Genomic DNA, 144179 nt, shown 5'->3' on the forward strand with positions numbered 1-144179 from the left:
AGCACCACATTTCGAAAGCTTCTATTCTCTTCTTGTCCAAACTAGTTATCGTCCATGTTTCACTTCCATACATGGCTACACTCCAAACAAATACTTTCAGAAACGACTTCCTGACATTTAAATCTATATTCGATGTTAACAAATTTCTCTTCTTCAGAAACGCTTTCCTTGCCATTGCCAGTCTACGTTTTATATCCTCTCTACTTCGACCATCATCAGTTATTTTACTTCCTAAATAGCAAAACTCCTTTACTACTTTAAGTGTCTCATTTCCTAATCTAATTCCCTCAGCATCACCCGATTTAATTTGACTACATTCCATTATCCTCGTTTTGCTTTTGTTAATGTTCATCTTATATCCTCCTTTCAAGACACTGTCCATTCCGTTCAACTGCTCTTCCAAGTCCTTTGCCGTCTCTGACAGAATTACAATGTCATCGGCGAACCTCAAAGTTTTTACTTCGTCTCCATGAATTTTAATACCTACTCCAAATTTTTCTTTTGTTTCCTTTACTGCTTGCTCAATATACAGATTGAATAACATCGGGGAGAGGCTACAACCCTGTCTCACTCCTTTCCCAACCACTGCTTCCCTTTCATGCCCCTCGACTCTTATTACTGCCATCTGGTTTCTGTACAAATTATAAATAGCCTTTCGCTCCCTGTATTTTACCCCTGCCACCTTTAGAATTTGAAAAAGAGTATTCCAGTCAACATTGTCAAAAGCTTTCTCTAAGTCTACAAATGCTAGAAACGTACGTTTGCCTTTTCTTAATCTTTCTTCTAAGATAAGTCGTAAGGTCAGTATTGCCTCACGTGTTCCAACATTTCGACGGAATCCAAACTGATCCTCCCCGAGGTCTGCATCTACCAGTTTTTCAATTCGTCTGTAAAGAATTCGCGTTAGTATTTTGCAGCCGTGGCTTATTAAACTGATAGTTCGGTAATTTTCACATCTGTCAGCACCTGCTTTCTTTGGGATTGGAATTATTATATTCTTCTTGAAGTCTGAGGGTATTTCGCCTGTCTCATACATCTTGCTCACCAGCTGGTAGAGTTTTGTCAGGACTGGTTCTCCCAAGGCCGTCAGTAGTTCTAATGGAATGTTGTCTACTCCGGGGGCCTTGTTTCGACTCAGGTCTTTCAGTGCTCTGTCAAACTCTTCACGCAGTATCGTATCTCCCATTTCGTCTTCATCTACATCCTCTTCCATTTCCATAATATTGTCCTCAAGTACATCGCCCTTGTATAAACCTTCTATATACTCCTTCCACCTTTCTGCCTTCCCTTCTTTGCTTAGAACTGGGTTGCCATCTGAGTTCTTGATATTCATACACATGGTTCTCTTCTCTCCAAAGGTCTCTTTAATTTTCCTGTAGGCAGTATCTATCTTACCCCTAGTGAGATAAGCATCTACATCCTTACATTTGTCCTCTAGCCATCCCTGCTTAGCCATTTTGCACTTCCTGTCGATCTCATTTTTGAGACGTTTGTATTCCTTTTTGCCTGCTTCATTTACTGCATTTTTATATTTTCTCCTTTCATCAATTAAATTCAATATTTCTTCTGTTACCCAAGGATTTCTAGCAGCCCTCGTCTTTGTACCTACTTTATCCTCTGCTGCCTTCACTACTTCATCCCTCAGAGCAACCCATTCTTCTTCTATTGTATTTCTTTCCCCTATTCCTGTCAATTGTTCCCTTATCCTCTCCCTGAAACTCTGTACAACCTCTGGTTCTTTCAGTTTATCCAGGTCCCATCTCCTTAATTTCCCACATTTTTGCAGTTTCTTCAGTTTTAATCTACAGGTCATAACCAATAGATTGTGGTCAGAGTCCACATCTGCCCCTGGAAATGTCTTACAACTTAAAACCTGGTTCCTAAATCTCTGTCTTACCATTATATAATCTATCTGATACCTTTTAGTATCTCCAGGGTTCTTCCACGTATACAACCTTCTTTCATGATTCTTAAACCAAGTGTTAGCTATGATTAAGTTGTGCTCTGTGCAAAATTCTACTAGGCGGCTTCCTCTTTCATTTCTTAGCCCCAATCCATATTCACCTACTATGTTTCCTTCTCTCCCTTTTCCTACACTCGAATTCCAGTCACCCATTACTATTAAATTTTCGTCTCCCTTCACTATCTGAATAATTTCTTTTATTTCATCGTACATTTCTTCAATTTCTTCATCATCTGCAGAGCTAGTTGGCATATAAACTTGTACTACTGTAGTAGGTGTGGGCTTCGTATCTATCTTGGCCACAATAATGCGTTCACTATGCTGTTTGTAGTAGCTTACCCGCATTCCTATTTTCCTATTCATTATTAAACCTACTCCTGCATTACCCCTATTTGATTTTGTGTTTATAACCCTGTAGTCACCTGACCAGGAGTCTTGGTCCTCCTGCCACCGAACTTCACTAATTCCCACTATATCTAACTTTAACCTATCCATTTCCCTTTTTAAATTTTCTAACCTACCTGCCCGATTAAGGGATCTGACATTCCACGCTCCGATCCGTAGAACGCCAGTTTTCTTTCTCCTGATAACGACATCCTCCTGAGTAGTCCCCGCCCGGAGATCCGAATGGGGGACTATTTTACCTCCGGAATATTTTACCCAAGAGGATGCCATCATCATTTAATCATACAGTAAAGCTGCATGTCCTCGGGAAAAATTACGGCTGTAGTTTCCCCTTGCTTTCAGCCGTTCGCAGTACCAGCACAGCAAGGCCGTTTTGGTTAATGTTGCAAGGCCAGATCAGTCAATCATCCAGACTGTTGCCCCTGCAACTACTGAAAAGGCTGCTGCCCCTCTTCAGGAACCACACGTTTGTCTGGCCTCTCAACAGATACCCCTCCGTTGTGGTTGCACCTACGGTACGGCCATCTGTATCGCTGAGGCACGCAAGCCTCCCCACCAACGGCAAGGTCCATGGTTCATGGGGGGAGGATATTGGCCAATATTACGACAAATCATCCGATTCCGGTTCCAATTTCGGTACTATTTAGGATGAGAATCAAGTCTACAGAGGATGGTTAGTTTTTGTGACAAGATGAGCAAAAGATTACCCAAGGTTGCTTGAGTTTACAGCGGATGAAAGCTGGTGGACCAACAAGTTTACGCCTCTGGTAGCGGCATTTACCTTAGCTGCTATGAGATGTCAGCTACAGGGCTGCTCTCAACCTCTGAAAATCCTATAAAAGCTAAACAAAATCTTTACTGATTTTATCAGCAGAAACTGTCCTATGTTTCTCATTAGGCGAGAAACATTCACTCATCCCTGGTGTGGAAATATAGCGATATACACGTGCATATATGCAGCAGCGTGTATACTACAATGCCCTCCCAGTTTTCTCAAGAACGAATAACTACATAGCTGTTTCGTTTCCCCACTGTTGGAGCTCAACTATTCTTCAGCTAGATAAATGTCAGCCGACGTGAATGCAGTGTTCACACAAAATTCCTATTTTGCCATCGTACAGATCGTGATGCGCCCTGTTCTACACTTGACACTGGTTCAGCGGAGAGTCTCCAAAATTTTCGGGCTTGTATATTTCGTTGCGAACTGTCCCCCCTCCCCCCCCCCCCCCCCAATCTGTTGCCTTTCGTGTTTCACGTCATGGCTTTTCCAAACAAATTGTGGAAACTACATCTGCCAATCACAAACGGCCTACCTTCAAACGGCGTAGAAATTTCGCCCCTTTCCAATCCTTCTGATTTTATTCCAGGCAATCGGACTTTTTGTGCCCGCTCCTGACGCCTTAAAAGTTACAGACGTACATCACGAGTGCACCACAGGTATTTTACGTGATCAACTGCATAGCTGGTCTGTTTGTATCCTACTGGAAATTCCCCAACACCCCTTTTTCTAAAGAATGTCTCCATAGCAAGCAGCACTGGCCCTTTACCTGCTCTACTCAATGGTGCATTCGTTCTCCCTTTCACCACGGGTCCTTATCCCCTTTTCAAAAGCATTCTGTAGTACTCGGCCATGGTGGCACTACTCATGTCCGACCCCAAAGTGATACGTTCCCTCCAGCAACTTTTTCCACATTTTGCTCATTGAGATGCATGAGTTGGGTTCAGTGTGTTAATACTGTTAAACTGAGTGTCATCCCTTTGCATTAAATATTGTACATTTTAATGAGCAAATCTGCTCACTATCACCGAAGTATGTCAGGTGTCATAATCATCTACTTGTTACAACATATAAAATCTCCAATGTAAGGTGTGAAACTGATATTCATTCAGTCTTCCACCTTACATATTCTTCTCCTTCTGTGTTCAATTTTGCAAGGGGTCAATTAATGGTTGATAAATTGGTTGAAGTCAGTGCAAAATTGATCCCAACTGCTGACTATAGCAATTACTATATATTTATATTGTCCAACTCTCTATTTTAATATAGCATAGTCAAACACTTGTTCTTTCAGTCTCTTTTTTATTTTTTCACCGCAATGTATTTTCTGTTTACTGCTCATTTGACCACTAAAGTCATCGTTTTCCAAAAATTAACATGTTTTTACTAATTTTCTGATTTAATACAATTATTTAAATAATATGAAGTCCTTTTCTTCCTGTTTTATAGTTGTCTATTTTTTAATTTTAAATTTAAACAAATTAGAGATTCTCTATAAATTTTTACCGCTCAATTTTTAAATTTTAGACTGATATTTTTGAGATAAAGATGATGACTTTTACAAACATAATCTATTCCTAATCCTACTAAGAACCTTGTATATATTAAATTAACATCATGAAATTAAAGAAAATCTTTTTCTATGTAACCTGTATTGTAACAAACACATTTCATACTAGAATCTTAGCCTACAAAGAAAACATCAAGATTTGGTTCTCTCGACTTAGATATGTTGCAAAATATTATTGATCTGTCAATATTTTAAAAAAAACTTAGAAGTGCTGTTAACAAAAATCTGTTCTTGCACAAACTTTTCAAAAATTAAATATTTTTAAACAACAACAAATTTCGTATATTCGTAAAGATTTTCGCTTTTCAGTTTAACCTGATACTCGCCTGTCACAGACAGTCGTTTATAATATATCTTCCTCCTCTGAGCATGGAATGGCTGTCGGTAGAGGGAAAGACTGCAGAAGGTTTAAGTGTATTGTGCATGCTTGGTTGCCTTTGTTTCATTCTGCATGTACCCATGGCGAAACTATATTAGAGTGTTTCAATTTGCCATAAGCAATATGGGACATTTGTATTGCTAGAACAGTTAAAATTTGATTTTTTTTTGTAGGTAACTGCAATAAGGGCGTTCCCCAAGGCTGTGGCAAAGCCATGTCTCTGCAATATCCCTTCTTTCAGGAGTGCTAGTTCTGCAAGGTTCGCAGGAGAGATTCCTGTAAAGTTTGGAAGGTAGGAGACGAGGTACTGGCAGAGGTAAAGCTGTGATGAGGGGGCGTGATTCGTGCTTGGGTAACTCTGATGGTAGAGCACTTTCCCGCGAATGGCAAAGGTCCCGAGTTCGAGTCTCGGCTCGGCACACAGTTTTAATCTGCCAGGAAATTTCATATCAGCGCACACCCCGCTGCAGAGCGAAAATCTCATTCTGAGAGCTTTTATACAATTTAAATCCTTCCCTCGCTTTTAATTGACGATTCAGCTAAGGGTAAATAAACGTTAATCATATTGTACTCTATGGTTCTAGACACCTTTTAAAGACTTAAACACCTATCATGTATCTAAGCAGATTAAAGCAACGAATGAAAATTTGTACAAAGGCCAGAATTCTAACCTGGAATACTTACTCACTCATCGTGCAGATGCGCAAACCACTACACCAGCATCGCGCAGTGGGTTTGTATGACTGCAGGAACTAACCTAGCATGCCTCCCTCCTCAATCCAAATTTCTGTTCACGCCTCAGCACACTTGGTCTTATTCCCAAATCTCGAACAACTAACTTGAATAGGTACCTGGAACCATATAGTTTCACATGATTAAAGCATCTAAGCTGTGTTTCAGTCAAGATGCCCCATTTCGTTCGATGCTGAGGTGATATTCCAGTGCAGCAGGAGACTCTATGCAAGCCTATTCGAGTTTGTGGGGAAGGGGGTATACCAAATGGGCTGAGGCACGAAAGGGGACTTGGACTGAGGAGGGAGGTGCAGTTACGAAGAGACCCTGTTCCAGGGTGGAGCAGTGTTAGCGCATGTGCCTAGTGGGTAGGAGACTTGCGTTCGAATCCTGGGCGGGGTACAACAGTCTCGCCGCGTCAGCCGTGTTGTGCGGGCGTGTGCTGGTTTCGTGGGCCGCGGTCTGCTGTGCTACGGCGTAGTAAGTCGCAGTGCTTCTGGCAACGTCTCACAAATCCCTACACTTATTGAAATCTGAAATATGATACCGTGATGGCTCACTTGAACAGAAACGATAATTTGAAATTGTCGTTTGACCGCAATTACGCCCGACCCGTGCTACGTGAAGTCGAAGCTTGGTTAGAGTAAGAGGTGAAACTTGATTCAGAGGATGTCATTGGAATGCATCTTTCCATAGTGAGCAGCGTTGTTTCTGCCTAATTGAAGCATGCTAAATAGTTGAGCCTTGCGGAGGAATTATGAAGTTTAAACGCTGTGACGGACACGTAGGTGAAGTCATCAAAACACAAGCAGAAACTGGAATACGGACGATACGGGTATTCGAACTTCCATTCTAAGTACCAGCGGAACAGATATATGCAGTGATAACATCGTACAGGAAAGTTCTCAGTAATGTTGCCGAACGGTGGTCCCAAGCACGCAAATTCCAAGTGTTCAAAGGCGTGAGACAATTAAAGGTCGACTTCCACGAGCTTGTACCATCGTTCATCAGCGTCTGTGGTTACCGACGCATCGTTATACCCGACGGCCAGCCGAGGACGTGCGCGGCGCGCAACTCTCCCGGCCACGTCCGCGCGGAGTGTTTACAGCGGCGAGTGGCGCAGCTGCCGGCCGGCGAGGCGCCTCGACCGCCGGCTATGACTGCGCTGCCTGCGGCCAAGTCGTTACCCCAAGCCCAGAGTGCCATCACTAGCACGACAAAATAGAGACCACCCGAACCTAAGAAAATCGTGGCAGCTGTAACGGTTTCAACGCACAAGACCCCGAAAGATATTGGGAACCACAGAAAATTCTCCGATTCCTCCGCTGTTGAAAATGACATTATTCAAGAAGTAACTCTGAAGGAGCAATCTCTTAGTGAACCGATTCCTCTATTGAAACCGACATCCACAAAGAGCATGGGTGACACTTTGACTCGCAACACCACCCCCTTAGAAGACGTGAGGAGTGCTGAGAAAGGCAACCTCAGACAGCACCCGGTGAAACTCAAACGGCAAACACTATAACATATCCCTGAAGAGATTCAAGAACTGGAACAAAAACACTGAAGTACCAAAACAATTCACAAAATAGATCGAGGCGTAAAGCATGACGTGGTATACGTCATAAAAACAATCCCAAACACAAATGAGGACGTCTATATGAACCTGGTCCCTCCAATTGAAGAACCGATGGAAACGGTTGGCCACCGTGGACCTGATAAGGGCACTGCGTAGTCTGATGACAATGAATGTGATTAGCAGTGCTACTGAATGACCCAGGCGTATAAAATTGCCACGCTGAATCGAAACAGAATAGTTTCTGACGTTAAAATCTCTTGAGGACTACTTATACGCCGCCGACATTGACATTGCGATGATACAAGAGGTAATTACGACGAAAATAGTGGCTGTGTACGGATATGAGGCAGTCTTGAACACAGGTAGTCAATGCGAAACGGTAGTATTGTTCAAAGACGGCATACCATGTATCGCAGAAGCTGTAATTGAATCTGGACGGACGACCCTGTAGCCGAGCGGTTCTAGGCGCTTCAGTCTGGAACCACGTGACCGCTACCGTCGCAGGTTCGAATCCTGCCTCGGGCATGGATGTGTGTGATGTCCTTAGGTCAGTTAGGCTTACGCAGTTCTAGGTTCTAGGGGACTGATGACCTCAGTTGTTAAGTCCCACACTGCTCAGAGACATTTGAATCTGGACGAGGTATAACTGAAAAAATATATTATCTACCTCTTGTTAATGTATATGCTCCCTCCGGATCCACCAGAAAACGAGCAAGCAGCAACCTGTTCCGGGATGAAATAGTCCCATTAATTACGGATTCTCGGTTGAACATAGTTTGGGTAGAGATTTTAACTGCGTGTTGCGTCCAGAAATCAAGTCCCGATGTTTAACTTTTGCGAGGTGCTATTTTTGGTAGCTAATGGACTAAATATGACAAATACTTGGTGCCATCTTCGTCCGCACATCCGAGGATACACGTAAGTATCCAGTAATTTGGCAATCAGACTAGACAGACTGTATGTAACTAAAGGCTTTGTCGATAATGTAACTGACTGCGAAATATGGCCCCTTAACTTCTATAATAATTCAAATCCCAAAAAAATCAGGTGTTGACAGACGTGAAAATTACCGAACTATCAGTTTAATAACTCACAGCTGCAAAATACTAACGCGAATTCTTTACAGACGAATGGAAAAACTAGTAGAAGCCGACCTCGGGGAAGATCAGTTTGGATTCCGTAGAAATGTTGGAACACGTGAGGCAATACTGACCCTACGACTTAACTTAGAAGCTAGATTAAGGAACGGCAAACCTACGTTTCTAGCATTTGTAGACTTACAGAAAGCTTTTCACAACGTTGACTGGAATACTCTCTTTCAAATTCTAAAGGTGGAAGGGGTAAAATACAGAGAGTGAAAGGCTATTTACAATTTGTACAGAAACCAGATGGCAGTTATAAGAATAGAGGGACATAAAAGGGAAGCAGTGGTTGGGAAGGGAGTGAGACAGGAATGTAGTCTCTACCTGATGTTATTCAATCTGTATATTGAGCAAGCAGTGAAGGAAACAAAAGAAAAATTCGGAGTAGGTATTAAAATCCATGGAGAAGAAATAAAAACTTTGAGGTTTGACGATGACATCGTAATTCTGTCAGAGACAGCAAAGGACTTGGAAGAGCAGTTGAACGGAATGGACAGTGTCTTGAAAGGAGGGTATAAGATGAACATCAACAAAAGCAAAACGAGGATAATGGAATGTAGTCGAATAAAGTCGGGTGATGCTGAGTCATTTAGATTAGGAAATGAGACAATTAACGTAGTAAAGGAGTTTTGCTATTTGGGGAGCAAAATAACTGATTGTGGTCGAAGTAGAGAGGATATAAAATGTAGACTGGCAATGGCAAGGACAGCGTTTCTGAAGAAGAGAAGTTTGTTAACATTGAGTATAGATTTAAGTGTCAGGAAGTCGTTTCTGAAAGTATTTGTATGGAGTGTAGCCATGTATGGAAGTGAAACATGGACGATAAATAGTTTGGACAAGAAGAGAATAGAAGCCTTCGAAATGTGGTGCTACAGAGGAATGATGAAGATTAGATGGGTGCATCACATAACTAATGAGGAAGTATTATATAGGATTGGGGAGAAGAGAAGTTTGTGGCACAACTTGACCAGAAGAAGGGATCGGTTGGTAGGACATGTTCTGAGGCATCACGGGATCACCAATTTTGCATTGGAGGGCAGCGTGGAGGGTAAAAATCGTCGAGGGAGACCAAGAGATGAATACACTAAGCAGATTCAGAAGGTTGTAGGTTGCAGTAGGTACTGGCAGATGAAGAAGCTTGCACAGGATAGAGTAACATGGAGAGCTGCATCAAACCAGTCTCAGGACTGAAGACCACAACAACAACAACAACTTCTCGGATCACTACGAAATTCATATAACCGAGCAGCACACTAAACAAAATATATTCCCGGGAACGGCTGGGATGGAAGCTAAACGTGTAACTTTTGGATGACGCCGAACTGAAGCAAGTGCTCCATGATGCATTGCAACGATGCCTTCGTACGCAATCCAGACATCCAACAAGCTACAGTGCAAAACCGCAGATAAAAACGCGCATCGCACAACGTGGTCGCATGAAAGCGTACTGGCGAAAACGCACCTGGGAGTATCACTTACTATGCCCCTGCGAACTATATGACGACGCATGGGATTAGTAGCAAACAGCTCTAGAATAAAACCACTAAAGCAAGAATCACAGTGTTGATACGACAATCACTAGAGGGGTAAAAAAATTAGAGCGCCTTCTCCGATAGAACTGATGCAGGAGAATACGTCCGTATATCACATAATCCGGGAAGCCAAGAGAGGTAAACGAAAGTTACTCCATATTCTCAACACTGAACAGGGGAACAAATACGATCAACAAGTCGCAATAAAAAGCTACGTGGTGCAACATTAAAAGATTTTTACGCAGAGACGGCCACTGATTCGACGGCAAGTGAGCCGCCTTCATCCTACATCCAATCCACTGTCAGTCGAAATGACAACGCCGACTTTGTAGCCAATATAACCGATGAAGAAGTATTTACCGTAATCAAAGATTCGGCTAGAAAGAAATCGCCTGGTTTAGATCGTAAATCCATAAACTTTGAAAGAAAAACACACTATATTCAGTTCCGTACAACAAATAGATTCTTACCAACAACTGATGTAGCACATGAGCGGGAGTTAGTAAATAAGGCAGAATGCTCCAAATTTTTGAGTGTACGTATTGATGAAAACTTGGGCTGCAAGGAGGCATGTGAATGAACTGATGGTTCAAATGGCTCTGAGCACTATGGGACTCAACTTCTGAGGTCATCAGTCCCCTAGAACCTAGAACTACTTAAACCTAACTAACCTAAGGACATCACACACATCCATGCCTGAGGCAGAATTCGAACCTGCGACCGTATCAGTCACGCGGTTCTGGACTGAAGTGCCTAGAACCGCACGGCCACCACGGCCGGCGAAAGAAACCTTTTCTTAAGAATTTACTTTATTTACTAACGATTCATCAAGAACATTAAGTAATTGCCAATGGTAATCTGCAACACACCAGATTACTTTAAACTAAAAATTTTAGCAACTCACACAAACACATTAACTATGCATCCGTAAGAGGGATGGAAATGGTACAAAACACTCACATAAAAATTATTTGCCACCGAAAGTGCAACTTGTTTTTAAAAGAACTCTTACGCTGGAAGGGTGGCAACTTTACACACTAAAATGACCATTTAAATAAAATCCATGAAATGCAGTTTTTCATAAAATGTACCAACATGCTCTACATTACACTTATACCACCTCGCAAGATGATAGACAAGATAAAAACATATTTCAGGAATTCGGCCTTTACACCTTAAGCAATAAATTCGTTAACACCGAATCCGACAAACAAGACAGAGGCAGCTATTAACGTATGGCAGATTGACAGGGGGATTACTGAACAACCCGAACCGCAGATTGCTCTAACACGTCCCAACTCCACAAGGGTAAACGGACCACCCAATTCATAAATAACCACCTTCCCGCGGTTGGGCAAACGGAGAAGAATGGTGGAACGACCCCAAAACAAAGCGGCTGGTGACCTCACCAAAAGAACAAGTAGAATTTAACAAGTAAATGAAACAACATATCTCCCATCACTTAACTTCTAATAAACTGCAGTTTCTGGCGAAGACCTGGTGCAGCACCCCCACGCTCTCCCGAGCCGTCCGCTGCCAGCGGCTTCTACGGACGCAGGAAGGCGCGCCGATCTCCCATCTCACGGCTTCGCAGCTCGCCCCGACCAGCCCGATGTCGTGAGTTGATTCCTGTTGCTCTCGTGTCGACCGCGAAGCCACTACCCTTTTCTGTATGGCGCGGCCCACTGGACTCACGTGGGGACCTCCCATACGCCGACGCTCAAGGCGGAACAGTCATCTCGTGTCTCAGTGTGCGACCGACCAATCGACCGATCCAACCGCCAATAACCGTTGTCCAAGCAACTCGAGCAGACTGGCGGCCTAACGCGCGGACTCAGATGCAGGAACACAGCCCCGACCGGGCGACCACTAGCTGAGTCCTGTTACTGGAGGAGTGGCAAGACTCTCATCTTCTGGCTTTAAAGTTAGATCCAAACGACAGCCATACTAGTACCCCGACGACAGACACTCACTGTCGCACAAATGCGAACGAGAGACAGGCCAGCAACTGGTGATGCGAGACTGACACAGCCACACTCGGACTGACCAACTGCCTAGCCGATAGCACCCCTTAAATGCACGTGAACAGGCAACCTTTCCAACCAGAGGGAGACACCAAAGCTGCGATTGTCACAGCGGCGCCACCGCCAGAAACGGAGGGCGACTGCTTCACACGGCTGGTTCCGGCGGAGGTTCGAGTCCTCCCTTGAGCATGGTTGTGTGTGTTTGTCCTTAGGATAATTTAGGTTAAGTAGTGTGTAAGCTTAGGGACTGATAACCTTAGCAGTTAAGTCCCATAAGATTTCACACACATTTGAACATGTTTCTGAACTGCTTCACAGAACGCGCTGCGGCGCGCTCTTCATTTCACCACGGCTCATGAGCCTGTCAAACAATTAAGTTTAGCTATTTCTGCCCTTCGTATAATTGCTAATCTTGGAAAGAAACGAATGAACCTCCTAACTAATGTTGCATATTATCAGTCTGTAAGGGATCCGTGATCCCACAAGCATAGATGCTAGTATCCGACGCCCAGGTTGATAGTAGACAGGAGTCGATTGTCAAGTGCTGCAGGAGGCAGTGAGACAAGTGTTGAGTGCAGAGTAGTACTGGAGAGAGTCGAGTGACGAGTGGTGCGGGAAAGACGGGCAAGAATGGTGGTCGAGTAAAAGTCACCGGAGTATGACGAGTGAGCACGTCCCCCTGATCGTCGTGGGGTTGACCCTCACTAACACCGATTCGCGACTGATATGAAACAAAAAGTGACAAGTGCCGAATTCCGCGTTTCGCGTCGACCGCGTCGGCCAGCAACAACCATGGAATGCATTGAGGATTGTTGTGAATTTTAACCATCAGCATTGCATGTGACGAAGTACTGAAAACCAACAACCAATAAAAAGATATAACTATGATTAGACGTCTAAGGCGAAGGTAGCATTTGTGTGTTAGTAGGAAATATATATATCAGCTTGTACATCGGAGCCTTTGTGGTCCTTAATAATAGACAAACTTTCTATCATTTCCACAGAAAAACCGATAGCCTTTCTCCCATTAAGCACACGGTCAAATAATCATAATAATTAACTGTTTGGCGGCTTCGATAAATTACACAAAATCCAGTAAAGGAATTAAACGGGGGTGTTTCAAGTCATTAATGTCCTACGGAGTAATTTGCTGGGGTAACTAATCACTTACAAAGCAGTAAGAATAACATGTGGTGTTGACCCACAGACGTCATGTAGATTACCTCATCTAGGAGCTACGAATTTTAACAGTGGCGTTACAATACATACTCGTAAATGAAGTTCGTCATAAGTAATACAATCGGAGAAGAACACTGATGTCCATATCTACAAAACTAGAGGAAAAATGGGCTTTATGACTCATTATTAAAGCTGTCATAGGCTCAGAAATGAATTCAATATGCAGCAACAAATATTTTTGATCTTTTGGGCAGTTACATAAAATGTCTGACAGGTAGGAAAGCAAATTTCAAACCCAACTTAATTTTTTTTCTTCTGGAAAACTTCTATTCCAGTTGACAATTTCTACTTAAAACTGGGAAAAAAAGATTTGTTTTTAACTTTTGTTCCATGAGTAGGGCTAAAATAAATATGTTTTCATTAATGCCAATATTGATCACTTAAACATACGCTATAAACTGACTCGTTTGACATGATTTAGATAAAAGAATTCTACAAATGATCTATAGAATATGTAACTAGCTAATTGATTAATTGACTAACTTTGATATTGTCGTGGTTGTAATTCTTCTGGAAGAACACGTGCCTGCTTTTCTTGCTACACTGTCCTGAGACTATCGTGTTTCCACTCATTATGCAGTCACTGCACTACAACCAGGTGTGTGTGCGATTTTTCAAAAATGGTTCAAATGGCTCTGAGCACTATGGGACTTAACATCTGAGGTCATCAGTCCCCTAGAACTTAGAACTGCTTAAACTTAACTAACCTAAGGACATCGCACACATCCATGCCCGATGCAGGATTCGAACCTGCGACCGTAGCGGTCGCACGGTTCCAGACTGAAGCGCCTAAAACCGCTTGGCCACACCGGCCGGCTGTGCGATTTGTCTTTATGATCCTCCCATGTCCCTCATGCTAATGATTCAATTTTTCTCAAAGTCCGAATGATCACGATAGGATGTCCTCTGGCCAGTTACAGGAACCTTAGGCCAAGCCAGCAGCCATTGCGTACTCACATCGTTCTTCATCTATAAGGATGATTTTTTTTTCAATACTGAAAATAAACTCTTAGAGGATGAAATTTTAATCAGTATATCCCACAGACATAGAAAACTTGAAATATCTATTTGATAGTGTTCGGTCAACACGTAAACGGTGTAACGCTTTCCATTTCCCTGTGTGTACTTTTTATTGTCTTATTGTAAAGTGATTTTCAAACCTAATGTTAAAGTTGGTCTACTACATTTTTGTTGAGGTTTATCTGTAATGGAGGCAAACAGTACGAGCTCATTAGCAAAAGCTTTAAACGTAAATTCTTAAATAGCAACAGTCGTAAAGCCTATGATACTAACAGTCGGATATCTGGCACTGCAGTGTACAGATAAATTAGTACGGTCGAGAACGGTGTTACTTGCAACTTGAAGGGGTCAGTTGTTTCTTATTTTAGATGAGCGCCTGGCATATAAATTAAGAAACATCTTCGGTCTCGCAAACTTATTAGGTGAGCTACCTTCGTTAAGACGTCGCGTGTCTCTAACTTTTACTGGTGCAATGAAAATAAGAAAAACGGGGGAAAATGAAAATTTACGCTCACGATGATCGCTCTCTGCCAGAAATTATAGCGCCGGTGCCTCACCCTTTGCAGCGTGGCTTATTTATGAATGCACGGCCGGAATGAGTTCCGCGTCTCGCCCGTTTAATGGCAGGGCGGTTGCGTAACAGGCCGCAGCGCCCAGCTGAGGACGCGGCCGCAGGCGACAGAGCGGCTTTAACTGTCATGCGGCGAAGACACCCGGCCGTCCACAAGCCCAGGAGAGCAGCCGCCGCGCCACACACAGCTCCTTACCGAAAGGCGAAGCCTCGATTAGTAAATAAAGCACAGTAAAATACTGCCGCTAACGACGAGGGCACTCGCTAGTTAACGTTTACGTCTCCTCCGCTTCTACACGGTGCACGCCGGCACGGCAGCCGAAATTTCTGTTATATTTTGGAGGAGAAGGGCAGTAAAACTGGGCTTCGGAGGGAAAGCGAGCAGTGGTGAGGCATAGCTGCGATCTGGGCGCCACTATACTCATACAGCCATGCGATTCTCTCTCTCTCTCTCTCTCTCTCTCTCTCTCTCTCTGTGTGTATGTACACTCAGTCACAAAAGTATTCGGACAGTGGGAAGTTTCACAATGAGTACTCGAGAAACACTGACTATGAAACCCAAACATATTTATTAGCAATATATATATGCGTAACAACATTAATTACCAAATAATTATTGTGTTATTTCGTTTCCAAAACATAAATAACAGGAAAATTAACAACAAAAATGGAACATCCTGCACACCCTGCTGCTACAAAAGTATTCGGACACTGTCCAATAAATGTTCATAAGTTGTACAACGAAAATGTCAATACCTTGTGGGTCCACCTTTCATTTTCAATACCTCTTCCTTTCTACTAGGCATACTTTCCACGAGCTTATTCGTGAAATCTGGGCCTATATTTGCCCATTCTTGGCGCAGTTTCTCTTTCAAGGTCTCCTTCGTATACATGTTGTCCGCGCGGAGGGTCCGTTTCAATTTATCGCACAAATGTTCGATTGGCTTAAGGTCTGGTGATTGGGGAGGGGGGTGCAATACTTTCGGAAAACTGAAGAGCAACCACATTTGTACAATATGCGCGGTATGCTTGGGATCATTATCCTGATAGCCGGCCGCAGTGGCCGTGCGGTTCTAGGCGCTACAGTCTACAACCGCGAGACCGCTGCGGTCGCAGGTTCGAATCCTGCCTCGGGTATGGATGTGTGTGGTGTCCTTAGGTTAGTTAGGTTTAAGTAGTTCTAAGTTCTAGGGGACTGATGACCTTAGAAGTTTAGTCCCATACTGCTCAGAGCCATTATCGTGATAAAAATGAAAGTTGTTCGCAATACCTAGATGTCGTGCACTCTGCTTCAAATGTCCTCGCAGTATATTCAAATACGCTTCCTTGTTCATCGTATGATCAATGAACACTAAATCACCCATACCATTGCCGGACATGCATTCCTACACCATGATGCTCCCACCTCCAAACTTTACTGTTGGTTTGAGGTTCCTGGGATTCAGCTCTCCATTGGTCTTTCGCCACACGTTTGCCTTTCCGTCGTTTTGCCGTAATGTAAATTTACATTCGCCGCAAAATATCACCCGATTCCACCAAGCCTGATCGTATTCGGCGTATTCCCTCGCAACCTGCGTACGTTTCTTCTGGTTCACTGCATTTATGAATGTCTTTCGCCGTGCCACTGGATCATGGAACTGCGATCGTCGTAGTACTCTCCGCACGGTTTCGGGATGAACTTTTATACCAAGGTCTCCCTCCACCTCACTTGCAATTCGTGTGGCAGATGTTTTCGGATTCTGTTGTACCTTTCAGCCGGCCGCGGTTGTCTCGCGGTTAAGGCGCTCAGTCCGGAACCGCGTGCCTGCTACGGCCGTAGGTTCGATGCCTGCCTCGGGCATGGATGTGTGTGATGTCGTTAGGTTAGTTAGGTTTAAGTAGTTCTAAGTTCTAGGGGACTGATGACCTCAAATGTTAAGTCCCATAGTGCTCATAGCCATTTGAAGCATTTTTTTGTTGTACCTTTCGCACAGTCACACGTTCATCTCTCTGTGAAAATATCCGTGGCCGTCCTGTACTGCAACGGAATTCGAAACGGTCTTCTTTCTCGAACCGTTTAATAATGTCCTGAGCTGTACTTTTCTTCATGCTCACTATTGCGGCAATATCCCTGCAGGTTTTCCCCTTCGCGTGATGATAAACGACAAGTTACCTTTGCTCGAACGTGGAAGATTTTCCTCTGTGTCCCATCGTCGACCTGCACAGGCTCGTGATACGTGTTAGCTAATCATCGCTAACATCTCGCGGAAATGTCGGACATACTGCAGTTGATGCACCCTCTGTGCGTCTCGGAATGAACTATTCTCTCACGTTGTCCGCCTTTGTCCGAATACTTTTGTTGCACCTTCCCATGCCGTTTTCAGGAAATATTAGGTAACAGACACATGTCCGACAACAGTTCTTCGTATTTGACGCGTGTTTCACAATTCCGACGTCGTACCCAGTGCCCCAAATACATTACAAAGTGCAATTTCTGTATTTGTTCATGCGGCAAACTGCAGAATTATGCGCCGTTACGTGCTGTCCGAATACTTTTGCAACGGAGTGTATGTGTGTGTGTGTGTGTGTGTGTGTGTGTGTGTGTGTGTGTGTGTGTGTGTGTGTGTGTGGTGTGTGTGTGTGTGTGTGTGTGTGTGTGTGTGTGAGCGCGCCCAGTGCTGCGCATGCACAGTAACCACGTGTTGTCTCTAGTCGGAACTCTCCACTTCAAATTTAGTTGTCGGCATAAATATTCGTGGTTTCTTCTTGTGATAGAATTGCGCCACCGTTTTCCGTCGTGCAGTACTTGCCAAGAAAACAAAAATAACGGGCGAGAAACATGTGTGGCTGTGGTGTGAAGCGGGGGCGCACGGTCAGCCGAGTTAGCATGAAGCCTGGCGCCGGTTGACGTCGTTGCGATAGCTGGTGTCGCGGGGCGCCACCGTTTCGTCCGGGGTTTACAGCGATTGCTGTCGTGCATAGCTAGCAGCCCTGCGTGGTGCCAACGCGAACGTCCTGTGTTCGTTTCCCAGTGACCTCCGTCCATTATTCTCGCGTCTTCTCTTCGTCTCAAACAGGCACCGCGCGCTCTGTGACGGCAAATGAGAAACAGCTTCCGTAAAGAACCGAAGCTACTGATCAGCAGGTAGTTAAGGTGGACTCAGAAACGTAACACATTCCTGCTCCATTCATTTTTTACCATGAAAGTATGAACATTTTTAGTTTGGCGCGATGCGTTCGGCAACATACTGCCGTCGTCAGGTCCCCATACACTAGTTATACATTGTTTTGTATGATTGCATTTCCCACAACACCAAGTGTTTTTCTTGTAGCACATGGCCGTAAAAGGTGTTGACATGAGTTAAGAAGCATCGAAGAAACTTAAAAATGGATTTAAGCAAACGCTTTCTTTTTAAAAAATTAAAATAAAAAATTCATGAATGTACATAAGCCAGTAAAGATAGTACCCCAAGAATTATTTATATTTTGATTAATAAAGAGCTAAATTCCTTTGTACACAGGTCGTAAGAGTATACTAAAGAAGGGACAACTCTTACCACTTCTTGGTACTTTTAACAATGGGTCCCCTCTTTAGATTGAAGAAGCTGAACACCTGACGGAAACAATTTGCCGATGAAGTGTACAAAATATATTTATTTCAAGACGAAAGCATAAACAGATTTTTTTCAAAGAGAAACAGCAACTGATAGAAACGGTGGCAATTAATGGGAGGATAGAAGAGAAAACATCAAACATGCAGTGATGGTAGCTCTAGGAAAGAAAAGATCAGAAGGCGATGAGGTTCAAGGATATGTGACGAAGATTTCTAAAAAGCATCAAAGCCTAAAACGCAGGGTTACAAATGAAGCAAGTATTGCAGGAGGTACAAGCGAAGCCAGCCACATGATGGCAGCAATCAGAGATTAGTGGAATCTTGGGACAAGTTTGTAAATAACGTAGTTGATATACAAGGACAGCTGAAAGTATCACAGTCTAACAGCAGAACAAAATGTAACAAGTTAATGCTCTGCTGCAAGTAATTGACAAAGCTTGTTTTATCATTACCGGAGGCCATCATGGGGAGAAAATGAGCTACCTATGCGACCAATACATCCAAGTGATAAAGTGAAATTTACCAAGGAGGAGAGAGAATCTTGGACGAGCTACATAAACCACTTCCATAAGTAAATAATAGCGAAGCTAAGGTACAGTACAGAATTAATACAGAATTTACAAAATATGGTGGGCCTATTCTTGAACTATACTCATTTAAGGTAATAAATACTCATTACAAAACAAAAAAGTAGTGCACCGAAGTGTCAAAAATCGTAGGGTAGAGATGTGCTCATGTATAGATGGCGACAGTATAGCGTACACAATATATAAAACAACAGTGCATTGGCGGAGCTTTCATTTAACCTCTAGTGATTTATATGGAAATGTTTCCGACGTGATTATGGCTGCACGACGAGAATTAACGAGGAGTGTGTGACGTCTCCTGGCAAGACATTTGTAAAATCGGGGTAATATATGTGAAAATAAAAACATTTATCTGTGTTATTATATTTCATTTTTGTACTGACGGTTATCGATTATGTGGAAACTATAAAAAAGGAAATATTTATTTTTCATTTTTATGTTTGTGTAATATTATGTATGACCATTTCATCTCCCAGTACTTACTGCAACCTACATCCTTGTGAATGTGCTTAGTGTATTCGTCTCTTGGTCTCCCTCTACGATTTTTACCCTCCATGCTGCCTTCCAATGCTAAATTTGTAATCCCTTGATGCCTCAAAACATGTCCTACCAAACGGTCCCTTCTTCTTCTCAAGTTGTGCCACAAACTCCTCTTCTCCCCAATTCTATTCAATATCTCCTCATTAGTTATGTGATCTACCCATATAATCTTCAGCATTCTTATGTAGCACCACATTTCGATAGCTTCTATTCTGTTCTTGTCCAAACTAGTTATCGTCAATGTTTCACTTCCATAGAAGGCTACACTCCATACAAATACTTTCAGAAATGACTTCCTGACACTTAAATCTAATCTCGATGTTAACAAATTTTCTTCTTCAGAAACGATTTCCTTGCCATTGCCAGTCTACATTTTATATCCTCTCTTCTTCGACCATCATCAGTTATTTTACTCCCTAAATAGCAAAACTCATTTACTACTTTAAGTGTCTCATTTCCTAATCTAATTCCACCGAGCGAGGTGACGCAAGGGTTAGCACACTGGACTCGCATTCAGGAGGACGACGGTTCAATCCCGTCACCGGCCATCCTGATTTAGGTTTTCCGTGAATTCCCTAAATCGTTTCAGGCAATTGCCGGGATGGCTCCTTTGAAAGGGCAAGGCCGATTTCCTTCCCAATCCTTCCCTAACCCGAGCTTGCGCTCCGTCTCTAATGACCTCGTTGTCGACGGGACGTTAAACACTAACCACCACCAATCTAATTCCCTCAGCATCACCCGATTTAATTTGATTGCATTCCATTATCCTCGTTTTGCTTTTGTTGATGTTCATCTTATATCCTCCTTTCAAGACACTGTCCAATCCGTTCAACTGTTGTTCCAAGTCCTTTGCTGTCTCTGACAGAATTACAATGTCGTCGGCGAACCTCAAAGTTTTTATTTCTTCTCCATGAATTTTAATACCTACTCCGAATTTTTCTTTTGTTTCCTTTACTGCTTGTTCAATATACAGATTGAATAACATCGGGGAGAGGCTACAGCCCTGTCTCACTCCCTTCCCAACCACTGCTTCCCTTTGATACCCCTCGACTCTTATAACTGCCATCTGGTTTCTGTACAAATTGTAAATAGCTTTACGCTCTCTGTATTTTACCCCTGCCATCTTCAGAATTTGAGAGTATTCCAGTTAACATTGTCAAAAGCTTTCTCTAAGTCTACAAATGCTAGAAACGTAGGTTTGCCTTTTCTTAATCTTTCTTCTAAGATATGTCGTAAGGTCAGTATTGCCCCATGTGTTCCAACATTTCTACGGAATCCAAACTGATCTTCCCCGAGGTCGGCTTCTACCAGTTTTTCCATTCGTCTGTAAAGAATTAGCGTTAGTATTTTGCAGCTGTGACTTATTAAACTGATCGGTAATTTTCACATCTGTCAACAGCTGCTTTCTTTGGGATTGGAATTATTATATTCTTCTTGAAGTCTGAGGGTATTTCGCCTGTCTCATACACCTTACTCAGCAGATGGTAGAGTTTTGTCATGACTGGCTCTCCCAAGGCCGTCAGTAGTTCTAATGGAATGTTGTCTACTCCCGGGGCCTTGTTTCGACTCAGGTCTTTCAGTTCCCGGTCAAACTCTTCACGCAGTATCTTATCTCCCATTTCGTCTTCATCTACATCCTCTTCCATTTCCATAATATTGTCCTCAAGTACATTGCCCATGTATAAACCCTCTATATATTCTTTCCACCTTCCCTTCTTTGCTTAGAAGTGGGTTTCCATCTGAGCTCTTGATATTCATACAAGTGGTTCTCTTCTCTCCAAAGGTCTCTTTAATTTTTTGTAGGCAGTATCTATCTTACCCCTAGTGAAATAAGCCTCTACATCCTTACATTTGTCCTCTAGCCATCCCTGCTTAGCCATTTTGCACTTCCTGTCGATCTCATTTTTGAGACGTTTGTATTCCTTTTTGTCTGCTTCGTTTACTGAGTTATTATGTTTTCTCCTTTCATCAATTAAATTCAATATTTCTTCTGTTACCCAAGGATTTCCAGCAGCCCTCGTCTTTGTACCTACTTTATCCTCTGCTGCCTTCACTACTTCATCCCTGAAAGCTACCCATTCTTCTTTTACTGTACTTCTTTCCCCCATTCCTGTCAGTTGTTCCATTATGCTCTCCCTGAAACACTCTACAACTCCTGGTTCTTTCAGTCTATCCAGGTCCCATCTCCTTAAATTCCCACCTTTTTGCATTTTCTTTAGTTTTAATCTACAGGTCATAACCAATAGATTGTGTTCAGAGTCCACATCTGCCCCTGGAAATGTCTTACAATGTCAAACTTGATTCCTAAACCTCTTTATGTAATCTATCTGATACCTTTTAGTATCTCCAGGATTCTTCCATGTATACAACATTCTTTTATGATTCTTGAACCAAGTATTAGCTATGATTAAGTTATGCTCTGTGCAAAATTCTACCAGACGGCTTCCTCTTTCATTTCTTCCCCCCAATCCATATTCACCTACTATGTTTCCTTCTCTCCCTTTTCCTACTGACGAATTCCAGTCACCCATGACTATTACATTTTCGTCTCCCTTCACTACCTGAATAATTTCATTTATCTCATCATACATTTCATCAATTTCTTCATCATCTGCAGAGCTAGTTGGCATATAAACTTGTATTACTGTAGTAGGTGTGGGCTTCGTATCTACCTTGGCCACAATAACGCGCTCACAATGCTGTTTGTAGTAGCTTACCCGCATTCCAATTTTCCTGTTCATTATTAAACCTACTCCTGCATTACCCCTATTTGATTTTGTGTTTATAACCCTGTAGTCACCTGACCAGAGGTCTTGTTCCTCCTGCCACCGAACTTCACTAATTCCCACTATATCTAACTTTAACCGATCCATTTTCCTTTTTAAATCTTCTAACCTACCTACCCGATTAAGGGATCTGACATTCCACGCTCCGATTCGTAGAACGCCAGTTTTCTTTCTCCTGATAACGACGTCCTCTTGAGTAGTCCCCGCCTGGAGATCCGAATGGGGGACTATTTTACCTCCGGAATATTTTACCCAAGAGGATGCCATCATCATTTAATCATACAGTAAAGCTGCAACTACTGAAAAGGCTGCTGCCCTCTTCAGGAACCACACGTTTGTCTGGCCTCTGAACAGATACCCCTCCGTTGTGGTTGCACCTACGGTACGGCCATCTGTATCGCTGAGGCACGCAAGCCTCCCCACAAACGGAAAGGTCCATGGTCCATTGGAGGAGGGGGGGGGGGGGGGGTACTACTGGTACAATATCAGTGACGTAAATAATTTATTTAAATCAAATTGTTAAAACTTTACCTGTGGGATATCAAAGACTGCTGTGTTGAGTTCTGGTGTGGATAGTAATATTAAAACCAATTTTAATTTTTAGTTTCATCCTCTCATGTTAGCCGTGGTAATTAAGAGCGTTCAAATATTCAAAAATTCCCTGCAGCTTTTATGTTTAGCAAACACTGCATACTGTAGCTCCCGTGCGTATAATAAGAGTAATTTTCAGTGCGTGTCAGAAACGAAAGTAGAGAAAGACATGTTTAATTTGGTAATCATTTACACTAATGATACAGTGTTCCGTTTCTAACAAGCCAGATTGTAATTATGAGATTAAAGATCATACACTCACAGCAGGAAACCTTGTGGTGTTGTGTGTATCCCCACATAATAGATCAGAGGGTACAAAGTTGAAATCTTTAACTACAGAAATCAGTAGCGAGAACCTCATTCCATCTTTCGTGTTCGCAACAATAATCAACATATAGTTTACTTAGTGTGCTGTTGTTGTTGTTCTTGTGGTCATCAGTGCTGAGACTCGTTTGATGCACCTCTCTATGCCACTCTATCCTGTGCACGCTTCTTCATCTCCCAGTATCTACTGCAGCCTACATCCTTCTGAATCTGCTTAGTGAATTCATCTCTTCGTCTCCCTCGACGACTTTTACCCTCCACGCTGCCCTCCAGTGCTAAATTTTTGATCCCTTAATGCCTCAAATCATGTCCTACCAACCGGTCCGTTCTTCTTGGCAAGTTGTGAGACAAACTCCTACCCAATTCGATTCAATACCTCCTCATTATTTATGTGATCTACCCATCTAATCTTCAGCATTCTTCTGTAGCACCACATTTCGAAAGCTTCTATTCTCTTCTTGTCTAAACTATATATCGTCCATGTTTCACTTCCATACATGGCTACACTCCATACAAATACTTTCATAAACGACTTCCTGCCACTTAAATCAATACTCGATGTTAAAAAATCTCTGTTCTTCAGAAACGCTTTCCTTGCCATTGCTAGTTACCTTTTATATCCTCTCTACCTCGACCATCATCAGTTATTTTGCTCCCCAAATAGCAAAACTACTTTACTACTTTAAGTGTCTCATTTCCTAATCTAATTCCTTCAGCATAAACCGACTTAATTCGACTACATTCCATTATCCTCGTTTTGCTTTTGTTGATGTTCATCTTATACCCTCCTTTCAGGACACTGTCCATTCCGTTCAACTGCCCTTCCAAGTCCTTTGCTGTCTCTGACAGAATTATAATGTCATCGGCAAACCTAAAAGTTTTTTTTTTCTCCATGGATTTTAATACCTACTCCGAATTTTTCTTTTGTTTCCTTTACTGCTTGCTCAATATACAGATTGAATAACATCAAGGAGAGGCTACAACCCTGTCTCACTCCCTTCCCAACCACTGCTTCCCTTTCATGTCCCTCTATTCTCATAATTGCCATCTGGTTTCTGTACAAATTGTAAATAGCCTTTCACTCCCTGTATTTTACCCCTGCCACCTTCAGAATGTGAAAGAGAGTATTCCAGTCAACAATGTCAAAAGCTTTCTCTAACTATACAAATGCTAGGAACGTAGGTGTGCCTTTCCTTAATCTTTCTTCTAAGATACGTCGTAGGGTCAGTATTGCCTCACGTGTTCCAACATTTCTACGGAATCCAAACTGATCTTCCCCGAGGTCCGCTTCTACCAGTTTTTCCATTCGTCTGTAAAGAATTCGCGTTAGTATTCTGCAGCTGTGACTCATTAAACTGATTGTTCGGTAATTTTCACATCTGTCAACACCTGCTTTGTTTGGGATTGGAATTACTATGTTCTTCTTGAAGTCTGAGGGAGTTTCGCCTGTCTCATACATCTTGCTCACCAGATGGTATTGTTTTGTCAGGAATGGCTCAACCAAGGCTATCAGTAGTTCTTATGGAATGTTGTCTGCTCCCGGGGCCTTGTTTCGTCTTATGTCTTTCAGTGCTCTGTCAAACTCTTCATGCAGTATTGTATCTCCCACTTCATCTTCATCTACATCCTCTTCCATTTCCATAATACTGTCCTCAAGAACATCGCCCCTGCATAGACCCTCTATATACTCCTTCCACCTTTCTGCTTTCCCTTCTTTGCTTAGAAGTGGGTTTCCATCTGAGCTCTTGATATTCATGCAAGTGGTTCTCTTTTCTCCAAAGGTCTCTTTAATTTTCCTGTAGGCAGTATATATCTTAACCCTCGTGAGATAAGCCTCTACATCCTTACATTTGTCCTCTAGCGATCCCTGCTTAGCCATTTTGCACTTCCTGTCGATCTCATTTTTCAAATGTTTGTATTCCTTTTTGCCTGCTATGCAGCATAATAGCAAAGTGCACGGGGATACGCAACAACATGGCGCCCAGAAGCGTGGGGCCAGTATGTGGAGTAGCCACGAAAATGTACTGACAATTTTGTGGCTTTTGTTTGAAAATACGTAGTGTATGTATGTTTACTGATAAATTTACGTATGTATTTTGTAAGTAATGCCATGTATTAATGCATGTAAGATTCTATCATGAAAACTACACCACTGCTAGCGAACCGCACATTGGAAGCGTGTATTCGTCATCACCAGTAGAACTCGATTCTAGCGAAAAATTGTAACAACAACATAGCCCTGGGGCAGCCGAACTCAGAACGATACAATTTAAAGGTAAGACTACAGTTTAGTTGTCCTGTCAGTAGAGTATGAATTTCAGTGAAGTCATCTCATGTCGCTAGTGGTGTGTGTGCAGTTTAAGGACAGTTGTTTGTAACTAGAGAGGTTGAGTGTGCATTAAACTTCTCTTGTGTATTGTGTACAAGATCATATACTTTGTGTGCAACGAATGAGTTGATAGATACTGTATCCAAGTTCGTAACTCATAAATATGGTCAAACTGCGTAGGCAACGCACGGGCGACATGGATACTGAGGAACGGCTAGCATCCAGTGCAGTAAACATAGAAGTGAGTGCTTTATACATCACAAGCAACCTATGTGAGGAAATACCCTGTGAAACTGTGGGGGAGGGGGCACAGAAAGTCGTGCCACCGTCCACCAGTGACCAAGTAGACGTAGAAAAAGAAGTAATTCAACCACCAGTAAAGTATGAACCACATATTGGCAAACTGCCTGGTGGATATTCGATTCAGGCCATGTTAGAGAGCATGCTGAATTATCAGGCGAAGTTAGCGCAACGTCAGGCTGAGCGGGACCGCCAGGAAGCGAGACGGGACCAGCAATTGGAAGCCTTTTTCTGCCAGTAATCGGAAAAGGATGAAAAAATCAACAGTTTCTTGCACAGAAAGCTGAGCGAGACTGCCAGCAAGCGAGTGTGACCAACAAGTACACTACTGACCATTAAAATTGCTGCACCACGAAGATGACGTGCTACAGACGGGAAATTTAACCGACAATAAAAAGATGTTGTAATATGCAAATGATTAGCTTTTCAGAGCATTCACACAAGGTTGGCGCCGGTGGCGACACCTATAACGTGCTGACATGAGGAAAGTTTCCAATCGATTTCTCATAATGAAACAGCACTTGACCGGCGTTGCCTGGTGAAACGTTGTTATGATGCCTCGTGTAAGGAGGAGAAATGGGTACCATCACGATTCCGACCTTGATAAAGGTCGGATTGTAGGCTATCGCGATTGCGGTTTATCCTATTGCAACAGTGTTGCTCGAGTTTGTCGAGATCCAATGACTGTGAGCAGAATATGGAATCGGTGGGTTCAGGAGGGTAATACGGAACGCCGTGCTGGACCCCAGCGGCCGCGTATCACCATCATTCGAAATGACAGGCATCTTATCGGCATGGCTGTAACGGATCGTGCAGCCACGTCTCGGTACCTGAGTCAACAGATGGGGACGTTTGCAAGACAACAACCATGTGCAAGAACAGTTCGATGATGTTTGCAGCAGCATGGACTATCAGGCTGCGGTTACCCTTGATGCTGCATGACAGACAGGAACACCTGCGATTGTGTACTCGACGACGAACCTGGGTGCACGAATGGCAAAACGTCATTTTTTCGGATCAATCCAGGTTCTATTTACAGCATATGGATGGTCGCATCCGTGTTTGGCGACATCGCGGCGACAGCACATTATAAGCGTGTATTCATATTGGCCATACTGGCGTATCACCCGGCGTGATGGTATGGGGTGCCATTGGTTACACGTCTTGGTCACCTCTTGTTCGCACTTACGGCACTATGAACAGTGGACAATACATTTCAGATGTCTTACGACCCGTGGCTCTACCCTTCATTCGATCCCTGCGAAACCCTACATTTCAGGAGGATAATGCACGACCGCGTGTTGCACGCCTTGTACGGGCCTTTCTGGATACAGAATATGTTCGACTGCTGCCCTGGCCATCACATTCTCCAGATCTCTCACCAATTGAAAATGTCTACTCAATGGTGGCCGAGCAACTGGCTCGTCACAATATTCCAGTCACTACTCTTGATCGTGGTATCGTGTTGAAGCTGCATGGGAATATGTACCTGTACACGCTATCCAAGCTCTGTTTGACGCAATGAACAGGCTTATCAAGGCCGTTATTACGGCCAGAGGTGGTTGTTCTGGGTACTGGTTTCGCAGGATCTATGCACTCAAATTTTATGAAAATTGAGTCACATGTCAGTTCTAGTATAATATATTTGTCCAATGAATACTCGTTTGTCATCTGCATTTCTGCTTGGTGTAGCAATTATAATGGCCAGTAGTGTAGTACAGTCCTTAGAATCCATGCAAGAGGAGATAGCAAACATGGAATAAACATATGAGGCTGTACAGGAGTTGACTGGGCAAGTAAGTAATCTACACGTAGCGAACACTACCATTGTACATGAAATGGGCATTTTAGCTAACCTGCTGGCTACTTCTACCGCACGTTCTGCAAATACTGAGGATGGCCGTACACAGCAATATCGTATCGCCACGATGAATCTTGCCACAATTCGTGCAATAAACTGGCCATGTTCAGACACACTATTTACTCTGCAGATGTGGATATAGCACTCTTACAAGAGGTGTTTGTGGCTGACTTCCTAGTTCCCACCGGATACAACGCCCATGTTTCCCCCGCATCCGATACCGGTAGCGGCGTCGCCATCCTGCTACGCGACGGACTCCCTGCAGAGGACTTCATCTACCTCCCCACTGCGCGAGGTATGGCCCTCACACTGTTCGGCGTGCGTATTATTAACATCTACGCTCCGTCCGGCACTGGCCGCCGTCATGACCGACAAACTTTTTTTGCCGAAAGTGTCACACCCCTCTCCACCGGTCCGCAGGACGATTTGGTACTCGGTGGGGATCTTAACTCGGCACAAGAGCCCGCGGACCAACTCCCGCGACATTGTCCTTGTGCATCTCTCTCAGTGGTCATCGACTGTCTACGACTTGTTGACACATGGAAGAAGCTCCACGGAATTCAACAGGGCTATACATTCTACACCTCTCACTCGTCAAGCCGCATAGATCGCATCTATGTTACCCGCTCCCTTGCTGATGGCACACGTCATGCTGAAGTCTGGCTCTTGGCCTTTTCAGACCATGATGCGTACCTCTGTGACGTCACCCTCGCCCGACAGCAAGTGTGGCATAGTCGCGGTCTGTGGAAACTCAATGTCGCTCACCTGACCTCCTCAGAATGTCGCCGTGTGGTCGAAGAAGCGTGGGCACGCTGCCACCATCGTCGAGAAGCCTATGACTCCACCTTATCATGGTGGTTCTCCTGTGCAAAGCCCACCCTCAGGAAGACTCTGATGAGATATGGGAAGGAATTAAAGGAGTGGCAAACTAAGACCCTGAACTTCTACTACACCATACTACGTGACTGTACGACGATGCCTTTCTCGCCAGCCCGGCTGTCGATGGTCCATCGCACGAAGGCGCAGATCTCCTCGATAATGCGGCGTGACTTGGAAGGCACTGTAGTCCGTTCTCGAGCTTCTAATCGAATCCCTCAAGAACGTCCGTCGATGTACCACCTCCTTCAGGAAAGACAACGACGACGACGAGCTCTGATCTAAGTCCTCACTGATGTGGAAGGGCGCGGCACGACACCCAACAAAGCATCGGTCGTGCTCTCCATGCTCATTTTGCCGGGCTATACGCAGCCGTACCGTATTCTGCACCACTGATCACAGAAGTCGCTCAGCTTACTACGAACACTCTTCCGGAGGATGCAGTGCATGACCTCCAAGACGACGTAACCACAGATGAAGTGGTAGATGCTATCAAGGCGGGTTCCGATAACATATCTCCTGGACCTGACGGTATACACATCGAATTTAATAAAAGTTTTCATTACTTGTCGGCTTCCACGTGGACGGAAATCGCACACGAGCTGATGTCACCTATGACGGTGGTCCCGAGCGCCTTTCTAGATGACATTATTTTCCCCGTACAAAAACCGCACGGGTTATAGAGGGTCCAGGACTATCGACCAATTACTTTGCTCAAAAGCGACATGAAAATATTCCCACGGCTACCGGCATCACGACTCAAGAAAGGTCGCACGTTACGTCACATCCTGCGATCAGACTTCCGTAGGAGGCGACAACAACATCCGTACGGCCCTTTGCCGTTACAGAGACATGACAGCATTAGCGCATTATCAGCGTCTCCCTGGCGCCTTGGCTTCACTGGACTTTAGCCAGGCTTTCGATCGTGTTGACCACTTCTATTTACGGACAGATCTTCAGCATATGGGTTTTCCTGGCGGTATTGTCACAGTGGTTATGCGCCTGTTGAGTAATGCAACCTCTAAAATCATGTACAATGGTCGTCTTACACCGTCCCTGGTCATCGCACGATCAGTACGACAAGGCTGCCCTCTTTCCACGATTTTGTATGCTTTCGCCTTGGAACCCCTGCTCCAGGGCATGCACCAACGTTTGGAAGGCATGGCTCTGCAAGGCCACCGTTTTTTTTGTACAGCCTACGCAGACGACGTAGTACTATATCTGCGCAGTGAAGATGAAGTACGACCAGCACTGACATGGGTGGCGACTTACGGCGAAGCGTCGGGGAGCTGCCTCGACGTGTCAAAATCCAAGGTCCTGCTCATCGGTGAGGCCTTGCCGGAGAGATGCGCTGCCCCCCCTTAGTGTCGCCGCCACCATACGGTGTCTTGGACTTGATTTCACACTAGACCTGCGCCGCTCAGCGACTATCAATGGTAGACGCTTGCTACAGACAATCAGAGCAAATCTCGCAGATCACCGGCTACGAGCTTTCGACGTTATCCAACGCGCGCAATACGTGAACATGTATCATGCTTCCCGTATACCACACTTGGCTCAAGTACTACCAGTCCCAAATCTGCTGGCGCGACGACTGTTGATGGTTTTCGGCTCCTTCGTCAGCTCGGGGATGTTATTCAAGGTGCAGTATGAATCCCTTGCACTGCCACGAGATCGGGGCGGGGTGGGACTCATCCACGTGCCGACTCGTGTCAAGGCACTATACGTCAGCTCCCAACTAAAACTTTGGCACCGTTGCCCGCAGAGCCTTACTAGCCTCCTGCTTCACAACTTTGCAGCGGCCTCCTTGTCCGCCCCAGTACTGGTATCGACCATTCCAACCCCCTTTTATTACATCCAACGATTTTTCCTGGAGTTCAGTTATATCTACCGGTCCTTACCACTTACACGTTTGTACCTCACCGAATTGTTACAACAGTGCCGCCCGTCCAACCCCATCGAAGGTAAGTATCCACAGTACGTGTGGCGGCACATATGGAAGGCGATCCATGCGCGTTTTCTTGAATCAGACGTTCAATCAGCGTGGTACATCACCGTGAATGGCAAACAAGTTAACCGAGATCATCTGAACCGCATCCATCCCGCAGATTCATCCCTCTGCACCCACTGTGGAGTGGATGACACGGATGTCCACCGGTTCCACTGTGGCACAGCGTTCGACGTCTGGACACGTGCGCGGCGAATTTTGGCGTTTCTTACTCGCCAGACACCGGCTCAGATCGACGCCCACATGCTTTTGTACCCCGATAAGACTTTCTACCCCTCCGCCAAAACTCACTCTGTGAATTGGATCTGTGACCACACGACCCGCTATCTTTTTACTTCTGGCGACAAGTCTACGCTAGGATACTGCACTTATCTCAACGAACGACACTGCGTCCTGATACGCAATCCATGCTATAAACAATATTTTTCCAATTTCTTGCGGAGCACTTTCGATGACCCACCTAGTAGCTGGAACGTCCAAGTCCTGAGAAGCTGAAAACTGTATAAACCGAGCCGAACTGAATAGATCTGTTACTCAGAAACCAACGCCTACGCCATGAGAAGACACGTTTGGACGAGCTGGCATGCTGTAGGCGGATACATTTCAGGAGCTCCTTTAAGAACTAGTCTTTACCTACAAGTCGCACGAACAGTTCAAAGACGTTTGCAGCAGCATGGACTATCGGCTCGGAGACCATAACTGCGGTTACCCTTGACGCTGCATCACAGACAGGAGCGCCTGCGATGGTGTACTTAACGACGAACCTGGAAGCACGAATGGCAAATCGTCATTTTTTTCGGATGAATCCAGGTTCTGTTTACAGTTTCATGGTGATCGCATCCGTGTTTGGCGACATCGCGGTGAACGCACATTGGAAGCGTGTAATCGTCATCGCCGTACTGGCGTATCACCCGGCGTGATGGAATGGCGTGCCATTGGTTACACGTCTTGGTCACCTCTTCTTCACATTGACGGCACTTTGAACAGTGGACGTTACATTTCAGACGTGTTTTGACCCATGGCTCTACCCGTCATTCGATCTCTGCGAAATCCTACATTTCAGCAGGATAATGCACGACCGCATGTTGTAGGTCCTGTACGGGCCTTTCTGGATACATAAAATGTTCGACTGAGGCCCTGGCCAGCACATTCTCCAGATCTCTCACCAATTATAACCGTCTGGTCAATGGTGGCTGAGCACCCTATACTTGAGTATTGATCAATCAGTGTGGGATCCGTACCAGATCGGATTGACGGAGGAGATAGAGAAGATCCAAAGAAGAGCGGCGCGTTTCGTCACAGGGTTATTTGGTAACCGTGATAGCGTTACGGAGATGTTTAACAAAGTCAAGTGGCAGACTCTGCAAGAGAGGCGCTCTGCAGCGCGGTTTAGCTTGCTCGCCAGGATTCGAGAGGGTGCGTTTCTGGATGAGGCATTGAATATATTGCGCACGGAGCTTACAGTGCGCACGGAGGCTTTCAGACAGTCGTTCTTCCCGCGAACCATACGCAACTGGAACAGGAAAGGCAGGTAATGACAGTGGCACGTATAATGCCCTCCGCCACACACCGTTGGGTGGCTTGCGGAATATAAATGTAGATGTAGATGAAGAACTGGCTCGTCACAATACGCCAATCACTACTCTTGATGGATTGTTTTATCGTGTTGAGGCTGCAAGGGCAGCTGTACCTGTACACGCCATCCAAGCTCTGTTTGACTCAATGCCCAGGCGTATGAAGGCCGTTATTACGGCGAGAGGTGGCTGTTTTGGGTACTGATTTCTCAGGATCTATGCACCCAAATTGCGTGAAAATGTAATCACAAGTCAGTTGTAGTATAATATATCTGTCTTCTTCTGTGTGTAGTAATTTTAATGGCCAGTAGTTTAAAAACTGAAAAATCTGAGCAGATCATACAGACTAGCGAAGCAGCTGGCGCCAAACCAGATATTACACTATACTCCTTCCCATGTGTGTCTTTTCGGTGGTACATTCTTGCCTGACTTAATTTCAATGGATGAAAAAGCGCGCCCTAATTGTACAGCGCATGTAGAGGAGCCCTTGGAAGGAGAGAATATTCGGTGAATGGACTGCCTTGCCCGTTCCTCCGAGTTAAATCCGCCGAGCACGTGTAGGGTGCGTTGTGGAGACACACTGCAGCACCACCAGACCCAGCACGTGTCAACTGCGCTGCTGGAGGGATGTACAACCCTACCACAAGGTCTCCCTAATATCCTCGTGACCAGCATTCGAGCACACTGCGAAGCACTCGATGCAGCAAAGCAGAAGAAATGGCTTGTTACTGCAAAACCGAGAGCAGAGCAATTGCTTCTGGACACACGGCAGGTGTCCTTGCCTGCGCGGCAACCTTGACAGCGATTGTCCCGGAACAGCTTGGCTACCGCTGAGTCAGCCGGCGGCCACCGCCCACGCAGGTGCTTCCACAGTGCCGGTAATCGAGCGGGCCAAACGTAATGCACCGCACATCGCTGTGCGCCTTGTACTTAGCCGCGGCAGCCTCACAGTGTCTCTCAAGAAATCGAAGCGCACAGCAAAGGTCCGACAGGTTTAAATTTCACAAGTTAAAATGTTTTCGCTCATACATGACATATCGTCATCAACGCGTCCTGTCCGGGAATATAAAATCACAATAGCAGCAGGTAGTGTCAGGCGTTCCCCAAGGCTCAGTATTAGGTCCTATACTCTTCTCTCTGGGTGTCAATGATGTGTCATCGGTACTGACCTATTGCAAATATCATATGTATGCTGATGACCTTCAGTTGTATCTAAGTGCGAAACCAAGCAAACTAAAGAAAGCAATTGAAAATTTCAATACTGACCTCGATGCACAATCAAAATAGGCACAGGACATACGACTAAAACTAAACCCATTAAAAACCCAAGCGGTACTTGTTGGTCACTCTAAGCTCATGAGCCCAAAACATCTAACATCCGTACCATCTCTTATCCTAAATGGACCAAATATTAACTTCTCTCCCTCAGCTAAGAGTTTCGGAGTGATAGTAGATGAAAATCTAAATTGGACAGAGCACGTAACGGCAGTGTGCAAAAAAGCATCAGCATCCCTTCATGTCCTACAAAAACATAAAAAACTCTTCCCTTTCGATCTGTAAAAGAAATTAGTACAAACGGTTATACTCCCAATCATTTACTACAGGGATATTATCCTACAAGGCCTCTCTCAGGAAAATTCGCGACGTCTGGAACTGGTCATGAATGCCTGCGTCCGATATATCTGTGACGTTCGACTTTTTGATCACATTTCGCCAGCATATGCAAAGTTGTCCTGGCTGCGTGGAAACAAAAGCAGAGATTTCCAAACACTCTGTCTCATCTACTGCCTTATAAATGTACACTGTCCCTCAAATCTCTCCTCGTCCTTAACGCTTTTGTCAGAACAACATGACAGAAACACACGTTCCCATCATAATAAAATCCTTTATGTTCCACTGCATCGCTCAATCACCTTCTCCAAGTCCTTCACAGTAGCGGGAACCAGACTCTGGAATAACCTCCCTCGTTATGTTAGAGAACTTAAAAACATGTCCAGCTTCAAACAGCATTTAATGACGTATCTACTTAAGCAACAGTAATGCCTTCCTCTGTACATGAATGCACTTCACCTCATTACTTCCCTTTCCCCCCCTCCTTAAATCTCCCTTCCCCAAAACTCGCTTCCCCAAAACTCGCTATACTAGTAAACATCTACTTTACACACGAAGATATTGATATACATCGGCACAAATCTTCATCACTATTGCCAATTTTTCTCATGTTTATCATTATCACTTGATTTTTTTTACTGTTATTATTATTGCTTTCATCATAATTTGTATGTAAAACATCTGTTATGAACATACTGCCAGCATTTACTTTATTAGGTCAATTGTCATAATGTGTGAAATGCATGTGTGGAACACTGGTCAAATGTAAGAGAAGGCCTAATGGCCCTAATCTGATCAGGTCAAATAAATAAATAAATAAACAAATAAAACTGCCAATTTGAAATATCGTCTTTGCATAACTGTTGTTTTATAAAAGGTAACGGTGAAAATATTATACAACCCCTTAAAATAGCACAGCAGTAAAAGTGGTACTAGATGACCATTTAGTACTCCACATACGCAGTCATGGCAGTGGAATGGAGCTTACACTGAGGAGACGAAAGTCATGTGATACTTGCAAGTATCGTGTCGGACCTCCTTTAGCCCGGCAACAGTGCAGCAACTCACCGTGGCTTGTACTCCACAAGTCACTGGAAGTCCGCTGCAGAAATACTGAGCCATCCTCCATCTATAGCCATCCACGAACTGACCTCTCGATTACATCCTACGAGAGATTCATGTTGTGTTACTGGATGGGTAGGACACTCAGTCAAAATGTCAGAATGTTCTTCAAACTAGTTGCAAACAGTTGTGGCTGGGTGACATGGCGCATTGTCAACCATAAGACATCCATCGTTATTTAGGAACATGGGCTCCGTGAAAGGCTGAAAACGGTCTCCAAGTAAACGAACATAACCATAACCAATCAATGATGGGTTCAGATGGATCAGAGGACATAGTCCATTCTACACAGATACAGCCCACGCCATTGTGGAGCCTCCACCAGCTTGCCTTGTTGACAACTTGGTTCCATGGTTTCGTGGGGTCCGTGTCGCAGAAGAACCGTATCGTCAACTCCTAGCAACTGACCAGGCAACCGTTTTCCCGCCACTAGGGTTCAACCGATATAGTCACGAGCTCTGGAGAGGCGCAACAGGTGATATTGTGCCCTCAGCAGAGGCACTCGCATCGATCGTCTGCTTCCATAGTCCATTAACGCCAGATTTCGCGGCAGTCTCCTAAACAATACGCTCGTCTTGTCTCACGTTGATTTCTGTTGTTGTTTCAGGCTGTTCTGCTTGTCTGTTAGCCCTGACATCTCTACGAAAACGGCACTGCCCTCGCTCATTAAGTGACGGCCGTCGACCACAACATAACCATAACCAATCAATGATGGGTTCAGATGGACCAGAGGACCCAGTCCATTCTACGCAGATACAGCCCACGCCATTGTGGAGCCTGCACCAGCTTGCCTTGTTGACAACTTGGTTGCATGGTTTCGTGGGGACCGCGTCGCAGTAGAACCCCATCGTCAACTCCTAGCAACTGACCAGGCAACCGTTTTCCCGCCTTCTAGGGTTCAACCGATATAGTCACGAGCTCTGGAGAGGCGCAACAGGTGATATTGTGCCCTCAGCAGAGGCACTCGCATCGATCGTCTGCTTCCATAGTCCATTAACGCCAGATTTCGCGGCAGTCTCCTAAACAATACGTTCGTCTTGTCTCACGTTGATTTCTGTTGTTGTTTCAGGCTGTTCTGCTTGTCTGTTAGCCCTGACATCTCTACGAAAACGGTACTGCCCTCGCTCATTAAGTGATGGCCGTCGACCACAACATAACCATAACCAATCAATGATGGGTTCAGATGGACCAGAGGACCCAGTCCATTCTACGCAGATACAGCCCACGCCATTGTGGAGCCTGCATCAGCTTGCCTTGTTGACAACTTGGTTCCATGGTTTCGTGGGGTCCGTGTCGCAGAAGAACCGTATCGTCAACTCCTAGCAACTGACCAGGCAACCGTTTTCCCACCACTAGGGTTCAACCGATATGGTCACGAGCTCTGGAGAGGCGCAACAGGTGATATTGTGCCCTCAGCAGAGGCACTCGCATCGATCGTCTGCTTCCATAGTCCATTAACGCCAGATTTCGCGGCAGTCTCCTAAACAATACGTTCGTCTTGTCTCACGTTGATTTCTGTTGTTGTTTCAGGCTGTTCTGCTTGTCTGTTAGCCCTGACATCTCTACGAAAACGGCACTGCCCTCGCTCATTAAGTGATGGCCGTCGACCACAACATAACCATAACCAATCAATGATGGGTTCAGATGGACCAGAGGACCCAGTCCATTCTACGCAGATACAGCCCACGCCATTGTGGAGCCTGCACCAGCTTGCCTTGTTGACAACTTGGTTGCATGGTTTCGTGGGGACCGCGTCGCAGTAGAACCCTATCGTCAACTCCTAGCAACTGACCAGGCAACCGTTTTCCCGCCTTCTAGGGTTCAACCGATATAGTCACGAGCTCTGGAGAGGCGCAACAGGTGATATTGTGCCCTCAGCAGAGGCACTCGCATCGATCGTCTGCTTCCATAGTCCATTAACGCCAGATTTCGCGGCAGTCTCCTAAACAATACGCTCGTCTTGTCTCACGTTGATTTCTGTTGTTGTTTCAGGCTGTTCTGCTTGTCTGTTAGCCCTGACATCTCTACGAAAACGGCACTGCCCTCGCTCATTAAGTGATGGCCGTCGACCACAACATAACCATAACCAATCAATGATGGGTTCAGATGGACCAGAGGACCCAGTCCATTCTACGCAGATACAGCCCACGCCATTGTGGAGCCTGCACCAGCTTGCCTTGTTGACAACTTGGTTGCATGGTTTCGTGGGGACCGCGTCGCAGTAGAATCCTATCGTCAACTCCTAGCAACTGACCAGGCAACCGTTTTCCCGCCTTCTAGGGTTCAACCGATATAGTCACGAGCTCTGGAGAGGCGCAACAGGTGATATTGTGCCCTCAGCAGAGGCACTCGCATCGATCGTCTGCTTCCATAGTCCATTAACGCCAGATTTCGCGGCAGTCTCCTAAACAATACGCTCGTCTTGTCTCACGTTGATTTCTGTTGTTGTTTCAGGCTGTTCTGCTTGTCTGTTAGCCCTGACATCTCTACGAAAACGGCACTGCCCTCGCTCATTAAGTGATGGCCGTCGACCACAACATAACCATAACCAATCAATGATGGGTTCAGATGGACCAGAGGACCCAGTCCATTCTACGCAGATACAGCCCACGCCATTGTGGAGCCTGCACCAGCTTGCCTTGTTGACAACTTGGTTGCATGGTTTCGTGGGGACCGCGTCGCAGTAGAACCCTATCGTCAACTCCTAGCAACTGACCAGGCAACCGTTTTCCCGCCTTCTAGGGTTCAACCGATATAGTCACGAGCTCTGGAGAGGCGCAACAGGTGATATTGTGCCCTCAGCAGAGGCACTCGCATCGATCGTCTGCTTCCATAGTCCATTAACGCCAGATTTCGCGGCAGTCTCCTAAACAATACGCTCGTCTTGTCTCACGTTGATTTCTGTTGTTGTTTCAGGCTGTTCTGCTTGTCTGTTAGCCCTGACATCTCTACGAAAACGGCACTGCCCTCGCTCATTAAGTGATGGCCGTCGACCACAACATAACCATAACCAATCAATGATGGGTTCAGATGGACCAGAGGACCCAGTCCATTCTACGCAGATACAGCCCACGCCATTGTGGAGCCTGCACCAGCTTGCCTTGTTGACAACTTGGTTGCATGGTTTCGTGGGGACCGCGTCGCAGTAGAACCCTATCGTCAACTCCTAGCAACTGACCAGGCAACCGTTTTCCCGCCTTCTAGGGTTCAACCGATATAGTCACGAGCTCTGGAGAGGCGCAACAGGTGATATTGTGCCCTCAGCAGAGGCACTCGCATCGATCGTCTGCTTCCATAGTCCATTAACGCCAGATTTCGCGGCAGTCTCCTAAACAATACGCTCGTCTTGTCTCACGTTGATTTCTGTTGTTGTTTCAGGCTGTTCTGCTTGTCTGTTAGCCCTGACATCTCTACGAAAACGGCACTGCCCTCGCTCATTAAGTGATGGCCGTCGACCACAACATAACCATAACCAATCAATGATGGGTTCAGATGGACCAGAGGACCCAGTCCATTCTACGCAGATACAGCCCACGCCATTGTGGAGCCTGCACCAGCTTGCCTTGTTGACAACTTGGTTGCATGGTTTCGTGGGGACCGCGTCGCAGTAGAACCCTATCGTCAACTCCTAGCAACTGACCAGGCAACCGTTTTCCCGCCTTCTAGGGTTCAACCGATATAGTCACGAGCTCTGGAGAGGCGCAACAGGTGATATTGTGCCCTCAGCAGAGGCACTCGCATCGATCGTCTGCTTCCATAGTCCATTAACGCCAGATTTCGCGGCAGTCTCCTAAACAATACGCTCGTCTTGTCTCACGTTGATTTCTGTTGTTGTTTCAGGCTGTTCTGCTTGTCTGTTAGCCCTGACATCTCTACGAAAACGGCACTGCCCTCGCTCATTAAGTGATGGCCGTCGACCACAACATAACCATAACCAATCAATGATGGGTTCAGATGGACCAGAGGACCCAGTCCATTCTACGCAGATACAGCCCACGCCATTGTGGAGCCTGCACCAGCTTGCCTTGTTGACAACTTGGTTGCATGGTTTCGTGGGGACCGCGTCGCAGTAGAACCCTATCGTCAACTCCTAGCAACTGACCAGGCAACCGTTTTCCCGCCTTCTAGGGTTCAACCGATATAGTCACGAGCTCTGGAGAGGCGCAACAGATGATATTGTGCCCTCAGCAGAGGCACTCGCATCGATCGTCTGCTTCCATAGTCCATTAACGCCAGATTTCGCGGCAGTCTCCTAAACAATACGTTCGTCTTGTCTCACGTTGATTTCTGTTGTTGTTTCAGGCTGTTCTGCTTGTCTGTTAGCCCTGACATCTCTACGAAAACGGCACTGCCCTCGCTCATTAAGTGATGGCCGTCGACCACAACATAACCATAACCAATCAATGATGGGTTCAGATGGACCAGAGGACCCAGTCCATTCTACGCAGATACAGCCCACGCCATTGTGGAGCCTGCACCAGCTTGCCTTGTTGACAACTTGGTTGCATGGTTTCGTGGGGACCGCGTCGCAGTAGAACCCTATCGTCAACTCCTAGCAACTGACCAGGCAACCGTTTTCCCGCCTTCTAGGGTTCAACCGATATAGTCACGAGCTCTGGAGAGGCGCAACAGATGATATTGTGCCCTCAGCAGAGGCACTCGCATCGATCGTCTGCTTCCATAGTCCATTAACGCCAGATTTCGCGGCAGTCTCCTAAACAATACGTTCGTCTTGTCTCACGTTGATTTCTGTTGTTGTTTCAGGCTGTTCTGCTTGTCTGTTAGCCCTGACATCTCTACGAAAACGGCACTGCCCTCGCTCATTAAGTGATGGCCGTCGACCACAACATAACCATAACCAATCAATGATGGGTTCAGATGGACCAGAGGACCCAGTCCATTCTACGCAGATACAGCCCACGCCATTGTGGAGCCTGCACCAGCTTGCCTTGTTGACAACTTGGTTGCATGGTTTCGTGGGGACCGCGTCGCAGTAGAACCCTATCGTCAACTCCTAGCAACTGACCAGGTAACCGTTTTCCCGCCTTCTAGGGTTCAACCGATATAGTCACGAGCTCTGGAGAGGCGCAACAGGTGATATTGTGCCCTCAGCAGAGGCACTCGCATCGATCGTCTGCTTCCATAGTCCATTAACGCCAGATTTCGCGGCAGTCTCCTAAACAATACGCTCGTCTTGTCTCACGTTGATTTCTGTTGTTGTTTCAGGCTGTTCTGCTTGTCTGTTAGCCCTGACATCTCTACGAAAACGGCACTGCCCTCGCTCATTAAGTGATGGCCGTCGACCACAACATAACCATAACCAATCAATGATGGGTTCAGATGGACCAGAGGACCCAGTCCATTCTACGCAGATACAGCCCACGCCATTGTGGAGCCTGCACCAGCTTGCCTTGTTGACAACTTGGTTGCATGGTTTCGTGGGGACCGCGTCGCAGTAGAACCCTATCGTCAACTCCTAGCAACTGACCAGGCAACCGTTTTCCCGCCTTCTAGGGTTCAACCGATATAGTCACGAGCTCTGGAGAGGCGCAACAGGTGATATTGTGCCCTCAGCAGAGGCACTCGCATCGATCGTCTGCTTCCATAGTCCATTAACGCCAGATTTCGCGGCAGTCTCCTAAACAATACGTTCGTCTTGTCTCACGTTGATTTCTGTTCTTCTTTCAGGCTGTTCTGCTTGTCTGTTAGCCCTGACATCTCTACGAAAACGGCACTGCCCTCGCTCATTAAGTGATGGCCGTCGACCACAACATAATCATATCCAATCAATGATGGGTTCAGATGGACCAGAGGACCCAGTCCATTCTACGCAGATACAGCCCACGCCATTGTGGAGCCTGCACCAGCTTGCCTTGTTGACAACTTGGTTCCATGGTTTCGTGGGGTCCGTGTCGCAGAAGAACCGTATCGTCAACTCCTAGCAACTGACCAGGCAACCGTTTTCCCGCCACTAGGGTTCAACCGATATGGTCACGAGCTCTGGAGAGGCGCAACAGGTGATATTGTGCCCTCAGCAGAGGCACTCGCATCGATCGTCTGCTTCCATAGTCCATTAACGCCAGATTTCGCGGCAGTCTCCTAAACAATACGTTCGTCTTGTCTCACGTTGATTTCTGTTGTTGTTTCAGGCTGTTCTGCTTGTCTGTTAGCCCTGACATCTCTACGAAAACGGCACTGCCCTCGCTCATTAAGTGATGGCCGTCGACCACAACATAACCATAACCAATCAATGATGGGTTCAGATGGACCAGAGGACCCAGTCCATTCTACGCAGATACAGCCCACGCATTGTGGAGCCTGCACCAGCTTGCCTTGTTGACAACTTGGTTGCATGGTTTCGTGGGGACCGCGTCGCAGTAGAACCCTATCGTCAACTCCTAGCAACTGACCAGGCAACCGTTTTCCCGCCTTCTAGGGTTCAACCGATATAGTCACGAGCTCTGGAGAGGCGCAACAGGTGATATTGTGCCCTCAGCAGAGGCACTCGCATCGATCGTCTGCTTCCATAGTCCATTAACGCCAGATTTCGCGGCAGTCTCCTAAACAATACGCTCGTCTTGTCTCACGTTGATTTCTGTTGTTGTTTCAGGCTGTTCTGCTTGTCTGTTAGCCCTGACATCTCTACGAAAACGGCACTGCCCTCGCTCATTAAGTGATGGCCGTCGACCACAACATAACCATAACCAATCAATGATGGGTTCAGATGGACCAGAGGACCCAGTCCATTCTACGCAGATACAGCCCACGCCATTGTGGAGCCTGCACCAGCTTGCCTTGTTGACAACTTGGTTGCATGGTTTCGTGGGGACCGCGTCGCAGTAGAACCCTATCGTCAACTCCTAGCAACTGACCAGGCAACCGTTTTCCCGCCTTCTAGGGTTCAACCGATATAGTCACGAGCTCTGGAGAGGCGCAACAGGTGATATTGTGCCCTCAGCAGAGGCACTCGCATCGATCGTCTGCTTCCATAGTCCATTAACGCCAGATTTCGCGGCAGTCTCCTAAACAATACGCTCGTCTTGTCTCACGTTGATTTCTGTTGTTGTTTCAGGCTGTTCTGCTTGTCTGTTAGCCCTGACATCTCTACGAAAACGGCACTGCCCTCGCTCATTAAGTGATGGCCGTCGACCACAACATAACCATAACCAATCAATGATGGGTTCAGATGGACCAGAGGACCCAGTCCATTCTACGCAGATACAGCCCACGCCATTGTGGAGCCTGCACCAGCTTGCCTTGTTGACAACTTGGTTGCATGGTTTCGTGGGGACCGCGTCGCAGTAGAATCCTATCGTCAACTCCTAGCAACTGACCAGGCAACCGTTTTCCCGCCTTCTAGGGTTCAACCGATATAGTCACGAGCTCTGGAGAGGCGCAACAGGTGATATTGTGCCCTCAGCAGAGGCACTCGCATCGATCGTCTGCTTCCATAGTCCATTAACGCCAGATTTCGCGGCAGTCTCCTAAACAATACGCTCGTCTTGTCTCACGTTGATTTCTGTTGTTGTTTCAGGCTGTTCTGCTTGTCTGTTAGCCCTGACATCTCTACGAAAACGGCACTGCCCTCGCTCTTTATGTGATGGCCGTCGACCACAACATAACCATAACCAATCAATGATGGGTTCAGATGGACCAGAGGACCCAGTCCATTCTACGCAGATACAGCCCACGCCATTGTGGAGCCTACACCAGCTTGCCTTGTTGACAACTTGGTTGCATGGTTTCGTGGGGACCGCGTCGCAGTAGAACCCTATCGTCAACTCCTAGCAACTGACCAGGCAACCGTTTTCCCGCCTTCTAGGGTTCAACCGATATAGTCACGAGCTCTGGAGGGGCGCAACAGGTGATATTGTGCCCTCAGCAGAGGCACTCGCATCGATCGTCTGCTTCCATAGTCCATTAACGCCAGATTTCGCGGCAGTCTCCTAAACAATACGCTCATCTTGTCTCACGTTGATTTCTGTTGTTGTTTCAGGCTGTTCTGCTTGTCTGTTAGCCCTGACATCTCTACGAAAACGGCACTGCCCTCGCTCATTAAGTGATGGCCGTCGACCACAACATAACCATAACCAATCAATGATGGGTTCAGATGGACCAGAGGACCCAGTCCATTCTACGCAGATACAGCCCACGCCATTGTGGAGCCTGCTCCAGCTTGCCTTGTTGACAACTTGGTTGCATGGTTTCGTGGGGACCGCGTCGCAGTAGAACCCTATCGTCAACTCCTAGCAACTGACCAGGCAACCGTTTTCCCGCCTTCTAGGGTTCAACCGATATAGTCACGAGCTCTGGAGAGGCGCAACAGATGATATTGTGCCCTCAGCAGAGGCACTCGCATCGATCGTCTGCTTCCATAGTCCATTAACGCCAGATTTCGCGGCAGTCTCCTAAACAATACGTTCGTCTTGTCTCACGTTGATTTCTGTTGTTGTTTCAGGCTGTTCTGCTTGTCTGTTAGCCCTGACATCTCTACGAAAACGGCACTGCCCTCGCTCATTAAGTGATGGCCGTCGACCACAACATAACCATAACCAATCAATGATGGGTTCAGATGGACCAGAGGACCCAGTCCATTCTACGCAGATACAGCCCACGCCATTGTGGAGCCTGCACCAGCTTGCCTTGTTGACAACTTGGTTGCATGGTTTCGTGGGGACCGCGTCGCAGTAGAACCCTATCGTCAACTCCTAGCAACTGACCAGGTAACCGTTTTCCCGCCTTCTAGGGTTCAACCGATATAGTCACGAGCTCTGGAGAGGCGCAACAGGTGATATTGTGCCCTCAGCAGAGGCACTCGCATCGATCGTCTGCTTCCATAGTCCATTAACGCCAGATTTCGCGGCAGTCTCCTAAACAATACGCTCGTCTTGTCTCACGTTGATTTCTGTTGTTGTTTCAGGCTGTTCTGCTTGTCTGTTAGCCCTGACATCTCTACGAAAACGGCACTGCCCTCGCTCATTAAGTGATGGCCGTCGACCACAACATAACCATAACCAATCAATGATGGGTTCAGATGGACCAGAGGACCCAGTCCATTCTACGCAGATACAGCCCACGCCATTGTGGAGCCTGCACCAGCTTGCCTTGTTGACAACTTGGTTGCATGGTTTCGTGGGGACCGCGTCGCAGTAGAACCCTATCGTCAACTCCTAGCAACTGACCAGGCAACCGTTTTCCCGCCTTCTAGGGTTCAACCGATATAGTCACGAGCTCTGGAGAGGCGCAACAGGTGATATTGTGCCCTCAGCAGAGGCACTCGCATCGATCGTCTGCTTCCATAGTCCATTAACGCCAGATTTCGCGGCAGTCTCCTAAACAATACGCTCGTCTTGTCTCACGTTGATTTCTGTTGTTGTTTCAGGCTGTTCTGCTTGTCTGTTAGCCCTGACATCTCTACGAAAACGGCACTGCCCTCGCTCATTAAGTGATGGCCGTCGACCACAACATAACCATAACCAATCAATGATGGGTTCAGATGGACCAGAGGACCCAGTCCATTCTACGCAGATACAGCCCACGCCATTGTGGAGCCTGCACCAGCTTGCCTTGTTGACAACTTGGTTGCATGGTTTCGTGGGGACCGCGTCGCAGTAGAACCCTATCGTCAACTCCTAGCAACTGACCAGGCAACCGTTTTCCCGCCTTCTAGGGTTCAACCGATATAGTCACGAGCTCTGGAGAGGCGCAACAGGTGATATTGTGCCCTCAGCAGAGGCACTCGCATCGATCGTCTGCTTCCATAGTCCATTAACGCCAGATTTCGCGGCAGTCTCCTAAACAATACGCTCGTCTTGTCTCACGTTGATTTCTGTTGTTGTTTCAGGCTGTTCTGCTTGTCTGTTAGCCCTGACATCTCTACGAAAACGGCACTGCCCTCGCTCATTAAGTGATGGCCGTCGACCACAACATAACCATAACCAATCAATGATGGGTTCAGATGGACCAGAGGACCCAGTCCATTCTACGCAGATACAGCCCACGCCATTGTGGAGCCTGCACCAGCTTGCCTTGTTGACAACTTGGTTGCATGGTTTCGTGGGGACCGCGTCGCAGTAGAACCCTATCGTCAACTCCTAGCAACTGACCAGGCAACCGTTTTCCCGCCTTCTAGGGTTCAACCGATATAGTCACGAGCTCTGGAGAGGCGCAACAGGTGATATTGTGCCCTCAGCAGAGGCACTCGCATCGATCGTCTGCTTCCATAGTCCATTAACGCCAGATTTCGCGGCAGTCTCCTAAACAATACGTTCGTCTTGTCTCACGTTGATTTCTGTTCTTCTTTCAGGCTGTTCTGCTTGTCTGTTAGCCCTGACATCTCTACGAAAACGGCACTGCCCTCGCTCATTAAGTGATGGCCGTCGACCACAACATAACCATATCCAATCAATGATGGGTTCAGATGGACCAGAGGACCCAGTCCATTCTACGCAGATACAGCCCACGCCATTGTGGAGCCTGCACCAGCTTGCCTTGTTGACAACTTGGTTCCATGGTTTCGTGGGGTCCGTGTCGCAGAAGAACCGTATCGTCAACTCCTAGCAACTGACCAGGCAACCGTTTTCCCGCCACTAGGGTTCAACCGATATGGTCACGAGCTCTGGAGAGGCGCAACAGGTGATATTGTGCCCTCAGCAGAGGCACTCGCATCGATCGTCTGCTTCCATAGTCCATTAACGCCAGATTTCGCGGCAGTCTCCTAAACAATACGTTCGTCTTGTCTCACGTTGATTTCTGTTGTTGTTTCAGGCTGTTCTGCTTGTCTGTTAGCCCTGACATCTCTACGAAAACGGCACTGCCCTCGCTCATTAAGTGATGGCCGTCGACCACAACATAACCATAACCAATCAATGATGAGTTCAGATGGACCAGAGGACCCAGTCCATTCTACGCAGATACAGCCCACGCATTGTGGAGCCTGCACCAGCTTGCCTTGTTGACAACTTGGTTGCATGGTTTCGTGGGGACCGCGTCGCAGTAGAACCCTATCGTCAACTCCTAGCAACTGACCAGGCAACCGTTTTCCCGCCTTCTAGGGTTCAACCGATATAGTCACGAGCTCTGGAGAGGCGCAACAGGTGATATTGTGCCCTCAGCAGAGGCACTCGCATCGATCGTCTGCTTCCATAGTCCATTAACGCCAGATTTCGCGGCAGTCTCCTAAACAATACGCTCGTCTTGTCTCACGTTGATTTCTGTTGTTGTTTCAGGCTGTTCTGCTTGTCTGTTAGCCCTGACATCTCTACGAAAACGGCACTGCCCTCGCTCATTAAGTGATGGCCGTCGACCACAGCGATGTCCGTCGTGAGAGGTAATGCCTCAAATTTGATATTATCAGCACACTCTTGTCACCGTGCATCTTGGAATACTGAATTTCTTCATTTCCGAAATGGAGTATCCGATTTGTCTAGCTCCAACTACCATTAAGCGTTGAAAGTCTGTTACTTTCCATCGTGGAGCCATAACCACGTAGGACACTTTTCACTTGAATCACCTGAGTATAAATGACACATTTGCCAATGCAGTGCTCTTTTATACCCTGTGTACACGATACCCAGAGCATGTGTGCTACTCGGTCGTATGAAAACAGCCCTCTAACATGGGTCGAACTAGTGATACGACATAATGGTAAATGGGGCTATCGTTTTTGGATGTGTAGTTGACCTCACTGTGAAGGAAGTAACGTGCCTACAGGGTAATCTATTGATAGTGACCGGGTCAAATATCTCACGAAATAAGCATCAAACGAAAAAACTACAAGGAACGAAACTCGTCTAGCTTGAAGGGGGAAACCAGTTGGTGCTATGGTTGGCCCGCTAGGACGCGCTGCCATAGGTCGAACGGATATCAACTGCGGTTTTTTTTTAAATAGAAATCCACATTTTTATTACATATTCGTGTAGTACGTTGTTGTTGTTGTTGTTGTCTTCAGTCCTGAGACTGGTTTGATGCAGCTCTCCATGCTACTCTATCCTGTGCAAGCTGCTTCATCTCCCAGTACCTACTGCAACCTACATCCTTCTGAATCTGCTTAGTGTACTCATCTCTCGGTCTCCCTCTACGATTTTTACCCTCCACGCTGCCCTCCAATGCTAAATTTGTGATCCCTTGATGCCTCAAAACATGTCCTACCTACCGATCCCTTCTTCTAGTCAAGTTGTGCCACAAACTTCTCTTCTCCCCAATCCTATTCAATACCTCCACATTAGTTACGTGATCTATCCACCTTATCTTCAGTATTCTTCTGTAGCACCACATTTCGAAAGCTTCTATTCTCTTCTTGTCCAAACTAGTTATCGTCCATGTTTCACTTCCGTACATGGCTACACTCCAAACAAATACTTTCAGAAACGACTTCCTGATACATAAATCTATATTCGATGTTAACAAATTTCTCTTCTTCAGAAACGCTTTCCTTGTCATTGCCAGTCTACATTTTATATCCTCTCTACTTCGACCATCATCAGTTATTTTACTTCCTAAATAGCAAAACTCCTTTACTACTTTAAGTGTCTCATTTCCTAATCTAATTCCCTCAGCATCATCCGATTTAATTTGAATACATTCCATTATCCTCGTTTTGCTTTTGTTAATGTTCATCTTATATCCTCCTTTCAAGACACTGTCCATTCCGTTCAACTGCTCTTCCAAGTCCTTTGCCGTCTCTGACAGAATTACAATGTCATCGGCGAACCTCAAAGTTTTTACTTCGTCTCCATGAATTTTAATACCTACTCCTAATTTTTCTTTTGTTTCCTTTACTGCTTGCTCAATATACAGATTGAATAACATCGGCGAGAGACTACAACCCTGTCTCACTCATTTCCCAACCACTGCTTCCCTTTCATGCCCCTCGACTCTTATGACTGCCATCTGGTTTCTGTACAAATTATAAATAGCCTTTCGCTCCCTGTATTTTACCCCTGCCACCTTTAGAATTTGAAAAAGAGTATTCCAGTCAACATTGTCAAAAGCTTTCTCTAAGTCTACAAACGCTACAAACGTAGGTTTGCCTTTTCTTAATCTTTCTTCTAAGATAAGTCGTAAGGTCAGTATTGCCTCACGTGTTCCAACATTTCGACGGAATCCAAACTGATCCTCCCCGAGGTCTGCATCTACCAGTTTTTCCATTCGTCTGTAAAGAAATCGCGTTAGTATTTTGCAGCCGTGGCTTATTAAACTGATAGTTAGGTAATTTTCACATCTGTCAGCACCTGCTTTCTTTGGGACTGGAATTATTATATTCTTCTTGAAGTCTGAGGGTATTTCGCCTGTCTCATACATCTTGCTCACCAGCTGGTAGAGTTTTGTCATGACTGGCTCTCCCAAGGCCGTCAGTAGTTCTAATGGAATGTTGTCTACTCCGGGGGCCTTGTTTCGACTCAGGTCTTTCAGTGCTCTGTCAAACTCTTCACGCAGTATCGTATCTCCCATTTCGTCTTCATCTACATCCTCTTCTATTTCCATAATATTGTCCTCAAGTACATCGCCCATGTATAAACCTTCTATATACTCCTTCCACCTTTCTGCCTTCCCTTCTTTGCTTAGAACTGGGCTGCCATCTGAGCTCTTGATATTCATACACGTGGTTCTCTTCTCTCCAAAGGTCTCTTTAATTTTCCTGTAGGCAGTATCTATCTTACCCCTAGTGAGATAAGCTTCTACATCCTTACATTTGTCCTCTAGCCATCCTTGTTTAGCCATTTTGCACTTCCTGTCGATCTCATTTTTGAGACGTTTGTATTCCTTTTTGCCTGCTTCATTTACTGCATTTTTATATTTTCTCCTTTCATCAATTAAATTCAATATTTCTTCTGTTACCCAAGGATTTCTAGCAGCCCTCGTCTTTGTACCTACTTTATCCTCTGCTGCCTTCACTACTACATCCCTCAGAGCTACCCATTCTTCTTCTACTGTATTTCTTTCCCCTATTCCTGTCAATTGTTCCCTTATGCTCTCTCTGTACAACCTCTGGTTCTTTCAGTTTCTCCAGGTCCCATCTCCTTAATTTCCAACATTTTTGCAGTTTCTTCAGTTTTAATCTATAGGTCATAACCAATAGATTGTGGTCAGAGTCCACATCTGCCCCTGGAAATGTCTTACAACTTAAAACCTGGTTCCTAAATCTCTGTCTTACCATTATATAATGTATCTGATACCTTTTTGTATCTCCAGGGTTCTTCCACGTATACAACATTCTTTCATGATTCTTAAACCAAGTGTTAGCTATGATTAAGTTGTGCTCTGTGCAAAATTCTACTAGGCGGCTTCCTCTTTCATTTCTTAGCCCCAATCCATATTCACCTACTATGTTTCCTTCTCTCCCTTTTCCTACACTCGAATTCCAGTCACCCATTACTATTAAATTTTCGTCTCCCTTCACTATCTGAATAATTTCTTTTATTTCATCGTACATTTCTTCAATTTCTTCATCATCTGCAGAGCTAGTTGGCATATAAACTTGTACTACTGTAGTAGGTGTGGGCTTCGTATCTATCTTGGCCACAATAATGCGTTCACTATGCTGTTTGTAGTAGCTTACCCGCATTCCTATTTTCCTATTCATTATTAAACCTACTCCTGCATTACCCCTATTTGATTTTGTGTTTATAACCCTGTAGTCACCTGACCAGAAGTCTTGTTCCTCCTGCCACCGAACTTCACTAATTCCCACTATATCTAACTTTAACCTATCCATTTCCCTTTTTAAATTTTCTAACCTACCTGCCCGATTAAGGGATCTGACATTCCACGCTCCGATCCGTAGAACGCCAGTTTTCTTTCTCCTGATAACGACGTAAGGAAATATTAATGTTATAGTTGGACCACTTTCTTCGCTTTGTGATACATGGCGCTGTAATAGTCACAAACGTATAAGTACGTAGTATCACATAACATTCCCCCAGTGCGGACGGTATTTGTTTCTTGATACAATACCCGTGTTAAAATGGACCGTTTAGCAATTGCGGAAAAGGTCGATATCGTGTTGATGTATGGCTATTGTGATCAAAATGCCCAACGGGCGTGTGCTATGAATGCTGCTCGGTATCCTGGACGACATTATCCAAGTGACCGGACCATTCACCGGATAGTTGCATTATTTAAGGAAACAGGAAGTGTTCAGCTACATGTGAAACATCAACCTCGACCTGCAACAAATGATGATGCCCAAGTAGGTGTTTTAGCTGTTGTCGCGGCTAATCCTCACGTCAGTAACAGACAAATTGTGCGAGAATCGGGAATCTCAAAAACGTCGGGGTTGAGAATGCTACATCAACATCGATTGCACCCGTACCACATTTCTATGCCGCAGGAATTCCATGGCGACGACTTTGAACCCCGTGTACAGTTCTTCCACTGAGCACATGAGAAATTACGGGACGATGACAGTTTTTTTGCACGCCTTCTATTTAGCGACGCAGCGTCATTCGCCAACAGCGGTAAAGTAAACCAGCATAATATGCACTATTGTGCAACGGAATATCCACGATGGCTGCGACAAGTGGAACATCAGCGACCTTGGCGGGTTAATGTATGGTGCGGCATTATGGGAGGAAGGATGTTGGCCCCCATGTTATCGATGGCAATCTAAATGGTGCAATGTATACTGATTTCCTACGTAATGTTCTAGCGATGTTACTACAAGATGTTTCACTGCATGACAGAAAGCCGGCCGCGGTTGTCTCGCGGTTAAGGCGCTCAGTCCGGAACCGCGTGCCTGCTACAGTCGCATGTTCGAATCCTGCCTCGGGCATGGATGTGTGTGATGTCCTTAGGTTAGTTAGGTTTAGGTAGTTCTAAGTTCTAGGGGACTGATGACCCATAGTGCTCAGAGCCATTTGAACCATTTTGAACTATGACAGAATGGCGATGTACTTCCAACTAGATGGATGTCCGGCACATAGCTTGCGTGTGGTTGAAGCGGTATTGAATTGCATATTTCATGACAGGTGAACTGGTCGTCAAAGTCTGTGGGGAAAGTTGAAGGATATTTTCTGTCGTGATCCTCCGACAACGCCTGACAACACGCGTCAGCACATTGTCAATGCATGTGCGAACATTACGGAAGGCGAACTACTCGCTGTTTAGAGGAATGTCGTTACACGTATTGCCAAACGCATTGAGGTTCTCGGACATCATTTTGAGCATTTATTGCCTTAATGTGATATTTACAGGTAATCACACTGTCACAGCATTCGTTCTCAGAAATGATAAATCCACAAAGGTACATGTATCACGTTGGAACAACCGAAATATAATGTCCAAACGTACCTAAGGTCTGTATTATAATTTAAAAAACCTACCTGTTACCAACTGTTCGTCTAAAATTGTGAGCCATATGCTTGTGACTATTACAGCGCCATCTATCACAAAGCGAAAAAACTAGTACAACTAAAACATTCATATTTCTTTACGTACTACACGAATATGCAATAAAAATTGGGGTTCCTATTTAAAAAAGAAAACAGAAAAACGCAGTTGATATCGGTTTGACCTATGGCAGCGCCACCTAGCGGGCCAACCATAGAGCTATCTGGTTTCCCCCTTCAAGCTAGACAAGTTTCTTTCTTTGTAGTTTCTTCGTTTGACGCTTTGACGATCAATGGACCACCCTGTATATGTACTGGTGTCCCACTCGCAGTCAGGTAACATGGTGTATAATAATTGTGGTCTAATGACAATACTAACCAGCAGTGACGGAAGACGAGTGTGCATATAAATCTCCTCGCTTCAATGGGGCAATGTTCTGTGTGTGTGCCGTCGTGTTAGTGCTTCAGTGTTTCGCCGCCCACGCTCCATCGTTGACATGTGTCATCTCAATCATCAGTGTTCGTGAACAGTGCTGACAGTGCCTGTGAACGGCTTCGTGTTTTTTGCTCATGTGTCTCCTGTTTTTGTCCACCGTAATGTCTTGTGTTTCTATGTCTTCCTTGATTCTATTTATACTGTCTGTGGCTGCAGAGCGGCGTACTATTGCCGCTGCCGGCCCACCTTTTTATGTAAGGTTTTAAAATAGCAATAAATAAAAAATGGGGCAAGAAGCACCGACCTGGACGATAGATGACTGGGGGAGCTGGTCCGAGGAATCGCGATTTAGCCTCCGTTCTAACGGTCGATAACGTCGAGTGCACAGGCGAGCCCAATGAGACGTTTAACCAGCAATGAGTGCAGAGTGCAGTTCACCAGGAGGTCGTTCGCGATATTTTGGAGGTACCATGACTTGGTACCACACATTCAGGTTATCATGCAACAAGAACCGGGATCTTTATTTCTACACTCTCGGAGAAAAAGTGTTGTCCTTTCGTCTAGACCTTCCTCTACACTCACAATCTGCCTTATAGTGTGTGGGAAGGATACTTTGTATACCACTGTGTTTCTGCCCTTTCTTGTCGCAGTCATGGACACAGCAGGAAGAACGATTTTAGTAAATTTGTTGTGAGATCTTATGGCACCAAACTTCTGAGGTCATCGGTCCCTAAGCTTACACACTACTTAATCTGACTTAACCTAACTTACGCTAAGGACAGCACACACACCCGTGCCCAAGGGAGGACTCGAACTTCCAACTGGAGGAGCCGCGTTAACCGTGATATGAAGTGCGGATGTAGAACGATTTTTCGAAGGCGTCCGTGTGAACTCGAATCTCTCTTATTCTTCCTTCATGGCCTTTTCGTGAGATACACAAGAGGACAGAATACATCGTCTGACTCTTCTAGTAACGTACACTCAAGAATGTTTAGAAGTTAACTACGCCGTGATGCACAATGTAGCGTCTTGTAACGTCTGCCATCGTATTATAGTAGAACCTACGTATAGCTTATTAAATGCGCCGAGATGCTATTCTGTGGATCCTTTCTATTTCCTCTATCAATACCCTTCGATACGGATTCCAGAATGACGAGCAATGTTCAAGTATTGGTCGAGTGACAGTTTTGTAAGCTACCTATTTCGTGGGTGGACTATCCGGAGGGTTCTTCGAACGAAACTAAATCTGGTAGCTGCCTTATCCAAGGTTATTTTTGTGTGGCCGTTCTACGTTAAATAGCCCCTCACCCACACTCTCAGATTTTTAACGGATGTGATTCCAGTGATTGTCCAGTAGTCGTGTAATTCTAACTATTTATGAGCAATCAGCTACATTTGTTTATGTTGAGGGCCAGTGTCAATCCACGCACTCAGCGTCGATCTGCTGCAGGTCTTCCAGCAGTTCTCTGCAGTTTCCAAGAGTTTGCTACTTGTTTATACACAACTGCAATATCCGCGAAAATTCTCATGGAGCTTCCGCCGTCTTCCGCTGCGTCAATCTATATAATATTGCAAAAAGTAAAGGTCCTACAAAACTCCCTTGGGGGTATGCGGGAAGCAATTTTTCAATCCAAAAATTGCTCTCTGTTAAGAATAGCAAGCTGTGTACCGTTTGCTGGGAACTGTTCTATTCAGTCAGTCAGCTGGTCTGATCTCCGTAGGCTCGTAATTTATTCACTAAGCGACCGTGGGGAACTGTGTGAAACATCTTTAGAAAGTCGAAAAACGTGGCATCAACCTGGATAGTGATACTTGTCGCCTTCTCGATCTGGTAGACAAACAGGGCGAGCTGGGTTTTGCACGATCGTTGATTGCGGAATCCAGGTTGATTCTCACACAAATCTTGAGTGTTATAATAGGCCAGCATAAAATCTGTTCCAACGTTCTACAACAGTCTGATAACACGATATATTTCTATAGTACTGTGCAGCTGCTCGGCGACTCTTCTTGAAAACGGGAATGATCTGTGCATTTTTTCAGTCGCTGGCAACGTGGCGTATGGTTCACTGGCGTATGGTTCTCTACTTTTGTAAGAGGAGTAAGCTACTTCGCGTGCTCTGTGTTGAATTGGATAGATATCCCATCAGGTCCTGGCGCCTTTACTCTTCAGCGAATTCAATGTCTCGCGTTCACTTATTTCGATATCCGCTTTTTTCACGTTAGTGGGACGATGTAGAATAGATAATGTATGTAGTCGACTCTAGATAATTTGAAACTCAAGCGACCAAGGAAAAAGTTTAAATTATCGAGACTTCAAATAATGCGGTGATTGAGCACTTGCCCGCGAAAGGCAAAGGTCCCGAGTTCGAGTCTCGGCCCGGCTCACAGATTTAATCGGCCAGGAAGTTTCACATCAGCGCACACTCCGCTGCAGAGTGAAAATCTCATTCTGAAATCTCTTCTCAGTCCGAAAAAGCCTCGGAAGGCTTAACGGTGCCGACAGCCCGCCTTCGCACCCTCAGCCGATAGGTGTCATCGGGTGCGGATATGGAGAGGCATGTGGTCAGCACAACGCTTCCCCCCCCCCCCCCCCCCCCCGCCCCCCCCCCCACCCCCTGCAGACAGTTTTCTTGACTGGAGCCGCTAATTCTTAGCCAAGTTTCTCGTCGGGTGACTTCACAAGGGCTGAATGCGCCCCACCGGACTACAGCTCTCAGCAGACACGAACGGTCACCCCAACGAGTGTTAGACAAGCCTGACAACCCTTAATTCGGTGATCTGTTGGGTACCGATGTGATTCAAATAAAATAATTCAAAACAAAATAAAATAATTCAAATATAATGAGTTCAGATACTAGAGAGAGATGAGGGAAAAGTTTAAAATAACGAGACTGAATGAAATTAAGTTAGGTACATAGATATTATATACATATGTGCATTGAGCTTTACTTTTAAAAGACACATAATAATGCATACATATGTACATCTGGTATATACTTACGGTATATGTAAAACATAGCGATGAAGATGTTACACTTCATTTTGAGAAGGTGACTACCTTCTAGCATTGTTCAACAAAGTTTCGATGGTGATGAGAACTGAGAAGAAATTACCATTCGTTTTCATTCTGAGGGCGTAGGGACTGTAGGGAGTGGACAGGTGTTAATCATTTTATCTTTGCATTACAAACACATACTTTCTGAAGCGATTATAAAAGTGGTAAGGCTGACATTTCTAAAAACGTTATAGATCATGATTAAAACAGTGAAAACTGTTATGTTTGCCTTCTCATCTTTTTCAGTGCTATCCAGCATAAGATGAACAACTTCTCTGGGTGGAGAGTTTTAAAATTTTGCATTGTGCCCAATTTCAGTGGTTACAATCTAGATGTGGTATTTTTATGTAAGGTACAGCAAAATGTTAACCACAACCTGTTGCGAGACTGAATGCCATAAAATCCAAACTCACCAAAAATAAATTCAAAATTCATCTATTTAAAAATCTAGATAAAAATCGCTTGATTCAATCCTGAGAGACAGTCTCCGTCCATACAATCTGAATATTTGAGCGTAGTCCAAGTGTGGTATAAATTCAAAGAAATGATATCGACAGCTATTGAGAGACTACAGCAAATAAATTAATAACAGAAGGTACTCTCTTACCTGGTACTCCAAACAGATTGTGGGCCTATGGATTATCGTCTCAGTTGTGAGACTGCATTCGTGATTTCCTGTCAGGAAGGTCACAGTTCGTAGTAATTGATGGGGAGTCATCGAGCGGAAGAGAAGTACTCTGCGTTCCCCAAGGAAGTGTTATAGACCCTCTGCTGTTCCTGATCTACGTACACGATTTAGATGTCAGTCTGAGTAGCAGTCTTAGATGACTTGTAGATGATGCTGCCATCTACCGCCTTATAAAGTCATCAGATGACGAAAACAAGTATGACAGCGATTTGGATAAAATATACGTATGGTGCGAAAAGTGACAATTGACCCCAAAAAGGAAGGGAGGATCACATAGACAATGTTGTCGATAAAGCAAAACAAACACTACTATTTATTGACAGAACGCTAAGAAAATGCAACAGATGTACCAAAGAGACAGAGACTGCCTACACTACACTTGTACTTTCTCTTCTCGCGTATTGCTAAGCGTTCTGGGATCTGCGTCAGACAGGATCGATGGAGGACATCAGTAAAGTTCAAAGAAGGGAAGCTCGTTTTGTACTATCGCGAAATAGGGGAGAGAGTGTCACGGATAGATTTCGTGAATTGAGGTTGCAGTCATTAACACAAAGGTGCGTTTCGTTGCGATAGGACCTTCTCGTGAAGTTTCACTAACCAACTTTCTTCTCAGAGTGAAAAATATTTTGTTGGCGTCCACCTATACAGGGAAGAATGATCGTCGTAATAATATAAAAGAAATCAGAGAACGCACAGAAAGAGTTTTTCCAACGCTGTGGCTTGAAGGTGATTCGATGAATCCTCCGACAGCCACTTAATTGTGAATTTCAGAGGAATTATTTAGATGTAAAAGTAGATGAAACAGAAGAATTCTGCATTCTCCTTTTTCATATCGCTAATAACCGAGGTCCGTCAGTCATGAAACAATTCTGTCGTCGTCCATGATTTTTTGATTGAGCGATAAGTTGTGGGAAGTGATTTTATTCCCTTGAAAAAGTATGATTTCTCTACAATGAGTGGATTCACCTCCTGACATCCGTCCATATTATAGGCTAGATGAACATATATTCTGTCGTGGTCAGTTTCCCTCCCGGGCATGGATGTGTGTGATGTCTTTAGGTTAGTTAGGTTTAAGTAGTTCTAAGTTCTAAGGGACTGATGACCTCAGAAGTTAAATCCCATAGTGCTCAGAGCCATTTGAACCATTTTTCCCTCCAAGACATTCTTCGTCTTTCAGTGCTAGGGACGAAATTCGCCTTGCCTGTTTTCTTCCTATGCCTGAGACAATTATGGCGTTTTTTTTTTAAATCACCGACAATGTAGACGGTAGAATTGTGAACTGCTTGTAATATTTTGTTTTGAAATTCCACTCTCCACAGTTTGAACAAAGAGCTTTTTTCCATTATTTGAAATACACTTGTTTTCTAGCACTCATGGCGTATCACAGTTTCAGCAAACACTGACTGTTTACAGCACTTTACGAAAGCAGACTACAGACTGTATGGAACGTAGGCTGAAGAAATAAACGGCTGATGCTCTTAGCCTATACTAGGAATCACAAAAGTAGGGTGACTTCAATGAAAATCACAGAATTTGGGGATTACAAATTATATAGAGCTCAAGAGCCATTATGTCAGCTTATGAAGTGTTGGCAATATCTGAACGATATTACTTAGGTCCGAATTTCTCTTACTGCATCTTCTTTACTACGCATGCAGACGGAATATGCCGACAGCTTATAACTGAATTTAAAACAAGTGCTGGAAGTGGATAGTCACTATCCTTTGCCATCACGACTCGTGATCTTAGTTACAGATATAACTTCGCAAAAAAAATAATTTCGTAATAAACTTTCAGTATATAAAGTCAGCACGTCGAGATGTACACCACAAGTAGCAACAGTGGTAAGATATTCCTCAGTCAAAGAATTTTGGAAAAATATTTCAGTTGTTCAGTCTTCTCTCTGTCACTCTCAGTTCCGATGCCATTATGGCGACAGAGGCTAAGGACAGACGGCGTTGATCCTTTTACTGGTCAAATGGTTCAAATGGCACTCAGCACTATGGGACTTAACATCTATGGTCATCAGTCCCCTAGAACTTAGAACTACTTAAACCTAACTAACCTAAGGACAGCACACAACACCAAACCATCACGAGGCAGAGAAAATCCCTGACCCCGCCGGTAATCGAACCCGGTAACCTGGGCTTGGGAAGCGAGAACGCTACCGCACGACCACGAGATGCGGGCTTTTACTGGTCCAACGTACGACCAAAACGTATAGGATTTTCTGTCAGGACGGTAGATATTTCACTTTAGACTCCATTAAAGGCTTCACAAATTCCTATCCAAACGATAAATTTGGATTCATTCACTTTTTGTTTCTCCTTGAGACTATGTCTAATCGTAAATTTTCAGTGAAGCCCGTTTTTCTTTTTCAGCACCTTTTTAACAACGCTGTTGGACATAAGTTTTCACTACCAAATGAACATAGCTTTGAAAAATCGATTTTTTTGACATTTTTGACGTCTATCTCAAATGCTCGAGGGGGAGGGGGTTTGCACTACTATCAACTTTTTGCCCCAGTTCGGAAATGTCGTAGATCCGGGGCTGTCACAAGGCACAACAAGAGTACTTTTAATATAAATGCTGCTTGCTCAAAAGCGACCGTAATGGAGTCTGCCCACAGTTGAAAAGAAGAAAATTTTCATAGGTCTTTCAGTCTATAGCGCAAAACTAGGTCATGATTAAAATTGACTATACACTGAAATAAAAAATTTTAAATATTTTCTACGTATTTTTTTATCTTTTAGCTGTTGGACACTTTGGAAAGTTTTCTTGTTGATCTCCTGGTTTTTGTTGACTAATGTCCCTTCATCAATTCCTTCATTTTGGAACAGAATCCACATTCCATGCTGTAGAAAATCAGTTTGGGAACAAGCTCCATGGCATATTCTGCAGTACAAGCTACACCTGAAGTCTTCATATTTATTTTCTCGATGCTTTCAAAAAATGGTTCAAAGGGCTCTGAGCACTATGGGACTTAACATCTATGGTCATCAGTACCCCAGAACTTAGAACTACTTAAACCTAACTAACCTAAGGACATCACACACATCCATGCCCAAGGCAGGATTCGTACCTGCGACCGTAGTGGTTACATATGGTTTTCAAAATATGTACTGTATCTGAAGAAGCTCTAACATTTCTTCAACAATAGGATTTTGAAAATAACATTTAATATTCCCCTTCTTTCCTGATATTTGCAACAAATGATTCCAGGCTTGTAACTGAATTATGTTTTTGTTTTTGTTGTTTAATAGCATACAGGACATTAACAAGGCTTCGCAGACAGCATTTAATATGCAACAGAAAGATGACAGACATATATTTCTGAGCACACTGGATTACCCTACAACGAGAAGAATGGTGTTAGGAGATGATTACACTTATATACAGGTGAGAACATCACATGGTTTATAGAGTAACTTAACGGACACCTTATCTTCACATGCGAATTTGAAAGATATGACTTCATGGGTGTAATGTGACGTAAAATATTGTTTTCAATGTTGTGAGATTTTTGTTGAGATGTAACGATAAATATTCATGATGAACAAGAGATAGAATAATTGAGTTGCCATAAGAGGCACTGATTTTCAGCTAGATTGTCATTACAATGTGAACAGTACAAAGGTCACTATTAGTAATACGGATAAAACACAGAACTTTTGTGAAGATAACGTAATTATTACGATTCTCTGAAGACATTTTCTCTATTTCGTCCATCTTCATTATACTTGCGAATGGACTTCCACATATTTTTAATTCATTATATACTATTAGAGTCACTCCATGTACATATTTGTAACGTCATGATTCTGGAAATGCACTTATAAGCTGTGTTTAGTACGTAATAGATTTATATTTGTACTGAACCTGGTTTTGAGGATTGTGCATAGCGACACATACAACAAATTGGGGGAGCGAGTGCACTGTTTCACAGTGAGACGCACAATGGGAGGCCAGTGGGAAGGCGGCTACGGCAAAGGTTACGACGGGAAGAGCAATCTCACGGTCAGCATGAACATGAATGCCTTGACGGTGAGTATGGAGACTCATTATGGACACACACAAGCACAGAAGAAGAATGCCGCAACACAGCTAGCTTAGCCGTCACAACAGTCGTTCTGCAGTCCAGGGCGACAGAGCTGCTAATGCATGGACATTTTGAGCACCCTATCACTGGTCATGTTGGTGTAGTGTCACAGAAAACTAACACTTACCTTCAGGAGTCAATAGCTTAAAGCGTCTACAATACTTGGTGTACCTCAGAATTTCTTCTCATAGATGATTTTATCCGTCAGCCAGTCTGTACTGCTATATTGTACTATACTAAATAGCCATTCCCCCTCAATGAGTGGTGGTCATGTTATTTTTGGTGAGAAGGAAGGAGGTGGCTGTACGATGCAGGAAGAGAATGGCCGGTTCGTCCAGGGACGGCAAAGAAGAACTGGAGATATAGACACAGGTCTTGGCACTGAACAGTGTGAGCAGCCATCTCCGGCGGAGCAGCCTAACAGGAGTCCAGAGTTCATATTGGTCGTAGCATGAGCCTCTCTCTGTACTTGAGAGCGGCTATCACAGTGGTGACGCCCTCCACAGCTCATTCTGATAATTTATGGTGAGCATTGTTAGCAACACCAATATCTTAGGACAATCATTGGTCAGAATTAACTCAGATCATTGCAGTTACCTGACCCACGACAGCCAGTGCATTGAAAGAAGATGGCAAACAGTCACTGTACACATTTACCTAGAAACTCGCATGTCATTCTAGAACGTCAGTGTCATCTGTGGGGCAGTTCCATAAACCTTTCTAGTAACTCTAGGAATCGGCAGTTGACTTGGTGTAAGCCATATAGCGCTATTTTTAATATGAACTTAGTATTCTGAGATATTTGTGTCTTTAATTGTATAAATTAATGTGTTCATCTAAGACTTGTTTCTGCTGACTCCTTTAATGAATGTCGTTTTCAATATTATGCAGTTATCCATTTTAGGATCCATAGCTAGTGCCTTAATACGGGTATTTTATCACAGAAGTTAATCCATTCACTCATAGTAATCCAGCTTGTATCTTAAAGGTGTGATCGTATCCTAATTAATTTTTGAGTGAGGTTAACTACTTCAAATACACACAGGATTTTACTACCTTCAATATTTTTTGTAAGAACCCTTACCTGTGACACATTTATGACTGCCACCTTCTATTTGTATCATTTTATCTGCGTACTGGAACTCGTGGAGAGCGATCTGTTTCCCAGTCGATGCAATTAGTGCTGATTATTACAGCAGGCAAATGTCGTGTTAGCTCAGTTGCCGTCTGATATTGATTGACCATGCCAATATTCGACTATTAGGCATACTTTGGCATGCAGTCAGATATTCTTTCATCAAAATGAAAGGCCTCGTTCATATTCACTTCCTAAAATGTTTAGTTAACTCATCGTGTTTCGCATAAAAATTAGGGACGCTCTGTGGAATTTATCCCTATGAATGGAGTTTTGAACGAATTTTGTGTAATGCTTTTCTCAAGTGATATAAAATTATGAAGTTTAATTTCAGTATCCGGCAAATATAACTAACTCAAGTTTTTCTTTCAGCATATTTCTTGTTTTGTTTTTATGTGTATTGATCCAATTTTAGGTCGTTACCAGCATTCCATTAGTATTGTAACTGTTTGGATGGATATTGGTACGTGATACATTTAGGGAATAGTTTTATTAGGTAGTTTGTTGTTCAGGTTAACGGCTACGGAATTACCCCTTTTTGATTGAAAGATAAACGAATGGGGATGAGGAGTCAGGGTACAGTGAAAAGGGAATACGAAAGAAAGGGTCACAAGAAATATGAAGACACAAGAAGTGGAGAGGAAATTGGCTGGAGTAGAGCAAGCGAAGATTACTGTAGGATGTGTAGATGTGAATGAGCAAGAGGATTCTCCTAGTTTAGAGAACGTGGTAGCGACAAATAGAAATAGTGAAGGCGCAGATGAGAATTCGGGGACGCAACGGAATGAAGATGTGTTCATGCCTCATCCAACTTCCGATGTAGGAGGTACTGCGAGATCAAATTTTACGGAACCTACCCACGCTCAGTACGTCAAGAAACATTATAGATGAGGATAGGATTCAATTACTGTTCAGTTTTGTGGAAGAGTTGAGGAAGCGCAGTAAAGGATCACAAGTGATGTTGAAAAAGCAGAGTTGAAACACAAAAAAGAATAATTGAGACTAACTGTAGAAAATTCCAATAATATATCAACAGTTTAGCTGCAAGTAGCGCTGAGCAGAGAAGCAAAAGGAGCCATGTTGTGGGAGTTGAGATACATAAAATAGACTAGAGTCGGATACATAAAGTAGATTAGAGAATAAATCCGATATCGTAAGAACCTGAAAATCAATTGTGTGAAGCAACTGTGAGATGATCGAACAAAGGGCTGGATAGTATATACCAGTGGGGGGAGACCGTGAAATGCAGTTGCTTTTCGTATATCATCAGAGATAAGAAGAAATGAATCAATGGCAACACCAGAGGACCGCGATCCTGGCCAGCGAGTATGAGGACATTGACATGAGAATGGCACAAGTGTTGGACTTGCAGGAAGAAGCCCGCCAGTTGAGCACATTATTGTACAACTGGGGGAATCTGGGGTAATGTATGTGCATGAGATAGGATATACTGATCCAGAATTAATAAGCGGACGGGAAAGTTGTCATACTTCACTCGAGTATGGGGATGAGTCTCATTCAGTAACGATGTCAGGAGAAGAGGATTCTTTTGACTACACGCACATTCTTTCGGTGCGTATATTCCAAGTCCTTAGGGAAATTCATTCCACCTGAAACCTTGGATTGAGAGCAGGCAATCCGGAGGAGTATAGGATGACAGTGGGTGCCAGTTACTGCAACTGTCAATTGTGAATTGACGATATATATGTTAAGTGAAACTAGTAGCACACAAATTTACAGTTTATAAAGGGATAAAGTACTAGCAGTTGATCTTGCAGCATTAGAAACCCGAAAGTGTCAGCTGTTTATAAACTGATAAAAAACTAGTAGTAGTGGATTTATAATTGGTAACTGACTTACCAATCACCAATTACACACCAAATCTGAAAATTGATAAAATTAGTTTTAAAGTTGACAGTTTGGTATGACGCCAAATCAGGAAATTTATAAACTGACTGTGACATTGACGATCTGGTAAGACAACAGATTGGAAATTGGTAAAAATGTTTTAAAATTGGCTGTTTGGTAGGTTGCCAAATGCTGAATACTGGTAAACTTGCTGTATAATTGGTAAATTGGTCGTTCATCAAATAAAGAAATTAGAAAAATTAGCAATTTGCTAGGACGACATACTGGATATTGATAAAACGGATATATGATTAGTAAATTGGTAGGACACCACATCGGTAGCTGGTAAAATTGTCGGGATAAACCAAAATGCATCAGGCAAAAAAGGAACTAGCAGATTCGTAAATCCGTCCATTCTTGCATGTGTGCATTTACAATAAAAAGTGTTTGAGTGTTGCATATTAATGATTACAGATCCATTACATCCATATGCAAGGTAGTAAGAGGTAGAGTTAAAAAAAATGGCGATGTGTGATACTTTGAAGTTTAAGTGTATGATGTCATCGCGTACTCTACAAAGTGGTGGTAAGTATGACCTATGTTACTCCTTTACGCAAACTGTGAGTGACTTAACGTAAAAATGGTAGCAGATTTCAGTATAAATGCCTATTATATCTAGTAGCAAAGTACTAGACACTTTCAGTCAGCACTCCATACATACTGAGACTGTATAACCCATTTACAGTAAATATTCGGCTGCTGTGAATGTGCGTAAACGATCGCGTATGTTAGAGTATTTGTTCCATGTAATCTCTACACTGTTTTGCTGTCCATATGCATATGCGTTTCTGGCCAGTTGGTGATCAGTATAAGTATTGATTAGGTACTTTTGCAAGCCCCTGCTAGCAAGAACAAATATTCTGTCTACTGCCGTGTGTAAGCCACTGCTAAAGCTTCCACTCAACTTTTTTTTCCATTTCGTTTCGACCTACTAGGAGCCACGGGGCAAGTCTTAACTCTCAGCTAGGGTCCCCTGCTTTTCCTTGGCCCAGTATGCCTTCATCATCTTGCTTGTGAGAGATAATGGGAAGACTCACTGTAGGATGGCCTGACGGTACTGAGTTCGGTTCTCGGTTTCCTTTAATGGGATCTGCAGTTCCTCTAAGTCTGATTTAACAGATGTGATCCACTTGGCTTTGGACGCCTTTCCCCTACTTATCACTTTGAAGATTCTATTGGTGATCCTGGAGTGATTCAGGCGGGTCGTGTGCCCATAGAAGGTCAGTCGCCTTTTCCTCATACAAGTTACTACGTCTTCCGTAGGTTCTTAGAGCTCGTTATTGTGCCTGATTCTATAGGTATCGTCTTTCTCTCCTATGGATCCTAGTATTCTCCTCAGGATCTTCCTCTCTTTAAGTTCTAGTTTTCTGAGTTGGCCCTTTCGATTTATCGAGAAGCACTCAGAGGCATAGAGTGCAGAGAGTTTTACTGCCGAATTGTAGTGCTTCAGCTTTATGTTCTTGGATAGGTACTTGGAGGTATAGATATTCTTACAGGAACGATAGGCCCTCTCTAACTTGGTGCACCTGGCGTCTATGGTAAAGGTTTCGCTCTCGGTTGCTGAGATCCATTCTCCCAAGAACCTGACTACAGGAACTTTACAGATAGTATTGTTTCCTAGTGGGATGGTAGAAGAAGCCTGCTTGGTATTGGTGATAAACTCAGTCTTCTGTATGTTGGCCTTCAAGCCGGTTTTTGCCGCAATACTGTAGAGGCTCTATAGCTGGTGAATAGCCTCCTGCATGCTGTTGGCCAATAGAGTGATATCATCAGCAAAGGCCAAACAGTGTACATGTCTTTCTTGTACCCAGGCTTCAGGCCTGTTTCTTGTGACATTGTGGAAGTCCATTCTCTGACGATTTTCTCCAGAACACAGTTGAAGATGATGCAAGAGAGGCCGTCCCCCTGCCTGACTCCTGTATAGATGGGAAATCTCTGAGAGTTCACCCCTGAACTTGAACCTGGAGGTGGTGTTCTTCAGGGTAGCTTGGACCAGTCTGGCAGACTTCCCATCTAGGCCTAGTTACGTATTGAGTCGTATGCCTTTTGGATGTTTGCCATAATGGGTACCCAGGACTGTACCCCTCGTCTCCTGTATGAGAATATGGTATTGAGCTTTTGAATCCGTTCTGTGCAGGACCTACTAGCAAGGAAACCAGCCTGGTATTGACCTAGTTGGGAGTCTAGTTGTTTGTTAAGTCTATTTCGCAGGGCTTTAGAGAAGATACTGTAATTTATAAGCAACAAGGAGATGCCTCTGTAGTTTTTGAGGTCGGCCTTACTTCTTTTCTTGTGTAGTGGATGGATCACAGCTGAGGTCCATCCCTCTGGCAAGACCGCTGTTCTCCAAGTGTCCTGAATGATTTGGGTGGTACTCTGCTTCCACATTTCTGCAGTTATATTATCTTCACCTGGGGCCTTGTTGCTCTTAAGGTCTTTGATGACCTTTCCTATTTCTTTCCTATTTCTTTCCAGTTGGGTGGTATAGAGTCCTGGTTCTGGACAGTGGGCTTGGCGAAATCAAGTCTCTCTTTCGGTTGTTCTGCATTGAGGAATTCCTGGAAGTATTCTGCAAAGGTTTTTGTGGAGTCCCTGTTATTCATGTGGAATTTCCATCTAGTCCTTTGAGATGTATTGCTAGGGCTGTGTATAAAGTAATCTATTTGTTGAGTCGCTTGTAACGATCTCTTGAATCGTTTTTCTTGAAGTCTTCTTCTGCCTATAGTATTTAAAACCTGTTGTGGTTCCTCTTGGTTTTGCAGATGATGATTGCTGTTGTATTTCTTTGCGCTATGAAAGCCTGATGGTTGGGCTCATCTTTGCACTGATTCCACTTAGGCTCTACACCTTTCCTCAATAGCTTGATCACATTCTGTGGTCCAACAGGGGCTTTCGATAAAGCAGGTATATTTTCATGAGCTGCATCCAGTAGAGCATTTTGAAGGGTAGGCTACCCTGGTTTGTGTGTGTTCTTCTCAAGGGTGGTCTGGAAGTCGCAGTCCTTATCGCTCAGGAAGTGGTGTTAAAACTTGGTTTTCTCGAAACCTTTGAGGTATCGTGGCTCTTCTCAAAGGTTGTAGGTTGGTCTTAACTTGGGAGAGCTAGTGGTCAGAGTCGAGATTTGCCCCCCTCAGTACCTTGACATTTTGTATTTCCTTGTGGCATCTCATGTCAATAGCCACATGGTCTATCTGAAATTCACCCAGCATGTGATTTGGATTCCTCCACGACATGGTCTTCCTTGGTATTCGCTTGAATGCAGTTGGTTTTAGGACCAAGTTGTAGTTGTCACAAAGGTATGAGGTGCTCGCTATTTCTGTTAGCCCTCTTGTGGGCTGGGTAATCGCCTACTAACCTGCGGTAGGCTCCTTCTTTTCCTTTCCAACTTGTGCGTTGAAGTCACCCATGAGTACGATGATGTGGTGGTTTGGGATCTTGTCTAGGGACTCTTCAAGGCTGTTCCAGTAGTATTCTACTGCTTCCTGATCTTCCTATTGATGTCATTTGTAGGTGCTTGGAAGTTAACTATTGTGTTTGGTCTATTGTGGGACCTCAACGATAATGAGGAGGTTCTGCCATTGGGGGATATGAATTCTAAAATACGGTCGACCATTCTATGATGTACAGCAAAACCAGTACCCAGGTGTGGAACTTCGTTCATCAGTCTTTCACCTGGTTTTCCTTTATACATCCGGTATCCTTTGGATTCCATTGCATCCTCATCTGGGAACCGAGTCTTTGGTAATGCCGCTATTTTGATGTTATACTTCTCCAACACATCAAGAGTGTGTTTGATTTTACAAAACTTTAACAGGTACTTCATAGTCACTATAGCTAGGTAACTGATGTTTCTTTTCTTTTCCTGTTCTTGTTTGTGTAAGTTCAGTAGTGGTGGAGTACATGAAGGTGCAGGTTCCTCAGAACCGGATGATATGCTTGCCCCATCATGACTGGGGGTGGATTGGTTACCACCTTGGGTGTTATTTCTGTTCATATTTCTCTTCATGCTGAGTGCAACGAGTGTGTGTATGGGGTCAGCATAGTGGATGACGAAGTTAACTCTCACGGTTGTAAGCCCTGAGGTATATTTTATCAGCCATCACTAACACGTGGAACAGACGCTGTTGGGGTACCGCCACTGACATGTGGAACTGCCGTGCTCTTGGTACTAGTTTTGGTCCACCCGAGGTATTTTATTTTCCTGGTACCCACCATATCTGGTGAGCATCCCCCTATCCACTATCTGGGGAGGTGCTCGGTAGGAGGCTAGCAACTACCCCGAGACTCAACTGTTTTATTAATTCAGCTAGAGGTACAATTTTTTTAACCACAATACAATCAAGCAATGTAAATTCGTGGGTCTTAAATAAAAGAAGCAATTCTTAAAACCCAATCCATCTTTTTATAGTTTTAATTATTGAGCTAGTAAGTAGAGACACCGTTTCACCAGCCCTTACAGAATGTGTTTGATCTGTTTCGTGTGTTAAGTTACAGTAAATATCCTAAACATACCAAGAAGATGTTGTACGACTGCGTGGCGGGTTAAAACGACCCTACACCTGTGTAATTCTAGAGTACAGAGGATGGCGATACGGCTGTAACCAATGTAGAACACTATATGCCTTTTGTTCTTACAAGATTTTGTCATTGGCAGAGCATATTTGCTCAGTGTGACTTAATTGATTTATTTCAATGTTTGGGCAGAATATTTCTTATATCACGTTTATTTATCTTACTTTACTCCTGAGAGCCTATGTCTTTGCATTTTCGAGTTACCACGGTGAGACACTGATATCATATGCGACTAATTATGTTTCCACTTGCTATTTATCAGCAGAGAATTCTGATCTCATCAACATACAAAAATGTTAAATGCCCATTATAATTTATTCTTTCTCAGACTAACAGGTTATTCAAAGTTAAGAAGAATGCTATTGTTATTTGATATAAACTATTTCACATAAATGTCAACCGTGAACAAATATCGATACAGATGGTACACTATGATCTCTCGATGTAAGACTTTTGTGTCTTTTGTTTACGTTATTCTTGTTGGAAAGGAGTTGATAGTGAGCAGTGGAGAAGAGAAGTTGTTTCGCAACTGTATTGATAATAGAAAGAGGGGTTGTAACTTGTCTTCACTGAACCGATGTGAAATATGTTCTCGATTTATGAAGAAATACGAAATACAAATTGTTCTCTGTTGTTTCAAGACCGATAAAATATGTACTATGGTGATATCAGTTGGTAATTCATTTTAAAGGTATTTCACCTGTAATAAAACAAAAGTAAACTAGTGTTTTTCATTTATTATAATGCTGTTCTACAAGAACCGACGGAAGATTGAGTTAACATGAATTTCATTTATACCTGATTACATAATCTTGAGAAATTGATAGAATTGCTTTGTTGACTATCTTTTTGGATGAATTAGTTACGACCAAATACTGAGACTAAGAACCAGATTAATATAATATAGTGTTCAAACTTCGCCAAGATCCTCTCCGCAATATCATACCTCGGCCATTCTCAGGACAACAAATAAGATCGACTAACACAGCAAGAAACAAAAGATGAGTATTATTTTTCAACTCTTGACTTTTGCAAAATACAGCTTTAAGGTAACAGATCTGTTACCGTGATCTGCAAATTATGTCATTGAGTTTTACGTCTGGTACGCACAAATTTGTGATTGTCCTTTATTTAGGATAGTTATTCAGAAATATACGTATTAGACTGCAGGCAAGGAGTAATAAAAGTCGCTGAGACGAGTGGATACGATTGGACTTGGAAGTTTGCATACTACCAAACACCGTGGCGCGCACACCACGTGTACGCCAGTCATGAGTTCCACACCCTTTCGGAGCATAGTGTTGATGCTGATGACGATTTTATTTTGTGGAGTGCTGAACGACAGTGCCCGTACAAATTACCAATCTTTTCACTGTTCAGCCTCGCCAACTGTGATTGATGATCAAATGAAGAGGACATCACAAACACCCAGTACCCGAGCGGATAAAATCCCCACCCGGCCGGGAATCGAACCTGGGACCCGGTGATACAGTGGTAACAACGCTAACGACTATACCACAAGCCGGGGACTCAGAGCCTAGTGAGGGCTACCTCAGTTTGAGTGGAGCTGTGCGAAAGGGGAAGATGCTACAGTGGAGCAGCGGGTGTTCGTTGTGGAAAGTAACGTGACAACAAAGGTGTGGAAATGGTGTGGTCAGTTGTTTGCCGAGAAATATAATGGTGTCAAAGTACCAGGAAAGGGTGCCGTGCAGTGCTTAGTCCGAAAATGGCGTAGGACAGGATCCGTTTTGAACAAGTCAAAAACATTCTGAAACCTGCTCGCAAACCACAAAACGTGGCTGCAGTTCATCAGAAAATGCTCCAGCATCCTATTAAATCAACCCGTCGCCTGTCAGAAGGGACCAACATCTCACATCGATCATGCGGGCGAATGCCCCATGAAATGAATATTGAGATTACGTCAGGTGTGAGGGGCGCGCTGTGACGAAAACCGAAGCCAAACACTGAGACCAGCCACATCTCTGGTCCGCTCAATTAAGCTGAGTGTTAAGTGTAACAAATAAATATGTTTTCGTCCCATATAATGTGGGGGCTCGAGCTAACTATTCAATGTGGACTGACTTTTTGTCAAAAATAGGTGAACAACAACTACACCAATTATATAAATATTTTCATCATTTTCACCTACTTTTACGGTGCATAATGTCCAGTAACGTCGTAATGGCTTACACAACTGCCATAAAAGGAAAAAAATAAACTGCTATTGGAAAAAGAATATACTAGGACAAATGCACAGGTAAGGTTTGCATATTGCTTTAAACATTGGGTATGGAGAAATGTTGTTTGCAATTTGGAAATGTAAGTGATTAGCATGTAATCTAAATAGCAGTGGTAAGTAGCCACATTTTGGAATAGTGGTCGAAAATGGTGGAATCAAGAGCATTTACTGCATTAAGGGATGCACGAAAAATTTATTTACAATGCTCCATCCACATCTGGATCTGCTTGAAGTGCATTGAGACATAGCATCTAAATGTGATGCAATAGATGTTATACACCTAACAACGTAATGTATGAAACTTTCTGGCAGATTAAAACTGTATGTCCGACCGAGACTCGAATTCGGGACCTTTGCCTTTTGCGGGCAAGTGCTGTACCATCTGAGCTACCGAAGCACGACTCTCGCCGGGTACTCACAGCTTTACTTCTGCCAGTATCTCTTCTCCTACCTTCCATAGTTTACAGAAGCTCTCCTGCGAACCTTGCAGAACTAGCACTCCTGAAAGAAAGGATATTGCGGAGACATGGCTTAGCCACAGCCTGGGGGATGTTTCCAAAGTGCTAGTTCTGCAAGGTTCGCAGGAGAGCTTCTGTAAAGTCTGGAAGGTAGGAGACGAGATACTGGCAGAAGTAAAGCTGTGAGTACCGCGCGTGAGTCGTGCTTTGGTAGCTCAGATGGTAGAGCACTTTCCCGCGAAAGGCAAAGGTCCCGAGTTCGAGTCTCAGTCAGGCACACAAGGATGTTTCATATCAGCGCACACTTTGCTGCAGAGTGAAAATCTCATTCTGGAAACCTAATGTATGTTTGAAGAACTTAAAACTGCGGGAATAATGAGTTTTTCCAATTCGTTTACAAATGTTGTTAACTTAAGGACGTATATGATATTGGAAATTTGGCTGCTTCCAAACCCTGAAATACCATTGTGCAGCTGTATTTTTGCAGGACCCAGCAAAAACTGACGCACATACAATTAATTTCAGGAACTACAATCATTCTGTCACACTCACACTATTGAAAGATAGCACATGCATTCTAGCACCATATGCACTATCACGCAGGAGCAGGCCTAGGTATACTCAGCTATCAGCATTTATGCCACACACATAACACATGCTGGGGCCTGACAGCTCAGACATGGGAGGCCAGGAAAGAGACTACACATTCAAGATGGGATATGTATGACAAATCCCATATTAAATGACTGGCATTTTACCATACACAGGGAGAGGGGGGGCTGCATTGGTGTATGACAGTAGGCTGCTGTAGGCCACATCTAATATTATATAACCATATTGAACATTAAGGTAATAATGCTTGGAAAAAATTACAGTCTTTTTCGTGTATGTAAGGCATGAACCACGCTTAGGGGCTTGCTACACCAGTAGACAAACTGCAGGCAGCGATAAAACACCACACAACAGATGTTCCATAAGTTATCCACAAACTGATTCTACATGGAAGAGATTGCACAGAGTGCAGTGGAGTGCGTTGAACATATTGTCTGTTAGTCATTGCGCAGTGCCAAACACTCTGTCCATTCTGTCTGGTATAACCTTATAGGCATCCATTCATTTGCTAAACCGCTGTCTCTATGCATTGCACGAGGTGTCCAACATGTAGTCTGCCACTTTTAGAAGCAATTCATCATCCTTTTTAAGCAGATCCAGATGTGAGTGGAGGTTAATAAATAGATTTTATTATGTGTCTCTTAAAGCAGTAAATGTTCTCAAATCCGACATTTTGATCAGTAGTCCAATGTATGGATACTTAGCATTGCTATTTACTGTAAATTCTACTATCTTATATTCCAAAGTTGCAGCCAGATGTTGCCATACCCTCTGTTTAAAGCAATATGCAATCTTTGTTTGCACATTGCTGTATCTTTTTCTTATTCCAGTTGCAGTTAATTTATCTGGCTTATCGGTTTTAACCTCTGCAAATAGTCGTTGTGTTGATATGTGTACAGTATCTAGGTCGCCACATTTATATCCAATGTTACCATCCATCTTAAGCAGATCCTGTTGCAAATGTAGCATTATGTTGTTGTTGTGGTCTTCAGTCCCGAGACTGGTTTGATGCAGCTCTTCATGCTACTCTATCCCGTGCAACCTTCTTCATCTCCCAGTACCTACCGCAACCTACATCCTTCTGAATATGCTTAGTGTATTCATCTCTTGGTCTCCCTCTACGACTTTTATCCTCCACGCTGCCCTCAAATACTAAATTGATGATCCCTTGATGCCTCAGAACATGTCCTGCCAACCGATTCCTTCTCCTGTTCAAGTTGTGACACAAACTTCTCTTCTCCCCAATCCTGTTCAATACTTCCTCATTGGTTATGTGATCTACCCGTCTAATCTTCAGCATTCTTCTGTAGCACCACATTTCAAAAGCTTCTATTCTCTTCTTGTACAAACTATTAATCGTCCATGTTCCACTTCCATACATGGCTACACTCCATACAAATACTTTCAGAAATGACTTACTGACCCTTAAATCTATACTCGATGTTAACAAATTTCTTCTCTTCAGAAACGCTTTCCTTGCCATTACCAGTCTACATTTTATATCCTCTCTACTTCGACCGTCGTCAGTTATTTTGCTCCCCAAATAGCAACTGTTTCATTTTCTAATCTAATTCCCTCAGCATCATCCGACTTAATTCGGCTACATTCCATTATCCTCGTTTTCTTTTGTTGACGTTCATCTTATATCCTCCTTTCAAGACACTATCCATTCCGTTCAACTGCTCTTCCAAGTCCTTTGCTGTCTCTGACAGAATTACAATGTCATCGGCGAACCTTAAAGTTGTTATTTCTTCTCCATGGATTTTAATACCTACTCCGAATTTTTCTTTTGTTTCCTTCACTCCTTGCTCAATATACAGATTGAATAACATCGGGGAGAGACTACAACCCTGTCTCACTCCCTTCCCAACCACTGCTTCCCTTTCATGTCCCTCTACTCTTATAACTGCCATCTGGTTTCTGTACAAATTGTAAATAGCCTTTCGCTCCCTGTATTTTACCCCTGCCACCTTCAGAATTTGAAAGAGAGTATTCCAGTCAACATTGTCAAAAGGTTACTCCAAGTCTATAAATGCTAGAAACGTAGGTTTGCCCTTCCTTAATCTAGCTTCTAAGATAAGTCGTAGGGTCAGTATTGCCTCACGTGTTCCAACATTTCTAAGGAATCCAAAATGATCTTCCCCGAGGTCGGCTTCTACTAGCTTCTCCATTAGTCTGTAAAGAATTCGCGTTAGTATTTTGTAGCTGTGACTTATTAAAGTGATAGTTCGGTAATTTTCACATCTGTCAACACCTGCTTTCTTTGGGATCGGAATTATTATATTCTTCTTGAAGTCTGAGGGTATTTCGCCTGTTTCATACATCTTGCTCACCAGATGGTAGACTTTTGTCAGGACTGGCTCTCCCAAGGCTGTCAGTAGTTCTAATGGAATGTTGTCTACTCCTGGGGCCTTGTTTCGACTCTGCTCTTTCAGTGCTCTGTCAAACTTTTCACGCAGTATTGTATCTCCCATTTCATCTTCATCTACATCCTCTTCCATTTCCATAATATTGTCCTCAAGTACATCGCCCTTGTATAGACCGTTGTATACTCCGTCCACCTTTCTGCTGTCCCTTTTTTGTTTAGAAATGGATGTCCATCTGAGCTCTTGATATTCATACAAGTGGTTGTCTTTTCTCCAAAGGTCTCTTTAATTTTTCTGTAGGCTGTATCTATCTTACCCCTAGTGAGATAAGCCTCTACATCCTTACATTTGTCCTCTAGCCATCCATGCTTAGCCATTTTGCACTTCCTGTCGATCTCATTTTTGAGACGTTTGTATTCCTTTTTGCCTGCTTCGTTTACTGCGTTTTTATATTTTCTCCTTTCATCAATTAAATTCAATATTTCTTCTGTTACCCAAGAATTTCTTCTAGCCCTCGTCTTTTTACCTACTTGATCCTCTGCTGCCTTCACTACTTCATCCCTCAAAGCTACCCATTCTTCTTCTACTGTACTTCTTTCGCCCATTCCTGTCAATTGTTCCATTATGCTCTCCCTGAAACTCTGTACAACCTCTGGTTTAGTCAGTTTATCCAGGTCCTATCTCCTTAAATTCCCACCTTTTTGCTGTTTTTTCAGTTTTAATGTACAGTTCATAACCAATAGATTGTTGTCAGAGTCCACATCTGCCCCTGTAAATGTCTTATAATTTAAAACCTGGTTCCTAAATCTCTGTCTTACCATTATATAATCTATCTGGTACCTTTTAGTATCTGCAGGCTTCTTTCATGTATACAACCTTCTTTTATGATTCTTGAACCAAGTGTTATCTATGATTAAGCTGTGCTCTGTGCAAAATTCTACCAGGCGGCTTCCTCTTTCTTTTCTTAGCACCAATCCATATTCACCTACTACGTTTCCTTCACTTGCTTTTCCTACTACCGAATTTCAGTCACCCATGACTATTAAATTTTCATCACCCTTCACTATCTGAGTAATTTCTGTTATTTCATCATACATTTCTTCAATTTCTTCGTCATCTGTAGAGCTAGTTGGCCTATAAACTTGTACTACTGTAGTAGGTGTGGGCTTCGTATCTATCTTGGCCACAATAATGCGCTCACGATGCTGTTTGTAGTAGCTTACCCGCATTCCTATTTTCCTATTCATTATTAAACCTACTCCTGCATTACCCCTATTTGATTGTGTGTTTATAACCCTGTAGTCACCTGACCAGAAGTCTTGTTCCTCCTGCCACGAAACTTCACTACTTCCGACTATATCTAACTTTAAGTTATCCATTTCCCTTTTTAAATTTTCTAACCTACCTGCCCGATTAAGGGATCTGACATTCCACGCTCCTATCCCTAGAACGCCAGTTTTCTTTCTCCTGATAACGACATCCTCTTGTGTAGTCCCCGCCCAGAGATCCGAATGGGGGACTATTTTACATCCGGAATATTTTACCGAACAGGACGCCATCATTTAACCATACAGTAAAGTTGCATGTTCTCAGGAAAAATTACGGCAGTAGTTTCCCCTTGCTTTCAGCCGTTCGCAGTACCAGCACAGCAAGGCCGTTTTGGTTAGTGTTACAAGGCCAGATCAGTCAATCATCCAGACTGGTGTCCTTGCAACTACTGAAAAGCCTGCTGCCCCTCTTGAGGAACCACACGTTTCTCTCGCCTCTCAACAGATACCCCTCCGCTGAGGCACGCAAGCCTCCCCACCAAGGCAAGGTCCATGGCAGAGCACGCAGTGAATGAGACCGACCACATAATAAAATTCGCCGACACGGAAGTTCTGGCTGTAGAGAAGCACTATCACACGCGCTTGTTCAGAGAAGCTGTAGAAATACAAAAACACGCGAACAGTTTGAACAAGAAAGAGGAAAGCCTTAAGGTAAACGGTTCCTGGCTTCCCGTACTGCAGTGAACGACCGTCGCAGGTAGCAAGAGGAGAACCGCACCGGAAATGACCGTGGAGAAGCCCTCGGACATTGGCGCGCCAGGTACATACAGTCTACGGCTGCGAGCTCGGTTCCAGTTCACCACCGGCAATGGAGGGTGAAGCTTTGACAATGCCAGCCACTCGTGCTGGCGAAACGTCAGAAAAATCATTAGATGAACGTCGGCCGAAGAACCCCAGACAGGAGTCAATAGGCAGTTTGTCAACAAGTGGCCACGAAAGCCTTAACAATTTTGTTTTGACTTCTCTTCATTGGTGATTAGGGTTGGAATTTGCAAACCAATACCTCAACTGAATCTCTACTGAACGACGACAGGTAGCCTTTTCAGATGAATCAAGTTTTGTGTTCCACCTGCGTGAAATGCCTGAAAGTGAACATACTGCAACAATCGTCAGAAAGGTCCATGCTGGAACAGGCAGCGTTATGGTCTGGGGAATGTTTCTGTGGCATTTCCTAGGTGGTCTTGACTTTCTGGAAGACGCGATAGATCAACACAAACATGCACCTATTCTTGGCACCCATGTCCACCCCTACACGCAGTTTTTTGTCCTTGGCACGGCAGTATCTACCACAGAATAATGTAACGTTTCACACACCTCCCAGTGTATGAGCATGGTTCGAAGAGCACCAGCATTAGTTTGCTTTACTCTCCTGGCCACCAAATTTCCCTCATTTAAGCCCCGTCTAGGATATGTGAGACTATCACGATCGGGCTGCTTCCACCATAGATACCGAACAGAGAAACCTAGCACAACATGCCATAGTATTGGAGTCGAAATGGCTCCACATGCCTGTTGGTACATTCCAGAACGTCACTGACACTCTTCTGGTGTGTCCCACAGTGGCCTGCACTGGAGTTAGTGACATCTCTATGTGGATGTGGCGTGGCGATAGTTTATAAGCTATTCATATATCTCTAAAGTGCAATGAGAGAGCACTACATCAAGACATATGCCGGCCATGCGAGATATCTGTCATATTATCAAGGTTAGTGACACCTCTAAGTGCACAGAGCTAGCGAGTTGCGACAATCGTGATGGCGGTGTCTCGGGAAGGCGGGGGGAGGGGGGGGGGGGGGGGTTAGGGAGTATGTAGTGCCTCAGTATAGAGGCGGCCAGCTGAGTAGTATAACGGAGTTGTACAGTCTCTATGTTAATTTATATTCAAGCATTATGACTTGTCAGTGACATGCAGATGATTGCGGTTTATCCTCCAGGATAAATAACGAATTATAGAATGATGTTTGCCTTACATATCAGGAGGGCTGTCTGGATTGGGTAATTGACCTGGAAGTGTTGGCGGTCACGGCTCTGAAGTATTTCTTAACATAAATGAACATCTGCAAGAATGGATGTCTTTACAATCTGCCAATCATTATTTTTGGTGGTACATCTGAATTTTTGTTTATCCTACCATTTTCACCAATTTGTAGATTTGGCGTCCTAGCAAACCATTAGATGCACCCTATTCGCACAAACTAATATTTTGAAATAGTAGATAACAAAGGAAGCGTACATAAAAATAGAATTTACCTAAGTAACTCCATCATCAAGCCATCTTGTCAACTCAGGAAATATATCAGAGTGCTTTATTTAGCAACTACGGTCAGTCTTTTAAATAGGTGGATGTTGGAGGAGGGAAAAGGGGTTTCGGGGGGGGGGGGGGGGAATGGAGTGAGGCTCATTGGAGGATGGGAAAGGAAGCAGGGAGGGAGTGATGTCGAGGTCTTGAGTTTAATACGAAAGGTCGTGATAAAATTATAAAAAGTATAATTATTTAAAATACTTGTTGAAACACTAATAGTGTAGAACAATGCATATTATGTAAAAAGTAAGTGGTATAAAATAGTGAACTTATAAATGAGCTGAAGTGGGAATCAGAGTGCATAAAGAGACGCAGGAGGGAGGAAGGATGTGGTGGAGTGGTAGAGATGCTATGACGTCAGTAAGTGAGAGGCTTACACTAATGTTCCAAACAATCAATAATGAAAAAAGTTTGTTAAAATGCTAGAATCGATATGTAAAATTGTAACAAGATTTTAAAACTGGGAATAAAGTAGTGGAAACTAAATAAACATCTGAAGATACTCAAATTTTGAAACTTTGGAAATATAATGTCATAAGTTCTTACTCTCAGACTATAAAAATAAAATTGTATAACGATCTTTTGATTACAATTTTAAAAGTATTGGCCTAGAACAATGGATGTATAAAGAGTGAAAGACATAAAGATGGTAAATGTACAGAAGTTTAATTATGTGGAGGACCTACAAATACATGAAGGATCATTAAAAATTGTTGTTTCGATACTGGCAACATTGAAAACACAAAGCCATAAAAATATAAAACAATAAATCGTAAATGATTCTATGTGCAGCAACTGACGTTATAGAGATGGGGTATGACTGTTATGGTCAGCTGCATTTGCTTCTGCTCAGTGGCATTGTATAGGGCGCAGGTTTGTAGTATGTATGGAAGCCAGTCTGCACGCTGGTCTGCTGCTAGGACAGTGTGTGAGCCAATACACTGCACCTGTCTCTTTTTAGTGAGTGGGGCTGATGATTACATGTGGGCTACAGTGAAGTGGACGATTGGAAGAAGCTTTCAAAGTTTAAGAAATGAACAGTTAATAAAATCGCTCTTGTTATTTTTTAGAAATTTTGAACAGCCAGCAGAAAAGAGATATCTGCCTGTGTTGGCTCACACACTGTCCTAGTAGAAGGCCAGCGTCTAAACTGGCTTCCATACATACTGCAAAATAGCGCCCCATACTATGCCATTGAGCAGAAGCAAATGTAATGCAAATGAAAGAGGTTTTCAAAGTTTCTAAAAAATGTGCTATTAATAAAATCGCTCTTGTGATTTTCTTTCAGAAATTTTGAAAACCTCTTGCAGTCTTCCACAACTCCACTCGCCGATAAGAGACAGCAGCAATGTATCGGCTTATACACCATCCTAGCTTCTGGCTGGCATGCAGGCTGGCTTCCATATATACTGCAAAGTTGTGCAGCATACAACGCCACCAAGCAGAAGCAAATACAATTGCCCATAACTATCACACTCCATTCCTATAACTTTAGTTGCTGCACGTAGTTCATTATGTAATTTATTGTTTTATATTTTTTATCGCTTTGTACTTTCAATGTTTCCATTTTTAACTCATAGCATTTAATGACACTTTCTGAAGCTGTGGGTCATCTACATAATTCCACTTCTGTCATTTTACAATGTTCATGCTTTTCACTATTTATACATCAGTGCTTCTAGACCTACTTTTGATGTTGTAACAGAAAGAACGTTATACAGTTTTATTTTTATGCTTATGAATTTATGCTTCCAAAGTTTCACAATTGGAATATTTTCAGATGGTGGTTCAGATGCTGATTCAGTTTTCGCTACTTTACTTCCGGTTTCAAAGATCTACTGTTTACACATCCTTTCTGGTATCCAAACAGGAAGTTTTTACATTATCGACTTTTTGGAACTTTAGTGTAAGAGCTGTCTTATTGACTCCATAGCATCCCTGTCACTGTCCACCCAGTCTGCTCCCCCTCCCATGCCTTCTTTGCCTGCTTTCAGTCTGCCTCGGTTCATTTCTAATTTCTTTGTTTTATGCCGCTTACATTTTACATATGCATTGTTTTTCACTATTACTGTTTCAACGAGAATTCTTACATAATTACACGTTCTATAGTTTTGACACGACCTGTCTTGTTAAACTCTTGACATCCCCATCGCTACGTCCCTGATTCCTTTGCCCTCATCCTATCAGCCTCACTCGATTTCTCCTCCTCTCTCCTACCCCTATCTCAAACATCTACCTATTTAAACCATTGCCCGCAGCTGCAAAATGCAATACTCTGATATGTTTTCTGTGTAGACAAGACGGTTTGCTGATGCAGTTACTTAGGTAAATGATATTTTCATGTACCATTCTTCCCGCAATTTCAAAATATTAGATGTTACATAAATAGAATTAAAAAAGTATGCAACTGAGACGGAACAGTACATCACAATTATCTTCAACATGTACTCGTATACAGCTACTAAATTCTCTTAAGACGATTATGTGGACTATAGTGAAAATTTTTGCATTTGCCATCCTATCAGTTTACTAGTTACACAGCCAGTTTACCATTTTCTTGGTTTGGTGTCCTACCAAACTCCCAATTTCAAAATCAGTCTCACCAATTTCCAAATTTGGTGCCATACCAATGTACCAATCATACAGTGAATACCACCTATTTCCAACCAATTGAAAAAATTGTTAGAGCAGACATTTGCAAGATTCTGCTGTTGCAAGGTTAACTTCTAGCACTTTATAAACTGCAAGTTATTGTGCTTTTGTTGGTTGACAGTGTTGAAAATAAAAAAAAGGAATACAATTTGTGCGTGTGCGTGTGCGTGTGTACAGGGTGAATCACACAAATATTTCGGAAATGGGAAGTGCTGTAGATGTGCAGTTTTCACCGAATGGATTTGTAGTCCGAGGCTCATGTTGTTAGCCAATAAACAGATAGTAAAAGTACTTGCAACGTTTCGGCACACACCTGTTTATGGCGTTTAGTCTACGTAGTTGCTAGATACGTTGTTATGTTGGCTTACAGTTTTCTAGTGTGTTCCTTGAGCGCACTGCGACTTGCGAGTCAGTTAGTGTGTGGCAGTTGCGGTTGCAGGTTGTGGGTGGACGATGGAATTTACCACAGCAGAAAAAGCCGACCTGTGATTATAGGAAGAATGCACTTCGTTCTTATGCGGTGTATGTGGTAAGATATCCCAATAGACGTCAACCCTCACGGCTATTATTTATCAACTTCTTCAACCAGTTACGTGAAGGTGGTAGCGTAAACCTATACAACGTAACAGAAGGAAACAAGTGACGACAGAAGAGGGGTAAATTGATGTTCTTGCTGCTGTTGTTGATCCGCACGTTAGCTCCCTCGAAATCGTGAGAGGAAGTGGCATGAGTCAGGGAAGTGTCCTAATAACTCTCCATCGACATAGATTCCACACCGGTCATATCTGTCTGCATCAAAAGCTGCACGGAAACTATTATGGGAATCGTGTTAACTTCCATACATGGACATTATGACAGGATACTCAAGATGTACCGCGTATCTTGTTCAGTGATAAAGCTACATTTAACAATCATGGCAACGTAAACCGCCGAAACACACACGATTTCGCTGTCTTTGTCAGGTAAAACGCCAGCAAACAAGGAGTATAAACGTGTGGTATAGTGAACCATCAGTACATAGGCTCGTTTTTCATAGACATAACACTGGTCGTGCACATGTATCGCAGCCTCTTAACAGGCTTTCTTCCACGGATGCTACAATATGTTCCTCTGGAAGCAAGGAGGAACCTGTGGTACCAACATGCTGCACCAAGTACTACAGCATGTCTTCATGAATTGTTTCCAAATCGTTGGATTGGATGCAGAAGATCTGTACTTTGGCCAGCCCATTCCCCGAGTTCAACGCCTGTAAACTTTTTCTGTGGGGGAAGCTGAAGTACGCTGTCTACAAGGACACATCAGTTACACTCGATGCTGTATGACGATGTATTACTGCAGCGTTTTTCGACATCTCCGCTGAAATGCTAGCATGTGTGGAGCAGTCATTCCAAACGAGACTAGAACCTTGGTTTGCCGCTGCCAGCTGTCATTTTCAACACAACCTGTGTCTCGTTACTGGTCAGAATCCACACAACTAGTATACGCACATGTGCTTTTCCTTAGAGATGCTACCACAGGTATTACAGAAGTGTCAATGTGCCAGCTTTTCAAAGTGTGATACCTCGTAAACGATTCGCACTAGAATCCTGCAACAAACATTTCTGACATTCTAATTTACCCTCTTTTTAGTTTGTTGATGTCAATGCATTGTAACATTTAAAGAGGTGTATGTTTGCACAAAAAAACACCTAAGCATTATTACAGTCTATTTATTGGCTAAAAGTAGGAGACCCTGACTATCAATCCATTGTGTGAAAGCTGCACATCAATAGCATCAATAGTGCCTTTTGTTTGTGCTGACTCCATCTACACAATGCAAAGAACGAAATTGCAAACATTTTAGCAATATTTTCGGTGCAAATTTTAGGTGTTCACCCTGTATACCCGAATATTTGCAATTTCGTTTTTGTATTGTGTAGCTGGTGTCAGGCCAAACACATAAAGCTCATCGATTCTTCCGTGTGACAGCCAGTGTAGACGGGAAGAGTCAGCTTGTTTGTGCTAACAAAATTATTTTGAAAGCGGAATTTTATGTGCCCATTCTATAGAGAGGTCCAAGATTAGTCTGGTTCAATATTTGTTTTATCTAGATGTATTAACAGGGACAGCAAAACTCTAAGAATAACTAGTACTGCATCAGCGACAGCACTGTCCTGACCCATGATCGTCCATGATGACTGCTACCGCCATGCGTACAGAGCTACTTAGTCGCTGCTGGCATGCTGTTTCTTCTTCGGGTTTTATTGTCCCTGTTATACATATCGATAAAAGAAATATCGCACTAGACTAACCTTGGACCACTATATCGATTGTGGGCTTGAAAAATCATTTTGTTAGTAATTGGAAGAAATCGACGCTTTCCGTCGACACTGGGAAAGCGCCTTTTGTTTGTGCTGACTCCATCTACACAATGCAATAACGAAATTGCAAATATCTGCCGAAACAATGGAGAAAATGTACCTAATGACTCTTGGGAGACACATCCTGTACATACATTTACAGTATTAGCCACTCATTGTTATGTTATATTCTTTCTGATTGCTTGTCAGTTCAAATAATCTGTTATCTCTTAATGTAGAAGCCCTCCGCTGTGGCTCAGGGAGCAGCAGGTACTGAAAAACCTGCATTCCTAGTCCAGCAGTTCTGCCAATTTTGGATCAGGTGTTCATTACGCTGTGAACAGCTGATGCGCTTCTGTGCCGCGGCACAGTGGAACGACAACAGATCCAATAAGTCGGTAAGAAATTCTGTGGACAGTGTGTGCTGTTGCTGAGGTAATAGCATTTCCATGTTCTGGTCCAGCAGTTGAGCCAGCAACGGTTCAGTGGCTGTTAAAATGATAGTAAATTCTAAGTACAAACACATTAAATAAGTGATGCATATAAAGAATGCCATAAAGTTATTAATTTATTGCAGTAGGTCACCTCGTATGTAAAGATATACATGGAATAGTTCCATAAGTCTTACATGGAAACGTCGGCCGGAGTGGCCGTGCGGTTCTGGGCGTTACAGTCTGGAACCGAGCGACCGCAACGGTCGCAGGTTCGAATTCTGCCTCCGGCATGGATGTGTGTGACGTCCTTAGGTTAGTTAGGTTTAATTAGTTCCAAGTTCTAGGCGACTGATGACCTCATAAGTTGAGTCGCATAGTGCTCAGAGCCATTTGAAACGTTTGAACCTTACACGGAAACAGTACAACGTTAGCTGCCGCGCTCGCACTGCGTTGGAGAACTATAAAGCGAGTGTGCAAACTGATAGGTTTTGCTCATAATAACCATATCAAATATAACAATAGGGATTGACATATAGTTACCGGCAGACCATCTGTTTGGTTGATAGCTGCAATTGTTGGTTATGTGCACGTCGTTGGTGCTCGAGGGTCCCACAGCGATTAGCGTAATGCACGATGACGTCGGCGAGAACGCCTCTGACATGTGGTGGTGCAGTGGCATGGAGGTATAGGGGGTGGGGGGAGGGGCGCAGGGCAAGAGGGTGAGAGGCGAAGCGTGGGGGAGGCCATCACGGCGCAGTTACTTGATGGGTGCATTATTCTAGGTGCGATGATGTTAAAATGCCAAGAATGGTGCCATTAGGTCAGCAAATTATAACAAACGCTATTGCCTGAGCAACGGATGCTGCCATTAGTGGTTCCAGGAATGCTGATGTCATCAATTTCAGGAATCCAGAAACTCATGGTAGTAATTTTCTGTTCACAAATGGTTCTGACCCCATACTCACGCTGTTGGTTGGATCGCGGATTCTTTACGAACTCTTGATTCCACATACAAATATTCCCTGATAGCCTACCACTCCGACACGTACAATATGTGTAATGTTTGAAAGGAAAGAAACACTGGTAATCGGTGTGGGATTATTTGGGTTAAGGTTCTGATATCCCACAAAATATCTGTTGAAACATTCCACAGAACAATACGACATATGCATAAAACAAAAGTCCTATGGCCGGCTGCACTAGTTTCTTCTGGGCGACTTCCGTTAAGTCTTACCTGTAATTGCAAGGAGGACGAGAACAAACGAAGTCAATGTTTTGCAATTGCCAGTTGGGAGTATTGCTTATTATAACTCCAACATTTATAAATAAATAAATAAAAGATTACAATAGCAGAAGCGAAAAAAAAAACACTTAAACTGTAAAACTTAAAATTATACATAGAATTAAAACATTCTCGAAAGTCTTGAAATCCCGCCGTCTTTATCGACAGCATGGAACAATCGTCGAGATTCTCGACTCTCAGGATGGATAAACTATTTATACATGTAATCAATTTTTACGGAATCTTCAGAACGCCTGTCTTATTCACACTTGTCCAATATTATTTTCTCTCTTGATAGGGAAATTGATGTTTTGACATAAACTGCGTCAAAGTCACGCGAAGTACGTCGCAGAAAGAGTCCAACTTCTTGAATTGACAACTAAAGAAGAAAATGAGAACTATTCAGTTGCGAAATGTACAATATGTTATAAAGCTTTATGGGAAAACAAAGAGGAGGCGATGAAATCTATTTTTGGGGGGATTCATTTTTTTCCCAAAATCATTTGGTGAGAAACAGGAAACGATAGCTTTCGATCAATGAAAACTTCGATGAAGAGTGGATGAAGCGTCACATTTGTGAGGGTGGAACATGTTTTTGTAAATATTAAACTAATACTTTAATTTAGGCCTACTCTTTTCAATACTTTAACTTAATAACTTTATTACGTTACTTTGCTTATGTGATTAAACCTTCTCCAACCGTGGAAACTTGGTACTAACATGAAACTTCCTGGCGAAGGTTCGCAGGAGAGCTTCTGTAGAGTTTGGAAGGTAGGAGACGAGATACTGGCAGAAGTGAAGCTCGGAGGAGCGTTCAAATCACGTCGGGGCCACAATGAAATTTTTAATTTGTTTTTAATTAAAAAGCGTGTTCGGTCAAAGGTTAGCAGCCCTCTGTAATAAAAAACCTGAGTTAATAGATCAACAACCAACTTAAACGGATGTCTTACGACGTCCGCGCTAAGCAGATCCAACGAACAAAATCGAACAAAATGAGGAAAAAAGGAAAAAAGAAAAAAGCAAATGCAATAAACGAAAGAGAACAAAATGAGATTTTTTTTAAAAAAAAAGATGGTAGACCACTTGCCTGCGAAAGACAAAGGTCCCGAGTTCGGGTCTTGGTCGGGCACACGGTTTTAATCGGCCAGGAAGTTTCATATCAGGGCACACTCCGCTGCAGAGTGAAAATCTCATTCTTTAGTACTAACATGTACAATTTTTATAACCATTTAGTCAAATGTAGTCTTGTTTGTAGCATAGTTGAATTTTTGATACGCTGTAATTTCATGCCCGAAACAACCCTCCAAAAATTTAGACGTAAATAGAAAAGCTGTTAAAAAAAAATAAACGAACGTATTTCTTATGACATTGAGTTTAATAATTTTAAAAGCTGATTATCATTCATGTCCTGATACATATTTTTTCTAACTTTGTATTAATCGATCTCCTCCTCTATCCTCTGCTCCTTCCCTTTCTCCCTGTCCATCTCCTCAGCCCCCCCCTCTCATTGCCCATATTCTCCTCCTACACTCTCTGTCTTCCTCCTCCTCTTTACTTTCTCTGTCCATTTGATTATCTTCCCTCTCTGTCCATTTGCCCCTCCCACTCCCTCTGTCCATCTCCTTCTGTCTCTTATTTGTGTTCATCTCAACCAACCCCCTTCTCTTTCGACATTATGACGAGTACCCAAACCGGTGGTTTCTGGTTCGTAATTAAATAATATTTCTTTCCAGGTAGTAAGTATTTTGTTTGCCAAGTTTTGCTGAAGTCGACCCAGAGCTTTAGAAGGTGCTTTTTACCGATGGCTTTGCCCACGTAAACCCCTGTCAAGTACATTTCATATATATTTAACTTCTTTCAGACAAATTTTTCCACACAGTTCATTTGTATTACTAGCGAATTTTGACATTGAATTTCGTTTTCAGGTATCTCAACGTTTATGTCGTCATATGAGCTGAACTATGTGTCGTGCAATGATATTTATTGATAGGTACATTCAACAGCATGTGTGGATACTGTCTACGATATGTGATGAGAATAGAGTCAGTAGCTAAAAAATAATAAATTTAAAGATCATGCATGATGTGGCAGTTTTTCACGATTCTCAATGTTTATGACGTCGTATCTTCTGAATTATGTGTCATACAATGATGTAATTCTGAGGGTACATTCAGTAATATACATCGTTCAGACAAAACATTACGACCACTGCTCAACGCGTCGCTGGATGTCGCCTGGTGACGTCGCGAGCACGTGACGCGGAAACAAAATAAAATAAGCTGAGCATACACGGACAGTGTAACACCCTAGGGAAGATACAGGGTACAAGCGGGAAAATCTTTTAAGATAAGCGACTTTCACAAAGATCAGATCATTATTACGCAGAGCCTATGAACGAGTATCTCGAAAACGGCGAAGCTGGTCGAATGTACACGTGCTACTGTCGTGTCGAAAGAGGTTTGAGGACAGTGGAATTACCACTAGGCGCTAAATGATTGGACGTCCACGACTCTTACAGGACGTGGGGTTCCGAGACTTGTCTGTTGTGCAAAGTAGGACAGATGGTGATCTGTGGCATCTCTGCTGAAAGAACACAATGCTCCTGTGCGTACAAGCGCTTCGGATCACACCGTTCATCGTACATTGTTGAACATTGTGCTCCCCAGCACACCACTCCTACGTGTTCACATGTTGACCCAACGACATCGTCAGTAACGATTGCAGTGGGTACGGGACCAGCGGGATTCACCGCCGATCAATAGTTCAAAAAATGGCTCTGAGCACTATGGGACTTTACACCTGAGGTCATCAGTCCCCTAGAACTTAGAACTACTTAAACCTAACTAACCTAAGGACATCACACACATCCATGCCCGAGGCAGGATTCGAACCTGCGACCGTAGCGGTCGCGCGGCTCCAGACTGTAGCGCCTAGAACCGCTCGGCCACCCCAGCCGGCGTCGATCAATGGAAACATGTCGGCTCTTCAAGTTAATCACATTTTTGCTACACTAGGTCAATGATCGTCTCAACAAACGCCGTCATCGAGACGAACGGCAGCTGGAAACGTCCAGCGCGCCATGAATGCAAGCTAATGGAAGCAGTATTGTGCTATGGGAGATATTTTGGTAATTTCCAAGAATGATTGCCTATCGAAGTCGCATGGTACAAACGATACATATCGAAAGTGCGATCCTAAATCTATCATGCGACTCTGGTGGCGGGCGTTATGAGTATGTTTAGGGTGGTCACTATAGCAATGACAAAAGAAGAGCGTTACAAAAATACTTGTAATTACAAAGGAGATAACCTACCTTACTCGTCGTAGGTGTTGTCATGTTAGAGTCCATATGATATGTAGGCGACGGGAACAATTCCCTTTATGCCATAGCCTCGGTAAACTCTGCAATATCACGCAATAGAATGTTGCTGGTCTGGATGGATGATTTGAAAGAATCGAACCATGTATTCTTCCTGATACTCGTTCGTTTTCCTAACTGTCCGCAATGAAACTGTAATGGTATTTCAGCACTGAAACTCTTCTTACGAAGTTTTACGCACTTCACACCACCACAGTCTACACAGTGCCTCCTTTCTTCGTCCGGCAGTACTTCATTTTCCGACAATAAGTCAAACAATTTTGTACACTGGATAAGTATTGAATTAGGCTTTTCCATGTGAGAGAATCCGTCAAAGAAACGTCAAGAGCATGAGACATCCCAATCACTACCGAAATAAATAGTCTGCTTTTCCCTAGCAACTCACAAATAATTCGCTTAGGTATGTAACTTAGAGCTACTAAGGGAACGTCGGAAAAAAGATAAAAATGACGATCACAAATAATTGATCGTCTCGCCCGCCACCGGAGCCGCATGATCGATTTAGGATCGCACGTTCGATATGTATCGTTAGGACACCGCGACTTCGATACGCAATCATTCTTGGAAATTACCGATAGTTTCCTGTGCTAGCATGAGATATGCGGTAGTAATCGATGACACGCTGACAGCTGCATCTATTCATGCTTGATGTCTTCCCCGGCGTCGATATCTTTCAGCAGCATAACTGTCCGTGTCTCGAAGTCAGAACCACGCTACAATGGTTTGACGAGTATTATATTGATGCCTCGGCGACCAAATTCCTACGGAACCCACCTAGGTCGCTGTCGGGCGCCGTCATTGTGGACGCAAATCAGCGGCCCTTTATTTACGCGAATTACATTACCTGTGCGTAGAAATCTACTGCCACATACCTCCACAAACCTACCAACTATCTAACGGGTCCGTGATAAACAGAATCATTGATGTATTTCGTTCTGAAGATGGACAGACAAGCTGTTGCACAGGTGACTTATAATGATCGCTTATCAGCGTATGACAATAATTTGGTATCACGTATCGATACCACACCATGGGCGTCGCGAAATTGGTAACGGCATCGCAGGTTTTCTTTAGACGCCGACAGCGATCGCGTATGGTGGTGGATCCAATGGCGCGCGACAGAGGACGGCCAGCAACGCCCACTCAACCCGCTCGCACTCGGGACCACTTTGCTATGCAGACGCCGCACAGTCGCAGCTCCACCTCTATCGTTAGTGTCTTACTACAGTAAGCCTCATCTTAGTTGACAATAGGACAGCTGGATACTATTTCTCGCTGCATTTTTTGTAATGAGTCTTAGAATACTTGCAGAAACACACACATCAAAAACTTTTTTGCATTACCTCGATTCCCAGAAATCCTCAAGAGAGAAATTGACTGTGGATATTGTATCACCGACACAGTCACTTTGACTGTTCAGAGCTGTCACTATACCCGCCCAAAGATATAAACAACCCTGCATAAGCAGCGCCTATTAGACGAATGGGGTCATACAGCCAATCAGTTCTAGTCATTCCACCAGGAAGGAGGTACACGGCTCGTGTTGTCTGTAGTTCAACCATGCCTAAACGGTCAATACCGCGGTTCATAGCGTACGCATTGTTACTTTGTGCCAGGAAGAGCTCTCAACGAGGAACGTGTCCAGGCGTCACGGAGTGAACCAAAGCGATGTTGTTTGGGCATGGAGGAGATACAGAGAGACAGGAACTGTCGATGACATGCCTCGCTCGGGGCGCCCAAGGGCTACTACTGCAGTGGATGACCGCTACCTACGTATTATGGCACAGAGGAACCATCACAGCAACGTCACCATGTTGAATAATGCTTTTCGTGCAGCCACAGGACGTCGTGTTACGACTCAAACTGTGCGCAAGAGGCTGCTTGATGCGCAACTACACTCCCGACTTCCATCGCGAGGTACAGCTTTGCAACCACGGCACCATGCAGCGCGATACAGATGGGCCAAAAAACATGCCGAAAGACCGCTCAGAGTTGACATCACGTTCTCTTCACCGATGAGTGTCGCATGTGCCTTCAACCAGACAATCTTCGGAGACGTGTTTGAGGGCAACCCGCTCAGGCTTGTAAGGTGTCAGGCAAATCCAACAGCTTCCATGAAAACCCTGACATGATAAGCAAATCCAGTAGTATGTCACATAGCTCCGTATAAATCGTGACATTAAATTAACCACAGACTAATACAAGAATGCCTAAATGCATGTTGTACCTTCCCACCGTGAGGTAGACGCAGTTCCGAGGGGAGAAACGAGAACAGAAGCCGAGAGCAGAACCTTGTTAAGTTAAAAGGCCCTACGATATGGGACGGACTGGACACCCAAGTCGCCAGCTAACCACTAGGGCTCACCACCCACACGTTTTAGCGTGAGACTTTTTCGCGTCTCAGGTACGTCAAGGACCACCCCCAGCCCATGTTAAAAGATAGAGCCCTCCAGAAGAACAGTATAGATCTTACTATAACGCTAAAAGGACCACACCAGCTGCAGGTTTTAGCGTGAGACTTTTTAGCGTCTCTGTTACGTTGCAAACTTCAAAAACATTGCCCCACCACGAAAAGTATAACGTTTCTCATTGGATAGACAGAATTTTTGTAGGCAGAGCTTAAGGTTACCATTGAGACCCTGATTGGTCAGATGAAAACACAGCCAGATAGTTTTTTTAAACCAACTTCGGTAAATTGTAGTAAGGAGAAGTTAGCAGAGAGTTGCTTCCGAGATGGCGATGTGAGCGGAGCTGTGCTGCCCGCCGCTGCCCTGACGCTGCCTAAACACCGACAAGGTAATGAACGCACGCGATGCCGCATTTTTGAGCGCATAAGGCTTCACTCAGAACTGCAGAAGACTCATCTGTTACACCCCTTTTTTGCGTAATGCTAGTGTCGATCGTTAAATAAAACTCATGGTGTTCACATTTGCCACTTTAAGAACAGATATGAAACGCGATGATTTTTCTTTTATATAGTTATTGAGAAGCCACATCAGCCACTGTAATTTACGACAAGTTAGACAAGTAATTAAAGATAATTGATGGTCACTGTAGACCATTTTTGATAGTTTTCTCTTTTGTGAAACTTAATTTAAACCTAGATTATAGATGTGATATGGCATAGGTCATCCTTCGATCGATTGTAGAACTTGGAAACCCATTCAGGGAATATTCGTTCACATTTTTGTTGAACGCAGTTGGTTTTTACCATCCTGTATTAAAACATTTCCTTTTATCAATAGTGGAATTTATAAACGATGTTTTGTGAGTAGAATAAAATTTCCAGTGGTAAACTTAACTGCTTTTTCGACGTTATTTTACCAGCTAACTAAAAATAGGAAAGCCTTGAACCCCTTCCACTAAATTTAGTTAGTATTAAGATTCTTTTACAGGGAGTGCAGTGGAGCTGACGCTGAGATAATTAAGTATTTGGTTATATCATCGCTAGTCTCACTGAACTCTTCTGAATTCTACATGTCATTTGTGGTCTGGCGTCTCCTTACCAGCAACAGGTCCCAGGTTCAAACTAGTTAATTCCCTAAAAAACACGCTCAGAGCGTCGTTGAGCGAAAGTGGTAGGGAGACACGATATAGAACAATCAGACACCACCATGAATGTTTAGAGGCTGAAAGACTTAGACACACCATCCAGCGAGTGCAGCGGGGTCGAGGTTCCCTGACGTTTTCCGGTGGCATTACGTGGGGCCAACGTACGGCGCTGGTGGTCAGCGAAAGCGCCGTAACGGCTGTGCTACATGTGAATGCCATCCTCCGACCGAAAGCGTAACCATATCGGTGGCATACTGGCGAGGCATTCGTCTTCATGGACGACAATTCGACCCCCTTCGTGCGCAACTTGTGAATGACATCCTTCAGGATAACGACATCGCTCGAGTGGCTAGCATGTTCTCCAGACATGATTAAAAAGGGCTATTTATGGACGACGTCACCCACCAACCACACTGAGGGATCTATGCCGAATCGCCATTAAGGAGTGGGACAATCTGGACCAACAGTGACTTGATGAACTTGTGGACAATATGCCACGACGAATTCAGGCATGCATCAATGCAAGAGGAAATGATAGTTGGTATTACGGGTACAGGCGTGTACAGAAATCTGGACCGCTACCTCCGAAGGTCTCGCTATATCGCAAGGTGTAGTTTTCATGAGCAATAAAAAGATCGGACATGATGTTTATGTTGATCTGTACTCCAATTTTCTGTACAAGTTCCGTAACTCTCTGAATCGAGGTGATGCAAAACTGTTTTTGATGTGTGTACATGTTAAGTCATTCTGCTGTTTGCTATGTTAACCTGTTCACTAATAACTTTTTACCCTGGCCAGCTTTCCTAGGAACACAGCTGCGGCAGCACTCTGTAGCCCACGTCTCGTTACCATTATGTACAAAGTCGCACACAACAGATACTGCCTGAGAAATGTGTCACAAATACAATTAGCAGCAAAGAAGAAATAAATGAAATCATCATGCGTGCTGCAGCAGTTTTTACTGCATAAACAGTGAAAATGTAGTAAGCGATAAACATTTTTCCTTTCATCGTATTGTGGGTGTTGTAAGCTAGAAAAAGTTTACAGAAGGCTTGAAATCATATATCAAGTTTGTTGCAAGTCACTTATTCTCAAATACTTGATGAATAAAGTCTATGTATCCGCGCTTAATGGGCTACACTCATTTTTCACCCCCACACACATTTGATAAGTAGGCTGTACTTACCCCCACAGCGATTATTTGCAGACAGTGAGTGTTATGTGTACCAAGTTTGGTTTAAATCGGTGTAGTGGTTTAGGAGGAGACGGACACTATGTGATCAAAAGTGTCCGGACACCATCTGATCAAAAGTGCCTGGAGACCATGTGATGAAAAGTGTCCAGACACCATGTGATCAAAAGTGTCCGGACACCATGTGATCAAAAGTGTCCGGACACCATGTGATCAAAATTGTCCGGACACCATGTGATCAAAAGTGTCCGGACATCCCCCAAAACGTACATTTTTCGTATTAGGTGCTTTGTGCTGCCGCCTACTGTCAGGTACCAATATCAGCGAACTCAGTAGTTATTAGACATGGTGAGAGAGCGGAATGACCGAGCGACGTGGCGCAGTGGCTAGCACACTGGACTCGCATTCGGGAGGACGACGGTTCAAGCCGGCGTCCGGCCATCCTGGTTTCGGTTTTCAGTGATTTTCCTAAATCGCTCTAGGGAAATACCGGGATGCTTCCTTTGAAAGGGTACGGCCGGCTTCCTTCCCCGTCCTTCCCTAATCCGATGAGACCGATGACCTCGCTGTCTGGTCTCCTCCCCCAAACAATGCAAATCCAATATAAGAGTAGAATGGGCCGCTCCGTGGAATTCACGGCCTTCGAATGTGGTCAGGTGATTGGGTGTCACTTGTGTCATACGTCTGTACGCGAGATTTTCACACTCCTAAATATGCCTAGGTCCACTGTTTCCGATGTGATAGTGAAGTGGAAACGTGGAGGGACATATACAGCACAAAAGCTTACAGGCCGACCTCGTCTGTTGACTGGCAGAGACCGCCGACAGTTGAAGAGGGTCATAATGTGTAATGACAGACATCTATCCAGACCATCACACAGTAATTCCAAACTGCATCAGGATCCGCTGGAAGTATCATGACAGTTAGGCGGGAGGTGAGAAAACTTGGGTTGCATGGTCGAGCGGCTGCTCATAAGCCACACATCACTGCGGTAAATGCCAACCGGTGCGTCGTTTGGTGTAAGGAGCGTAAAATTGGACGATTGAACAGTGGGAAAACTTTGTGTGAAGTGACGAATCACAGTACACAATGTGGCGATCCGATGGCAGGTTTTGGGTATGGCGATTGCACGCTGAACGTCATCTGCCAGCGTGTGTAGCGCCAAAAGTAAAATTCGGAGGCGATGGTGTTATGGTGTGGTCGTGTTTTTCATGGAGGGGGCTTGCACCCCTTGTTGTTTTGCATGGCACTGTCACAGCTCAGGCTTACATTGATGTTTTAAGCACCTTCTTGCTTCCCAATGTTGAAGAGCGATTTGGGGATGGCGATTGCATCTTTCAACACGATCGAGCACCTGTTCATAATGCACGGCCTGTGGCGGAGTGGTTACACGACAATAACATTGCTGTACCACACTACACACAGTTCTGAACTGAGTCCTATTGAGCGCCTTTGCGGGCGGTTGTGGCCTGAGCGGTTATAGGCGCTTCAGTCCGGAACCGCTCGGCTGCTATGGTCGCAGGTTCGAATCCTGCCTCGGGCATTGATGTGTGCGACGTCCTTAGAATTACTTAAACCTAACTAAACTAAGTTCTAGGGGACTGATGACCTCAGATGTTAAGTCCCGTAGTACTCAGACTTTTTTTTAGCGCGTTTGGAATGTTTTGGAACGACATCGTTACCTCTCATTAGTGCAGCACTCCATGAAGAATGAGCTATTCCCAAGAAACCATCAAGCACCTACTTGAACGTATGGCTGCAGGAGTGGAAGCTGTCAACAAGGCTAAGGGTGCGCCAACACCATACTGAATTCCAGCATTACCGTTGGAGAGCGGCACCAACTTGTAAGTCATTTTCAGCCAGATGTCCAGATACTTTTGATCACATGTGTACATAAATTTTTATACGGTGTGTGGATTAAGTTACGTCTCAAAATAGTCTGCAGTTCAATCTTCAGGAAAAAACTGAATTTCGGAAAAGTTTAGGTGTTCAGTATTAGCCGACGTTCTCCTGGTTGTTACATTTATTACTGTCAGTCTATTGTGACCATCAATCGTATTCTGCCGATTGTGACGGTTTTTGTGTATCATCAACATCGACAAGTGCAATGAATATGGATGGTACGATACTCTATGGTATTCTGCGGTTTGAATATAGCAGTTGCATTTATTTGATTTTCTAAATGATACTGACAATATTGTACCCATGTATAATGCATTATTCAAACTACGAGTAATCCCGGATAAATATTTTGTTCAAATTGCACAATAATTCCACCTGACAGTGTAATAATGTTGACGACTGTAAGCCGTGTTCATATCACTAAAATTACAGGTCGGACATCAGGGCTTTCATAATTTTTTTTTTTTTTTGTCTTCGATGGATTTAATTATTCTTAGCAAATTGACCATGAAAAGGAACCATAGAATACCACCCGTACACAACACTGACGTATGCTACCAGAAATATTATTCTCCGTGATTCGTGCGTAGTTTAATTTTGGCCACATACATCAGCAATGAAATCTTGTTCAGCAATAAATACCATCAGCACTGTTCTTAGAAAATGCAGTCTGATTCGATTATTTCTTTTTTTTATAAATAGAGTTCAATACCACCGGTGCACATTTATTTCTTTCACATCGTAATATTGTTTGCAGTTTCAAGTAATTTAAATTTGCGTCTGTTATAAAACTTAATATGGCGGCCAACAAAAGATAAAGGATTTCCTTCCTTAATTAAGATTTTCCTTTCCCCAATAAATCATTTCAATTGATGCTACCAATAAAAAATTATCAAATTGTTTTGAAAATTAATTTAACACAAACCCATGCTATTTTCAACTAGAAGTACAGACGAAATTGCTATATAATCGCAACTAACAATGGCTGCGCTTCTTGCAGCTATGAAAAAACAGTAAATACAAAATTATAATTAAAACAAGAAGTGAATTTTGATTAATTAATGGTAGTTTTATCGTATTTGGCACTATTTGCTTTACCAGCAAATGAACATAGAAGTACAATAATTTTACGTTAAATGTTTTTCATTTAACATACCTCAAATCGATTCGCGTCTTGCGTCGACGATATACATCAGAAGGAGACGACAAAAGGGTACAAAACAAAAGAAAAGAATGACATAGATTAACAAAGAATGTGAGACAAGTATTGTCACTGTTTTACATAATTATCTTTTTAAGATATAATTACATAATTGAATGAATATTATTCACACGTTCATATTCCACTCGTAATAAAAAAATATATACAGGGTGTTACAAAAAGGTACGGCCAAACTTTCAGGAAACATTCCTCACACACAAATGAAGAAAAGATGTTATGTGGACATGTGTCCGGAAACGCTTAATTTCCGCGTTATAGCTCATTTTAGTTCTGTCAGTATGTACTGTACTTCCTCGATTCACCCAATATGTGTGGGCTGACGAGAATCCGCACGCAATTGTGCAATCAGGTCATCAACACATATTTGATCCCCCGTGGTACACAAAAAAGGTCCGAACGCTGTTGCAGAGGCAACGGAAAAAGCATGCGAAGTTCAGAAGAACGCGAAATCCCGAAGATGGGCTAAAATTTACAGACGCGCGAAATTTGGCACGTACTTCGATGCGAGATGCCTTTAATAGGTTCCACAACGAAACATTGTCTCGAAATTTGGTAGAAAATCCGAAGAAATTCTGGTCGTATGTAAAGTACACAAGCGGCAAGACGCAGTCAATACCTTCGCTGCGCAGTGCCAATGGTACAGTTATCGACGACTGTGCCGCTAAAGCGGAGTTATTGAACGCAGTTTTCCGAAATTCCTTCACCAGGGAAGACGAATGGAATATTCCAGAATTTGAAACACGAACATCTGCTAGCATGAGTTTCTTAGAAGTAGATACCTTAGGGGTTACGAAACAACTCAAATCGCTTGATACGGGCAAGTCTTCAGGTCCAGATTGTATACCGATTAGGTTCCTTTCAGATTACGCTGATACTATAGCTCCCTACTTAGCACTCATATACAATCGCTCGCTCACCGATAGATCTGTACCTACAGATTGGAAAATTGCGCAGGTCGCACCAGTGTTCAAGAAGGGTAGTAGGAGTAATCCATTTAACTACAGGCCTATATCATTGACGTCGGTTTGCAGTAGGGTTTTGGAGCATATACTGTATTCAAACATTATGAATCACCTCGAAGGGAACGATCTATTGACACGTAATCAGCATGGCTTCAGAAAACATCGCTCTTGTACAACGCAGCTAGCTCTTTATTCGCACGAAGTAATGGCCGCTATCGACAGGGGATCTCAAGTTGATTCCGTATTTCTAGATTTCCGGAAAGCTTTTGACACCGTTTCTCACAAGCGACTTCTAATCAAGCTGCGGAGCTATGGGGTATCGTCTCAGTTGTGCGACTGGATTCGTGATTTCCTGTCAGGAAGGTCGCAGTTCGTAGTAACAGACGGCAAATCATCGAGTAAAACTGAAGTGATATCAAGTGTTCCCCAGGGAAGCGTCCTGGGACCTCTACTGTTCCTGATCTATATAAATGACCTGGGTGACAATCTGAGCAGTTCTCTTAGACTGTTCGCAGATGATGCTGTAATTTACCGTCTACTAAGGTCATCCGAAGACCAGTATCAGCTGCAAAGCGATTTAGAAAAGATTGCTGTATGGTGTGTCAGGTGGCAGTTGACGCTAAATAACGAAAAGTGTGAGATGATCCACATGAGTTCCAAAAGAAATCCGTTGGAATTCGATTACTCGATAAATAGTACAATTCTCAAGGCTGTCAAGTCAACTAAGTACCTGGGTGTTAAAATTACGAACAACTTCAGTTGGAAAGACCACATAGATAATATTGTCGGGAAGGCGAGTCAAAGGTTGCGTTTCATTGGCAGGACACTTAGAAGATGCAACAAGACCACTAAAGAGACAGCTTACACTACACTCGTTCGTCCTCTGTTAGAATATTGCTGCGCGGTGTGGGATCCTTACCAGGTGGGATTGACGGAGGACATCGAAAGGGTGCAAAAAAGGGCAGCTCGTTTTGTATTATCGCGTTATAGGGGAGAGAGTGTGGCAGATATGATACACGAGTTGGGATGGAAGTCATTACAGCATAGACGTTTTTCGACGCGGCGAGACCTTTTTACGAAATTTCAGTCACCAACTTTCTCTTCCGAATGCGAAAATATTTTGTTGAGCCCAACCTACATAGGTAGGAATGATCATCAAAATAAAATAAGAGAAATCAGAGCTCGAACAGAAAGGTTTAGGTGTTCGTTTTTCCCGCTCGCTTTTCGGGAGTGGAATAGTAGAGAGATAGTATGATTGTGGTTCGATGAACCCTCTGCCAAGCACTTAAATGTGAATTGCAGAGTAGTCATGTAGATGTAGATGTAGATGTATTTTCTGTGAACGTTTGGGCAGGCATTGTTGATGATGTCTTGATTGGGCCCCATGTTGTTCCACCTACGCTCAATGGAGCACGTTATGATTTCACACGGGGTACTCTACCTGTGCTGCTAGAACATGTGCCTTTACAAGTACGACACAACATGTGGTTCTTCCACGATGGAGCTCCTGCACATTACACTCAGTGTTCGTACGCTTCTCAACAACAGATTCGGTGACCGATGGATTGGTAGAGGCGGACCAATTCCAAGGACTCCACTCTCTGCTGACCTCAACCCTCTTGACTTTCATTTATGGGGGCATTTGAAAGCTCTTGTCTACGCAACCCCGGTACCAAATGTAGAGACTCTTCGTGCTCGTATTGTGGACGGTTGTGATACAACACGCCATTCTCCAGGACTGCATCAGCGCATCAGGGATTCGATGCGACGGAGGGTGGATGCATGTATCCTCGCTAACGGAGCACATTTTGAACATTTGCTGTAACAAAGTGTTTGAAGTGTCGCTGGTGCGTTCTGTTGCTGTGTGTTTCCATTCCATGAGTAATGTGATTTGAAGAGAAGTAATAAAATGAGCTCTAACATGGAAAGTAAGAGTTTGCGGACACATGCCCACATAACATATTTTCTTTCTTTGTGTTTGAGGAATGATTCCTGAAAGTTTGGCAGTACTTTTTTGTAACACCCTGTATATTGTGGATGTTATACGACCACATTTCCCATAGTTAAACTGATATTGAAACGAAGCGTCGCGGTTCCCAGCATATCGTTACGGTCAGGTCCTGTTGCCTATCGAGGAGGTGGGGAACAAGGAAGGGCAGTGTTGTCGGTCGCCGTGTTGACTCACGCCGGCCACGTAAAAGGCGCGCAGCCGCTGCCTGCGCCGCGGCCCTGTACGCCGGCTATTACGGGCGCAGAGCGCAGCGCGGGTGCGCCGTCTGCTCGGGTCGCGACCCCCGCTTCTGCCGGCCGCCGGCTGCCGCCTCGTAAACGCCGGCACGGCGGCGGCGCCGCGGCTTATTACTGCACCGGCCGCAAATCTCCGCTTACATCTCACTCCGCGCGTCACGCCTGCCACCGCCCGGGCCGCACCCTTGCTTTCTCCCTTTGTGGCTGCCGCGCTCTCCCCTATGAATTCAGATGTCACATTACGGGCAAGAGGAGCCGCTCCCCAGTCGTGGCAAAATTTCTGTGTGTGCCCATGCGTTGTGGTAGCAGTTGACTATCTGCCTTGAAAATCACAAATGCTCTTGGAACGCAGACATTGGCAGTCTCCGGCCGCTGTGGCCGAGCGGTTCTAGGCGCTTCAGTCCGGAACCGCGCTGCTGCTACGTCGCAGGTTCGAATCCTGCCTCGAGCATGGATGTGTGTGATGTCCTTAGGTAGTTCTAAGCCTCGGGGACTGATGACCCAGAGTCCCAGAGTGTTTAGAGCGCCGGCACGGTAGCTCAGCATGTTCGGTCAGAGGGTTAGCTACCCTCTGTAATAAAAAAAATACTGAGTTAATCGATCAACAAACGAACTTCAACGGGTGTCTTACGACGTCCGCCTCGAGTAGATGCAACGAACAGAGCCAAATGGTTCAAATGGCTCTGAGCACTAGTGGACTTAACATCTGAGGTCATTAGTCCCATAGAACTTAGAACTACTTAAACCTAACTAACCTAAGGACATCACACACATCCATGCCCGATGCAGGATTCAAACTTGCGACCGTAGCACCTAGAACTGCTCGCCCACACCGGTCGGCGTTTAGAGCCATTTGAACCATTGGCAGTCACGAATATTATTTACGTTTTTCATGCAGCGCAAATGATTTTGCTTTACAGATTATTAGGGTCTCCATATTAATTTATGAAGCTGATGACGTCACAATTTGGTCATAAACTGTTGCATAAGAAACAAACGACTGACCCTTCGGAAGAGCAGGATGGAATCCCCCAGCGCTCATAGTGATAAGATGGTTCTGCACTGCTGACCCATCCATTGTAGTCAGTGCTGTTCATTGCTCTGATAACATTGTGTAAGACAGATGTTCTGTGCCACACTCACGAGTTTTTTTTTTTTTTTCAAGTATTTTTCCTTCTAATGTGCTGTTTCTGTGGAGCTGTAACGTCGAGTTAGGTCCTCAACTAGCCTGGTTTTTCTTGTCTAGACCGAATTAATCAGTTCTCTTTAATTTCTTTTAGTCCTTGTTCACTGGATTTTCTTTCAGTCCAGAAACTTTTGTGACCCTTTTTTGTACCCAGATCTAGAGAGTACTGAAATGTTTGCTGTTAGTTTGCTGAGATGGATATGGCACCGCTGAATTCAACTCGAGTTTCCTGACTGCCCTGTCGGGCAAGGCCAATGGGCGATGCAGAGAACGCTGTTGTCGTCGCCTCGATCAATGTGGACGGATACGTGCCGCCCGTGAAGAGTGTTTGGCCAGAGTTCTGCTGTACAGCAACCGTCAAGCCTGCGTGCCGACATTGGGCATGATTTGTTGGTGTGAACGACACTGATTGATTTGGCGCTTTGGACTACGTTTTGTACGTGATGCAGCCATAGAATTTCGAATTCTCACGTGACAATCACATGTTTTGTTTCCCACTGGATACAAATGCAAATTGTCCTCTCACGCGCGAGTCCTGCATTGCGGTGCTCGTAGCAAGGTCCAAACTGGTGTGAACACCTTCACAAACAGTACAAACGGCGATTTTTGGGTCGGTTATCGTTCCAAGTGACTGATTCATTATTTCCGTTGACAGCACTGTCACCAGTTACCGTACAGCCTTAAGCAGCGCTTCCTGATTCTATTGTTTTGTTACTGGTACATTGTTCAAGCGTTGCTGATACATTTTGTACACTATTGACCATTAACATTCCTACACCACGAAGAGGACGTACTACAGACGCGAAATTTAACCGATAGGAAGAAGATGCTATGTTATGCAAATGATTAGCTTTTCAGAGCATTCACACAAGGTTGGCGCCGGTGGCGACACCTACAACGTGCTGACATGAGGAAACTTTCCAACCGATTTCTCATACACGAACGACCGGCGTTGCCTGGTGAAGCGTTGTTATGCCTCGTGTAAGGAGGAGAAATGCGTACCATCACGTTTCCGACTTTGAGAAAGGTCGGATTGTAACCTATCGCGAGTGCGGTTTATCGTATCGCGACACTGCTACTCGCGTTGGTCGAGATCCAATGACTGTTAGCAGAATATGGAATCGGTGGGATCAAGGGGGTAATACGGAACGCCGTGCTGTATCCTAACGCCCTCCTATAACTAGCAGTCGAGATGACAGACATCTTATGCCCATGGCTGTAACGGATCGTGCAGCCACGTCTCGATCCGTGAGTCAACAGATGGGGACGTTTGCAAGACAAAAACCATCTGCACGAACAGTTCGACGACGTTTGCAGCAGCATGGACTATCAGCTCGGAGACCATGGCTGCGGTTACCCTTGACGCTGCATCACACACAGGAGCGCCTGCGATGGTGTATTCAACGACGAACCTGGGTGCACGAATGGAAAAACGTCATTTTTTCGGATGAATCCAGATTTTGTTTATAGTATCATAATGGTCTCATCCGTGTTTGGCGACATCGCGGTGAACGCACATTGGAAGCGTGTATTCGTGATCGCCATGGGATGCCATTGGTTACGCGTCTCTGTCACCTCTTGTTCGCATTGACGGCACTTTGAACAGTGGACGTTACATTTCACATGTGTTACGACCCGTGGCTCTACCCTTCATTCGATCCCTGCAAAACCCTACATTTTAGCAGGATAATGCACGAGAGCATGTTGCAGGTTCTGTACGGGCCTTTCTGGATACAGAAAATGTTAGACTGCTGCCCTGACCAGCACATTCTCCAGATCTCTCACCAACTGAAAACGTCTGGTCAAAGGTGGCCGAGCAGCTGGCTCGTCAAAACATGCCAGTCACTACTCTTGATGAACTGTGGTATCGTGTTGAAGCTTCATGGGCAACTGTACCTGTACATGCCATCCAAGCTCTGTTTGACGCAATGCCCAGGCGTATTAAGGCCGTTATTCCGGCCAGAGGTGGTTGTTCTGGGTACTGATGTCTCAAGATCTGCGCACATAAATTACGCGAAATTGTGATCACATGTCTGTTCTAGTAAAATATATTTGTCCAATGTATACCCGTTTATCATCTGCATTCCTTCTTGGTGTAGCAATTTTAATGGCCAGTAGTGCACATTTTGTAGTATTTGTAATTTCTGATTTCTAAAACTGTTTGCCGTGATTTGCTAAATGACATTTGCAATTCTATTACAGTATTAGTATCAAAACGCTGTTGAGAACCACTGTTCAGAAAATACCATCAAATTTGAAGATTTGAACAGCTCAATATTGACGGCGGGAGGAACGTCATGGGAAAAAAAATCGCTAATTTCGGCAATATGTGACGCTTTAAGCGTCAGAATATGCACCCCAACACAACTGTTCTCTTCCTCAGTTTGTGTGCGAGACGTCCAAAATGACTGTATTTTGCAGGAATGGTGTCTCTACGCCACTTGCTGTACAGAATTTCCGATGCCTGCTAAGGTCCTGGAGAAACACTTTCTTCGAAGTGCAACACGGCAAACTAAGGAAATCAGTTGATCCGACATCTGTCGAAGATGTGGCCGTAGCGCTGCAAGAGGGGTCGTGCAGTGGTGTGCAAACGTCCAGTGCACGGGGAATTGCCCGACTGTTGGACATACCTTCGACTACGGTCACAAAATCCTACGAAACATTCAGCGTTGCTATCTATACAAAATCACCCATGTTGATGCTTTGCTTCCTGCAGACCTGCCAGCAAGACAAACTTTCGTTCTGGAGTTACTTGCTCGCATGGAAGTGGACAATGAATGGCTATGTGTGCAGAGGACGACCATTTCCATCTCTAACGACATGTCAATACGCAGATTTGCAGAATATGGGCAACAGAAAATCGACAAGCACATCAACCGGTACCACTGCATTCAGCAAAGGTGAGTATGTGGTGCAGGTTGACCGCGTCTTTTATCGCAAAAGCGTATTTTTTCGAGCAGGTGAGTCCAGCTGGTCCTGTTACCTATACCGTCACTGGTAACGGCGCTACGCACCAACCTCAGTCCAACCCTTCAACAGAGTGGATATATGGGTACCATCACTTTTATGCAAAATAGAGCCTCTCCGAACATTGTACAGCCAGTGAAGCAGCTGCTACAGAGGAGTTTCGGGAATGCTAGAATCATTAGACTTCATTTTCCTAGAGACAGGTCGTCCAGATCATCTCATCTGCGTGACTTCTGGTTGTGGTGTTATCTGAAAGACGGTGCTGCAATTACGACCGTAACTGTGCAACGAACTCTGAACATGGCCCCTTAGGGACTCCAATCTTTTGTGAAAGATGCTGTTTCTCGAATTCAACTTCTAGCAAAGAACAATGGACAGCATATTGAACGCATCTTCTATCAATCTCACGACAGTTAGAAACCGAGGTCCATTTGCTTTTATGAGGTTCTTGACCAAGAACAATTAAGGAAAGATGCGATTTTGCTTCTTATGTGGTTTTGGCCCCAGGCCAATTAAAAAACGGATGCCATTTTGCTTTTTATGCGGTTCCTATCTGACGCGGTGCGACCTTGTTGCGGTGGATTGTCTTATCTAAAATTTTTGACTGCCAAGCTTGTGCAGTCATGTACTTTGAACATTACAGATGTTGTATAGTCATTCTATGGCGATTCGTCTGCCATTTGTAGCCGACACCAGCAGGGTAACAACTTGCGCTCTGATGCACATTGCATTGTTGACAAACATATCCAAGTTGGCGGCCACCCCCATCCTATTGGATGGTAGATGTGGCAAATTAATGAAACTGGTATGGAAATTAATTAAACTAATATGAGCTTAATTAAATTCAAAAGTGGTGAGACATTCAAAACATGGTAGGAATTTAAAATAAAATGGTAGTAAATTTTTAAAAAATGGTGGTAATTACAGATTAGAGTCGTAGTTCCGAATATCATCTACCAGAGGTTACTGTTGGACTCCACTCCGTCTCCAACCCCCTCTCCCACGTATCCTGCCACTTGGGTACTGCCAGGAAAAAGTTGCTAGAGGGGAAGGTACCGTCTTTATTTATTCAGAGGAAAATGTTCAGCTGTTGGTGTTGGTGTGGGTGGCATCTAAATATCATAATTACATGTCATTATATGATTCAAAACGATTAGTGATTGATATTTAAACGAAACAGCAAAGATCACCTAACATGCTAGCTGTATTGAATTGTCTGAGAGGCCCTACCTTTACACCAACAGGGGGTGTTTTGTGGGCTAACGAGGCCCCTTGCTTTTTTTCCTCTTTCTTTCTTTCCTGGAGCATTTTACCTGCTCCAACGCAGTGTCGGCTGTGTTACTATTGATTTGGCAGTGTTAGCTGCGGAGGGTGGCTGGATGTCTTTCCTGCCACCACCCCAACCCCCCCCCCCCCAACCCCCCCCCCCCCCCCCCAATGACGGATTTAGTGTACCACCACTGCCTGCATCTAATGTCAGCCATGGAAGAGTGCGAAAGTTTTCAAATGTATGTGAGTCGTGTAACTGAGGCGGAATGTGGGCACTAGCCCAGCATTCACCTAGTGGGATGTGGAAAACCTCGTAAAAACCACATCCTGGCTGGCCGGCATACTGGCCCATGTCATTAATCCGCCAGGTGGATTCGATCTGGGGCCGGCACCCATACCCGAGTACAGGAAGCAGTGCAATAGCTCTCTCAGCTACCCTGTCAGGTAACGAGGCAGCTTGCTTTGATGGATCTACAATACTGAAAAGTTAAATGTTCTAAGCAAATACCGGAACTACTACTCTCAAATGAAGCTGGCTTCAAGGCACCTCCTAGAAAGACTGGCAGACACAGACAAAGAATGCTAACCACCGGAACTGTCTCATCATTCAGCGGATGATTCATAGCCATCCTTGCAGCTGGACTGAATTGTAGGGGGATGTAAGTAGGAACCACCTCACCCTGCAGTGGCGGTTTCAAACGTGTTCCTAGAAAACCAATAGTGAACATCTAATCTCACTGACTAAGAACAGTGCTTCCATAAATTGCTCCATTCTTCAAAGATGCCCATGGATCTGAGGAAATATTCATGACTTAATTGTAGCTCATTGTGTTTACCGTATTTGCAGTTAAAACTGAAGGATGTGAGGTCCACGATTTATGCAATACACCGTTTCTTCAAGTTCCCAAACATGTTTCAGCACCTCTGTGCTATAATCAGTGGGTTCCGTTTCGTTTAATCTGCAATGTAAACATTATTACAAAATTATGTTGATATTCAATTCAAACAATAATTTGTTTCTCTTTGTTACCTTTACACTCGGTGTGCATGATTTTTTTTTCAGGACCATTTGTGCATTATTTATTAAAGGTAGCTTGTCATCTGCAACCAAACGATGTTGATGAGAAATTTTGTTGGGAGTTCACCTATCATCTAAATGTAATTTAGTTTGTCGCGATATTCATCGCCTATACACGGTATCACGAAACAAATTCGGCCCGCACTGGCGGAATGTTAAGTGATACCACGTACTTATACGTTTGAGACTATAACAGCCCCATCTATCGCAAAGCGAAAAAAGTGGTCCAACTAAAACATTCATATTTTTTTACGTAATACACGAATATGTAATAAAAATGGGAGTTCCTATTTAAAAAAAACGCAGTTGATATCTACACTCCTGGAAATGGAAAAAAGAACACATTGACACCGGTGTGTCAGACCCACCATACTTGCTCCGGACACTGCGAGAGGGCTGTACAAGCAATGATCACACGCACGGCACAGCGGACACACCAGGAACCGAGGTGTTGCACGTCGAATGGCGCTAGCTGCGCAGCATTTGTGCACCGCCGCCGTCAGTGTTAGCCAGTTTGCCGTGGCATACAGAGCTCCATCGCAGTCTTTAACACTGGTAGCATCCCGCGACAGCGTGGACGTGAACCGTTATATGCAGTTGACGGACTTTGAGCGAGGGCGTATAGTGGGCATACGGGAGGCCGGATGGACGTACCGCCGAATTGCTCAACACGTGGGGCGTGAGATCTCCACAGTACATCGATGTTGTCGCCAGTGGTCGGCGGAAAGTGCACGTGCCCGTCGACCTGGGACCGGACCGCAGCGACGCACGGATGCACGCCAAGACCGTAGGATCCTACGCAGTGCCGTAGGGGACCGCACCGCCACTTCCCAGCAAATTAGGGACACTGTTGCTCCTGGGGTATCGGCGAGGACCATTCGCAACCGTCTCCATGAAGCTGGGCTACGGTCCCGCACACAGTTAGGCCGTCTTCCGCTCACGCCCCAACATTGTGCAGCCCGCCTCCAGTGGTGTCGCGACAGGCGTGAATGGAGGGACGAATGGAGACGTGTCGCCTTCAGCGATGAGAGTCGCTTCTGCCTTGGTGCCAATGATGGTCGTATGCGTGTTTGACGCCGTGCAGTTGAGCGCCACAATCAGGACTGCATACGACCGAGGCATACACAGCCAACACCCGGCAACATGGTGTGGGGAGCGATCTCCTACACTGGCTGTACACCTCTGGTGATCGTCGAGGGGACACTGAATAGTGCACGGTACATCCAAACCGTCATCGAACCCATCGTTCTACCATTCCTAGACCGGCAAGGGAACTTGCTGTTCCAACAGGACAATGCACGTCCGCATGTATCCCGTGCCACCCAACGTGTTCTAGAATGTGTAAGTCAACTACCCCGGCCAGCAAGATCTCCGGATCTGTCCCCCATTGAGCATGTTTGGGACTGGATGAAGCGTCGACTCACGCGGTCTGCACGTCCAGCACGAACGCTGGTCCAACTGAGGCGCCAGGTGGAAATGGCATGGCAAGCCATTCCACAGGACTACATCCAGCATCTCTACGATCGTCTCCATGGGAGAATAGCAGCCTGCATTGCTGCGAAAGGTGGATATACACTGTACTAGTGCCGACATTGTGCATGCTCTGTTGCCTGTGTCTATGTGCCTGTGGATCTGTCAGTGTAATCATATGATGTATCTGACCCCAGGAATGTGTCAGTACAGTTTCCCCTTCCTGGGACAATGAATTCACGGTGTTCTTATTTCAATTTCCAGGAGTGTATTTGACCTATGGCAGCGCCATCTAGCGGGCAAACCATGGCGCCATCTGGTTTCCCCCTTCAAGCTAGACGAGTTTCGTTCTTTGTAGTTTTTTCGTTTGGTGCTTATTTCGTGAGATATTTGGCCCATTCACTATCAATAGACGACCCTGTATAGTTTGAACATAAGATAACCATCTGTTCAACCTTTCCAGCACAACGGATAGCACAATCTGTGGACTGAACTAGTTTGTAACTGGGCAGTGCATTAATTACATGAACTGACCATCTGATATTACCATGAGTGCAGTGCTATCATATAGTGATCTCATAGATAACATGCGGCCTGCAAAGGAAATGTCTGGGGAGAATGGAAGGGGTTGTACTCTGTGGTCAATGTTGATTGCTATAGAGTTCTGCTTAACACATTTCACTCATTTCAACTCCGTAACTCGCACTTTAACACTCCTCGTTGCATGCATATTTGATCTCTAACATGCCATGCCACTCACTGTCCGCTGATGCTTTTACACTGACATTTAAACATTTTACCACTATCTGTTAAATTATATCTTGAATTGAATACTTTAGAGCACTGGGAGGAATCAGCAGCTTCTTGTCCACCACATACTCACCCTCTCCTAGCAGTAATACTGGAATATTATAAGATGGTGCATACGTCAGATACCAGTACTGACTTGTTCCATGTGGTGTTTGATCGCCAAAGGACTTCTTCGAGACTCTGAGACAGGCTGGGTGTTTAAACTGGTGAGTGGAATGGATAATAGCAACTCGTTATCCTGCTCTGACATGCTGGCCAAGTGCACTACAGGGTCCCACGTACCTGCAGATACTGACAGCTTCGATGTCGCTGCAGGAGCCCACTGAACAAAAAATAAGAAGAAACAATTAGCATCCACAGACAAAAACATGGAGTTGAACAAAGGAATGGAACTTGACAAAGAATCGCTACATGTACTAATAGTAGTAAAGGTATGTAATGAGCACTTAGTCTTCCACTTCTACCTATTCAGCTGTTGGGAGATGCTGGACGATCTCAAATGCTTCTGTTGCTAACACTTCACGACTACTACACCGCTGACTGAGGCAGGTGGATTACTATGTTCGCCTTATATCGCCCATGTCATTATGATCACATGACCGATTATAGCGTTGCTGCATCCCTATTGGCCGACGCCAGTTTTCAGGTGAGACAGGGGGAAATGCTATGTCCCCATTGCTTCCTGACAGAAGTGGTGGGACAGCTTTGTGATCTTGCTCAATCGGTCGAGAGTCGTTGGTGGAGAACACACATTCATCTCTTAAACCTATTAACAAGGCATTTAAGAAAAGGTAGACTGTTCCAGCACAGGCAGCCACCTATATGAATTGTGAAATGCATCTTCAACCCATCAAAACGCATTGCCACTATTTGCTGAACAGTATTCTCCTTACCCTCATCGATTAAATTCGCGTTCCAATCCTCATGTAGGGAGCTGTCTATGCAGTCCTCAGCTGCAAGCTTGCATGAAGTACACTTATTAAAATATTTCCTGCTTAGCACCAGCATCTCTTCAATTGAACACATTCTGATCAAGATGTCTACACTGGAGGGGTTGAGCGTCATGCCTCTTGCACTTTGGAAGACTGGACTTTTCATGAGAGATCTTTGGTTCCAGTACAAGCACCTATTAGCGTGAGTTGCGAAGTGTAACTTCAATCTATCCCGCTGCATCATCATTATTTGATGAAACGTGTTCTTCTTGTTACACTTATACAGTATCTGCTCTTTCGAAGCATTATCTTTCGAAGCAGTCCTCAGCTGCATGGTTAGCGCTAATATAGCTATTAAACTCGCCTTTCTCTGGCACAACATCTCGTCCATCCAAGACATTGCACATACAGTAATGTAAAGACTTACATGTGTCCTCACTGGCAGCTCAGCACAGACTGAGTCTTTGTTTCCTGTCAATTCATAGCTGGAGAGGGGCAGTGGGGGAGAGGAAGTGGAGGGGCGAGAGGGAAAGTGAGAGCGAAGTAAGTCTGACAGTGCCCTTTGGTATTGTGAATTAGGGCTCCAAAATATTAAATTCCTACAATTTTGGAATCTCCCACCATTTATTGAAATTCCCACCAGTTTATTAATTTCCAGCCACTTTAATTTAATTAAGTTGTATAATTAATTTAATTAATTTGCATACCAATTGAATTATTCTGCTTATTAATTTAATTATCACATTACCTCACCTACACATCACTGGGAGGGTTTAGCCTCCAACCTGGATAAATTTGGCAACCATTCAGAATGCATCAGAATGCGTTAGAGAGTGTATTAAAGGCAAACTTGTTTTGCATCCTCATGGTGGCAGTACTAGCGCCATTCTTATGCGACGGACCTGAAATTTGAATAGATATAATCTTTTAGATGCTGAATCTCGCCTATCGACTTTCGCTTATGTTGCACAAATCCTTCTTGATGTTCCGATTTCTTTGCCGTCTGTGTGTATCTGATAAAATAATAAATGAATTCGGACAGAGGCCTCACATATAATACACCCATCTCATTTCAACGTTCTATCAAGAAAGAGTTAAATGAAAGCGCTGTACCTTCTTCTGAAAGTTAAGCAGTAGATTTTGGTGCCAAATATAACAGAAATATAGGTACAGTACAACTAGTTAACGAAATTGCTACTTCCAAATTCCAGTAGAAAGAGCTGATGAAGGACAATGGCACACACCAATTTCTTGATTATGAATATTTTCCCTAGAAATATGGGTTACGAGACATTTATCCAAACATCGAAATAACTGTGAGGATATTTATGATAATTTCAACACAATTTCAGCAAATTACAGATGATAATAAAATAATTAAATCTAAGTACATATGAGGTAAACTGTCAGATTCAAGTTATCTTGTCGATAGAATATCACAAAGATGCTAAACTTGGCTTCAGTGATACTATCAATGAGTTTCCTGCACATAATGCAAGGAAATGGAAAGTAAAATTATAATATGAACACACTTCTTGGAAACGAAAGTGTTCTCAACACTTAACTATAGTCCTTTGTCTTTTATTTCCTGTGAATGATATTGTGCGTTCACAACTAGTAATTTAGTAGCAGGAAATACAACTTGTTCTTTATTACATACCTCTTGAAAAAATCAATGTACACTATCTGCCACAGACAATAAGACAAAGATTTAGTTTTGATTTCAGTTATTTTAGAAAGCTTGTTTAGATGGTAATTCACTTAGTACAATGATAAATTTAATTTGTTATATGTAATATTTTCCGTGAATACAATTCATTTAAGTAATTTCTTTTAATAACACCTAACTGTTATTAAATCTACCTGACAAATTAAAAAATGCCTATATCTGTGCAGAAAAAATTGCAGGAAGTTAGTTTTTCCGGGAGGGAGAGGAGCAGAACGGCGCTTTGGCAGTTCTGCCAGGGGTGCAGTATCACCACGGTACTGTTCTGGCCGCCAGTAACATGAGCGATAATCCACATGTAGAACTGACGAACCATGACAAGTTGAGCTAATAGAAAACTGAACAGGAAAAGTTCTCCAGTAAATGAGTAAAAGGAAAAGCATTCCTTACGTTTAAAGACTGCAGTTGCCACATGTTGACATGCGTTTTCCGTAGTAGTGCTTAGGGAAGTACTGATAATGATGAGTGAACACTTCGACTTTGCATCGTGTAAATTATGGCGTTGTCTAAGTTAGGAGAGTTTATTGCTATAATATGTCTTAAATTGACTGTACTGTGCATTATATGCACTATATACTGCAGACTATACAGCCATAAGATATTTAGCATTATAACTTACTTTTAGCGCTTCTAATATAAAACATATACATGAATTATTGGGGATCATAAGACACACAGCACTAAATAAGAAAAAGAAAAGAAACATTTTTACTAATATGTGGTACCATATACACAGACAGCCATGCAAAGATAAATTCAGAAGCTTGGTGCTGACAATATTTACAATTACGAGTACTGCTTACATTTTCATATGTTTGTGGATGAGGTCCGTCTTTAGCAAAACACAATTTTGTTTTTTATCCCACACATGTATCGCTGCAGTTGCGGCATCCTCAGTGGGCTTTTATTTTACGGCTATTAAATATAGATAATGTTATTTACTGTTTGTATACGTGTAAATATTAGTTTTGAAATCGTAATTATAGATTTTCGAAGAAATACGTGAAATTATGAATCCAGACCGTTTTACCACATGGTGTGGTTTTCCTGATGTGTTATGTTTTTACAGTAACTGATTTCGTTACCAGTTTGTCATCTGCAACCAAATACAACTTAATGTAAACAAAAGTATTAGAGCAAAAATTACGACGTTTTCAACAAACAGATAGCGCAATAGAGTAACTTAAGTGGAAAGGAACACTTCGTATTTAAATTTCTGCATCCTACACTGTTGGCAGTTCTGTGTATGTGGCAGTTACGTGATTTTATTTCGGTGATTACAAAATAGAGTCGGATATATGCGCTGGGTAGCCGAGGCAGCTAGTTCATGGCTATTCGGTCAACCAAGTAAATGGATGTACTGAACATGCTGCAAACCATTACAGGGAGCCTATGTCAGAATTGTCATCCAGTGTGGAGCAACGGCTTCACTATAGAAAAATGAAGCACAGAGAGGAGGATTTGGAGGTCTGTTGAATTCATGATAGGTTCATATACTTATGGTCTGGGTTCGATTCCAACTTCTGCCGATGATTTTTGATAGGGAGAGACATATTCTATTCTCTTCTGGCTACGCCAAGTGAAGAAGGTGTAATCGCATTGTGGTCTGAAATCCACATTAAACATGATATTCCTTCTGTACCAAGTAGACGTTAGGTTGAACCACAATAAAGTCAGGAGTGGGGACATGTAGAAACACTGTCGCCAGTAATCTTTCTTATACTAGTTATTTATTTCTACTGACGAAACAAACGCCATGTAGTATCACAGGATCATCTTTTATTTGAGCTTCTGTACGTCGATAAAATTAGTTCTGAACTGGGTATGCAACTCAGACCGCCCTTAAAGCAGAGTTTGATCCCTTCGTGACAATACAGCTCGACTACAATTTGTTGTTTGTTCAAAACTGCAGATTCCTCAACATCTCCAGATATTAGGCGTGAATTGGTTCGAATCCTAGCCCAGCACTGAAGTTTTCATTATGTATTATCAGGCTCTAGCATGAAAACACCTAGATGTTGGTGGATAATAATTTTGATTTTTTATGTATTTTCATTCGTTGTCAACACTAAAGACATCTGACGTTTTTGACTCCCAGTGAGACACAGAACTATTTGAGAGATCACTGTAAGTTCAAGGTTGTTATTCCGAGCTGCTGGTGGAGAAAAATTCGGTAGCTGAAATCACTTTGTGTGTAGTCAACAGGTCTATGTGTGCCGTTCGATTCCCAGTCAGCACTGAACCCTTCGTCATATTATTTCTAGTTCAAACATGCTCACATATCGCTTCCTGTGTAACAAACCCATATTTAATGTTCGTTTTCTCAACAATATAACAGCGATAGGTGCCGGGTTGGAGTCCTGAGAATAAAATTACTGTTTCGTCTCATCAGTTCAGTTAAAACATCTTGCCACTGCCGAGAAAATCCGATATGTCACAGTTGATTGTGCTTCGATACCAATCCGACTTGGTTCTGGGTTCTAACCCTGTCCAACACAAAGCCTTACCTCACGGCATTTCAAGTACGTTACTTGCGAAGAAGCAATATTTAGCATCTCTCGTAGTTCGTTAACAAGGACAATAGATGCTGGGTAGGATGGTTCAAATGGCTCTGAGCACTATGGGACTTACCAGCTGAGGTCATCAGTCCCCTAGAACTTAGAACAACATAAACCTAACTATCCTAAGGACATCACACACATCCATCCATGCCCGAGGCGGGATTCGAACCTGCGACCGTAGTGGACGCACGGTTCCAGACTGAAGGGCCTAGAATCGCTCGTCCATCCTGGCCGGCGATGCTGGGTAGGAATTCGCGTTCGTTAAAATGTTTACGTTATGTAATTTTAAGTTGATATTTGCTAACTGATACTGTCCAGAATCGAAGTATATTACTCTCTGTATGCCTAGTCAGGAATGACTGTTAGTTTCCGTCAGTCACGAAATCTTTGCTTGGTCTGCATGACCTGGGTTTGAATCCACATGCAGAACTATATGGTTCGTCACGTTTTTTAAATTTCATACATATTCGCAACTAGCTGTTGGTGAATAACATAAATTCTTAATGTCATTTTGTGTTAAATAATAAGTACGGTAAGTTGCTTTGGAGAGGAAATCATGAATACGACGAACTTTCTAAGGGCATTATGTATCTGACGTAATAATGTGAGTGGTAACTTTTCAGGTATGTCATTTATTGTAATAAATGTGAGCTTACAAGCCTTATGGACAGTCTTATCTGTAATAAGGTGTTCCCTGGTATTTGTAGTATCGTGGTATTACTTTACATCTTGAGTTACCGCTATACAGGCCAGGGTTTTCTAGTAGTGACTTGTTGGAACCATTTTCAATATTCAAACGACTGTACCGAGGAGCGACTAGAGGACCTGCTGGACAGCTACGTTATGCGGTTTGCATGCGAATAAGGCCAAATGCAATTCAGGTCGTTCGGATACTTTTGAGCAAGGCTGTGCGTTTGATGTTGGGTAAATATATCCTGCATTAGAGTATTAAGAACGTTGCATTCCACTAATACTTCAGAAACCATATGGCTCAACAATATAGCAGTTTTAGGTGCAGAACCGTGTAGCAACTGGAGTATGTATTTATGCTCTATCATCATTTCTCCCATGCTGGTACCTTTCTGGTACTGAATCAGTGGAATAATACTTCAGAATTGAAAAACAGCTGACTTACGTGAAATGTTTCAGGTGTAAACCATACGTTTCTTCTTAACCGCCTGTTATATCACAGCTACTATACGCCAATAAGAGGTACTCCCCCCCCCCCCCCCTCCCGCTCTGACAAGCAGGCATTTGGTTAGATCTTGTGCATTTGGATGGTTGCCACCGTGGGTAAGATTGGTGCAGAACAATCTTTCTAAACAACAGTTATGGACATAGCTCGCCCTGTTCCTTCAAGAGACGTGGAATGTAGTGGGTGGAGGACCAGCACCATCACACTTTTGGACAGTTGCAGATTAAGTTGGCGATCGTCTCGCAGAGAGGATTGTTCAAGGTCAATGTGGTGGGGGGGGGGGGGGGATCTTTCAGTCTCCGATTTTATCCTACGAATGCAAGAATACTCTGTGACGCCCATCCACCAAGGGAAAGACAGCCAGTCGTAATCGTAAATTCTGCACTATGATCGATGTGCAGAATATATTTAGATAACCTAATTACTCGGTTTATTACGCTGTCTGGTGTTCTTTGAGTATGTGAGAGAGCGGACATGCTGCACAGTCAAAAATGGTTCTGAGCACTATGGGACTCAACTGCTGTGGTCATCAGTCCCCTAGAACTTAGAACTACTTAAACCTAACTAACCTAAGGACATCACACACATCCATGCCCGAGGCAGGATTCGAACCTGCGACGGTAGCAGTCGCACGGTTCCGGACTGCGCACCTAGAACCACAAGACCACCGCGGACGGCGCTGCACAGTCAACTGTATGCATTCGCAATGTAGTCAATGTTACTTGCAAAGTAGTGATATAGCTATGATATAGAAATAGGGAAGCACTCTGCTGTGACGTTTGCTGGCTTTGAAATAACAGATAACTGGTAAAACTGCTAAAACTGAACTCGCTATCAACTACGGTGCATATTACCGTACATCGTCTCATATCAACGGTGTCTTTCCCATCCCATCCGTCCACTGGTACACTCTTGATGACTGACACCACTTGGCTGAGATGGAGAGAGCCTTGGCGGAACACTGAATATCGGCTACTTGTCACTGTTGTAGAACATAGTATTAAATGTAGAGACCATCTCCTTCAGATAATTGATTTTAAGCGTTCCTCAGTGCTGCAGACTCGTCCTATTTCCATATGATCTCCACATGTTCCTTCTTTTTTTTCATCAATAAGGTAACAGTACCTCGTTTTGTTTGTACTACCTTGCGCGTGTTGCGAACAGCTGTTTCCGGTGATTGTCAGCGCCGAAACAGTAATTACGTACATGAAAGTAAAATGAGGAACCGATGCCCTTTTAAACAGGACGCCAAGACATCTACCCTGTCACTGTGGAAGATGGGGTAACAGTTGTCTGTAGAAGACAAGATTAATTTTATAGGATATGACCTCCGGATGGCTGTTGGAAATGCTCTATAATGCCACAGAGTCTTCCAGGTTTCTGCATATGTAATGTCTTCCACGTTTTTGGCAATGCGAAACATTGTGTGTTTTATTTCTACCGACCCGTTTGTTGTTGGAACTGCACAGTTGCACACGTGTTCAGCCTTCTATGAGAGCCAGTGAATCGAAATGTGTTAATGTCAGTTCATCACCTTACACAGGCAGTACGTGTATATGTAAAATACTTGAGGTCAACAGGCAGACGATATTTGTTTTTCGATATAGGAGGTTCTATTACAAGTTGTGGTGTAATTGGTTACAGTTTGGTTGTGTATAGCTCTCTCAAAACTTCACCGATTTTGCTCATAAAACTAATAGAAATCGGCAGTATATATCCTCGTGGAATCATGGATGTTTTTATTATTATCATTACGATTGCATGTTTAAAAATAGGTGTTACCGTAAGTCCTATGTTATTTCATATTTCATAACATCTAATTAGACAATAAAACAGACTATGATGTTCAAATTTCTTACAAAACTAGAACTCAAGAATATGCTGCTGTAGCGAATCACTGTCTGCTAAATATAAAAACTTTACAGGCTGGTCAGGAGAGGGGAATTATAAAGCAAAAATGTCCAATGTAAGCATTCAGATGATATTTGCTTTTGATGTAACAGAAAAGAGAGAGATGGGGTAAAATCTTGTAGTTTTACTACAAGGCAGGCTATCACGATTTGTATCGTAAACACGGTGTGACAACGTCATATTGGTAAAAAGGGTCCTGCCATAGTGTATGAAACAGAATGTCTTCCTGAATTATAGGCTGTTGTTGTCGAACGTAAATGATAGCGTTTCTTTCTGACATGTGAGCAAATGGTGTGAAGCACTGTATTCTACAATATTTCCTGTGCCTGAAGTGTTTGTAATATACATGTGCATGACAGTTTATTTATAGACACTGATTTGAATAAGAGAGACGCTATCAGGTCATGTAAATTATCCATCAAGCTGAAATAAATTACTTAACATAGATGGTTTTTTATTTGGATTTTAAATTCTCTCTTTTTCTTCACTCTGATGACTTTAGAGATTGGTAGTTAACGCAGCAAAATACTGGGAGTTTTTACCCCAATTTTATGTATGGTGAACATGTGTGAGAGATGTGCGATAAGTTAATACATCTATACAGGTGTATAGCAACGACCTCTGCAGTCTGAACATCTGAAATCTGTGAAATTGCTGCGGTTTCCTTTTTCTTTTTTTTATATAACTTCGTTGTATGACGCAAAATGATGAGATGAAAATTGTATCCTGCCATCTAACGTAAAAACTATACCGATTTTGTTAATATACCTAAAGACTGCACCTATTTTAGTGGAGAGACATCGTTTATTACCATCACAATTGTGTTGTTCTTTGTAATAGATGCTCAGTTATGAGAAATATGTTGACGTTAAATAAAAGTGTTCTCCATTACAGAATGGCTGGCACTGAGGACAGGCCTTCTGAGTGTGAGGTCGCTGATGCATTGCACACTGACCAGGGGTGTTGTGTGTGGTGGTGTAGGGGAGCCAGTGTGGTGACACTACATTTTAGACCAACAAACAAGGTGCACTTGGGGAGGCCCTCATTTGTCTCGTATTGTTTAGTTGGCTTCAAATCCTTTTGTGCTGCGAAGGGTGGCTACAAGGACCGTTGCCTCAAGATGGGTCGGGTGCCGCTTATCTGACAGCGGAAGAGCTGTATATGGCAGAGAAATCACGAGGCGCATGGTAGGAGTTAACCGTTCCAAAAATCCCTACCCCACCATAGATGGAGGGAGGGAGAGAGGGAGAGAGGGAGGGGGAGGGATGAGGGGATGTAGGTGTGTCCAAAATTTTGCTAGGTTTCAGCTAGACGTAGAGGAAAACACACGTTCAACTGTCCTCCCTCTTCAGTCTTTTGGGACAACGATTTTCCCAGTACATGTTTTGCATTATCATTTGTTGGCTATGAGTGACCGTCTTTTTTCATGAAAATGCCGATGTGTAATTAGAACAGTGAGGCATTTTCCATTGGTTGTGATAGCATGTATTGGCATCGATTGCCTTGGGTGCAGGGTGATTGTCAAGCAATGCATTAAGAAGCGACTGTAGCAAACTCGGTCGTCAAACAGCGATAGATACACTCCTCAGCTGTATGATTACAGGTATTATAACTTACTCCTCTCTATCCAACAGCAGCATCTCGTCAATTGATGAAAATTACCGCAAAAAAATGATTGTAACTTCGTTTTTCCTCCCATATTGTAGGTGAGGGGTAGAGTTTGAGTATGTATGCCACCAGTTTCGAGTGGTGTTGTGAATTTTTTTCGCAGCAAGATAACACCAGCTGTATTACATCGTCAGATTTGTAGCTGTATTGCGCCTTTTGGCACTCCTTGTGTAGCGCTATGCATATAGTTGTGTAATCAGGACTGACCCTTATGATAAATTACCTAATTAGAACCGATCTCTACTTCAGGTCCCAACAAAAATCAATAAAGTAGATTAACCTAACCTTCCTCTCCTGCATCTGGTCAATTTCCATGTGTTGGTTGGTGCACTTGGGCCCTTCATGCAGAAGGACTTGCATTTGAGTCCAACAAAGAGCACTACCATTATTAATTTCCAGCCAATTCCGGCGTGGAGTGTAGGTGAAATGTCAGCATAACCCTGAGACAAATTCGCAGCAAAATTCGAAATTGCCACCAAAATTTCAAATTCCCATCAATAAGGTAGATGGGGAGTGCGATGGGGCAGGCAAGCCACGTGGATGATGTCTGCCAGAGGTAGGGCCTGTACAGCGCTTGTTACCTACATTGGTGCGGCAATTAGACCGCTTTTCGTAACATGTCTCGCAGTGCAAGCTCAGCCACTACTGGCAGCGCCATGTAGCCGCACGGTCTAGGGCGCCTTGCCATGGTTCGTACGGCTTCCCCTGTCGGAGTTTCGAGTCCTCCCTCGGGCATTTATGTGTGTGTGTTGTCCTTAGCGTAAGTTATAGTTCGATTAAGTAGTGTGTAAGTCTAGGGGCCGATAACCTCAGCAGTTTGGTCCCATGGGAACTTACCACAAAATACCACAAATCAACCACTATACCACAATAGAGGGCCTGATGATCGCATAGTGGAATGCAGAAAGAGACTGCCTCTGGAATACATCTGAGATAAAAATACAGCTGTTGGTTTATTTATTGCTGCTTGTAATGCTGTCTAAGGTTGGCATAGGAAATTAAACTTCTCAGTACATCAAGAAGATCCGAGCACATATTTTCGTAAATTTTCTGATAAATAAGTTGAAGGAGGAAGCACCAAAAGCCATATTTGACATTAAAAAAGATTCCACAGGCCTGCCTCTTCAGAAAGGAATAAAACATACATAGATCTTGACAAAACTTAATAGACATAAGAAAATATAACGACTCTGAGGGTTTACGAAGACGCATCTCTGGCTTTTTTTCGAAAAATTGAGTGAGAGACGTTTTAAAATAAAACTAGAAGTTTAGTTATTTGCTGCAGTATTGTTATAGAAAGAAGAAGAGGCAAAAATAGGATGGCAAAGTAGAAAAAATAGAAATAAAAAACTGTTTAAACGTTACTTGAGGAAATGTGAACTTCTTCTCCAACATCGACTGCAATCAACCTTCATTGTCAATTAACGGTTTCGGTAAGCCTGATTACTGTGTTCAGATCTCGACTTATTAGATGTGTGCTATACCAACTCTACAAATGCCGTTTCTAAAACATTGTCAGGTGTGTGAGGGACGAGATGAAGGATATAGGGGCAAGTCCCAATACAAAAAGGAATTCTCCAAATGCTCGTGTCCCATACAACACGCTACTGTATCTTCATTGCAGCCAGGGCATTGCTTGACTCACGACGTGTTCTGGTTGCAATGAAGTGCGGTATGGGATACGAGGATTTGGCGAATTGCTCTGCATATTGGGACTTTGATTTGCATCTGTATCGTTCATCTTATCCCTCACATATCTGACAATGTTTTAGAAAGAGTATTTGTAAAGCTGATATAGGAGACACGTAATAACCTTCCATTGAGATCTCGTCATCATCATCTCCTTCCAAGGAGTAGGTGTTCAACTGTACTGGTCCCTTTCAACCATCTATCCATCTCCTACGAGTTCTACCTAATTATCACTTTCCAGTCGCCTGATGTCTTCTACAGTCCGTTATCTATGAGTTCTGAAAACGCTAACCATGCTTACCGAAATCGGTAATAGACAATAAAGGTTGTTCAGAAGCGATATTGACTAAGGAGATCACATTCTCTAACGTAATTACTTCAGATCGCCCCTTACCATTCAAGATGAGTAAACTAACGACCATTTAAACACGTCTATGTGCTATGTCCTAAGTCTGGATGAAATGTGAATAGATGCTCGTATCACAAAACAGTCGACTGAGCCCCCCCTCCCTGCCATTATTGCCACCTCGTCTGACGATCGGAAATCCCACTACACCATAAACACGTACGCCTCCCCCCCCCCCCCCCCCAAATAACACCCTCTTCATCCCTCTCGTCGGGCCTATATCAGCTAACGTAGGCGACAAGAGGTGTCAGAGTGCCCAGCGCTACGACCACGGTGGGGCCGCATGGGAGGCAGGAGGAGAACAGCGGTGGCACGTGGAGTGGAGTAGCGCGCGGCCACCTCTGGCCTGCCGCGCCCTTCTGGGAAGTCGCTTCGGCGTTAAGCCCTGCGGCGGGGACACAGGAAGGGCAGCCGGCGGGCGGCGAGTGGAGCACGGTGCGGGCCCGGTCTGGCGGCTGGCGGGGACCCATCCGTCTGGCGACTGGCGGCTGGCGGCTGCTCTTCCGCCCCCCACCACTCAGCTGCTCGCCTGACGGACCGCACCGTCTCTCACTCACTGACCCTTACTGTATCAGCCTGCAGCTCTTACCTCTTGTTCTACTGTTATTGTACTCCGTCTAGTCCCACACTGGGCCGAAAGACAATTGTTCGACTCACACAAAGGCAGCTGTTTCCTGGGAAGCTATAAATATCGTTGCTAAGAAAATATCCTATAGGAAATTTCTTTATTTTGGATTATAGTTCTTATTCTAGTAGACGGCCACTTTTCCATACGTTAATTTCTGAGTCCATTTATTTACTCACGTTGTTGAGTCCTAACACAAGACAAAGAGAAGGCAGGGGGTTACTGGTTACTCTGCAGTTTCTGAGCGGTTAGAAGCTAATGCTGAAAGCCAAACTTCCGGTTACGGAGGTCGATTTCTCGCTGTATCGCCAAGCACTGTCACAGGGCACATACGCGAGGCCCCGATTTTGAGACTCGATAGCACGCTCACAGTAAGCACCTCAAGGATATTCAGAGGTCTTCTAGACACTGGCTATCAACAATTTAGCTACTACACTGCACGCTAATTCTAAACAAGCAAAGGAATCAATTGGTTGCACACCAGAAGCGAGTGTTAGAATCCGTGGGGTGAAGGCTTACAGAAGTAGTGAACACTAGCTGTATTTTAATTAGAAACTTTCAGAGTAGCGCCCCAAGTGAGAAGAACAGCCTTATCCAAACTTACTGAAGCTGGCACGATCTGCCTGGAACTCGGAATACAAAACATGAGTTTTTAGAGGGTGTTGGAGGTGCACTATCTCTCCCTTTCATAGTCGGCCAACCAACCCACCAGCACTTCGCAGGCGTCAGCCAATCTGACGAATTGCTCTGCACCTCCAGAGTGCCTCTGACCAACCACATTCAGATTCCTCTCCTCCTTCTACTCAGTGGGATATTTCTAAACTTAGCATTAACAAATTCCAAGTTCGGTACCAACAGCATTCTGCTGAAACCTAAACACAACTGCCCTTCGTCTTAGGGCAACCGCCGGAGACCTTTCATGATTGGAGATCGCTGTTGTAGCACTAAAGTTTGTGTAAACCCACTGATGATGCTGTTCTCATGGGCAATTATCAGACTTGTGGTGTCTGCTAAGGCAAGCATTTCTGTGACTATCTACTACTGTGACACCTTAGACAGGCGGTGAATAGAGTTACCAGTTAATTCTCTGAAGTGATACTTCTCCTCTGGGACAGCTGACCAGGGCGTCAAAAATTCACAGGTTTCTAGCATTACTGTTACCCTCGCGTATTCTAAACGGTACCAGTTTTGCCTGCTCTCTGCTCTGGTCTCGGTTTTCCTATCTTGGCATTCGGGAGGATGACAGTTCAATCCCGCGTCCGGCCATCCTGATTTAGGTTTTCGTGATTTCCCTAAATCGCTCCAGGCAAATGCCGGGATGGTTCCTTTGAAAGGGCACGGCTGACTTTCTTCTCCGTCCTTCCCTAATCCAATGAGAGCGATGCCCTCGCTGTTTCGTCTCTTCCCCCAAACAATCCAATCCAATCCTATATTGGAGTGCAATTGGTGGCTTCCCACAGCCTTAACCTCGTCATCAGTCGTCAGTATACGACAGCGTCAGAAGAATAAATACAGCATTTTATAAATTTACAACTTCAGATAAAGAAACAGGTTGAAAAAAAAAACTGAAATCAGACAGTCTTTTCCGAGAAAGATGTAACTGCTGCAGCTTTTTCTAGTGCCTTCAGGAGCTCCTCCTCGTTGCAAGAATCACTATACCATAAACTCCGGCATACTGTCCAGTCAAGTTAATGACACCACTTGTCAAAGGCCTGAAAAACCACCTTTTCAGTGCAGACCGCTGTGAGATGTGAAGCAACACAGTGAGTTTCTGGAATGTACCAACATGGATGTGAAACCGTGCTGATTCCATTGCCGCGGCCAGCTGCACTAGGTCTCTCGGTTGAGAATCCATGGCACGAACAGCCCGAACGGGGTGGTCACACAGATTATCGAATGGATTTAATTCTGGGAAGGTTGGTGGGTAGGAGTGTATGGACACTCATTGCGGTTCTATCTACGTCACACAAATACACTACGAGCTGTGTGAGATGTAGCACTGTCCTGCTGATAGATGTCACAGTGTCGAGGGAAAACAAACTGCATGAAGGGTTGGACATGGTTCCCAGAGATAGATGCAATTTTGTGTTGACTCATCGTGCCTTCTAGAATGACGATATCACCGAGAAGATGCGACGAACCCATTCCTCAGAACGAAACACTCCTTCCTCCTGCCTGGACCCTTTGCCTTTAGATGTTTCACTCTCTACACGCCAAGTGCCATCAGTCCAATGGAGCATAAAAAGTGACTTATCTGGAAACGCCACTTGTCGCCATTCAGTGGACATCCAGTTGTGGTATACGAGTGCAAATTCCAGCCTTCGCTGTGAATGAACAACAGTCATCATGGGCGCATGAACCAGGCACATACAGAGCAACATACGCTGCACAGTCCTTGAGAGACACTTTTGGTAGTCCTTTGGTTCATCTGGCCAGTTAGTTGCTCAACAGTTGCAAGTGTGTTCACCTGTACACATCTCCGAAGTCGTCGATCACCTCTGTAATCTACGGCCCGAGGTGCACCGCAGTTGTCTCAGCGTTCGTTTTGGACAGCATTGTTTTGCATGAACGATATACTTTAGGTATAGCTGCGTACAGACAGCTTACAAACTTACCCGTTTTCAAAACTGCTTCCACCTTTGGCCAGAAAACCAAGCATCACGCTCTTTTGGACGACAGACTTATTTCTGTTTCCACATCACGACAAAGAGTACACAGTTTTCTGCATAACCGGTTCAGTGATCTCCATGGTCCAGTCTAAGTTGTGCCCCGGTTGTAGCATTTCTGCTTCGTGATAACTTATTTTGGATGCACGTAGTTTCTCTTTGGTTTCCATGGCTAACGTATTTAGTGCATATCTTGACTGTAAAAAGTTTTTCCTAGACTTCAGACTAGGTCTTCGTGGAGTTTGACCACACAGTTGGCTCTAATTCATTTTTTCTTTCCTCGACCTTATCCCTTTTGGCACATCCAGCTACTGCCCGGCGTGTGTCAGGAGGAACAATGCCTGCCGCGTAGTACAATTTATCAACAACAGTCTGTTTCAGGGATCCAGTCCTTGAATTTTCCTTCAGGGCTACTTTTACTTCTTTAGTACATACTGGATTATACCACATTGGGCGTTCACTAGTCGAGAAAGATAGTGCCATACCAGAACTACGGACTACTGACGCTTGGCACCCCATTTACTACCAACAATTCTGCGTATGATTTTGTTTCGGGGAGACACATGAAGTCTGGAATTAAGGCAGTGCCACCGATGAGTGAGCGATCTGTGTACGGTAACCGTGACTTCATACGAGATTATGACCCCAGTTTTCAATCCTCTTAATCATTTCCCTTACCTATGACTTAACGAGCGTATACTGAGCAACTTTAAAATTTAGTAGTGACAAGTAACTTTTTCATCGCGTGACGGAATAATAAAAAAGGGTAGGGGGGGGGTTAACAAAGCTACATCAAGAAAAAACTGAAATCGTACTCCTTACAACAGATCTTGGTTGGCTACTCGTATATCTCTGAATTACATCTTCAAGGTGTAATTCGTGCAATGCAAATGTGTATGCACTCTGTTTCCTATAACGCCCAATAATCTGAAGAGATTTGATCCAGCGTGGTAGCAAACTGTCGAAGTGTCCGTCGCTACAGCCAGGTATCTTAAAGTTCCACTGTAAGGTGAACTTACCTGGCTAGCTGAAAATCGCATCTAAAAACCTCTTCACCTTCACTGGTGAAGGCAATATATTCTCTCTCTCTACTAGAAATATAGTAAAAGAGTAACGTAGTCCGTTTGAAAACTTAGCTTTTAAGTGAACCCAATAAAGATTTGAATAATAATCGGAGATGTAAAAAAAAGTTCTTCAGAATCTCATATGATAAGAATACAGTGATTGTATATTATTCATAAAATGGATAGAAAATCTGATAGTTCGCATTTAAGTGCCCTTCAATGGAATATAAGTCTTTACACTACCATACATCTTCGCGCCCAGCGGATTTGTGTCAAGCTCCGGGAAACGGCCAGTCTGTGGATGGTTTTAGGCGGTTTTCCATCTCCCTCGGCGAATGCGGGCTGGTTCCCCTTATTCAGCCTCAGTTACGCTATGTCGGCGATTACTGGGCAAACAAGTTCTTCACGTACGCGTGCACCACCTTTACTCTACCACGCAAACATAGGGGTTACATTCGTCTGGTGTGAGACGTTTCCTGGAGGGTCCACTGGGGGTCGAACCGCACAATAACCCTGGGTTCGGTGTGGGGCAGCGGAGGGGTGAAGTGGAGTGCGGTAGTAGACCTGGGGATGTGGACCACTGCGGCTGCGGCGGGGACGGAGCCTCTCCGTCGTTTCTAGGTCTCCTGTTAACATACAATACAATAAAATACCATACATCTACCAAAGATGAGAAAATCGTCCTGTATACATATTAATGACTTAAGTTGTTTAATGAGTTTAAAAGCAATAAGATAATCAACTTATAAAGGCGAATGACTGAAAAGAAATTGGGTATTAATGAAACTGTGAACTCAGACTGCCAGCACTGAAAACAAGTCCAAAGCATCTCACTAAAATAAATCTGATATTCCTTAATATATTTACACAAAGGCTGCACAAGCAATCTATTATCTCATCACAGTCTAGGACGAGGTAGCTCCCATACGCTTATTTCTTCATCACAAAACAAAGCCTCTGTAGCAAACAGACCTGGTCAAATGTCACAGCACCAAGCGGAAGGGCAAAGCATGTCGCTTTGTCCACTATAGCCAAGCGGCTCTCGCTAAGCGAGTCAGCCCGCCAGGCTTTTCTGTTGGCTCATTTCAAAGTTCGGGTATCTTGCTAAAACAAACTCATAGTTCTCACCCAAAGATGAGGTTCACTAACAGACGGCTGGCTAGGTAACTACTGATTCTCTCAGAAATACAGGTGCCTGCCGATGCGCACTTTTACACACAGCATAAAATGTGATTGCAGTCGAATTTCCATTGGAATAGATGTGTCTCTGTAGGTACACTCAGCTGGTACCCTATAAGTCGTGTTCACATTATGCTGTGTGCCATACGACTAATCTCCTGACAATCCACATGGCAATACGAGTTCTACCAAGTCCCATAGAAGTGTGAGGCTTCGTGTAAACGACTGAAACTGTCAGCAGGCACAGTGTGTGCTGTGACCTGAGTTTCACCAAAACCGGCACAGATCCAGTCTGTAGAGTTGATGTTCAAATTAATTTTACATTTGTGGTATAATAATAGAACTTATCTTTTTTCCTATTCATTAGACCCATTTCTTTTTTCCTATTATTTCGTGTCGCCACTATAAGTGATTGCAGACCGAGCGCCGCCACACGGCAGGTCTAGACAGACTTCCTAGCACTCACACCAGTTGTACAGCCGACTTGGTTCTGAGATTGGCCGAATGTTCTTCCGTCTTTCCAGAGATCACAATATCGTCCAGATAATTTGCTGCAGCACAACTTAATCATAGCTAACACTTGGTTCAAGAACCATAAAAGAAGGCTGTATACATGGAAGAAGCCTGGAGATACTGACAGGTTTCAGATAGATTATATAATGAAAAGACAGAGATTTAGGAACCAGGTTTTAAATTGTAAGACATTTCCAGGGGCAGATGTGGACTCTGACCACAATCTATTGGTTATGACCTGTAGATTAAAACTAAAGAAACTGCAAAAAGTTGGGAATTTAAGGAGATGGGACCTGGATAGACTGAAAGAACCAGAGGTTGTAGAGTGTTTCAGGAAGAGCATAAGGGAACAATTGACAGTAATGGGGGAAAGAAATACAGTAGAAGAAGAATGGATAGCTTTGAGGGATGAAGTAGTGAAGGCAGCAGAGGATCAAGTAGGTAAAAAGACGAGGGCTAGTAGAAATCCTTGGGTAACAGAACAAATATTGAAATTAATTGATGAAAGGAGAAAACATAAAAATGCAGTAAATGAAGCAGGCAAAAAGGAATACAAACGTCTCAAAAATGACATCGACAGGAAGTGCAAAATGGCTAAGCAGGGATGGCTGGAGGACAAATGTAAGGATGTAGAGGCTTATCTCACTATGGGTAAGATACATACTACCTGCAGAAAAATTAAAGAGACCTTTGGAGAGAAGAGAACCACTTGTATGAATATCAAGAGCTCAGATGGAAACCCAGTTCTAAGCAAAGAGGGGAAGGTGGAAAGGTGGAAGGTGTATATAGAGGGTTTATACATGGGCAATGTACTTGAGGACAATATTATGGAAATGGAAGAGGATGTAGATAAAGACGAAATGGGAGATACGATACTGCGTGAAGAGAGTGAAAGAGCACTGAAAGACCTGAGTCGAAACAAGGCCCCCGGAGTAGACAACATTCCATTGGAACTACTGACGGCCTTGGGAGAGCCAGTCCTGACAAAACTCTACCATCTGGTGAGCAAGATGTATGAGACAGGAGAAATACCCTCAGACTTCAAGAAGAATATAATAATTCCAATCCCAAAGAAAGCAGGTGTTGACAGATGCGAAAATTACTGAACTATCAGTTTAATAAGTCACAGCTGCAAAATACTTACGCGAATTCTTTACAGACGAATGGAAAAACTAGTAGAAGCCGACCTCAGGGAAGATCAGTTTGGATTCCGTAGAAATGTTGGAATTTGAGGAAATACTGTCCCTACGACTTATCTTAGAAGCTAGATTAAGGAAGGGCAAACCTACGTTTCTAGCATTTGTAGACATAGAGAAAGCTTTTGACAATGGCGATTGGAATACTCTTTCAAATTTTGAAGGTAGCAGGGGTAAAATACAGGGAGCGAAAGGCTATTTGCAATTTGTACAGAAACCAGATGGCAGTTGCAAGAGTCGAGGGACACGAAAGGGAAGCAGTGGATGGGAAGGGAGTGGGACAGGGTTGCAGTCTCTCCCCGATGTTATTCAATCTGTATATTGAGCAAGCAGTGAAGGAAACAAAAGAAAAATTCGGAGTAGGTATTAAAATCCATGGAGAAGAAATAAAAATGTTGAGGTGAGTTTTGCCGATGACATCGTAATTCTGTCAGAGACAGCAAAGGACTTGGAAGAGCAGTTGAACGGAATGGATAGTGTCTTGAAAGGAGGATATAAGATGAACATCAACAAAAGCAAAAATAGGATAATGGAATGTAGTCGAATAAAGTCGGGTGATGCTGTTGGAATTAGATTAGGAAATGAGAAAATTAAAGTAGTAAATGAGTTTTGCTATTTGGGAGCAAAATAACTGATTGTGGTCTAAGTAGAGGATATAAAATGTAGACTGGCAATAGCAAGGAAAGCGTTTCTGAAGAAGAGCAATTTGTTAACATCGAGTATAGGTTTAAGTGTCAGGAAGTCACTTCTGAAAGTATTTGTATGGAGTGTAGCCATGTATGGAAGTGAAACATGGACGATAACTAGTTTGGACAAGAAGAGAATAGAAGCTTTCGAAATGTGGTGCTACAGAAGAATGCTGAAGATTAGATGGGTAGAGCACATAACTAATGAGGAAGAATTGAATAGGTTTGGAGAGAATAGAAGTTTGTGGCACAACTTGACCAGAAGAAGGGATTGGTTGGTAGGACATGTTCTGAGGCATCAAGGGATCACCAATTTAGTATTGGAGGGCAGCGTGGTGGGTAAAAATCGTAGAGGGAGACCAAGAGATGACTACGCTAAGCAGATTCAGAAGGATGTAGGTTGCTGTAGGTACTGGGAGATGAAGAAGCTTGCACAAGATAGAGTAGGATTGAGAGCTGCATCAAACCAGTCTCAGGACTGAAGACCACAACAACAACAACAACAATTTGCTGCAGTAGGGACCGACGCACAAACAGTTTGTAGATAATTGCTGAAACAATGCAGGGGCGGATGCACACCCGAATGGCAGTCGTTTGAATCGATACAAACCAAGATGCGTGTTAACCACCAAAACGCACTGGGATTCTTCGTCCACCGATATTTGCAAGTACGCATCTGCGAGGTCCTACTTCGAAAAATATTTACCCCGGCACAGTTTGTGAAAAAGATCCACTAGTTGTGGATTCACTGTTGCCTTGAAGTCCACACAAAGTCTCAGCTTACCGGAAGGTTTTGGGAAAATTATTAAGGGTGATGCCCTGAGAGAAGCCTGCACACGTTCCATTACACCTTGTCATCCCAAATCGTGTAATGTTTTTGCGACGTCATCACGCAATGTGTGGGGAACATTGTGCGCTCTGAAAAATTTCGGATGCGCGTTTACTTTCAGTTCCAAATGTGCTTTATAGTTCTTAGCGCAACCGAGGCCCGGTGCAAAAATGTCTGCAAATTCTTCACATAGACGAGAAACACTGTCTGAAGGCACAGTCTGGTTCACTGAGAGAACCTGATTTACTATAGACAAGTTAAACAACTGAAATAAATCGAAACCAAACAAGTTCACTGCAGAAGAAGAACGAAGGACGTAAAATGACACAAGTTTTGTTTGTCCTTTGTATGTTGCAAGAAGGCTGCACTGTCGTAACACAGGGATCTTTTGTCCTGAATAGCTAGTTAATTGAACATTTGCGGCACGGAACGGAGGTGTTCCCAGCAGTTTGTAAGTGTCTTGATTGATCAGTGAAACTGCAGCTCCGGTATCGAACTGGAATGGTATCACTTTGCCGTTAATGTCCAAGTCTACAAAAAGTTTATTGTCCTGCTGACGAGAAGAGCGACTGTCTCATGCAACGTGAACTGACACTGGTACATAATCACTTGTGACTTGACGAGAGTTCCGGTGACGTCGACGAACAATATAGCCGGCCGCGGTGGTCTGGCGGTTCTAGGCGCGCAGTCCGGAACCGTGCGACTGCTACGGTCGCAGGTTCGAATCCCGCCTCGGGCATGGATGTGTGTGATGTCCTTAGGTTAGTTAGGTTTAAGTAGTTCTAAGTTCTAGGGGACTAATGACCACAGCAGTTGAGTCCCATAGTGCTCAGAGCCATTTGACGCACACTATTTTTGGGACGAACACAGTCACTGTTAGAGATAGTGGCACTGGGCGGAGAGGAATGAACTACATGAATTTCCATGGGCGAAGTTTCGCGAGCCTGAGTGTCCTTGGTTCGATTCCGAAGCAAAGTCCCTGGAACGGTTTTGAGCTTCCGATCTGAGCTTTTTCTGGCAAACGCTCTGAACATGTCCTTGTTTATTACAATAAAAGCAAATAGCTTGGCGTGACGGGCAATTCTCACGGGAATGTTTAGTAGCACACCGCGGGCATGATTTGATCACTGCATGTGCATGCCGGCGCGGCACACGTGGCTGAGAGCCTGGCGGCAGCGGCGAGGCCGGGCGCGAGGGCTGTTTACTGCTCGGACGGCCGGTTAATTTGACACACTGGTGGCGAAGTTTCAAATGATTCCTGAGCGAAGTCAAGGGTGTCCTGCCGATCCAATATGTCCATTACTTGTTGAAGGGAGGGATTTACAAGTTTCAAAATCTGTTCCCTTATACGAACATCAGAAACGTTCTGTGCAATTGCATCATGTACCATAGTATCTGAATAAGGGAGACCACATTGACACTCAAAAGCACAATCCCTAGTAAGGCCTTGCAAGGTTGCAATCCACTCCCGATTATTCTGACCTGCCGTACGTATTGTACGAAAGAAGGTATACCTTTTCGTAACTACATTGACTGATTCTTTGAAATATGCATCTAATGCAGACAAAATTTCTTCGTAGGACAGTTGCTACGTCACGTCGGGGAAATAATTTGACTATCACACGGTACGTATTCACGCCGATGGAAGACAACAAAAATGGCTGCCGCTCGTTACCTTGGATTCTGTAGGCGGCGAGATGGAATCCAAATTGGCGTGACCACTCCGTCCAGCTTTCCAGTGCAGCATCAAAAGGTCGAAAAGTGGGTGCAACAGCTTGTTGTGGCTGCGTAAGCATTGGAGCGGCCGCTGCCGCATCGTTTTGCATCGCACGTTGACCCTGGACAAGCTGTCCAAGGGCATCCAGTAAGGCCTGCGTCTGCTGATTCTGTAAGCGATAAAATTTGGACAGCACATCTGGAGATTGTGGCGAAGCCATTACACAACTAAATCAGGGCAATTTGGATAAGAACACTTTTACTCTCGTCGCTAATGTTGTGGTTGGCAGGAGAGCCAACACAGGGTTACTAAGGAGGCCGAAATGCACGCGTTTTAGCTCACGCAGGCTGGCGTGAGGTCTGGAAATTAGAATTGAGAAAAACGGACGTAGCTGGTGGAATACTTAACTTTAATCCAATAATGCCGGACGTCGGTCTGGACGGTACATATTTCACAATATCAATAGCAACGGATAATGGCGCCTTGCTAGGTCGTAGCAAATAACGTAGCTGAAGGCTATGCTAACTATCGTCTCGACAAATGAGAGCGTAGAAGTCAGTGAACCATCGCTAGCAAAGTCGGCTGTACAACTGGGGCGAGTGCTAGGAAGTCTCTCTAGACCTGCCGTGTGGCGGCGCTCGGTCTGCAATCACTGATAGTGGCGACACGCGGGTCCGACGTATACTAACGGACCGCGGCCGATTTAAAGGCTACCACCTACCAAGTGTGGTGTCTGGCGGTGACATCACATTATTATTATTATTATTATTATTATTATTAATTATATCATCACGCAAAGCTGGAAAGTCATAAATTTATGAGCATAACAATATATCTACTTGAATAATACCGTTATAACAAGCGTTTGCCAGGACTGTTGCAGGCAACCAGAGAACAGGTTCTGTACAGTCTCAGTAAATGAAATGATTAGTGGTTAATTCTGGTGAGCTGTCCTCTAAAGCGGCCCCTAAATGGATTATATTACTGTGCAGCAAGAATATGCAACATTATTTTCGCCAGTGTTCTATAATAAAGTGAAATAATACTGATCAATACTTATTCTGGTTCGAAATGTCGATCAACGACGTGCTCCTGTGGCAATTCGTTTTCTTTTTACGAACCACATGCAAAAAACAAGGTGGATAAAAAATTGGTTTAATGAGAGTCCAATACTCACTCACTAAAACCTGTTGAACGAGGTAAATGATTATTCGAACTTTTACACGTTCATGGTCCAGCATTTGACAATTTCCTGGGAATTTCTGGTCTTTGAGCAAAAACAAAAAACAAAAAAAATTTCGTGCTGACCGGGCTAGTCACACCGAGGTTCCCAGAAAACTCATCTCCTTGAAACACCAGTGCTGGTTCCTCTATTTCGTTCTTGCCTACGTATTCTTCTTTGAGTCTCTTATTTCATTAACGTCCTCTATGCAAAGTTATTTTGGGACAGATGTTCCCTCGTAGTTGTCTGTGTTTAGAGACTAACAGCGCATAAGAATAATTCTTAATTTGCCGGTTTCTGTAATTATCTGCTATCACATCCCATAATGCCGGCAATGATTTTTACATTTAAATTCACGCTAATATTAATGATAATTCTCTTTATTTTGAACTCTTTTATTAGATAGCGCTGTACAGCACCAAAGGACGTGACGCATTGCCAATAATACTGTCAATATTACCCATAGATGGCACAATATTTGCTAGTTGTCATATGAATTTTGAATGTTTTTCATTTACTCAGTACCACTACACAATGTTCCAACTAAACCAACACACGTTCAGTATTATTGCACATCCTGAAACGCCTCCTTTTCCTCCAATATATCTGCATCCTTCACAATGTCTGCATGCTTGATTCCCCCCCCCCCCCCCCTCATCCCCTGGTTTCCTCCTTCCTCTCCACCCCACACCTGTTGCCTCACCTCTATAGCAATATCCTTCCCTCTCTTCATGCCACACCCTCCATCTCCTTCATCAGGGCAATTTCCAGCACCTCCCCCTCCCGGATGTTGAACTTTGTCGTGACATCTACCCTTCCTACCAATTGTAGCCTGGCCTTGTTACCTCCTCAGTGCCCCCCTTTTCTTCTCCCCACCTTCTCCCAGAGCGGTTTTTGCTACTTCCCCCCTGAATCCCTGCCTTTTCCCCCTCAGCTGTTTTCCTCTCCCATCCCTTCCCTCCCCGGCCCCTCTTCTGTGCGCCCCCCACTTCCTCCCCCTTTCTTTCTCCTCCTCACCTCCTTTTCCCTTCTCCCTCGTTCCCCACACCTGGCAGATTCTCCCAGGTTTTTCTTCATCATTACGTGTGCTGCATTAGTGTTATGTCCTGTGCTGTTCTACAGTGTCATTGGTGATGAGGTTTTAATTGTGTGCTCGACCTATATATAGTGCATGATGGTTTTGTGCTACACAGTCCATCATGTGGCTGTTGTAATCTTTCTGCGACTTGTTATGCTCCAGCAGTACTTTGCCTGGTGCCTTTTAATCCTTACAGTGTGTGTTTTTTGTGTGTACTATACTTCTTTTAGATTTTTACCTCCGTTTTACAGTCGCCACTTTTTGTATACTATGTTCCGCCTTTCTTTTCCATGTTTTGCTGTGTTTCTTCTCTATATTGTTTTAAATATCTTCCTTTCTACTTGTAATGTCTTTTGGCTGAAGGGTAGCACCTGTGCTTCTGCCAGCCCACCCCAGATGGGAAATTTCGAATACAATAAAGAAAAAAAATGATACCTCTGATATTGGAACTCTGCTGCTCTAAGCTTTTTGCTATCCACATCTTGGGAAAATTTAGTTATTTTGTGAAAGTGAATGAGAGCTTGCGACTGTGTTGCCTTATCCATCCCACCCTGGCGCAGGGAAAAACCTAGTTTCTGGTTTTGATGCATAGTACCTCTTCCCACAATATGGAAAACAAAGAGCTTACAGTAGATGAGATCTGCAGTCCAAAATATCAGAACGATTCTCGCTTGTAAGTTTCGACTCAGTGGTTACGGGCCAGAATACTTTATCTCAAATTGATACATTTTCATTTCACCATTATCCCTGAAAGTTCGTAACATCATCACAGAATCACCCCACATATATTTATGTATCGTCGTTCTTATTAGCGTCTTTTTATCAAAGACTCTGAAGACAGCTTAAAGCCGAAATGCATAAAGTGTAAATATATTTATGTATCGTCGTTCTTATTAGCGTCTTTTTATCAAAGACTCTGAAGACAGCTTAAAGCCGAAATGCATAAAGTGTAAATTTTATTCAATAAAATGCTGTCAGGACAGAGTATTACATCATATGTTGCGATTGTGAACGCAGATACTATTTTGTGTCATTCATTGACCATACAGTACAGTGTCACTGGCAAATAGAAGATGGTTTATGAATGTTCCGTTATCACATATTGCCTCATCATTTTTTCAGTGTTGGGAATCGATAACTTCCTTTGAGATTACTGTGGAGTACTTTTGGTGATTTTTGTCAATTGCCTATTTCTATTGTGGACAGTCTAGCAACATACACATCGAGGCAGATAAGATGGGTCACACAAAATACAGAATGTATCAAAGAGAATTATCCGATTTGGCACATCTATATTTCTGGAAGTATAGACATATTCAATGAATGTTGTTTCTTGATGAACAGGAAACTCAAAAAGTTTTTTTTTTTCATACCTTTTCATTGGTGTTCAGTATGCACCCCTTGAGATGCATGGCAGTGTCAATGCGGTATTCAAATTGTTCCCACATTACAGTGAGCATGTACTGAGTTGCAGCTTCCACAGTTGCTGTTATGGGATATCTCAGTTTATTCATTGTTGTTGGTAACGGAGGCACATAAATAGAGTATTTTATAAACTTCCACAAGAAATAATCACATACAGTCAGGTCTCGGCAAGGAAAAATTGACCATTCACCTTTTCCTGTGAAACTGCACGAAACACATTCAATTTTGGACAGTCCCTCTCATATTGTACAACTTGATGTGATTTTTCGTACCCCACATTCTCACATTATGGTAGTACACCTTTCCATTTAAACTGAATGTGCGTCGTCACTAAACACTAAGTATGGAAGTACACTGCTATCCTCCATCTCGCCAAAAACGAAATTACAGAACTCTACACGTTGTCGTTTGTCGTCTTCACGAAGAGCTTACAGTAACTGAATTTTGTATGGTTTCATGTGTAAACGTCGACGCTGCACACGCCAGATGGAGATCGGTAGCATGATGAGCTGTCGAGCTGCACAGCAAACGGATTTCTGAGGACTCTTTGTGAAACTATGGCGGATGCGTTCGACGTCTGTGTCACTCTGGAACGGCCCGGCTATTTTCCTTTACACAAACAACCCGTTTTTCGGAACTATTCATGCCATCGTCTAATGAATGGTCTTTGCTGTAGGAGGATCCACACCATACCTAGAACGAAAATCACACTGAGCAGTTATTACTGACTCGCACTGCGAAAACGTAGAACACAGAACGCTTTCTATTCTCCCGAAACCGTTTTTCTACAAGTGAAGTGGGCGTCCGCTGCTGCTAGTTAACGGGAACCATGTAAAACTCGAGAGTTTGCTCTTTCCATCAGTACGCTGTTCACGCACATACCTCAAATAACACAATAGTCATGATTTTTTAAAAAATCGGATTATTCTTTTTGATAGACCCTGTATATCCACAATGCCTTAATATTATCGAGGTGTGGCTTTTAAAAGGTGTCGCAGACAATATGCTAAATTTTATAACGCTGGAAACTAGTTCTTAACACTTATAGCTGCCCAATTATGACTCCCGCTTTGGTTATTTGTAATGGAATTATGTACTTATGTCTGTAGCATTTGGAAGAAACTCTGAAGAGACTCCGAAGTGAATTTGAACGGCATAATACGTCCGTGACTAGGTAGGAGAGTGACATGACATGGTGAGAGCGCCGGGAACCATTGTGCTGCACCCAGGAGAAGAACGCCCACAAAAGACTGCTTACTGTGCCGAATGTAAGTAAACACGTACCGCGGGTAAGGACCCTGTTTTTATTATTGCGACTGTCACCTTAAGTGCTCAAAATATTTAGGCTGGTCACTGACACATAAAGCCAACTGGACAGACAATAGTGCACATTGTACCATTCTCAGAACAGGCAGCGTTATATGGTATTTCATGTGCTCAGGGGTCATCGGTCTAGGTGTTTTGTTCTAGACATCTAGTTTTAACTTTTTCCACGAACAAAATTCCAGAGGTTCTGTGCGCTATAGCTGATCGGGTAACTGCATCGTGAACTGTGGGGTGGTTTGTGGTTATTTTCTGTACTTTTCTTTGTGCGTCATTGATATTTCATATACGTTGAAGCAGTATTTTCAAGAGACTGGAAATATAGCTCGTTACACTTATGCGATGAATTTCGTGGAATGTTCAAACTAATTGTCGCGCTTTAAGCTAAATATTCACAAGCGACGACTATCTTATACAAAGGCTATTTTGAAAGTAAGGTCAGATCGAGCGCGAAATGGAAACCACTGAGGAACCCAATGAAGCTTTGCACATATGAGTTGCACAATGTCTCTAGTATGCCCGTCGCTTGTGTCACGTCCCTCTTTTGAGTTATGAGCGAACGGTAAGCACCTGAAGATGCCTCCAAGTATGAGGGGCTGATGAGAGGTTTCCTGAAAATTTTCGGCCGCGCCTTGCAGGGGCTATGAAGACACTCCTGCAGCGTTTTAGATGGGAAGTGTTTGATCACACACAATACAGCCCGTAACTGACTCTTGCTGAGTTTCAATGGCGGAAAGCACAGGAGGATGCCTTCTATGGCGAGAGTATTAGAAAGTTGGTACAAGGCTATGACAAATGTTAAAATGGCTCGACAGGAATCAAACCTGCGACCGTAGCAGCCGCGCAGTTCCGGACTGAAGCGCCTAGAATCACTCAGGCACACAGCGGTCGGCTATGACAAATGTCCAAGTGGGAGCGGCGACTATGTAGAGAAGTGTCTGGAAGGTGTAGCTAACCGTTACAAATAAAACATTTTTTTTTAATTTTCACAGTGGTTTCCATTTGGTGACCGATCGGAACTTACTTTCCGAATAGCTCTCGTATACATCTATACTTGAATTGAGTTCACTTACTCTGAAAATAGTAACAGAAAGATATAAGCAGTACTGTCATAAAACTATACAGGGTGCGTCAAAAAATGCATACACACTTTGAAGCATCATAGAAAATTTATTTCCCGTTCTACAATGTAAAATTTATCGAAATTGAAAGCTTAAAGTCCAAATGGAAAAATAAATGTACGTTTCAAATGTGATTAATGTTGAAACTGGGGGCCTTCAGCATCAATACATTTCTGAGTTCGAGTCACCACTGATTCCGTACATTGTACCAAAGTGTCCAATGAGATTTCTGTGCACATCGCCTGAATCTCATTCCAAAGTGTGTCCAGGTTACGTGGTTTACGTTTGTACACCTCATCTTTTACTGTGCCCCATAAGAAGAAAAGCAGCGGCGTTAGGTCTGGAGAGCGTGCAGGAAACTCGATTGGTCCCCTGCGTCCTATCCACTGGCCTGGCACATTGTGACCCAGGTATGCTCGTACGTCCCTATGATAGTGCGGCGAGGCGCCATCTTGTTGGAAGTAAAACTCATCATTACCGTATAATGAACGATTAGCACGGAATATGGAGTCAGCAAGCACTGGTAGGTACGTTTCTCCAGTAACAGTACCTTCAAAGCGGAAAGGCCCAATGAGTCCCCTGGCAGACAAACCACACCACACATTTACACCAGGCAAATTCACAGCCTTTTCAACTGTAATGTGAGGATTATCTTCAGCCCAGTACAGACAATTGTGCCTATTGACAGTTCCATTGAGTTTGAATCGGGCTTCATCCGACCAAATTATGCTACACATAAATCCCGATTCACGTCTCACCATCTCCTGAATCCATTCACAGAATTCTAACCTTCGATCTGGATCGTCGTCACTTAGCTGTTGCACCAGCCTTGGAATGTACACACGAAACTTGCCTTTCCTCAGAATGCCTAGCACTTACATTACTCTCACGTGCCGCTTGCCTTGAAGATTTTTAAGGCGAACACTGAAATACTTCCAAGACCGCAGTTGTGGAATCATCACTTGTAGCTGTAACATGTAGCCATGATCGACCTTTATGCACATCACACACTGTTCCATGAATTTCGAATTTGTCTCGTAGACGTGTAATTGTTAACCTTGAAGGTGGTTCTGTACCATACTCACTTCTCCACTGTCTTCGAAGCGCAGCTACATTCTCAAACTTCCAGTACCACTTAATTATCTGTTTCCGCGCTTCAAAGCACAAACGCACGGCCGCCATGTTGCAGTTACTTCCTTGCCACTGCTTCCACCTGTTGAAGAAACATAACATTACTTTCTCACAGATATTTAACTTTGTAGAACGGGAAATAAATTTTCTATGACAGTTTAAAGTGTGTATACCTGTTTTTGACGCACCCTGTATTTTCGGAAAACTTGTTATAGTATCGTTTACATAGAAGACAACGACAATTGGTATTTATATGTCAAAATATCTTGTACCGCATTAGTTTCGAAGAAGAGTGGAATTAATCCAGTTTACCATTTTCTGAAATATTGCAATGGCAATAATATTTCCCAACATATTGAAAAGAAAGTAAAGCATACGGACTGCAGAAGAGAAAAAAAGTCGCAAAACACGCAGTATGCATTGCACACGAGAAACGAGCTGGAATGTCGTAGATACGTTCCACCTCCCTTTGTGCTCTCCATTTCGTGTCAAAATATTGGCAGAAGGAACGATATAAGACCGTTAAGCTTATTTCCTCGCTTTCACAAGAATGATTAATGTATGACGTGGAGAAAGAAAACATACTTACTGAACGCTGCTCGGCTCATTACTGCAGCAACATAAAGCTGCCAGAAATCTGATTTGTTACGTTGGACGAGTCTATATAAATCAGCCTTTGTGTTAAAACCTGTTGCCGTCGTTCGGACTTTGGTAATTTAGAACCTGGGAAACTGGTCTCGATTTCAGGTCTACATGTATTTCTGCACGATTATCAAGCTATGTAGGAAGGTGAACTACGATCTTCCACACCAAAACAAGCCTTTTTTCTTTCATATAAGAGATTGGTTTACTCTCGTTAATATGAGGCATAACTTTACTTCTGCTTCCGTTCATATCTAACTCTTTTTTTCTCATGAGGACAGCTGGTATCAACGAAAATTTTTGCTTTTACATCAACTAAATATCTGCTGACAGTTGATATGATAGGAATAAATATTCGTTTTTACCAGGAAGGATGATAATGGCTCATTCGGCCATGTTGTTCAAGCAACATTCGCTTTATTCCTATCATTTAACATAGCGAAGTAACTGTAACAAATCTCTTATTTGAATTTAGCAGTCTATTTAGATATTTGTGTCAGATTTCGGATTCTCTTTAGCCCATTTTATGTTGTCGATTTACTGTGTCACTGTTGGCTAAGTAGTGACTACTAACCGTAGGCCAGTTGCAGAAGGCTTCCTTACCACCAAAACGTAACACAAATGGGTGATCTTGTCACAGTCTTAGTGGCGGATGTCTGAAGCTTTTACGTGAAATTACGTGCATTCCAAGAGAGTGATAGGCAACACAAATGGGTGACCTTATCACAGTCTTAGTGGTGGCTGTCTGAAGCTTTTACGTGAAATTACGTGCAGTCCAAGAGAGTGATAGACATTAAGGCAGTAGTCCATTATCGCCAAGGTCTCTCATGCAACTGAAGTCTCGTGCCCTCAATGATTGTGGTAAAGGACATACTCAATAGCGACTTGGTACGAAGGGTTAGCATGACGCCCTTCGGCCGGCCAGTACGATGCGAAGCTATTCTGTTGTGTTGGGCGTATTTTGTCAGAGGAGGCGTGGGACGCCAGCAGAGCGTCGAAGTGAAATTTTATGGTCTGAACACAGGGAGGACATTCCTGAAGTGAAACGCTGACGACACGTCCTGGCACCTTACCTGGACGACTGTTCACGAGAAAAAACTGCGTTGAAAAAATGAACGCAGATTACAGTCGGATAGAAGAGATTTCTAGGACAGCATCGGCTTTCGCCAGGGTCCCTTTGAAAAAATGTAGACGGAAAGGCCTGCGATTGGGTACGCGCTGTGCCATGTTAGAGGCGATGCTTCAGAATTGTATGGAGGGGGGGGGGGATCTTCTGATGCTAGAACACGTTCCATTGGGGCGGAGGTACAGAACAACGCTCGCAATGATGTTCTGTGAGGCGCTGCAATCCCCAGCAGATGTGCTGTTTACATACTGACGAAATCACTTGTTATGTTCACATGTCGGACGCTGCTGCTATGCGCTTACCTGTCTGCTTGTAGGAGGTATCCCCCGCTACTAACGATCATTTTATATAGGTCTGATGCAGGCATCGTATAATTTCTGAACCGTGGTCGGATGTGAAAACTGGACACTATATGTCTCCGGAAAGCTATATTGTGATCCTATCACACAGAGCAAATGTTTTACGGATGAAGTTTTTTCGTTTTACGGTTCTATGATATAGTTTATTGTAAAGAAACCGGGAAGAAGGATGTATGTCATGCGCTTGAAATATATTTCTTGCATTGGAATATTAACAGCGCTACATTCCATACGACTGATAGGTTGGAGACGCAGGCGAACTAACATTTTAGCCCTTTTAAGTGCAGAACGTTGTAGCCTTAGAAGTGTGTGTCTTTATGTTCTCCCTTACCGATACCTTCCAAGTACCGATCCTAGACTCTAGAACAATACTTTAGAGTTGATAGCTTGCTTGATTTACGTAAAAATGCGTCAAACTCCAGCCGTCTGGATCTCCATCAGGCATAAAAAGCAGTCCTTTATTGTTCTTCTTAACCGTCTGCTTTTACATCACGACACTTTGAAATCTGTTACTATACATGGATAATGAGTGCTAAGCTCCTCGACATGGCCGCATATCGAGAAATCTCATGCACTTGGAAAAGTGAGGACTCGCAAAGCTCAATTCATTCAAGAGATATGGAGTGGAGTGGTCTTCTTTTGAATGGTTGCAGATCAATTCGGTAACGGTGTTGCAGGGAGGATTGGTCTATGACAGTGTAAGGTTTTCACTCTCTAATTTTACCCTAAGACAGCGAGGATGCTCTGTGACTCCCATTCGCATAGAGATGGATCGTAAATTAATCACTATGCTCGAAGTGTTAGAAATATGTGGAGTGCTGTCTGATATACTTTGACGGTTTATGTGTTCGAGAATTAACACTGAATGGACACACTGCACAGTCATCTATCCACGTTCTCAATGGTACTCGCAAAGTGGAGAGGGGTTGGTTTAGCTCTGATACTGAAATTGGGGAGACATGCTGTCACATCATAGACCGGTGTTGAAGTTACCGTGAAATTGTTCGCACTAGCAACTGTGATGCTTATTATTAGAGTACATCGACGGTGTCTTTCCCATCCCATCCGTGCACTCGCGCGCTGTTGGTTACCACATAATGATTGACTGACAGCGCTTGTCTAAGTTGGGGGAATGAGTTTTGTGGATGGGTGACACCTTCTGAGTGTTGCTAGCAGCGAAACAGTGTTTGCGTACATAACTGCAATATGAGGAATCAGTCGAAATGGATCGTAGAGTTACCAGGTATTCCGTCAGAGTGAGAGACGAGTCTACATGTAGAGTTCGTGAATGACCTTCGGACTGTAGTTTGGAGACCCTACACAAACTGAGCAAACTCTTCCAGTTTCCTTGTATGTGTCTTCTATTTAAAATCAGCCGATGTGTGGCATGTTATGGTATCCGCCATAAGAGCATTATTTAGTCCGTGCAAAGTCTAGTTTCCTGCAAAAGGCCGTGGATCAGAACTTCACAATGTCAGTTTAGAACCTGGCACAGGAATCAGAGGCGTGGCAGAAAAACGAAATGTTTGGTCTTGCACAAGGCGTGTTAGAAAACAGTGTTTCAAACAACTAAACAGAACGAGAGGGGTCGTCTTTTGCGACTTAGTATAGTCTGTGGGGTAGGATCATTGGCCTAGCGCCTAGGTGATCAAAATTTAAAGTGGCCTCTGCAGTGCCTGTGTGTTTAATACATTCCTGGAAATGGAAAAAAGAACACATTGACACCGGTGTGTCAGACCCACCATACTTGCTCCGGACACTGCGAGAGGGCTGTACAAGCAATGATCACACGCACGGCACAGCCGACACACCAGGAACTGCGGTGTTGGCCGTCGAATGGCGCTAGCTGCGCAGCATTTGTGCACCGCCGCCGTCAGTGTCAGCCAGTTTGCCGTGGTATACGGAGCTCAATCGCAGTATTTAACACTGGTAGCATGCCGCTACAGCGTGGACGTGAACCGTATGTGCAGTTGACGGACTTTGAGCGAGGGCGTATAGTGGGCATGCGGGAGGCCGGGTGGACGTACCGCCGAATTGCTCAACACGTGAGGCGTGAGGTCTCCACAGTACATCGATGTTGTCACCAGTGGTCGGCGGAAGGTGCACGTGACCGTCGAACTGGGACCAGACCGCAGCGACGCACGGATGCACGCCAAGACCGTAGGATCCTACGCAGTGCCGTAGGGGACCGCACGCCACTTCCCAGCAAATTAGGGACACTGTTGCTCCTGGGGTATCGGCGAGGACCATTCGCAACCGTCTCCATGAAGCTGGGCTACGGTCCCGCAGACCGTTAGGCCGTCTTCCGCTCACGCCCCAACATCGTGCAGCCCGCCTCCAGTGGTGTCGCGACAGGCGTGAATGGAGGGACGAATGGAGACGTGTCGTCTTCAGCGATGAGAGTCGCTTCTGCCTTGGTGCCAATGATGGTCGTATGCGTGTTTGGCGCCGTGCAGGTGAGCGCCACAATCAGGACTGCATACGACCGAGGCACACAGGGCCAACACCCGGCGTCATGGTGTGGGAAGCGATCTCCTACACTGGCCGTACACCTCTGGTGATCGTCGAGGGGACACTAAATAGTGCACGGTACATCTAAACCGTCATCGAACCCATCGTTCTACCATTCTTAGACCGGCAAGGGAACTTGCTGTTCCAACAGGACAATGCACGTCCGCATGTATCCCGTGCCAACCAACGTGCTCTAGAAGGTGTAAGTCAACTACCCTGGCCAGCAAAATCTCCGGATCTGTCCCCCATTGAGCATGTTTGGGACTGGATGAACCGTCGTCTCACGTGGTCTGCACGTCCAGCACGAACGCTGGTCCAACTGAGGGGCCAGGTGGAAATGGCATGGCAAGCCGTTCCACAGGACTACATCCAGCATCTCTACGATCGTCTCCATGGGAGAATAGCAGCCTGCATTGCTGCGAAAGGTGGATATACACTGTACTAGTGCCGACATTGTGCATGCTCTGTTGCCTGTGTCTATGTGCCTGTGGTTCTGTCAGTGTGATCATGTGACGTATCTGACCCAGGAATGTGTCAATAAAGTTTCCCCTTCCTGGGACAATGAATTCACGGTGTTCTTATTTGAATTTCCATGAGTGTAGGATCGTGCCGCATTGCCAGCAGTAGCAGCGGCAGTTCGAGGTGTAAATTCGGTGAGGGACTGGGTATACCGTTGGGAATGCTTGGAGGGCTGCTCGCTGCGCTATTCTGGGGAGCATTGCCAAATCTCCCTCCCTGCGCTGGAGCCGCACCTCAGCTTTGCGTCATCGTGCGTGCAATGGTGCCTAAGTGAGTTCTGTATCGGATGAAGTTAGTGGAACATCTATAGTTCTTAATTTTTCTGTGTTCGGGGGTAGAGAATATCGATGATAGCGTGCTGGAGTGATATATTTGAATGTACTTTTATGTAGTTTGGGGATGCACCGCAATGCAGGCATTTCCGTCGATTGTTCAAAACATGCCCCTGTAAAATTAACTCAGGTCACTCTGTTTCTACACAGGTTGCAGTAGGTGGTGCGTTCTCCGACTTCTGCTCAGTTCCAACTTAAAATGGAACGATCACATGCGCGAAGCGGTAGAAATGGGTGCAGCTGCAGGATGCGTAGGGACTGGCTAAAACCAGGTTGCAATTTTACTGTAGCAGACAGGTTCTAGGAAGGTGACTCGTTGAGAGATATGAGAGTGCTAGAAATATAATTCACTTGCGGGTGTGATCCGATTCAGGTATGTGCATGAATGGAAAGATCTGTTTCCAAATCCCAGACACAATTTCTAGCGGACAGCATAACACTATTTATCTGAGACGCTAGTGTACATTTTCTTACGACCTCAATCGGCACATCTTCTACTATTACTGTTTTTGTTCCTTCTCAATCAGCCACCACCTATAGCTCAGTGGATATATTGCACAACCTTTGATATGGTATTGAGACAGAAAGTGCTACAAAAACTATAGAATTATCTAGCTGGTGCAGTGTGAGGCAGTCGCAGATACCGCTTACATACCACGTTCTTTAGCCGAATCACTTTCAAAATGCGGTAATTTTATCACGAGGTTGCATCGTGAGCAACGTGTTGGTCTGATAATACACATTCCTACGATCACCGTACTGTATTTGCCTGGAAAAAGCCACCTCATTCAGAGGTAATGTCATACCTCGATTCGTAAAGTGGGTATAGCTTTTAACATGAATACTTGTGTGCACCTGTAGAGCCAAGATGGCTTGTGACAGTAACATTCAGTAGTACTAACGATCGGGTTTTTTGTAACATGTGGCCGGTTACGTCTCTCTTTCCAAGGCACAGTGACAGCACACGCAAAGAAACGTAAGAGACATGCGCACCCATCGTCGATTTTCGGTCAGTATTATTTTGCATGGTGTGGAATCATTAATTGGTCAAGTATTATACTTAGTAGCAGTGGGAGGAGTGTGATACGTTTGCATGTGAGCATTAGGCTTATAATGTATGTGTCTGTGTTCCAAGGTGTGCAAAGGAAATGACTATGTCCATTCATAAGAAAGGTACAGGTATTTCCATTTCCAGAGCCACGGCCTTCAGCAGGGAGTATTTCCGATACTTCGCTCATTGTCGAGTGCCTTTCAACTGAGATCACAATTATAACATTTAATGGTAAGTATAATGATAAAACAAATATGTAACCAGGTTTCTAGAATGATTCCATGTATGCGTGGCCTGTGGTGGTAATGATTCACTCTTACTATTAACGGCAGCAGCTGTTTGAATGCAGAGGCCTGTTGGAGTGTAGCAATATATCTGAGTTAACTTTGCCGTCGCCTAGACAACCAAATAGCGAACTAATACTTAGTATGTGTTGGGCAGCTTTCGTGATCAAGTGCAAATCTGAGAAGATTGTGTATGGATGTGAGTTTGCGCTGGAGCGTTATTGCTTCCTATGTAAATTGTTCGGTTGACTGTTTCTGTACATTTTGTCCCTTTATTTAGGTGAGAGAAGATAGATTGTGGTGTGTGCATCTAGTATGTGGAAGACACATTTGCCTGTTCTCTAGACATGGGAAAGACCTTACTTGGCTTGTAAATTATAGGAATGATTTGGAATCTGTTACATCACCGACATCTGTATTCGAGAGTGGAAATATCAGTTTCCTCTATTTGTATCTAGTTACTCAGTGGTTTACTGCACGCTGCACCTTGCTAAAGTTTGGGGTTTGTAGAGAAATAACTTCCAGTCTGTATCTGTCAGCTATCAATCGGTAGGATGCTACCCAGTGCTTGGTATCGAGAAGTACAGCGAAAATGGTAAAATATTATGGCGAACCATGCGAAAATACTTGTGTTTTTGTAATCCCCAAGTCTGGAGATGTGCGTAGAAAAGCGAGCAAGCATGGGAGCAGGTTCGGATCAGCAACAGTAACGCGTTTGTCACGAGGGGTGACAATCTAGGATTTGTAGAACAGTTCTGAACGCGACTTTGGCCTGCTGAGGGTGCTGTGATGTAAAGGGACGATTTTGTATGGCACAGGATATGAATAGTATGTTTTCTATATCGACACAGTATGCGGTGATATATTGCTGGGATGGAGGTCAGTTTCACGCTCCAATATTCAAGTTCCTGTCCTCACTGGGAGAGCAGTGTAATTGAGTAAGAGTCTTTTCGTATTTGATAATATGTATGGCACTTGGCGAGGTTTA

Source organism: Schistocerca gregaria, chromosome 5 (genome assembly GCF_023897955.1).
Source record: "Schistocerca gregaria isolate iqSchGreg1 chromosome 5, iqSchGreg1.2, whole genome shotgun sequence".
NCBI classification, from domain to species: Eukaryota; Metazoa; Arthropoda; class Insecta; order Orthoptera; family Acrididae; genus Schistocerca; species Schistocerca gregaria.